Below are 130,797 nucleotides of genomic sequence, written 5' to 3'. Positions count from 1 at the left end.
TAATAAAACATATTGTATTTAGAACTGTTCATCTTTTCTTTGCTTCCTCATAGGTTTTCCTTTGCTCGCTGCTGTGCATTTTTTTACTTTATTCTTTTTTCCCCCTTCTTCTCCCTACTTTCTCAAGCAGGCTATCATTAAGCACAGTTATATTTATGTTTGTTCACACACACATGCGCGCACACACACACACACACACACACACTCACACACCTACACAAATACATAATACATTCATATTCTTTATTTCTTGTTTCCTATCCCTGCTAACTCTTCCACTTCACTTCACTTTTACCTGCTAACTTGCTTTGCTATTACTTAATCTCCCCAGCCCAAGAATCCCTTCTGTATTTTCTCTTCTCATCTTTTCCCTCCTTCTTTAAACCATTCCCATTAATCTACACATCTTAGTCCACTCCTGTCAATCTAAATTCTTCTGAACTCCACCTTATCCTATTCCCTCCCCCTCTTATGTCTTTATAAGGTGCTATACCCTTCTTGATATATATGTATTGTTTCTTCTTCAACCCATTTCCAATGTGAATAGGATTTCAGAACTACCAGCTCTCCTCTTCCATCTAATTTTTCCCTCTTGATTCTTAATCTTATACCTCATTTGTATAGCACAATTACTGTTTTTACCTTTTCTTTTTTCTTTCTCTTTCTCTCTCTCTTTCTCTCTTTCTTCTCTCTTTCTCTCTTTCCTTCTTTCTTTCTTTCTTTCCTTCTTTCTCTTTCTTTCTTTCTTTCTTTCTTTCTTTCTTTCTTTCTTTCTTTCTTTCTTTCTTTCTTTCTTTCTTTCTTTCTTTCTTTCTTTCTTTCTTCTCTCTCTCTCTCTCTCTCTCTCTCTCTCTCTCTCTCTTTCTTTCTTTTTTTTTGCTGAGGCAATTGGGGTTGAGTGACTTTGCCCAGGATCACACAACTAGGAAGTGTCTGAAGTGAGATTTGAACTCAGGGCTGATGCTTTATCCACTTTGCCATCTAGCTGCTCCTGTTTTTACCTTTTCTTGCATGGTTTTGTCTTTTAGAATCACATCATAGCTTTTTAATATTTTTTTAAGTCAAGAATGAGTATTTTATTTTGTCAAAAGATTTTCTCCATCTATTGATACAGACATGATTTTTGCTTTTTTTTGTTCTTACTATGGCCAGTTATGTTTTCTAGTTTTCCTATTATTGTAGCAGCTCTGCATTGGTATATATTCAGTCAATTCAGAGTATATGATCTTGTGTAATATGTTGCTGTAGTCATTTCAATTTCTCAGGAGAATCCCTGAATGATACAGCCTTCTTCAATTTGGAAGAGTGAAAAGAAAGCCTGTGATACACTTACATGTTAATCCCATTAGAAAGTGTGATCTCTGTGAATGGAGATTTTCTTGTCACCTTTCTTTGAGTTTAGCACAGGGCCTGTCGAATAATAAGAACTTAACAAATGTTTGTTGACTAACACAACAATGTCAGTATAGAGTTTAAATGTAAATAGATAATTAGACAGCTAGCTAGAATGAGGGATATAACCATAGACTTTGAGTCAGAAAGAGCAGAGGTAGAATGCTATTTCAATGCTGTTTCAGTACTTACTGTTTTGGGCAAGTCACTTAATTACTGCTCTCCGCCTGTTTCCTCATCTGCACAATGGAGATGTGCAATGGAGATAGCATGTACCTCATAGGGTTACTCTGAGGATCAAATGAGACAGTCATGTAAAGAGCTTTGCAAACCTTACAAAATCATTAAAAGAAGTGCTCATTATTATTATTGCTATTAGCCATAATACTAATTAGCAGCAGTCTTGCAAACTGATCTATTGAGGCCTATGTACTATACTAGTAATATACTGACTATACTAGTAGGAATAAATGTTATTGAATAATTATCTGTAATGTGCACTGTTATTGCTGTGATCTTCCTGTCTATCATTGTTTCTGAGTGGAAATAAAAGGACTGGAGGGATTCCGGAGGACCCAGAAGGAGGTACTCTAAACTAGAACCAAAGGTAAATCTGTTCCTTAAGAATCTGAGATGGGAGTAGAATGAAGCTTAATATCCTTGAGCTTATCCTCTAGCTTTTCCTTCATTTTGTATTGCCAGTGCTTAGCATAGTGCCTGGTATGTAGTAGGTGCTTAATAAGTTGCTCATTGACTGACCATTGAGAAGTCAGGCAATCCTAAAGCAATAAATCCAGGTAAATCACACTGATAGGTATAGAACAGTAAAGGCAAGTTACCCTCAAATATGTTCTCAAATGAAACTTTATTCCCTGTGCCATTCAGTTGCCATGGAGACCACACACAAGCATAAAAAAGGATGCTTCAGTGTAGTGCATGTATATCCAGAAATGAATCAAATAAAAATAAAAAATGTCAATAAAGGTATAAATTGAACAAATAAACAAAATTTGTCAAAAATAGGATTCATGATGCCCCTATTTGTCCATTAGGTGGTGCAAGAAATCCTTAGGAGTTTGCAACTGACTTAAAAGCACAAAGGATGAATGAAGCAAATTGTATATAGGATATAAAACCAGTGAGAAAGCAATTTCATTTATATAAGCAGAATTAAAATATTATCTGAGAGTTGTCTAGAAAATATTTAGGAGAGGCTATAAGGTGTTTCAGTGTTTCACAACCTTTAGTCAGAAAATTTTCCTTAACATTTTATAAATCTTTCCTGTAGAAATGTAAGCAATTTTCTTTTGTTCAAAATTCCATGGAACTGAGGAACAGTGAGACCTCACCTTTTACTTATGATCATTTTTTTGTATTTTTAATTATTATTCAAAATACCCTAGTATGATTCCTTCCATAATATTATTTCTCTAGAAAAAATAAATAATCATTATAATTTAACAAACATTAAGCATAGATGTGTCCCTCTCTTGATCCATACTATTGGGAAAAAAAACAAATGAAACTTTGTTCCCTATGCCATCCAGTTGCCACGGAGACCACACACAAGCATATAAAGGGATGCTTCAGTGGAGTGCATGTATATCCAGAAATGAATCAAATAAAAATAAAAAATGTCAATAAAAGTATAAATTGAACAAATAAACAAAATTTGTCAAAAATAGGATTCAAGATGCCCCTATTTGTCCATTAGGTGGTGCAAGAAATTCTTAGGAGTTTGTAATTGACTTAAAAGCACAAAGGATGAATGAAGCAAATTGTATATAGGATATAAAACCAGTGAGGAAGCAATTTCATTTATATAAGCAGAATTAAAATATTATCTGAGAGCTATCTAGAAAATATTTAGGAGAGGCTATAAGATGTATAGGTATAAGGAGGTATAAGGAAACCAGGCCAAGAGTGTACAATGCAAAAAAAAATGTACACCTCAAATGGTTCTCACTATGGAAAAAATGAATGCTATAAATGAATGAATGAATAAATGAATAAACAAATAAATAAGTGACTAAGTATATACATGGATGGCAAATTTTGTAACATCAGAAATATCCTCCAAAAATAATGACAAGAAAATGTCAATAATATAGTGAGAGTAAGGGATAGATTGACCATAGGGAAGTCTATCAGCATCTTGGGTGAAACTCAATGGGAGTATTTAGACAAGATCCACTCACACAAGGTAAGTGGGCATAGATAGGATGATATAATCAGTACTTATAGAAGGAATACTTATATTCATGGTTCTTTTTTCTCTTTTTCTTTTTTTCCTGGAGCTATAATTCCATCAGTATTGAAAGCTCCCAATAAAGAATTTTGTATACTAACACAGATCTTCATCTCTACAACTTACAGTCTTAGAGAGAGATGCCTGTCTACATCAGCATTAGGACTAGGGCTAAAATCTTCCTGATGAGTAGCTTTACTAAGCATTTCTCCATGTTACTTCTTATCCTGGGCATAGGGATGCTGTTAATATTTTCAACTACATAATGATTCTAAAATAAGAGGATTTTAAAAATGTAACAAAATGTACACATCCAAGTCAATATTGTTTTTCAAAGTAATTACATTGGGAAAATATACATCTATACTAATGACAACATTGGTCAGTAATTCTAAAACTTCCTCTCAGAACTGCTCTTAGAACCAGTTTGGTTCTAAGGAAAAAAAGAAAAAAGAGAAAATTCCATTAAATTTTCCATTAATTTCCATTAAAATTTTAAAAATAACAGTCCCTCCAATTTTGGACTAAAACTAGGAGACCCTGCTTCATTATATATATACTGTATTAGCTTTGGCTCCTCATAATTTTAGATTCTAAAAAACATAATTGCAATCAGGTTTCCAGAAAAAAGAAACTGCCAAAATTGATGCTATTTGGTAATTCTACTAAAATGAGAGATCCCCAAAATGCGTTGTACAATAACAGCATCATGGCAGTGAGTATAGTAAACCTTCTAGGGTAGCTGCACTGATTTCAATATATTTTTCATGTTTGTTTTAAAAAATGAGGGTTTCTGGGGCAGCTGGATGGCACAGTGAATAGAACATCTGAAGTCAGGACCTGACTTTGGGTGGGGAGGAGGGAGAAGGGAAGAATACAGATCTGAAAATAAGATTCAATTTAAAAAATAATTGTTATGGTTGAGAATATTTTTGAAGCACCTGACAATCCTCCTCCACCTCTTCCACATTTATAGTGTTTTATAGTTTGTTTGTGAAAAGCCTGAGAGATAGATGCAATTATCATCTCTATTTTATAGAAAAGTAAAGACCAGATGACAGGATCTGGCCTCAGATACTTAAAACTTACTAGCTGTGTGACCCTAGGCAACTCACTTAACCCTAATTGCTTGCCAAAAAAAAAAAAAAAAAGAAAAGAAAAGAAAAAAGGTTTTATTACTTATATTCTCACCTGGATCTTAGAAAACTAGTCTTTCCCCAAGAAATCCTACTTTAGTAGACGAGATTAATTCCTTCATTCAACAGGCAGAAAGATGTAATAAGTGTTCCTAAATTAATAGTAGATTTGATTTTCAGTCTGGCTTTGCTGATTACTGTTGATATGATGGTGAGTCTCTTGAACTCCCTAGACATTAATTTGGTTTTTTGTTCTATGAAGGTAGCAATCTGACTGACCTCCTACATACACGGTGCAGATTCATTTGCCAAAACTTGTTAAATCATGCAAGTCGGGGGATGAACCTAACGAATTTGATGCTTTAGGAAGTGCAGCTTGGGTGGCAGACTGAAAGAGATTCTGGGAGAAAAACCCTCTTGGAGTCTGGTTTCAATTTTGCTGTTTAAAGTCAAAAGCACAAAGGAGCAAGCAGTGGATTAGAGTGTAGACTTCGGCCATAGGGAGGAAGAGGTAGAAGGGGCAGATGTTGAGGGCTGGGAATTGAGATGTTGAGGATTAATAATCAGCAGATGGCAGCAGAGGGATGTGAAACCGAGGGAACAACCCAGCTTGGTCAGACTCCTCTTTGAAGTCTGGACAGAAAGAATTGTCCTGGACAAAGAAGTTGGGGAGACATTAACTTAGAAATAATTTCTGATCCAGGATCCATTTACCAAGCATTTCAAGAGAAGGTCAAGGTTGTCCCTGAAGTCTGAAATGATATCAGAGCACCAGCTTAATCAGTCCTGTTTTTGTCCCTATAAAAATTCAGATTGATGCATTCTTTATCAGGGGTCCTCAAACCAGGACCCGCGGGCCAGATGCGGCAGCTAAGGACGATTATCCCCCTCACCCAGGGCTATGAAGTTTCTTTATTTAAAGGCCCACAAAACAAAGTGTTTGTTTTTACTATAGTCCGGCCCTCCAACAGTCTGAGGGACAGTGAACTGGCCCCCTATTTAAAAAGTTTGAAGACCCCTGCAAGGAAGTGCAAGATGAGTCAGACTTGAATGCTTTCTTTCATTAAGTCAAACGGGCTACACTCTCTTGTTCTATTTATTGGATTTCTAATAAGCTCTGTCCTCAATGTCTCATCATTGTGTGTGTGGAGAGCCTCAACACTGATTCTAATGAACCACAGTCTAATAATGTTAATTTTGTCATCTGGAACCTGGCTACTAGGTGATCATCATCTATCATCTATCTGTCTATCTATCTATCTATCTATCTATCTATCTATCTATCTATCTAACTATCTATCTATCCACTCATTCATTCATTTATTTACTTATTCATTTATTTGTTTATTATTATTATTATTTTTGCTGAGGCATTTGGGTTTAAATGACTTGCCCAGGGTTACACAGCTAGGACGTGTTAAGTACCTGTCTCCAGGTTCTCCTGACTTCAGGGCTGATGCTCTATCCACTGCACCACCTAACTGCTCTGTGATTAATTTTCTTTTATGCCATGGCAATTCATGAAACCATCTACTAAAGTAAGGAAAGGCTGTGATTACACCGGTGGAGGGAACACCAACACTATTGAAATCATGCATCACTTGAAATACTGTAAAAGTATTCTAATATTGAGAAGCAAGTATGCTATAGAAAAGCAATGTCAAATTCAAAAAGAAAAGGAATGCACTAAATAGTACAAAAGGATCCCTGTGGAAAGCATATTTATTTAGAAAACTGAGAGTGTTTATATATATATTGAAACACTGATACATTAAAATCAGATAAGAACTTCATTTTAATCTGGTTTGGGCCATATTTAAGAATATGGTACAGCCCATGGGATGCATACATATAATAGAATACTGAGCTTGGGAATGCAGAGCTCTCGGGTTCAAACACAACTTGTGGGACATCAGTCATTTCAGGTTATTTAACCTCTAAGCCTTATTTTTCTCTTCTATAAAATAAAGATGATAATTGCATCTATCTCTCAGGCTTTTCACAAACAAACTATAAAACACTATAAATGTGGAAGAGGATTCACAGGTGCTTCAAAAATATTCTCAACCATAACAATTATTTTTTAAATTGAATCTTATTTTCAGATCTGTATTCTTCTCTTCTCCCTCCTCCCCACCTAAAGAAAAAGCAGAAAACATAAAACTCTTGTTACAAATATACTTAGTCAAACAAAACAAATTCTGCTGCAAAAAATCTCAATCTATGTTCTAAATCTATTACTTCTGTATCACTTGAGACTCATGATCTTTTATTTTGGGTCTTCTGGAATCAATCATAACATTTCAAAAACAGAAGTGATCTCAGAATTCAATCTCATCTTACAAATAAAGAACCAAAACTAATACTATATTAATGCTTTAATAATTGTGCAATCACATAAACTTCCAACAGCTAATTTTGAGCTTACAGTTAACTAAAAAAAACTGATCTTTCTCATAAAAATTGCTGCCAAAACTATCTTCTGAAACAAAACCGAAGCTCATCAATTGAAGGATGACTAAACAAGTTGTGGTATATGAACATAATGAAATTACTACATTGTAAAGAACTGATCAATTTGATGAGCACTCATCCAGAGCTAGAAGATTTTGGGCTACTGAGTTCCTCAGGCTCAGGGGAACTCATATTATATCATTCCTTCCCCCCCCCCCCATCAAGCAGTTATCCCCAAATTCATTTGGGATAAAGGGACGGAGGTCTCATCTTCTGCAGCTGCTTCAAACTGACAAGGGCCAAAGAGCTGTAGGGACAGGGGCCCAGTGGGTCCAGGCTGAAGAGGGGAGACAGCAGAATTCAGAGGGGTCCTGGGTGTCAGAATCGGTTAGCCCAGGGGATTCAGGGGGAACAAAGAGTTGGAAGTTCATAACTTGGAGTCTAGAGGAAACAATTCTCACAAGTAGGTTGAAAATGCAGGGGCCAAATATGAGCAAAAAGAATAATTAAAAGTGGAGTTAGTAGGGACAATAGCCAGGAACACCACCCAGAGGACGGCTGGGAGTGAGGTTATCATGGATGCCTCTTGTCCAGACAGCTTTTCCTAAGATAAATATCACAAAATATTTTCCCCCAAAATCCCCGCTTTTGTCTCCTTGAAGGGGTGGGGCCAGTGTCTGAAGCAGTGGTGTTATACACAGTGAAAGGAGCACTCAGATAAGGTGGGTGCAAGAACCATAATGTTTAAAAAGGTGTGAAGCATTGGGTAGAGAGGGTGACATGCAGAGGGGAGATAATAATGGGTTTGATCTCCTTTAGCAAAAACTTTTAGTCTTACAAGGAAGGCTTTTAGCCAATTAGTAAACGTGACAACAAAACCCAAAAAGCAATTTGAAGCCCCTGAGAGGGGGCATATGTGTAGAATCCATCTGCTAGTCCTTCCCTAAGTATGTACCCCTCCTGCAGACAGGCTTCGGGATGGTACCCTTAGTTTTAATGTGTGAAATGTAGCTTATGTAAAAACAAAATATATTGATAAAAATGATTTTTTAAAAGTCTGGTTTTTTTATCCTATGACTTACGCATTTGAGTTTTAGAACTTAAATACAGTGATACTTGTACTTATTAAATGTCATTTCCTTGATTCTAGCTATTTTTTCAGTCTTGGGGCTATTATTGATTATGCCATGTAGTGTATTGACTATTTCTCCCAGCTTTGCTATCCATTAAAATTCTGTATCAATAGTTTATCATGATATAGAGGTGATCTTGAGTTTCCAGGCTTTGCCAGCAGAACATAAGTTCCTAGTAAGTTGGATCAAATTCATAAAGCTTTAAATAAAGGCCTAGTAATGGACTATTGTATGATATCCAAGAACTACTCTAAGTCTGGAATAGAGCATCACTAGTTTGCTTGCATGCTAATTTTTTTTTTGTTATAATAACTCTCAAATATGATTCACTAAATTACAGCATGGATGCATTTGACCCTAGTAGAACATCTTCACCAATGAAATTACATTGAAGTGATTTCCAAATGGTGAATTTGATAACAGTGCCGTCTGTGCTTTTACTAAGAGCATTGACAGCTCCCTATTATAAGAAAATTTTCTTACGGCTCACAACCAATCAGAAAACCAAATTCATTTATTTCAATTTTGCCTCAGGCTGGTTTTATCCTTAGTGAGAGAACCCACTTTTAAATTAAATAAAATATTCCTCAACAATGTAGGAACGAACAGGTGGAATGGATCACAACTGCTTTGTCTTTAAAACATGAAGCTTGGACAGAGTAATTGTAAAGCTCCCTTCCAGTTTTAAGTCTTATGATTTCCTAATCATAGACTGGGAATTCTCTAAGAGGGCTGAATATTTTTGCCATTGAACATGAATTTTTGATGGGGTGAATGGACTCCAATTTAAGACCATATCCCTCGCAGTAACATGTCCAGTGAGGAACAAACTGACCCTGTAGAATTATCTTTTACTGACATTATCTTGTACAGACAGGGCTCTCTTGTACTGACACACACACTGACTGTTACTTTACACAATCAGGAGGATAAGCTGTAGGTAGATGTTTACTCCTGAGGCTGTCTTGTATAAACAGGATGGCCACCAGTGGATTTAGTGAAGCACACAATTAGCATACTGAGCACACCTTGATCTGGTTCTTTCCCATAAAAGGAAAGAACCTCTTAATTTGAATTCTTTAGGAACATTACAATGAAAACTTCACCCTTCACCTAGAGATTGTTTGAGTCTGTGAATTCATTCCAGATGACTTCCCATTTCCTTAATTTGCTGTACCCTCATCATGGCCAGTAAGAGATTTTAGAAGGGATCTGACCCCAAAAATATATGATTTGAAAAGAAGTTAAAACAAGAAATCGATGAGGTTCGGTGCAGGGCAGAGTTGTGGGAATCCCTTCTGGTTGGTGCAGGTTCTTCATAAATGAATTTATGAACCCAAAAGTTAGACTGGTAAAAAGTTTATTGGCATTTGGCATTGGGAAGGTCCCGGCAGAGAGATAAAGGTCTAGCAGAGAAGTCCTGACAGAGAAGTAAAGAGGGGTATGTATAGTTCTGCTAGGAAAATGTGTGAGAGAGACAAAGAGAGGTTAACGCTGAAAAAAATGTCTTTTCAGTGGGCAGAGAGTCCCTCGCAGGTAGCTATGCCAAGGGAGGCCCCTTGGCCTGGCATGATTCCTGCTTTTGGCCCTCTGCAGGAATTGAGCTGAAGGAAGCTTGTATATGGGTAGCTCTTGGTGGGGAGGAGGGGGGTCGAGTTGGAATCAGAACAGAGAATCTTCCAATTGAATGAGTGTCCCTGGACTAATCTCCAACTCAATAGAGTTCGATATCTAGATCTCCAGCTTGGGCTAAGTAGGAGTGATCCTGGACTTAACTATCCCCACCCAGAGAAGAGAATGAAACCACTTTATTCCCTGGGGCAGGTCTCTCAGGGGAGAGCTTCTCTGAGGGAGTTTCTCAAGTGTTCCCCCAAAGTCAGAGTGTTTTGGGGCTCCCCTCATCAAAATCAAAGATTAATAGCCCATCCAAACACCTTGAGTAAGATCTATAATCCTTAGAGTATTTATGGGAGGGCATGAACAAGAATAGTACAGACAAATGTATGAAATATGTCTTTTACTTAAAAAGCACATATGTTTTTCATTTATCTTTTTAATCAGTAAAAATTTACCTTCTCATTCCCCTCAACAACCCTCTTCCATGGGGAGAAAAGACTTATTACAAACATGTATATTCAAACAAAATAAATTTCTACATCGTCCATGTACCAAATAAAAAAAAAACCCAAAAACCAAAACTTATTCTGTACTCCGAGTCCTTCACCTCCCTTTTTAAGAGGTGGGTAGTATATTTCACTATGTCTTCTGGATTCATGAATGGTCTTTATACTGATCAGTTACCTAATTCTTTCAAAGTTACTTGTCCTTACCCTACTGTTGTCTCAGTATAAGCTATCCAATTGGTTATTTACTCTTCATATATTTATTTATATCTCCCTATTCTTCATTTATTTATTTATATCTCTCCAGGTTTTTCTGAAACTATGTCCTTCGACATTTCTTACAACACAATAGCATTGTCACATTTAAACTCAGTAATTTGTTCTACAATTGGTATCCACTAAGGTTTCTATACTTTGCTTCCATAAAAAAGCTGTATTTTTTACTTCCCAATCCTCAAGGTTTATTTTGCATAGGATCAATTTGGATTAAGCAAAAAATTAATCCCTGTAATATTCCTATCCTTCCAATCCTTTCTATGCTCCTAATTATTCCTTCTCTCTTTTCTTTCCATTTTCCCTATTGAATGAATTTTAAAAAAAATTTTTGTACTCAAATGTATGTGTGTATGTGTTTATCCTTTCCTTTTTTGACCAGGTCAGATGAATCGTGTCAGTCACTTACCTCCTCCCTCCTTCTTTATTTGTACATATCAATATATCTACCCTGATTGAGATTTATTTCCCAAATCTGTTCCTCTTTCCTCTTCTCCCCCTTTCCCAATATATTCCTCTTTCCCTTTCTATTTTTCCTTTATGATTAACAATTCTTAATAAAACCACTACCAGGCCTTCTGTCTAATTACACTATGTCCATGACCCCTGATGATAATAGTGATGGAACTCAAGCCAGCTTGTTCTCCAAGACCAAAATTCCTTAATCCATTCTGAGCCCATTTCCCCCCAAATTTTCCGATTTTGTCTTCTCTCTCCCTACTCCTTGATCCTGTCCTTCAAGGACTGTCCTCCTTGATTTTATCCTACAAGTTTCTTCCCCCTCCTTCTGTTCTTCCCAAAATTATAATTTCATTTTGTCTGAGACCTTTACTCATCAATAAAAGTACCTTTTGGCAGAACGACTCGTGATTCTTCACAATATTTGTACCTCATTCTGCTCTCCCGAACCTTGTCACATGACTACATAGAGTTCCCAGAGGACATAAACATTATTTCCCCATATTACAATGGAAATAGTTTGCCCTTCAGTTACTTTTCATTGTTTACTTTTTTAATGGTTTCTTTAATTCCTGTTTTTGAACTTCAAAGTTTCTGTACAGCTCTGGTCTTTTTATCAGTAATGATTGGAAGTTCTTTATTTCATTAAAAATCTATTTTTTCTCCTATATGTTTATATACTCAATTTTGTGGGATCAGTTTTTCTTGGTTGTAAGCCTACATATGCTCTGCCTTCTATAACATTTTATTACTATTTCTCTGAATTACGTCTGGTTTCCTGCAATACTTTGATCTAAAGTTTGACTATAATCTCCTTGAAAGTTTTCATTTTGAAGTTTCTTTTGGGAGGTGAATGGATTCCTTCTATTTCCCCTTTGCCCTCTAGTTCTAAGAAATCTGTTATTGATGGAATACAACTTCTAAGAGAAAACACAGCAGTGATAAGATCCTGTAACCTTAAGAGTGCTTTTGTTCTAACAATCTGTCAATGATTCTAAAATCTTCTGGCCTTAGCATAGTCCCTACAAACATTGCTGACGGTCATATACATATTCTGCTGGTCAGAAATAACCAAATTCCTGAGACAACAGTGAATAGATCACTCAATTCCCCACCTCTTATTTCTTAATGGCATTCTCTTCCTGGTTAATTGAGTTCCACTAGGGAACTTTCCCTTTGTTAACTGCTAAAATCCCTTTCCTTGCTAACTTCTCTATGAATACTACTCTTAACAGCATAATACAACCTTTGCTCTTGATTTGGAAGCTGTTTAAGCCTACAAAGCCTTTTGAAATGACTTGTGACATTGGCCTGTAACCCCAATATAGTTTTGGTGTTACCACTTTGTTCCCCATCATTTGGCGGCTAACTTCATCATTTTGATGGTCTGGTATGGGGAGAATCTGACTGCACTCCCATACTTCAACAATGGCATTACCTCCCTGATGTCATCGTCTTCGAGAAGGAGAACAAACAACTTTGCTCATAAGCTGTTTTCCTCACTCTGAAATTAAATTTCTTTGTGATCCCCGATTCTCCTATCTCTAGCCTAATCTGTTCAGCCAGAACATTCACAGGTTACAGGCTGGTTCTGATCCAGTTGATATCTGGATAATCTCTCTGCTCCTTAGTTCTCTCCCAGGGTCTCCTCTCTTTTAGTCTGTTTACTGCCTACAAATATTTTATCTTTCTTCATGCCCAGAAAATCATCCTTTGACTCAAATAAATCCTCTATTATCCCATCTCTTTCCTTCCTTTTGTAAATAAATTTCTTAAGATGATGATGTATAATAAGTGCCTCCACTTCCTTTCATTTCACTCTCTAAACTTACTCATTTGGCTTCTAACCCTCTCATTCAGCCAAAAAAAAAAAAAAATACCTTGGAACAAACACCCATAAAAATTTCACAATTTTTTTTTTCGACCAATGACACTCTGAAATCTGAAGAACAAATATTAGTTAAATCTATATATTTATACAAAAGTATGAATGTTTTTAAGGAGATAACAACCATAATGATGAAAATCTAAAATAGTTTTCTAGTTTTCCTGTAGCATTTATAATGTAGAATGTGTGAAATGTAATTCTCAAAATTCTCAAGACACAAGAAAATCTGAAGTAAGGAGGTAAGCCATCAGAGAAAGGAAAATAAACAAAACATAAATTTCAATGCCTTCAGGCCATCATTCTAGACATATCAGGTACAAACCCCAATAAAATTCAGAAACATTTCCAAGTTTTCTGTAGGTTTTTTTTTATTACATAAGTCATAAACTTTCAACATATAAATTTTAAGATAAAACAACTCAGTAAGTTCTATCCATAAACCATGCTCAGAGAAAATGTTATCAATAAATAAATTCCCTTCAAATAATACTTTTCAAGGGAACTATAGATACAACTTTCAAACTGAATGCTGTGATTTAAAAGCAATTGTTAATTGTAAAAAAGTTGCAGCATTCCACTACTGAAAAATAAAATTATTTAACAAGAAAGTTACAGTATTAGTTCCAATTCTCTATTAACTCCTGACAAAGACATGTTGCCAAGCAGAAATCCTCCTATAATGTTCACTCCTAGGTGTTATAATCGCAGGTTAGATTTCAGTAGCGATGTTCACATGCTCCTATTGAAAGAAAACACACAAAAATCTACTAGTCAAAATCAGAGCCAAATAAAAACTTAAGAGTTTAACCCATACCCTTATTTATATCATAAAGCTTCATGATGACTAATTTACAAAGCATCCTGACATCCTTGCAGAGACACAGGGGACACCAAAAAGGAAAACTGATATTTAAAAAACAAAATCAAAATGTAGTATAAGACAGGCTGGCAAGATTGAGAAAATATCAATACTAGAGTATATTGAGTTAATGGAAAAAGGACTCTTCTATGTGGGATTCACAATTAACCATGTCACCAAGAGTCCAATTAAAGTTGCTGAGACTTGGAAATAACCCATCTTACAGGAATTGTCTCTTGACTCCTATCTTTATATTTTAAACAAGAATCCCAAATGGCACCTTTTCATCCCATTATTGGCATCTATTGCAAAAACCTTCTTCTTATCCTCAAAGAGCATACAATCAGAGCAATAATACTGATCCTCTCCCCTTCATGATATTTTTATTGTAATTTCTCACTGGAACAAGATGACTGGGTAAGTTGTTTACCACCTATGCCAGTTTCAGGATGCTCAGTACTTAATATACTAGTACTAATAAAAAGACTGTCTGTAACAGGTTCATGCACGAATCTGTCTGTTATTTCTTACTGATGTTCCTATGATCTGGGATTCCTGTCATGGGTCTGAAATCTTTTAAAAATCATTGGTCAAAATTCTGACAAATTTCTCTTTGACAGTGGGTACAGTAAGGGAGAAGGGAAATAAGGAATGATGCCCCTGATAAAAGTCAGGGGAAGGAGTACAGGACAGTTGGTTCTGACAAGTGGTGATAAAAGTGAATATGGCTACCATGGGTTGAAATAGCCTTAGCAACAGAAGCCCAGCATACCTGAGGGCATGATTAAGGTAGATGAATTGTGGTACAAGAATGCCATGAGTGAAGCCGCCTCATTACTAGTCACTAGGAGAATCACTAGCCCACTAATTAGAAAACAAGTATTCTTTTGGTTGTATTTATCATGGTCTTCTATTCTCCCCCCCCCCCCAATAAAGATTGTTTATAGTAGACTGTTCTTGATGATTGTTTCAATATTCTCTATGACTTTGCACAGTAAAATCATTTTTCTCATTTGAAAGTCATTTGAAATTGAACTCCTAGCCTGGCTGATAGCAACGGAATTCCTAAGGGAACATATTTTAAACATTCATTAACAAATGTGTGTACTTGGGGCTATTATATAAAAGAAGTAAGTTTTCAGTAAGAAAGATGTCAGTTAACATAGCAGAATTACACGAACAAGACCATGATTTAAGTTTAATGAATACAAAAGTCTACATTGTAGTAAGAACACTAAATTGCTAAACACACGTTGGAGACAAGGCCATGCAACTGAACAAGAGGAAAAAGTGGAATGGCACATTTTTTTCAGGGACATTTAAAAAATTAAGAATGTATATCCTTACCTGTATTACTAGCACCTTACATAATTAAAACTGAAAGAAATTTAAAAGTTTATTTATTTATTGCCATTTACTTGTCTGGAAATTTTTTTATTTCAAAAACAGTAATGGTGGTTATCTCATTTTCATAATTTCTATACGAGTTAAAAAATATTTTCAGAATAGAATTACAATTCTGTACACAGTATAGATTTTTACATCTGTGTAGTAGGTGCTATAAACTTTATTCCTCTAAGTATGGTTTTATTGATTATAAAAAAGAAAATTCAAGCTTTTAGCTTCAGAAAATAAGTCATTTTTTTCACTAGAAATCATTTTTTAAAAGTTAACTCTAAAATATTTGTTGAATTACTCCTTTCATTTGGAAAGCTATATATATGTATGCTTTCACCATGCTGCCCTTCACAACATACAACTCACCAAATACTCTCTACTTAATGTATGTTGTAAATATGGAAATATATGAAATATTCTTATATTCTTTCTTAGCAATACCAGAGATGCCTTTCTCCCCTCTCATTTACCAGATTTTTTATCTCATGAATTACTGGTGACAACTCCATTATTATCACCACTTCCTGTAGTGTTTCACATTGTTCCAAGCCTCAATTATGGTGATTATCTTCTAAATCCATCTGTTTTTTTCCTCCTTCAAATTTCCACTGGTACAACCTTTATTCCCATACTTTCTCCCCACTCCAGATAAATACAATAAAAACCTTATTTGTTCCATATCATTCCCCTGCTTAAAATCTAATATTGGGTTCAAGTTTCTCAAATAGTTTTCTAAGTCTTGAATAAATGGGATCCATTGTAGCAATCCTTATTACTGCCTAAGATTGGAAACTTGGTTCCCAAACTCTTTATGTTTCCCAGTCTCCAAAGATCAGCTTAGTTTTTATCTTCTCTGTAAAGCATTCACTGATGATTACAAGCCACTAGAATTTCTCCCTTCTAGGAATTCTCTTTGCATTCATTATCTGTATTGCAAAATTTAGAAATTCATTGTAGTCTTGTTGAATATTTTATGTATTTGTTCCACTGAAACACAGCATATTATAGTGAAAATAAAATTAGACTTAAGATTCAGAAAACTTAGATTTGAAACTATTTTATGCAATTATTTAGATCATAGGCAAATCCCAATTTTAGAATCTCAGCCTTCTCAGCCTGTAAAACTGAGATAATAATATACCTTGCAAAAGCTGTATATTTTAAAGCACAATACGTAGGGTTATTGCCATCATCATTTTTGCACACAAGATCACTAAAATTACCCTTAGGGAAATAGGGGCAATTTTTAAAAGACGAGCTTGCCCGTCAGAATGATAACTGAAGCTATCTTTTAAAGGTCTACTAAATGTAACTTCAGCCCTTAAAAGAATACAGATCCCCCTCCCCCAAAATGTTTTTGTGAAACACCTGAAGGAGGGATATGAAAATTCACTCACCCCATAATTGTCTCTCATAGTTCACAAATATGATTTTATGCTTATTTTTTATTTCTCAAGTCCTTTGTACATCATATTAATTTTACTCAGTTTTAAGAGTTCAATTTCAATTTTCATTACGCCTTTCACATACAGTTACATATTTTACATGAAACACATATATGCCTGGGGAAAATAGTATTCAGTCAGTGGCTATTACCAATTTCTTTAGCTGTTTGGGCATTTACATTGTAAAAATTAAATACTTACCATGAAGCTCCACTGTTACATTGTGATCAAATCCATTATCTACAAAGGTGGCAACTGATAATTATAGAGCTATGTATATTCGATATATAGGAGGTTAGAAAGCATGCGCGCGCGCACGCACACGCGCACACACACACACACACTCTCTCTCTCTCTCTTTCTCTCTCCTAAAAATTAAATTTTTAGGTTAAGTTAAACAAATAAGTAGTATAGATGGCTTTTTTTAAAATTTAAAGATTATTTTCTTAACTTTGTAACTTCTTTCAATTTAAAACAGTCCTCCTCGGGATAAAGGGGAGACCTATTCTCACTCAGTGTCAAAACAAAACCAAAATCTCAAACTAGTTTTTTAAAAAACCCCAACACTTGAAAGGTCTTGGGATATGATTTATTTCATGCCTACTTTTAATTATTTTCTAACCCAGCTTATATTACATATGTGTACTTGGTTTCTGTGTTGCAATACTCACAAAAACTGGATTAAGACCAAGTAATTTTTTACTTCATCATTAACTGATAATGGCTCACACCATCAATGCCTAATGATTTGGAATACATGTGCAAAAGATGTACATCAAAGATCCCTCTTTTCCTCCTGCCTTCTAATTCTTCCCACTACTGCTTTGTCAAGTATTTCTAAAACAAAACTAATGTCTGACTGAAGAACTCTTATTAGTCATATCGTTATACCATTGCAGAATTTTTATAGAAACCAAAGCATGACAATCTGTAATATTATCATTCGTGAAAGTCATTTCTTTTTTCATTTACATAAATTAATTTTATATATTCCTAGATTTTCTACAAGACAATTTCCCTGAACTTAAAGTCAAGAATATAACTAAAACAAAGAAAATAAGACTAAGATGATAATTTCAACATTTTTCAAACACAACATTTACTGAGAGTGGCCCTAGAGTTGTGTTAGGTGCCAGGAATACAAGAAAGAAATGAATGAAAAACATTTATTAAGCCCTTACTATGTATAAAATACTTGTTGGGAATAAAATAAGTAAGAGTATGTTTCTACTCTCACTGGACTTATGTTCTAATGGGGAAAACAAAACAGATTTTAGCTGCAAGGTAGCTGGAGAAAACCAGTGGCTCTTAGGATAGAGCAGCAAAACAGACAATAAATTTACCTTCCACAATGTCATTTCCACTGATAAAAGCAAAAAGACTCTAAGAACTTACAATGTGACACTACTGGGACACTAGGTTAGAGAACTAAAGAAAAGAGGGAAGCAGGTCGTGTGTGTGAGATTAGTGGTAGTTCACTAAATGTGAAACAATCCAGCATTTCTCTTCTCTCTCCAATTTTTTTTTTACTGCCTGATTACAAAACACTGATACATGAGAGTCACTTGGAACATGATCAAATGTCTTCAAATAAATACAGAACAAAACATATAATTTTTTTCCTTTATAATAAACTGGTACCATCTTAAAAAAAAATAAAAATAAAAACACCCACCCACTTATCAGTAAGATGTGAGAGACTTCACAAAAAGACAAGGAACCACAGGAGTTACAAGAGAGGTCCAGCCAAAAAAGCCATAGTGGGGATAGAATGTCAGTGGCAGCAGATGAGCTGAAGAGGTCTCAAGAACAGAAAACCTTAATGGTAGCACCCTAACTAGAACCATAAACTGTAAAACTCTGACCTGAGATGTTGAAGCCTGGGATTTTCTCCTATTAATCATAGGAGAAAAGATAAGTCAGGGCAGAAGCCCAGAAAATTGAGCCTAAAAACAGGATCTGACTACCCAATGCAAAACTGTAGAAGGCACTACCTGTACTTGGCTCAAAGCCTAAAATCAGGAACTGACACTAGGGATATGATCAAAGAGAAGACTATGTCAAATATGGCTAAGAAATATTATGGATCAAAAGAAGCCTCAAAGGAAAGCCCAGCAGAGACTATTTCCACAAGGAGAATTAGAAGTGAAGGGGAAATGAGTTATAAGGACTTGGAATAAAGCAACAGGTAAAATTGAAATAAGGGCTCTGAAGGAAAAGAACTTAAAACAGAAGGCAGAAAATCTTACCAATTAGGAACTGAACTTGGGAAGAAAAAATAGACTTGACAAGACATATAATGGATACTTCTTAAAGACTTTTCCTCACTTAAGATATTCCCGTGGCATGACTATCCTTCCACCTATAGAAGGAAACAGCTTCCGGCAATTGCTTCAGATTGCTGCTGCTTTATCAGAAAGTAGAAAGGCTCCTAGTCTGAAGCACTTGCCTGATTTCAAGACTTCATTTTTCCTCCTAACTCCTTTGCTTGTGTTTCAGCCCCTGCTTTATCTAAACTGACTTAGAATTCTCAAAGACAAGAGCAACTGGACTTATCCAGCCCAGCCAAGAAACACAGCATTAGGACTAATGGGTAGAAGTTACTGGGATAAAGATTGAAGATCATTAGGGAAAACTGAAGAATTTTACCTGTCCAGTTATAAACTGGAAATCACAGTGATAGATAGCCTTTCTTCTGTTATCTCATTTAATCCTTACCAAAGCCCTGGAAGGAAGTGTTATTATAAGCTACATTTTACAGGTGAGAAAACTGAGGCAAAATAAGTTGAGTGACTTGTTTAAGATAGCAAAGTTAACCTAGGATAAAATTTGAATTCAGGTCAGATCAGGTCTTCCTAAGATCCACTATTCTGTCCAATGCATTAACTATCATCTACTTCTTACTGCAAAGTAATGAGTTACTCATTATTGGCCGTTTTCAAGCATAAATGAGGAAGATCATTTACTGGGGAAGTTTTAGAACTTATTGCTCTGAATGTGAGACAAATGATATGATTTTAGAAGGTTCTTTATAGTTTTATGTCCTAATTCCTCAAAATGGTATCTGGTTCTGCTCATTTGACTAGCCTGAGATATTTCTATCTTTTTTGTTTCCCCAAAACGTGTTTAAATTGTTGTTATACATCACCCTTTACCTTTACCTTCTGGATGCTTATTGGCCCAAATCCTCTTCCTGGCTTTTGACTTGCCATTCCTTCTTTATCAGTCTCTATAAATTGCATGAGTAGCTGGGTGGCAAAGAGGACAGAATGCAGGGCCCTCAAGTCACTTAACCCTGTTTGCCTCAGTTTCTTCATCTGTAAAATGAGCTGAAGGAAATGGCAAACAGTTCCAGTATCTTTGCCAAGAAAACATCAAATGGGACCATGAAAAGTAGACCATGACTGAAAAATTGAACCAAACAGGATAAATTTTTTACACCTTTCTTGTTCTTATGCCTAAAAATGGCAAATAAAACCCTAATGCTTTTATTACATCACAATCTCACCTTTTCAAACCATATTCTGCTACTGATACTATGCCTTTAATGCACAGTATACACAATCATTCATCAGAAATAGCAAATGTATAGTCAAGCAAAGTAAATACTCTTATTTGCCAAGTCTCTGCCTGCAATTGAATCCATCACTTCTCTGGAAGAAGGTAAAGAATATATTTCAAGAATCCTCTAGAATGATGGATGGCAATTCTAAAATCTGAAGTTGCTTTTTTTTAATACAGTAATAGCAATTTAAAAACATTAATGTATTGTTTAAAATAGGCTATTTGGAATTATTAAGCAATCAGCTCATACTGAGTACAAAATGCAGTTTTCTATACCTTCTCCTCATATATTCCAGGCAAACCTATTTTTGTGAACAGCAAAAGTACTACTAGTGATTTCAACCAATTTTGTAAAAGCATCTGTTTCATACTATGACTAGGATGAGTGCTCAATATTTGAGAAACAATTACAATGTACCAAACTGTTGTTTTTGTCTTTTGGCCGGGATATGTAATTCATCAGCACAGAAAAGGCCTAACGTGGAAACCCTCTCCTGCAATAGATTAGAAGCACTTCTATAACTTATGAAGTCCTAGAGAGTTCCATGGATAACTAAGAAATGAAATGACATGTCCATGGTTAAAATTTGTTTGTTAGAGGCAATCTCTGCATCTAGAGACTCCAAGACCAGGTTTGCAATCTAATATTCTAAGCTACTGCTTTTCATCATCTTTCATACTCATAGAAATAGCAGAGCAACATCTGAGTATGGTGAATAAAATGCCATCTGAGGTTCTAAAAGAAATATTCACTGAAAACCTTAAGCTCAAAAAACCTTGAAGGAATAAATTGGCAGAGTAGTAGAAAAGGAAGAACAGGAGGAGCCAAAATTGTTTTTATCTCTTCCATAAATATAAATTTGACAAACAGCACACTAGATATGAGATCCTTGTCCAATGCCCAATAAATTTATTTCCAGAAAAGTTGAAGTGTATAAATGTTGAACTCTACAAACAGAACAAAGAGAAAATTGCAGATAAATGGAATGATGATTCACTAGTAACTCACTGGTATTTCTCAGGTGAAAAAAGTAGCTGATAAAGCTTATTTTATTATATGAGAAGATGACAATGAAACGTATCTTAAAAATCAACTTAATTTTATTTTCAGTACCAAATTATCTCCCTCCCTCTACTTTCTTTTTTTTTTTATTTTTTTTTAATTTTTATTTAATAATTACTTTATATTGACAGAATCCATGCCAGGGTAACCCTCTACTTTCTCTACTAAGCATTAAGAAGGCAAAAAATAAATATGTATTAAGTCAAACAAAACATCTTCTTATAGGCCATGTTATGAAAAGTAAAGAGGAAAAAAATGCTTCAATCTGCTCTAAGTCCATCAGTTCTCTATTTAAAGGTATGTAGCATTTTTCATCATTAGTTCTTTAGAACTATGGTGGGTCACTGTACTGATCAGTTATTAGGTTTTTCAGTTGATTATGACTGTTAAAACTATTCATCTGGTTCTAGTCACTTCACTTTGCATCTGACCATTTAAGTCTTGCCAGGTTTTTCTAAAACCATTTCCACTATTCTTTCTTATAACACAATAGTATTTTACTAAGGTTTATCTTTTTATGCTTCTTGAGTGTTGGACCTAATAGTCAAGAAATTTCATTGGGAATGCTTCAAAGTCCTCCATTTCGATAAAGATCCCTTTTCCTCCCAGTAGGATTACACTCAGTTTTGTTAGATAGGTTATTCTTGGTTATAATCCTACCTCTTTTGCTTTCCACAACATCACATTCCACATTCTCTGCTTCTTTACCATGGTATGAATGGTTAATGTATTTTGTCAAGTCTTTTCTGTATCTATTAGGATAATCACATGATTTTTTTGGTTTATATTATTAATATAGTCAATTATGCTTAAAGTTTTCCAAATATTAAGCCAGCTCTACATTCATGGTATAAATCCCATATGTTCATATTGTAGGATTTTTGTGATATATTGCTATAATCTTCTCACTAGTGTTTTATTTAAAATTTTTAATAATGATCTATTGTTGCCTTTCCCTGGTTCTGTTCTTCAAATGTGGTAGCACTCAACCTATCTATCCAAATAGTTTATATAGTATAGGAATTACTTGTTCTTTAAATGTCTGGTAGAAATGGCTTTTGAATTCATCTTCTCCTGAGTTTTTTAAGCTCATTTATTGCTTTTTAAATTAAAAATTATATATAAATGGTGAAAATTTTTCATTTCTTCTTCTCTTAATCAGGACAGCTTATATTTTTGTAATTATCCATTTCATTCAGAGTATCAGTGTTCTTGGCATATAGCTGGACAAAATAGCTACTCATTGCTTTTTTGATGCTGGTAAATTTTTTCTTTTAAATAAGTCCAATTATCTAATAACCTATTTTACTGATTTCTTTTCAATAAAATCAGATTTCAAATGTTTAATAGTTCATTTAAATTTTATTAATCTCTTATTTTTTTATTTTGATGTCCAACTGGGAATACTTTGTTGTTTTCCAAGTTTTTTAGCTACATGCCCAATTCATTAATCTGCTTTCTCCTTTACTAAAGAAAGAATTTAGAGGAGTTCACTTCTAAATACTGCTTTGCCTGCACTCTACCCATTATCTTTAATAAAGGTGATTCTTTTTTTTTTTTCACTTAGTAAATTTTTATTGGTTTTTTTTTTTGGCATGTATTTTCTTTTGCAACATGGCTAATATAGAAATACATTTTGCATGATGTTTATTTGTAAAAGAGATATAATACTTGCCTTCTCAAGGTGTGAGGACAGGATAATAGGGATGAAAAGAATTTAGAACTCAATTTTTAAAAAAATGTACTTTAAAAAGAAACTTTAAAAAAGAAATGAAAACAAAAGTAAAACAATCTTTGTCCTCAAGGGGTTTATATTTTTCTATACAGATTTCTTAGTCATTTTTAATGTCACATCCCTTTTAACAATCAAGTAAAGCCTACAGACCTAAAAGTGATTATTTCTATGAATTATTTTTTGACTTGCTCATTTGTTAAGATGAAACTGTTTTGTTTCCAATTTTTAACTGAAGCTTCAAAGATTCTTTATTAAATGTAATTTTAAATTACATTTTGGTCAGAATATACATTTAATATTTCTGCATGTTTGTTTGTGAGGTTTTTATGCCTTAAGATATGGTTAATTTTTGTGAAAGTGCTATGCAAGGCTGAAAAAAGGCTTACTTCTTTCTATTTCCATTCAATATAATCCAGAAATCTAAAACAGGTAATTTTTTATTGATCTCCTTAACTTTTTTTTTTTAATTTTATGGTTAGATTTATCTAGGTCTGAGAGGAGCAAAGCGGTCCCCCACTATAAAAGTTTCACTATTTCTTCTCATAATTCATTTAATTTTTCCTTTTGGAATTTGGATACTATGTTATTTGGTACACATTTATATTATTCATCAATTAACTATATTAACATTGATATCAATTATCACCAGCATCTTTTAGCACAATACAGGTTTTCCTGATTATCTTATTACTTTTATTTTACCTGAGGTCATGATTGCTACTCCTGGCTCTTTTTGCTTCAGTTCCTTATTTTGATTCAATGTGCATTTGTTTCAAGTGTGTCTATTATAAACAACATATTGTTGGATTCTGGTTTTTATCCATTTTGCTCTGCATTTTTGTTTGGATAAGTTTATCTCATTTACCTTCACAATTACGACTGCTGTGTGTTTTCCTTCTTATTCTCCATCCATCTCCTCCTTTTTGATTATGAACCATGCCTCTCTAATCTCCCCTCTCTCCTCTTATGCTTTTTCTCCAACTTTGCTGTAAAATTAATTTCTGTACCTAAGTGTGTATATGTGTATTCTTCTTACTTAACCCAGTTCAGATGAGTGAGATTCAAGAATTGCCCTCTTTCCACTTTCATATGCCACATTATAACTCCTTCCTTTCAAGCCTCATTTATGAGAAATTTTTCTCCTCCTCCTCCATTCTTCCAGTGCACTGCCGTTTCTTGCTTTCAGTCATCAAACCCATTTTGACTTTTTTGACTCCATTTTGGGAGGTTTTCTTGGCAAAAGTACTTGGGTAGTTTGCCATTCCCTTCTCCAAGTCATTACATAACTCCGTAACTCATTACAGATGAAATACTGAGGAAAACAGGGTTAAGTGACTTGTCCAGGGTCACAGAGTATCTAAGGCCAGATTTGAACTCAAGAAGGAGAGTCTTTCTGAAGGAATATATGTAGACAGAGGGCACAGGTATGAATTGTAATAGGAAGGAATAATTTTTTTTTAAAAAATGAAATTAAGGGTAAGAGAGGACTGTAGTAGGGAAAAGAAATGGAATGGTATAAATTATCTGCCATAAAAAAGAGCAAAGAAAAATCCTTTACAATGAAAGAGGAGGAGGGAGTGAATGTTAACTCTCATTAAAACTGGCTCAAAGAGGAAATAACATACACACTCAATATGGCTAGAGAAATCTATCTTATCCTCCAGAAAAATGGGATATAGGAAGGGAGAAGGGTGATAAAAGACTGGGCAAATTGGGGAAGGGGTCAATAGCAAAACATTTTTAAGGACATTACAGGATGTTAAGGGAGAGAGAGTGGAATAAATATTGCTACAGTTAGCAATAGTAATTGTAAAAAAAATTTTTGAAGCAAGTTTCTCTGATAAGGCTTCAGTAAAACCGAGTCATATTTATAAAAATATAAGAGCCATTTCCCAATTGATAAATAATCAAAAGATATGATCTATGCTTAAAGGGCTATAAATTCACACAGATTCTTTGATCTAACAGTACCAATACTGGGCATGAATATCAAAAAAGATAAATATTTGCAGCAGTTCTTTTCTCAGGACAAAAACCTGGAAATTGAGGCGATGCCCATCAACTGGGAAATAGCTGAGAATAAAAACCTGATTGTGTCTGAATACAGATTGAAGCAGTCTTTCTTTAACTTTATTTTTCTTGAAGGTTTTTCCATATAAGGGTGGGAGATATGTTTTTTTTTTTGTTTGTTTGTTTTTACAACTTGACTTTTATGGAAATGTTTTACATAACTTCACATGTGGTTTCATGATGAAGACATACAACTGATTGGGTTTCTAAGAATTTGTAATGCTTTGGGAATACACTGAAACCATGAAGTACTCCATATCTATATCAATCTATATATTTATATCTAGCCATACATATATATTATGAATTTTTTATAAACAGGTTGCTCATATTACTTTAAATTACATATTTACTCTAAATTTAAAAATGTGCAGGTTAAAAGGTAGCTTTGAAGCACTTGTCATTTTATGTGTTCTTAGGCATGTGATAAAAAATTGTCTTAAAATTTGCAAACAAGCTCAGTTCAATAAAGTCACCATTAGAAGGGAGTGAGATATAATGACAAAGAACCATGAATGTGGAATAAGGAGAACTGAATTTAAATCCTAGATCCTTTAAAATGCAACTTTCTATAAACCTCATCAGCTCTTCAGGCCTAAGACTTCTCTTCTATAAATTAAGGAGGCTGGATTCAATGGTCTCTAAGTTCTCTTGTAGCTCTAAATCTTATGATCTTATTAACTGGACCATGCGAATAACCTTACAGTGTGCATGTAATATACACAACTCTAGTTTTGCGTATTGTTTCTCTCTAGAAGCTCTCATTCAAGATGGTAATGTATAAGGAAAATTTACAAAAACTTAACACCTTCAATTTGATATTATAACTAAACAAAACTACATTTTTAATGCTATTTATGCATATTTTGTATAGTTTAATTGGCAATAATAACAACAGATGCCAGAAAATCTAAACTAGGCTATATTTATTTTTTAAAACATGAATTGGTGCTAAAAATTTTTGTGTTTAAATATTCTTATTATTCTAATTACCTCTCACATCGTATACTCTGCTATAAGAAAAACTGCTATATCCAGAAATTTTAATTAAAATCAAGTAAAATCTCTAAGACAAATTCTAATATAAGTTAAATATTTTAAATATGACTTTAATTAAACTAACCTTTTCTTTCTTTAGAAATTCTCTGAATTTATTAGTGGTAAATCCCCTTGAACCAGTAAAACGTAAGCGCTGGTACTTAGCTTGAACATACAAACCCTTCAGTACTAGGCCTGATTTATAATGGGGCTGGAATCTGCCATCTATCAAATTGTTCTGTAACAAAAAAAAAGAGAAAATTAGTTTTAAACTGTTAAATCTCTAATTATACTTTATTGATACAATAATAAAACAGTCATTTTTAAATGTTGGTAGTTTTAAAAAATTTAACACATTAATTTTATCTTGTTCAATAATTCCTCCATTTCATCTTCAATATTTTCAGATATTACTTTGACAGTCATATTGTTACAACAGTGGCGATTACAGAAAAATCCATTACAGAACAACTCTTGAGTGTTAGGTACTTCAGATATTCAAAGAATGATATAATAAAGGTAATAAGGTAATGTTGAGTTCATTAATGTTAATTAAAAATAACTTGCCTATGAAAATAAGTTATTACTTCACTAGAAAGATGTCCAAATTTCAAATATGAATTTGTAAGTAGTTCATTAGATTACATATCTGGTATCTCAAAAAAATCCTTTATTTCATATCCTTATTAATATATCTATATCTGATTAAGCTCAAAAATAAACTTTTACTTTGTGAGCTTTAAAAAATGAGTTCAAAAAACTGCATTTTTCTATATTAATATTTAATAATACACAGTGAGTTTCCTCCAAAAAAAACTTAATTGTTGATATATAAAAAATTAAAACAAAACACTTATTTGAAAAAACATGTTAGGAAAGAAGAGTATATACAAACTCTCAGAAGCTATAATCATACTGCTAATCCAATATATGTCATGGAATATATTCCTTCCTCACATACATCTCACAGAATAATCCTCCTCAAGATTCAACTCAAGCATTATCTTCTATAAGATGCAGAAGAAGGGCTTCTCAATGGAGGATTTAATAAAATTATAAGCACCATTTGAGGGCAGGGAATGTTTCATTTTTATATTCCCTTCACTTAATACAATGTTTTTCACATAGCAGATGCTTATTCAGTTTCACTTAAGGGAAAATAATAATATGAATTACAGAGAATGAGAGGACATGGAGAAGTTAACTGTGTACTCAGATAAATGAAAGTAAGAATATAAGTAATTCTTCAAATAGTGGTGTCAAACTCAAATAAAAATGAGGGCCACTAAGCAGTACTTCTGCAGACCACATATTGGTTGAGAAAACACACATGGTCACATATTTCTTTTTATTATTAACACATCAACATGTTAAAATCAGATAGACACTATATTCCAGTCTCAAGCCACATTTAGGAATTTTATGGACCATAATCTCAACATTTCTGCCTCACAATATTAATATGAGGTAAACCTAAGTATCATTCCTAGTTTTCCAAAAAGGAAAATGAGACTGAAAGATTAAGACACTTGGTTCAGGATAACATAGCAAATAAATATAAAACAACCAGGATTAGGACTTCATTCTCAAATGCCTTCCAAAATATTTAACATCTAAACACCTAAAGTTTGTACTTCGATGGTACAAATAATTCCAAAGTAATGGAAAAAGTAGTAGTTTTTCCCCCTCTAATACTGCCTATCAAACATCACCCACTACTTCTATTATCTTTCTTCTTGTAACATGAATTACTTGTTATTGCCTTTAGACTTATTAAAGAAATGAAGGACTAATAAATAAAACAAAAAGATAGAATGCCTTTCTAGATACCTTTGTATGTATTTTAAAACAAACAATTGGATTATTTTAAAAGGAAGAAAAATACAAATATACGCTTATTTTGTAAAATCTGTGAATTCCAAAGTCCGCTGAAAGATGAATTTCTGTAAACTGACTTTGTACTTGTTGATTTCCATAATAAAATTAGATTATGTATCCATATGGAGAAACTCCCAAATAGATTGCCAGCCAGGAAAAAAAGCTAAAGCAAAGGCTATGCATAGCATACTCATAGGAGGAGAAGGTGAGGAGCAATAGTTTTGCATAACTTGAAAGGAACAAAGCCAAAGGCCAGCAAAAGCAAACACTGCTATGGTCAGCATGCCTGCCCCAGACTACCAACAGGGATCCTTGATAAGAAATAGTCTTCAACTCACCAACTTAGGGAGAAGAATATTCTACTTAAAAAATATCAGATGGCAGTAACAAAAATGTTCAACATACCTGATGACTTTGCTAGCGTGTCAATCCCATTGAATCTTGAGTCTCACCATATACTCAATTTTCAAGATCCCAAGAAAATTACAGTCATGTTAGGGAGAATTATGAACTCAAGCTAATCAATAATCATTTATTAAACACCTACTATGTAACAGTGTTAGGGAAGACTCCTGCCCAAAAAAGGGAGGTAAAAGACAGTTGCTATGCTTGAGAGCTCACAGTCTAATGGTGGGAGGGAAGACAGTACGAAAAGAACTACATATAAACAAGTTATTAAAAAAAGGCATGAGAATTAAAAGAGCTTGGTACAGGTCTCCTAGGAAGGCAAGATTTTAGTTAAGCTTTTAAAGAAGCCAGGAGATGAAGATAATAAAGAGAACAAGAGGTTCTCTATGCAAAAATTCCCGCTCAGAAGATAAAGTATATTGTCTGAAGAATAGCAAAGAGGGCAACATCACTCAATCAAAAAGCAACATGTAAGAGAATATCAAGTATAAGAAGAATAGGGATTGGGTGGCTGGTTATGAAGAATTTGGAATGATAAACAGAGGATTTTTGAAATGATAGGCAATTAATTTTAGTAATTGGGAGGTAACATGGTTGGACTTGTACTTTAGCAAAATCACTTTGACAGCTGAGCGGAGGATGGACTGGAGTGGGGAGACTTGAACTAAGCCGAATAACTAACATGCTATTGTAATAGTCCAAGTGTGAAGTGATGAGGTTTTGTACCAGCAGCACAAAAGTGGCAGAGGAGAGAAAGGGGCCTATTTTACAAAGATAAATCAACAAACCTTGGCAACCGTTGACAATGAGTTTCAGGGGATAGAGATAATGAGTTCAGTTTTGAACGTGTATAGTTTAAAATGTCTACATAACTTCTAGTTCTACAAGTCCAACAGATAAGAGATTCAAGACTGGAAATCAGCAGATAGGTTAAGATTTAATTAAGTAGACCTGAGAATCATCAGCTGATGAGCTCACCAAATGAAACAATATAGAGGGAGAAGAAAAAAAGGACCAGGCCAGAACTTTGTGAACCACCCAAGGTTAATGAGTGTAACATGGATGAAAATTTAAGCAAAGAAGAATGAGGAACAGTCACACAGGCAAAAGAACCAAGAAAGGATGGTGTTTTGAAAACTGCAAGAACTTTGAGGGAAAAGGCTAGTGGATTTGGATCACACATTAAAATGGCTGACAGTTTTGTAAAATGCCTAAAGATTTATGAAACTACTTGCCACATAAAACCCTTGTGAGGTAAGTGGTTTAAAATTTTCTATTAAAAAAGGAATGGTTTATGGAATTGCATTATTTAGAAATAAAAGGGACATAAGGGCTTTTCCTTCTTCATTTTACAAATGGGAAGAATGAAACTTAGGGAAATTAACTGATTTACCTATATTTATAGCTATATCATAGCTGTGATTTAAGAGTAATTTCTTTTCTTTATTTTTTTAATTAAAGCTTTTTATTTTTCAAAACATATGTATGGATAATTCTGAGACATTAACCCTCACAAAACCTTGTGTTCCAATTTCCCCACTCCCTCCCCTAGATGGCAAGTAGTCCAAAATATGTTAAACATGGCAGAAATATGTTAAATCCAATATATGCATACATATTCATACAATTATTTTGCTGCACAAGAAAAATCAAATCACACCAGAAAAAATAAGAAAATAAAGTGCAAACAAACAACAACAAAAAGAATGAAAAAGCTATTTTGTGACCCCAAATCAGTTTCCACAGTCCTCTCTTTGAATGCAAATGGTTCTCTTCATCACAAGATCAGTGGAACTGGTCTGAATCATTAAAATAATTTCTGATCTCAATTCAGGGTTCTTTAAACTATATAACATATAAAACTGCTTTCACTGAATGAAGAAAAATAGCCTAATATATAAGCATTTAATTAGAGATTTATCTATTTCTATATTAGTGACTTCAAAATGCCAAATTTATAAATTTCTGACCTATTTCCAAATTTCCTGTGAGAACTGACATTTATGCCAATATAAACATCAGATATCCTCATCTTAGAAATATAAATGAGCACCTAATAATCTGAAAGATTTGAGTTTTTAAAAAATACTTAAACCAAATTAAATTCTTTCCTGATTTTGTTAGGGCTGATTAACAGAGTACAGAATGCAGTACTGTGAAATTTTAGACAGGAAAATAGGAATAGTTTAATTTTGGGGGGCAAAATTTTTATTCATTTTAAACTTCAACACAAAATGAGAAAGAAAACAAAAACAATGCCATGTGCAAAGCAGAACATAAAAGAGGATTCCATATAAAACAATAAATTTCCATTTCAAGAAAAACTATATAATAAATACTACATATTGTTTTCTAAGCTGCTCAGATTTTCTTATCTTCCTTGAAGGCTTTCTTTTGTTTTCTGTTGTCCACTTTTTAACTGTCTCTCTCCCTCTTTCCCAATAAAGAAAGGCATAATTAAACACAAAGATGTTCTCCCCTTATAATATAGTTTAAAATTTGATACTGCTCAATCTTTCTCCTTTGTATCTTCTCCTTTTGGTTTCTTTTCTCTGATTTCTTTAAAGTTCCTGACCTTTTTTTTTTCTTCTTCCAAATGATCTAACTTGGTAAGATAATTTTTTAGTCATTTAATTAGAGTGACATTGAATAAGATTGTGTAGATATCTTGTATAATCTTTACTATATCTCCATGACATTTAAATTGTGTTTTTTTTTCTTGGGGCTTGCTTGCAATATTTTGTCCTTAACCTTCGAGCTTTGAAACTCTAAATTTTTTCCTGGGATTTCTTTCAAGCAGTGATTCGTGATCCCCCCCCCCCCCCCCCCCATTTCTGCTTTGCCTTCTTGTTTTAAAACTTCAGGGCAATTTTCCATAATAATCTCTTGTATTTTTTCAAGATTCTTTTTTTTAAAATCATAATTTTCAAGTAGTCTAACTATTCTTACATTATTTCTCCTTCTGATGAAATGTTTCATATTCTCTCCTATTTAATTTTGATTTTGTTTTTATTATTTCTTGATGTCTTAAAAGGTCACTAACTTTTCTTTGCCCAATTCCAGTTTTCATCAAATTATTTTCAAAAGTTTTTGGTTCTCTATTTCAGGTTGGATAATTTTCTTTTCTTGTTTTTGAAAGATGATTAGGGTTCAGGGACTTGCCCAGGATCACACAGCTAGGAAGTATTAAATGTTTGAAGTTATCTTAGAACTCAGGTCCCCCTGACTCCAGGACCAGCGCTCTATCCACTGTGCCACTTAGCTTGCCTGGTAGAAAAACTTTCTATTTATAATTTTCTTGGATTGCTTTTATTTATTCTTGATCTGTCTTATTTGATAAAGTCTTTTATAACTCATTCCAAGAATTCTTTTTGTTCTTGGGATCATCTGATATTTCTTAGTGAAAAAAGTATAGCCTTTTTTTTTTTAAGCTCCATTATCTTTTGCTAAATAAAAACTCTGATCTTCCCTGTCTCCACAATAGCTATCTATAGTTGGGTTCTTTCTCCTTTGTTGCTCATTTTATTTTTTGTTTTATTTTGTTTTCAGCAGTTATGGTATGATCAAGTTCTAGTCTCAAGATAGGGGAATGATGCCAAGTCACAGGTCCTTCTTACTCTTATTTTCTGAGGTCTATTTTGAGACCCAATCATAGGTTCTCCTTCTCCACTCCTAAGCCATGAGCAGTCGCCTCTTCTCCCCCCAACTCTTGGTCACTCATTACCATCCCTCCAGTTGCTGCAAACTACAGCTATCCTCTCTGCTCTGGAACTGAATGAAACCAGGGCCAGTTCTTCTTCAAGAGCCTACAGCCAGTGCAGTACCTAGACCTGCACTCATCAGGCATGTGCTAGTTTCTTCGCCCTGCACGCACGGCCTGGTCAGTGTAAATGTGCTTGTTGTCCCTGGACAGTGAAAGGTCCTTCTTCAGTCTTCTACTCAGTCTTCTGACTGGTAACACTGAATTTGAGATGAAAATTCCAGACAGTGGGACTGCTCTCCCAACTCAGCTGGTCCCAAGTGAGTTGCCGGTAAAATCCACAACATGGTCTGGAGGTATCTGCATGTCACTTGGGCCAACCTCAGTCCCAGGAGGTCAGGACTTTTGAGGGACCTCTTTAAACTGTGTTAGGAGGACAACTGCTTTACCCTAACTTTTGTTCATTTCTGCTGCTCTACATTCCCTCAGAGGCAATGTTCATTCGTTCTTTCTTTTTTTGTGTGTGTGTGGAAGAAATCTGGACAGCCTAAAATTTTCTGACCCACTGCACCATCTTTCCAGAATCATTCTACTCTGTTAATTTTGAAAAAAATCTTTCAAAATCTCTGTCTAGAGAAGATGAGAAATCACTTAAGATCCTTGTATAGGCCTAAAAACATTCCAATGATTAACTAAGAAATATAGTATATATTCTTGTGAACAACTACAAACAGCAAAAATCACTGTGAATTACAATGTTCTTGGCAGCTAAGAGAAATAATCATTTCATGCAAGAGATCAAAATTACTCATATCACCCAGATGGCCAGATCTAATCTTTCATACAGTCTCTTTCCATTTTTGTCTAGTCCATTCCAGTGTTCCAATAATCCATTCATTTCAACTATGAAAAAGTCTGGATTGCAAAAGATATGTACAATACCAAAAATGATAAAAGCAAGGAAACAAAAAGAAAATTGGGAAACAGAATGTTCTGGTCAATCAAAAATGTAAAATTCCCAGGAACTGTGAATTTACCAATATATAGTAGATATACCTTCCAATAAGACAGATTACAATATCTCTTATTATTATTTGGAAATGGTGAGCATAAATTTCTAGAGTTGAAAAAATTCATTAGCTAGTACTCAATCTTCAGGTGCTGACTTTTCTCGATTCTTAAGTCAGTTTAATTCTTGGAATATAAATAGGTTGGTAAAATCATCTAGTGCTAGTGCTCTGCTATAGGTTTGCCTATAAGAACTCAGAGTAATCTCTGAAACATGTAAGTAGAATTTTAATGGCAATAAAAATTTGGTTAAAGGTAAGCTATTACCAAGTACACAAAATGATCATTTTCAAATAATTCTAATAAAATATCTTTAACATTATACAGAAAATTATATTGCATTTGGTAATTTTTATCAGTATTTCAATGTCACCTTAAGAAAATTTACTAAATAATACATGTTCAAAGATTCTGAAAGATAAATTTCCAGTTAACAGGACATACCACACAAACCATCTGTTATGTATTAACATTAGAAATGAAACAAATCCACAAAACTATGCCTACAGAGTCATTTTATAGCCAAAACTAAAGCTAATACAAACATATAAGCAATACCTTAAAAGGTCTTCTAAAGGTTCCTGGACTTTGGAGATTGTCTCTAATGCCAAATGGTCGATCGTTAATGATGTCTTTTGTTTTTGAGGTATGATATGCATTCTGAATAGGAAAAAAAAAAAAACATAGGTACTTTGCTGGGTTTTTTAAAGTTCATTTTGACCACAAAACATCTAATGTCACATATTTATGATCTTAGAAACAAAAGTAAAATGGGGTATGCCTCCATTTACATATGTGCACACACACATATACCCACATCCCATGTCCCATCATGGCTATCAATGCATTAGACTACCTAATGGGGAGGAGAGTCAGAAATAAACCATAAAAATAATACATTATTTTTAAAAAGAAAATTCAAATAATGAGACAACATACCAAAACTTTTGGGAGGTAGCCATCAATATGGTTTTTAGGAGAAAATTTATATCCCTAATTTCTGTCATCATCAAGGAAAGAACAAATCAGTGAATTAAGTGTGTAATAAAACAAACAACAAATAAAACCAACTAAATACAAAAAGGGGAATCAAAAATAAAAACTAAATTATTGAATTGTTGAAATGAAGTACATTAAAAAACCCTAATCAAGTAATCTATTAAAATTAACCTCATAAAGAAAAATAACCTACATAAAAAAATTAAATGTAGAATTACAATAAAGAAAATTGTTACACAAAGCTTTGACATAAAATTGATGGTAATTTAAATAAAATAAACACAGAACATGCAAAACATAGAATACCCAAATCATTAAATTAACAGAGTTTAAATAAACCAATAAAAGAAGTTGACCAAAAGTATAAATAAACTCACAAAGGAAGAGAAATAACTTCTGACCAAAAGTATAAGTGAACTTCATTAACATATTCAAATAATAATTAATTCTATGATTACATAAGTGTTTGCAGAAACTGGAAAATTTGGGATTCTGCCAACTTCTTTTCATGCAACAGACAAAGTACAGACACAAAAGAATATCAATGCAAAAATATTGAATCCAATATTAGGAAAAATGCTATGGTAATATATTAAAAAGATTATATGCAGCTATCAAATGGGATTTATAACAAATGTACTCTTGATTCAACAAGGAAAACTATAAATGTAAAATTTCATATTATTTTTATTAACAATGAAAAAGTCACGTATTTCTGAAAAATCTCACCTAAGAAAATATATTCTCTCCCTCTCTCTCACACGCGCGAGCACGTACACACACACACACACACACACACATTAAAAGCATAAAAAAAATTAGTCTTTCTTAATATGAAAAAAAGGATTATGTTAAATGGAAAAATATTTTAGGTTTTTTCAGTTACCATCCAGGATAAAATAAGACTGTCCATTATCACCACTCCTATTTTAACTTTTTCTAGAAAAATGAATATTATAGAAAAAGATGTTGAGGAAATAAGACCCCAAAGAAAAAACAAAATCATCTCTTTTTTTTTTTTTTTGGGGGGGGGAGGTAGATGGTAGTCTATTTTAGAGATTCACATAAAATTAATTGAAATGATAAATATTAGCAAAATAAGTTTATCAAATAAACATACAAATCATAACACAAATCATTACATTAATAATAAAACTCAGCCAGATTCCATTCAAAATAACTACAGTACATTCAAATTAACTATATAGTGGATATAAAATACATTGGAGCATCTGGGAGCAGCCTTCGTTTCAGTTCAGTAATCACCATGAGAGCAGTCAGAAGTTAAAGTCCAAATCCTTTATTTTCTCTTTCAAAGTCCTATCTCCTTCACTTGGGGCTCGGCTAGTTTTCTTAGAGGCCTATCTCTCTCCTTGGTTCTGAGAGCTTGAACTCCTGCCTTCTTCTCTGCCCTCTGAATATCCCCGAATCCAAAGGTTTGTGCTTCAGCCTCCAGCCATCACAAAGGTGGACAATGAATGAATCTGTCTCAGCCTCCTAGAGCTTCTAGTGTGCTTGTCCTTTCCTGGCCCTGAGAGCTTCTCCCTTATATGCTCCACACTGAGTATACACCAATCATTTTATAGCTAGGAAACCATTATTTGTTGTAGGATTAAATCAATGCTAAACTAGATTTAAACATTGTCTCCTCAATTCCACTTAGTACCTTGTTTCAAGTTCTGGCCCATAACATCTCCTTGTATGATCAGATCAATCATACTGAACCATGCTAAATTACATAACTATTGTCTCTATCAATTCCACTGACTTAGTACCTTATAAGAATCCTTTGTTTCAAGTTCAGAGTTCTGGCCTATAACAGTCTATGTACAAAAAATACACAGGAATTTCATAACAACTTACAGAAATAAATATAAGTCTAAAAAACTGCAGAGATATTAAATGTTAATGATTGCAATGACCCATTATAAAAGAAATGGCAATGACCTAAATTTCTTCACTTATTTATAATTCAAATTACCAAAGTTTCATTATAGAACTAGGAAAAAAAATAACATTAGTTATTTAAAGGAGCAAATCTCAAGAATACCAAGGGAAAAAGGATGAAAGAAACTAGGAAATTATCAATTCTCAAATTATATTTAATGAGCAATTATTATCATTAAAAATACTTAGTACTGGTTTAAAAAATAGAAAAACTAATCAGTAAGACAAATTACCAATACAAGACCCAGAAGCAAGGAAACATAAGTTCCAAATACATTCATGACCTACTCAATATTAAAAGTCACAGCATAAACAAATTAGGAGCAAAAGTTCCTTTCACAACTATGTATAAAATAATTTTTGCCTAATTAAGGGATTAAGAGGATCCTAAAGAAATAAAAAGTTACACGATGACATAAAATTGGAAAGCTTTTGAACAAACAAAATCTACAGAGTAAAAAGGTAACAGGTAGGGAAAAAAAAATCTTTGCATCAAGTAGAAGTCTGATTTCCACATTACAAAGGGAATTTTACAAAAATTGTTGGGTAAACTGGAAAGGAACACACACACACACACACACACACACACACACACACACAGGAACATAAGTGAACATCAACAATAACTTTGGAAATATTAGGAATTATGATCAACACAAGGGCCAATCATAATTCCAAAGGATCCATGGTGAAATTTGCCTCTAGAAAGAAAAGTGATACATTTTAAAAAGTACACATCAAAACTAATGTTTTTCTTTCTTCCTTCTTTTTTTGGGGGGAAGGGGGAAGGAGCATATAGGGACATAGTTAATATGTCGATTTGTTTTGTATGACTGTACATATTTGTAATGTTTTGCTTTTCTTGCATTCCCAAAAGGAAGGAGAGGTAAAGGGGAAGAAGAGAATTAAAAACTGAAAATAAATGGAATTTTAAAAAATAATAATTAAAAAGAAAAAAGTACCATTGTTGGTAGGGTTGTATATTAGCCAAACCATCTTTTTTTTTTTTTTAATTAAAGCTGTTTATTTTCAAGATATATGCACAGACAATGTTCAACATTCACCTATGCAAAATCCTGTGTTCCAAATTTTCTCCTCCCTTCCCCCCAACTCCTCTCCCCTAGACAGCAAGCAATCCAATACATATATTAAATATATGCAATTCTTCTATATATATTTCCACAATTATTATGCTGCACAAGAAAAATTAGATTAAAAAGGAAAAAATAAGAAAGAAAACAAAAGGAAAGCAAACAACAATAAAAAAGTTGAAAATGCTATGTTGTGACCCACACTCAATTCCCACAGTCCTCTCCCAGGGTGTAGATGGCTCTCTTCCTCACAAGACCACTGGAACTGGCCCAAATCATCTCACTATTGCAAAGAGTCACTTCCATTAGAATTGATCATCATATAGTCTTGCTATTGCTGTGTACAGTGTTCTGGTTCTACTCATTTCACTTAACATCAGCTTATGTAAGTCTCTCCAGATCTCTCTGAAATCATCCTGCTGGTCATTTCTTATACACAATAATATTCCATAACATTCATATACCATAAGTTATTCAGTCATTCTCCAACTAATTGATAACCACTTAGTTTCCTGTTTCTTGTCCCTACAAAAAGTAGCCAAACCATTCTATAAAGTAATTTGCAATCATAAAGTGACTAAAATGTTCATACTCTTTGACCCAGAGATTCCATTACTAGCCATATACTCTAAGCAGTTCATTAATTAAAAAATAAGATCCTATGTAAATTAAAATATTTGTGACAGTACTTCTTTATATAGCAAAGATTATGCAAACAAGGCAGATGCCCACAGATTGAAGAATGGCTGGAAAAGTAGTACTTAAATGTAATGGAATGAAAGTTATTTCTATTATAAGAAATGTTGATTATAAGAATTGTGATGAATACCAAAGCATGGGACAACTTAAATAGAGGTGAAACAAAATGTACCAGAAACACAAGATATACAAATATAAATGGAAACAACAACAAAATTAACTGAATGATGCAAAATTATAGAACCAAGTTGGGCACTAAATTAGTAGTGAAAAGGCCCTAACCCTACTCTTCACTGAAAGGATAAACAAAGAAAAGGCAAACAGCTATGAGCGTGAAATAGTGTTATGTTGGTTAGTTTTGCTGAATTGTTTCACTTTTTATAAAAAGGGACAAAGTTTTTAAAATCTATTTTTTTTTAAATCACCAACCACTATGATCCAATTTTGAAAAATTTTAACATTTATTTGGCTGTCTAAGAAGAAAAAACAGCCACAATTCTCAATGTCTGCCAGTCCAACTAAGACTTACTGTGTGAGGTAGGAAAAGAAAAATATTATCAATAAAAATGTTCCTTTTTTGTTTTCTTACCTTGTATGATTTTCTAACAAATTTCCTGAAGTATGGTTTAAAAAATCTTATAGGTTTCTGGAATCCACTTGTACGGACATTCTGCAATTTTGAAAAATTGAAGTTCTGATCATTCCTGGGCAAATGAGAGAAAAAATGTTTAACTTATTTCAAAACAATTTTACTGTTATGTCAAGGTAATTTCATTCCAAATCAAAAGTAGGCTATGTTAAAGATACCCACAACTTAATAAAGTTAACACTTTGCTTCTCTAACATAGCAGGTACTTAATAAACATGTGATCAATAAAACCATACTAAATAAAGTGAACATTTCAGAAATTAAAATTTACTATTTCAAATGCCAAGTTCTCAATGTTAGTTATTTTTGATGAAAATCTCCCTAAAAATTTCCTAACTTCTTAATATGCTGAGCAAAAATTTGATATCAACTAATGTGCTTTGCTAAAATAATGACAAAGTTCTCTCAGAGGCTGCTGAGGGTTATTGACAACTAAATTAAATGACTTAAGATGGCTGTGATTTTTAGTTTTCTCTTAAAAAACTATCAGGCTGTCAAAGATTGCTTCATAAAGTCAATAAATTTCCAACCACAAGCAGGCCCCCATTTACCCACTCCAGTTTCTTAGTATTTTTGGTCAAATCAGAGTGAATGAGCTCAGCATGACAGCATGGAGGATTCTGAGGAAAACACGAGCTTTGGTATGTAGATTTTCCTATCTTTTTATAGGTGCTGAAAGCCCTTTTACTTACCTTTTGTTTCTTCCTGGTTCTATACAGCTGAAGTTGCAAGAAAAATGACCTTTGGATAAATGCATTACTATAATTGGTAATAAAGTGTCAAATTGGGTTTGGACACAAACTTTCAATTTGATTGTTCTTTCACTGATCAAGTAGGAAATGGCTAGTGGCCATATTTACAGGAAATATAAACCATATAGTAAAAATTATTAAAATGATGAGTCCAACCCCTACAGGGTTAATATATTACCTTAAACAAACCTCTACTAAGTCATGATTTAAACTATCCTATTTACATTTCTATACCAAAATAAATCACAAAATAAGCAACTTTCAGTCTTAAACTGACAATTTTTAAAACCATAAACTATAAACAACTAGTAAAACTCCCCCATATTTCATAATTTACTATTAAGATTGCAAATCTCAGTCAGATTAAGTTCCATATCCCAAATTTTCATTTTATACAAATCCATGTAATCCAATTGTAAGATTAGCAACAGAAACATATAATCTCTATTTTAAAAATACTACAACTTCGTATCATCTGCATAACACTTAAAATTCAAGTTATAACTTTTATTAATTTCAATTTAACAATAAAATTCACTTTACAAAATTTACAAAGTTTATTAGGGTTCCAAATACCAAATGAGTTTTGTTTTTTATTATCTCATTTGATCCTGATAATAATCTTTGTGAAGTAAGAGCTAGAATGATTCCCATTTTACAGCTGAGGAAACTGTGACAAAGGCTAAATAACTTGCTCAGAATCACACAACTAGCAAATGACAAGGTTCAAATTTGAACTCATATTTCCCTGACTCTGGGTCTAGTAGTCTAACTACTGTAATACCTAGGTGGATCTAATTATCCAGACTGTTAAGCGTACCGTAAGGTGTCTTTACAACAAGGTATCTTACAACTTAAGGTGAATTTTACAATTCCTAAAATAACTTTGTAAAAACAATAAAATTCATTTACAACTTCTTAGTACTTATTTTTTTTCTTATGGTGTAGCAGTATTCCACTGCACCCTTGTACCATAATTTGTCTAGTAATTCCCCCATCAATGGGCATCTATACTTTGTTTTCAGGTGCTACTTGTGCTATCTAGTCTTAATACTACTCTAAATATGGGTGTGCATGTAATTTTCTAACTTCCTTGGAAAATATGACTAAGAAAAGGATCTGTTAAGTCAAAAGGTACAGAAAAATTCATTAATTTCCTAGTAATTCTAAATTGTGAAGCAGCCTTACCATTCTGGAAAGCAGAGATAATTGCTTTTAACTTATGAAGGATTAAAAATGTGAATTTTACATAAAACACAAATAAGATTCTCTATGATCAACTAAAGGGAAAATTCTATATTAAATTCATTGTTATTCATTCCTGCTAATAGTAAAGAAGTTGAATGATAAGATCAAACACTTTGCCCTGCTTGAACAATGAACCTGTATTTTCAAAATATAGGGTTTTTTTTTTTAGTCACTTATGACTAGTCATCTTTACTGAGTGAGCCTTCATTTGTAATAAAGGAAAAACAATTTAGCAAAAGTAATCAACACATCAACTTCTTATCTGACAAAATAGACAATATTATCTCACTTTATTTCCAACAAGTTCAGAAGGGAGACATGTTTCTTGTCTTCTCCAAAGTCAAATTGAGTCATTAGATAATTACATATAATTAACTTTCCTTTTATTGTTATAATCATTGTACATAGTGTTTTGTTAGTTCTGCCTATCTTACTTTGAATTCACACCAGTCTTTCCATGCTGTTTCTGAATTTCTCATATTTGTGAGCTTTTAAGAGGTGATGATATTCCACTTCACAAATTGATTCCATTCCATCAATTTGCTGAGCCCTCCTTTATTTCCACTCTTTAGCTACCATGCAAAGTAATGCTATACATATTTGGTAGATATAGAATCTTTCAGTTCTTGATTTTCATGGAGTACATGCCTAATAAAAGATTTCAGGATCACAAGGTTTGGATATAACCTCTAAAGCAAGCATGCAACAAGCTGTTATAGCAGTTAGGATATGATACAAGCAATAATAAGACTTGCCTTCGAGAACTGACATTCTAATGGAGGGAAAGAATCACAGAAAAAGGAACTTAAAAAAAAAAAAAGCCATAGGACGGGGGGAATGAGGACACAGGAAAGTTTAGAGAGTCAGCAGCAAAGCCAGGAAAAGAATGAAACATAATTGACATGAGCCCTTACACAGAATGAGAGAAACTTACCAATGGAAGAAAGGGAGTCGAGAGTCAGGAGATGTTCCAGGGTGAGAAGGCCCCAAAACAACAGGTCCCTCCTTCCCAAAATATTAGAATATTAAGGTTCCTGTCCAAACTTTATGACAGTAGTCACATTTTTTGCAAAATTTTAGATTGTTTTCTAAAAAAGCCAGACCAATCCAGAGCTGACCAATAGAATCCTACTGCTCTATCTTGCCACAAACTCTCCAACACTGTTTGTCCTTTGACATGGTTGGCCATTTGTTGGACAAGAAGCAAAATGCTAGAACTGTTTGAATTTTCATTTCTTAATAGCGAATTGGAACTAGGTTTTAAATCCAACCATTTTCTCAAAACCATTACTCCATTCAATCAAGTAAGAGAGGTAGGAAGAGTTATGGACATAAAAGATAATACAGTATAATGAAAAGAACTCCCAAACTGGAATTAGGAAAGAGAAGGAGATGAATATTGTTTCTGACACTTATTAGCTCTATGATCACAGGCAAGTTATTTTAACTTTTCTGAGATCATTTTCTTCAGGTCCAAAATAGGCAGAACACTATCTGTACTACCCACATAACATGATTATTATGATGGTCATAACAGGAAAAGTATGTAGAGCTTTTTGAAATCTTTAAAATACAAGAAAAACATTCACTATTAAAATAAAAATTTTGTTGATTACAGGAAGTCACATTGCTAAACAATGAGAAAATATAAAGATGAATAAAAGACAGTCTTCCTTTAAAATGTTTAAAATCTAGTAGATAAATAGAAAAGCACACCTGTATACCAAATAATATGAATGATCTAAGTAGAGATAATTTTCAGCTGGGGAGAACAGTAGAAGGTTCCTAGAGAAGGTTAAGACTGGAACTCAAGATTTGAAAAATTATAGAATTTTACAAACATATTACAAAACAACTTAACTGTAAAACATTAAAAATTCACATTTCCCAAACACTGAAAATCAACACCACAAAAAATCCTCATTCTGAACAAATTTCAACTGGACTAGAAAGTACAATCTATTTTTTTCATCTAAAAAGAGAACTAATTACCTTCTTATAGCCCTGCCTATGTGAAAAATCCGTTCATCTTCATTCTGTAATCGTTCTTTTCTCCTTCTCTCAATGTCATGTCGGAGATCATTGGGATCTTCTATTACTCTAAACATGGCCTGAGAAATGAAGATTATGAATTATGAATACACTCCAGTCTATTACTATTTCTTTTGGAAAGGAAGCCACATTTAACATCAAAAGTCCTTTGAAAAAGTTTATTTTAAAACAATTTACCCAATAAAACTAAATGATCATCTAAAAGATTGAACACTAATCTTAATAATTTCATGAATTCAAATTTTTCTGTTTAGAGATTCTCTTCAGAAATATGGCAGTAACTAAGCTATCTACTTCATTATTCTCAGAAGTCTACAAACCTCCCCCCCACATCCCTTAGTTTACAAGAAAAATATATAACAAGAATCTTCTCTCCAGGTTTAATTTAAGTACTGTATGTTTGTTTTTTTAAATTACAAACTGTACAGATCACTTTCATTTCATGAGAGATCTTGTGACAAGATCAAATCTTTAAGTAAAATTAATACCACACTGACTTCACCTTTTATATTTGTAGCATCCACATACATACTTCTCAGGGGGAAAATTCTTTATAACAAATATGAAGTTAAACCAAATTCTCTCAATAGTGTAAAAAATACATATTCATATATATCTGTTTCATCCTGCCCCCTAATATATTAACTCTGTGTAATGAATAGTATGTTTCATCATCAATAGCAATCATATTGATCACATTGATCAATCATAAATGATCTTTGTGCAGGTGGAGCCAAGATGGTGGAGTAAAGGCAGGAACTTGCCCGACCTCTCCCCCAAATAGCTCCAAATTCCTTTAAATAATGACTCGAAACAATTTTTAGAGCATCAGAATACTCAAAAAATATGGAGTAAAACATTTTCCAGTTGAAGGCAACTTAAAAGCTCAGCAGAAAAGGTCTGTGACATCAGGGTAGGAGTCTTGGGACAGGACACACCAGCACAATCCTAGAAATGGATCCAGTTCCAGCCCCAACCTGGCCTGACCTCTGAATCAGCGGCAGTACTTCCATGACTTCCAGACCTCTCAGCCCAGAGATAGCAAAGAGGACCTGAAAGGTTTACAGAAAAGGTCTGTGGAACAAGAGTGAGAACCCAAAATGCAAATCATCCCAGTTTCAGCTCTGGTCCAGACTCCAGGGTCAGCAAAGTGGGATTTCTGGATTAGCAGCTTCTGGGCCTCTCAGCCCAGGAGCACCAGGGATGACTCAGGTCAGTAGAGAGAATCTGTGGCAATGGAATGGGAGTCTGATGTGCAGTCCCAGTGCAGCCCCAACCCTGGTCAGCAAACTAGATCTTATAGCTGTGATGGAGCAGGGATACACTTAACAGCTCCTAAGAATGCTTATAGTCAGATTCCCTAAAACCCCTGAAGCTTGGGACAGTACACTCTCTACCCTGGAAACAGAGCCCTACTTTAACAAAGAATTAAAAGCTGAGTAATAAGCTAGAAAAAATGAGCATAAACCAAAAAAAGTTTCTGACTGTTGAAAGTTATTATGGTGTCAAGGAGGATCAAAACACACTCAAAACATGATATGAAAGTCTAAGGTTCTACATTTAAAGGTCTAAGAAAAATAAGAATTGAGCTCAGACCACAAAGAGCTCAAAAAGGACTTTGAAAATCAAATAAGACATGAACTGATGCTAAGTGAAATGAGCAAAATCAGGAGAACATTGTACACAGCAACAAGACTATACGAAGTTCAATTCTGATGGAAGTGACTCTTTTCAACAATGAGATGATTCATACCAGTTCCAATGATGATCTGATGAAGAGAGCCATCTACACCCAGGGAGAGGACTGTGGGAACTGAATGTGGATCACAACATAACATTCTCACATTTTTTGTCGTTTGTTTGAATTTTATTATCTTTCTCATTTTTTTCCTTTTTTGATTTGATTTTTCTTGTACAGCAAGATAATTGTACAAATATGTATGCATATAATGGATTTAACATATATTTTTACTATGTTTAATATATATTAGATTTAACATATATTTTTTACCATGTTTAATATATATTGGATTACTTGCTACGTAGGGGAGGTGGGTGGGAAAGGAGGGGAAATTGGAATACGTTTTGCAAGGGTTAATGCTGAAAAATTATCCATGTATATCTTTTGAAAATTAAAAAGCTTTAATTTAAAAAAAAGAAAATCAATTAAGAGAAATAGAGGGGAAAATAGGGAAAGAATGGAGAGAAGAGAAAAAGGAAATAGAAAAAGCTAATGAGAAGGATGCCTTAAAAAGCAAAATAGATCAATTGGGAAAGGAGATACAAAAGCTCACTGAGGAAAATAATTCCTTAAAAAATAAAATTGAATGGGGCAGCTAGGTGGCACAGTGGATACAGCACCAGCCCTGAATTCAGAAAGACCCGAGTTCAAATGTGATCTCAGACACTTAACACTTCCTAGCTGTGTGACTCCAGGCAAGGCACTTAACCCCAAGTGCCTCACCAAAAAATAAATAAAATAAAATAAAATTGAACAAATGGAAGCTAATGACTTTATGAGAAATCAAGTTACAATAAAGCAAAGCAAAACAAAACAAAACAAAACAAAAATAGAAAGAATTGTGAACTATCTCATTGGACAAACAATTGACCTGGAAAATAAATCCAGGAGCTAATTTAAAAATTATTGTTCTTATGTATACATATATTGTATTTTAACATATTTAACATGTATTGGTCTACCTGCCATCTGGGGGAGGGGATGGGGGGAAGGAGGGGAAAAATTGGAACAAAAGGTTTTGCAATTGTCAGTGCTGAAAAATTACCCATGCATATATCTTGTAAATAAAAAGCTATAAATATGTGTGTGTGTGTGTGTGTGTGTGTGTGTATAATATAAATAAATATATAAATAAATTATTGATCTTAAAACTATATTATAAAGCAGTGGTCATCAAAACCATTTAGTACTGGCTAACAAATATAGTTGATCAATGGAATAGGTTATGTTCACAAAACAAAATAGTCAATAACTACAGCAATCTAATCTTTGACAAAATCAAAGACCCCAACTTTTGGCATAAGAATTCACTATTTGACAAAAACTGCTGGGAAAATTAGGAATTAATACAGCAAAAACTAGGCACTGACCTACACCTAATACCATATACCAAGATAAAGTTGAAATGGGTTCATTATTTAGACATAAAGAATAAAATTATAAGCAAATTAGAAGAACATAGGATAGTTTACCTCTCATATCTGTGGAGAAGAAAGAACTTTGTGGCCAAAGAAGAACTGGAAGTCATTATTGAAAACTAAATAATTTTGATTATATTGAGCTAAAAAGTTTTTGTACAAAACAAAACCAATGCAGACAAGATTACAAGGGAAGCAATAAACTGGGAAAACAGTTTTACATTCAAAGGTTCTGATAAAAGCCTCATTCCTAAAATATATAGAGAATTGACTCAAATGTATAAGAATTCAAGCCATTCTGCAACTGAAAAATGGTCAAAGGATACGAACAATTTTCAGATAAAGAAACTATTTCTAGTCATATGAAAAGGTATTTTAAATCACTATTGATCAGAGAGATGCAAATTAAGACAACTCTTGAGATACCACTATACACCTGTCAGACTGGCTAAGATGACAGGAAAAGATAATGCTGAATGTTGGAGGGGATATGGGAAAACTGGGATACTGATGCCTTGTTGGTGGAGTTGTGAATGGATCCAATCATTTTGGAGAGCGATTTGGAACTATACTCAAAAAGTTACAAACTGTGCATATCTTTTGATCCAGCATTGTTAATACTGGGCCTATATCCCAAAGAGATCTTAAAGGAGGAAAAGGGATCCACATGTGCAAGAATGTTTGTGGCAGACCTTTTTGTAGTGGCAAGAAACTGGAAACTGAGTGGATGCCCATCAATTGGAGAATGGCTGAATAAGTTATGGTATATGAATATTATGGAATATTATTGATTGGTAAGAAATGACCAACAGAATGATTTCAGAAAGGCCTGGGAAGATTTACATGAACTGATGCTAAGTGAAATGAGTAGAACCAGGAGATCATTATACATGGCAACAAGAAGATTATACAATGATCAATTCTGATGGACGTGGGTCTCTTCAATAAAGAGATGATTCAGGCCAGTTCTAATTGTTCAGTGGTGAAGAGAGCCATCTAAACCCAGAGAGAGAACTATGAGAACTGAGTGTGGTTCACAACACAGCATTTTCACTCTTTTTGTTGTTTGCTTTCATTTTATTTTGCTTCTCTCACTCTCTCTTTACTGGTTTGATGTGATTTTTGTTATGTGGCATAATATAAAAATAATGTGTGCATATATTGGATTTAACATATTTCTACCATGTTTACCAATATAGTGGACTACTTACGATCTAAGGGAGGGTGTGGGGGAAGGGGGAGAAAATTAGAACACATGGTTTTGCAAGGGTCACTGATGAAAAATTATTCTTGCATATGTTTTGAAAATAAAAAGTTTCAATAAAAAATAATAATAAATAAAAATTATTGCTCAATCTGAAAGTCATGATAAAAAAAAGAGCATGGCCATCATCTTTCAAGAAATTACCAAGGAAAACTGTCCTGATATTTTAGCATCAGAGAGTAAAATAGAAATAGAAAATAGAAAGAATCCATTGATCATATCCTGAAAAAGATCCCCAAATAAAAACTCTCAGGAATATTGTAGTCAAATTCTGGAACTCCCAGGTCAAAGAGAAAATATTGCAAGCATTCAGAATGGCTGAGTTAAGTTACAGTATAAGAACGTAATGGAATATTACTGTTCCATAAGAAATAATGAGCCAGCTTATTTCAGAAAAGCCTGGAAAGATTCAATAAATGAATGTTGAATGAAGTGAGCAGAACCAAGAGAATATTGTACATAATGTGATGAGCAACTGTGATAGACTTGGCTCTCTTCAACAATGCAGTGATTCAAAGTAATTCCAATAGACCTGGGGTAGACAATATCAACTGCATCCAGATAGAGAACTATGGAGATTGAATATGGATTGAAGTATAGTATTTTCACCTTTTTGTTTGTTTTTTCCATTCCCTTTGGTCTGACTTTTCTCACACAATATGACAAATATAAAAATATGTTTAAAAGGATTGCACACATTTAACCTATATTAGATTACGTGGTGTCTTGGGGAAAAGGGAGGTAAAGGAAGGAGGGAGAAATATTTAAAACACAAAATTTTACAAAAATGGATGTTGAAAACTATATTTACATTTGGAAAAAGAAGATAGTACTGAAAAGAATAAATAAATAAATAGATGGTATGTGGCAACCCTAAAACAAACAAACAAAAAAACCCTAATGGTTCAAATTTTACACATCATCTGCAATATTCCATGTTCCTAGAGAATACTCACATGATATTCTTTTTTGTCTACTATCTTAGTACAATCCATATGCCTTGACTACTTTGAAGTATACTTTAAACTTAACATAAAAGAATTTTCATAATCAGCTTAACTCTACATCCAAGTTAAAATGGCATGCATAATTGCTATTGCTAGTACTTGTAGTAATGAGCTAATGATGAATATATGAATTTATATAAATTTTAAAATAGGCCAAGAAAAAAGTGAATATTTAAATAAAAACAGGTGCTTCAGTTTCAAATTCTTTTGTACTGTTCTGTTTTCTTTTAAGTGATCAAAACATTGGCTTTTTAAGGCACGGAAAATCATGTAAGCTTATTTCTAATGTGAATTTTGACAAGACTGCATTTGATTGAAAACAATATTACTTAAGATAGCTTCAAACAGAGAAATATAAATGGTTCAGAAAGGGTTAATTTTGATTTTCATGTCTAAAACAACAAGAATTTAGAACAAAAAAAAATAACAGCTATAGGATGCAAACTGAGTAAGAGACTACCTTTCTTCCCATCCCCTCCAAGGATAAAAGGGATGAGTGTTTAGACATTGATAGAAATAGCTAGAATGAATGAAGTATAAATTCAATCCCTAACAACAAAGGAATGCTATACATTTCATATTATCTTCATCTGGACTATTTAAAACTGGTTGAATACATACAGAGAGAAAAGGGGGTGAAGGAGGGAAGAGGCTAATCTCATTCTTAGATTAGGCATTTTGAAGTGGTTAATTAGAACTTCTTTGTCTTCCCGACCAGCCTAACCAACCTGCAGTTCTGGGCACATCTGCTTCTGAGACTACTGCCCATGCTGCTTTATGTCATGGATATACAACATGAGACTTGGGTGTATTTGAGGGAGAATGAATACATGTATACTTACTCCATTTTGAGTTTTTAACCACAAATTAATTACATACATAATCCCTATAGTTAAAATAATTAGATCACCCTAAGAGATACTAAAGAAGGGAAAGGGACCTGTATATGCCAAAATGTTTGTGGCAGCCCTGTTTGTAGTGGCTAGAAGCTGGAAAATGAATGGATGCCCATCAATTGGAGAATGGCTGGGTAAATTGTGGTATATGAATGTTATGGAATATTATTGTTCTGTAAGAAATGACCAGCAGGATGAATACAGAGAGGACTGGTGAGACTTACATGAACTGATGCTGAGTGAAATGAGCAGAGCCAGGAGATCATTATATACTTCAACAATGATACTGTATGAGGATGTATTCTGATGGAAGTGGATTTCTTTGACAAAGAGAAGATCTAACTCAATTTCAATGGATCAAGGATGGGCAGAAGCAGCTACACCCAAACAAAGAACACTGGGAAATGAATGTAAACTGTTTGCATTTTTGTTTTTCTTCCCGGGTTATTTCTACCTTCAGTATCTAGGATATACTGTGACATATTTAATATATATAGGACTGTTTGCCATCTGGGGAAGGGGATGGAGGGAGGGAGGGGAAAAATCGGAACAGAAGTGAGTGCAAGGGATAATGCTCTAAAAAAATTACCTTGGCATGGGTTCTGTTAATAAAAAGTTATTTAAAAAAACATTAGATCAAGTGAGTAAAAGACTCTTCAAAATCTCATGACAGAATTATATTTATAATAAAGTACTATTATTTTTTCCTAAATAAGAATTATGTCCACCTACCTGTCCTGGTTCACACTTCACAGTTCGTTCATTCTTCAGCTCTGCTAAAGACATGTCAATTCTTCTGAAACAAAGATATGACAATAATTAATAACTGTAAATCATACAATGAAACATCTTTATAAGTGTATCACCAAATTCAGAATAAAATTGGTCTCTTTCAAATCCCATCAAAGGAAATTAGGTAACTGAAATAATCTGAGACTGTTTTCATGGTACAGCATCCTCTGGCAGGAATTGTAGGAAATTAGGACAGTGAGGCAATAATGCTCTCAATTACTAATCATTAGTGACTAAGTTGTACTCATGGCTAATCACAGTTTAAATCTGAACCTTTGTGGTGATTCTAGTAGTGTATCAACCTTAAAGTAACTTGGCCACATTGAATACTTGCTCTGCCAAGTGAAAATAGACACACATTCTTGCCTGCCCTCAATGAAGTTGCTATTTCTGACTATTTAAAGCAGTATGACCAACTAAATTCTCAATTTTTTACTAATGATGTCAGCAGGCAAATAAAGAGAAATAAATTATGAAGGCAAGTCTTCTGAAGTGACTACAAAATTCTTTGATGCTATGCTAATGCTTTCAAAAACAAAACACCATTCCACCTGAATAGATTATAATCTACTTTGGAACAAGGCTCTGAGATAATTGATGTATATAGTATGTATCCTTTCAAATTAGCTAATAATTAAGAATATAGTCTGTCTATTTCTTTAGCCTTTGGGACCCCCTCTTCTAATAAAAGGATGAGAAGAGACAAGACCAGAGGCAAAATAAAGCATCAAATACCAAGGGGCTTGCCACAGGAACAATGGGATTAGGATATAAATTTTGAGGCATCCAGTGGCCGTAACGCTACACTAGCTCTCCCCACCAAACTTCAAGAGGGCTACTTTGATCTGGCCAATGAGAAAATGTCCCAATGAATTCTCTTTATAAAAGACAAGAAGTACATAAAGTTGTTTAGTTCTATTCCTCTCCTCTCAAGGAAATATAAACAAAGTATGAGACCCAGAGTGAACAACAAAACAAGGGGAAGATGCTCAGCAGCTGGATTTTTTTTTTTTTTGCATTTATTCCCATGAGTTAAATGGGAATTATAATATTAAGTTATTTACCTGTGAATTTCTGGATCTGAATTCATTTTAATTTCATTTATATCAGGAACTTGTGTATCTTGCATTTTTGAGAAACGTTCATGTAGAGTAAGATCAGAAGATGGAAAATAATTTGCTGGAAAAAGATAAGTAGTTTTATCTTACTATACAACTGACTGCACTTATAAGATTAAATATAAACATACAAAAATAGGGCTCTGAAAATAACAAAAAGGAATATGTTTCTTTTCAAGATTATGTAATCTTTGCATCTCTAAAACCTATGTCTAGAATCACAAGAACTGCTTAACTGCTTGATAAGTACTTCACAAATGAATTGACAATGTTGATTTGCTACCTAAGTTCTAATACAAATAAAATAAACTGTCTCCTTCTTGTCTCATGGATTTGTAATATAAGTACACTACTGTTACACATGACTAAAGACTACCAAATAATAGAGGGAGTAGTAATTACAAGATAATCAAATTGCTTTCCTTTGGCATAAAGACTAGCCAAATCTAAGAGATAAAGACAAACTCAATTTTTTCTTTTTTGTTTTTAGACAGCTTTTGTCATGAGATTTTTAATTTATTTCCAACATTAGAACCTAATGGAAACAACTAAGTCTTTAACTTAGTTAAAGTTAACTTGTCTAAAATGAGACACAAAAATAATGACAATTGAAAGAAAATATTACAGCATATAAATTTTAAACAAAAGCTAATGAAAAACAGAGAATTCTAGATAAATAAAAATAACCTGTATAGGCAGCCCAAAACAAAAAATAATTAGCTGGTGGACAAAGCACTGAGCTGAAAATTGAGAAGACTCATTCATCTTTCTGGGTTTAAATTTGGCCATCAACACTATTTAGCTGGGTGACCGTGGGCAAGTCACTCAACTCCATTTGCCTCAGCTTCCTCATCTGTTAAATGAGTTGGAAAAAGAAATAATAAAACCTCTAGTGTTTTTGCCAAGAAAACTCCAATTGAGGAACATGAAGAATCAGACACGAATGAAAAATGACTGAACAAAGTCTAAATCACGGTAAACTATTGTTACAAATTTAAGACATAATTTAAGCTTCCATACTAATGCAATTCTATTTTCTAAGAACTTTTCTTGCAACTAGAGCCTTTTGACAATTATACTCTTTTTAAATGGAGGCAATGAGAAAAACACACCTGCCTAAATGCGAGTAACAAAATGCTGTTTGATCAAATTTTCTTATAATTTATCTTTTCAACTTTGGGACCACCCCACCTCGACATCCCTGCTAATACTAGCCCCCTCTTATCTTAGGGGATGACAAAATAAAGAAGCCTAGAGTTTGGCACCATTGACTGTTAAAATAAAACTAATAAAATGGTTGCTTTAATTGATGTGCCTGATCCTTCTGATCTGTAGGATTAGTTTGTTTGGATAAAGGAGGGAAGTCTGGTTAAAATGCATAGATCATCTTCTTGCCCTTTTTTTTTTTTTTAAATGTTTTTTCTTTCCCAGAAATGTGATTTCACTACTAGAGAATTCTGGATGAAGCAATTCCTTCAACCAATATTGTCAGTAACTTTTCTTCAACTTAATAATTAAAGAAAGTTGCCTAGGAGCCCTGAGATGTTAAGTAAGACTTCCCCCATGAATCAGTGAGAGTTAAAAGACCTGATCAATCATTTATTCATCCAGGTCTTCCCGAATCTGTCTCTTTCATACATAAATAAAATGGTAGTGTTATTTCCCCTCCCCCCTTTATGTTAAAGGGTTAATATAATTTAACTTATATCTGATAATTCAGAATCATCACTGAAAAGATGATATAGGAGAAAAAAGATAAAACTTGGAATTAGGAGAGAAAGGTCATAGGAGGCATAATGATATAATAAAGAAAATGGCTCTTAGGTAAGAAGACTTGGGTTCAAATCCTATTGCTGATACAGATTTTGGCCTCAGTTTTTTCCTCTAGAAATTGAAGAAAGGTTGGACTAGAAAACTTCCAAGATTATCTTTGTATTTATTATCCTATAATCTTTGATTATGCCTGGGCCTCATTCTATGTGACCAAGAGCAAATCTTTCATTAACTATAGCCATCTCTATATCTATTTATATTCACTGCCCAGATTATACTCACCTCCAACTCTATCAATCTCTTACCTAATCTGGCTTTTGAATTCAGCACTTAAAATAAAACTGTTCTCTCCAAGATTATCAAAGTTCTAAATGATAAAACTGATAAGCTTTTCTTGTCATCTTTTTTAACTGATTCTTTTTAACTTTTGATAACTGTTGATCACGCTTTCTCCTTGATATCTGTGATACTATTGTCCTGGTTTTCCTATTCCGACTTGTACTTGTTTAGTCTTTATTGTATCATACCATCTATCTCTCATTCATTAATAATTATGTCTCTCAAATCTCTGTCCTGAATGTTATATGTGGTCAACTGCCTGCTACATGTTCCTATCTGGATGTACTAAAAAGACCTCAAACTCAACACATCCAAAAGAGTCCTCATTAGCTACTGTGACAAATCCATCCCTTTCCCATAACTTCCTTTATTTTGATGAGCCCACCATTAGCACTGCAGCAATTCAACAATTTTAGAATTATCTAAGGCTCTTCTTTCTCCCAAATCCTTACCTGCTGCTACCCCTTTTCAGTTGTCTCTGCAACATCTCAGATCTACATCTTCTCCATTACTCTTAGAAAACCTTATCACTTCAACTATCACAATAGCTTACTGATTTAATTGTTATTTCCATTTCCAGACTCTCACCTCTCTAATTCAGAGGCTATAAAGCCCCCAGTTTTCCTAAAAGATTCAATAGCTCCTAATTACCCTGAGATAACTCTCAGTACTCAAAATCCTTTCATCTGGCTCCCATCAACCTTTTCAAATTTATCTCATACTATGTCCTTCCACAATAACATATTTTATTGCTCTAGCCCAGGGCTTCTTAAAATTTTTTCCCTGAGAAATTTTTAAATGTTGCCAGACATATAAGGATATAAAATAGGCATATAAATCAAACATTTGCTGATAATAAATAAAAATTTGGGACCCCCAAATTTAATTATGAGACTTCACATGAGGATGTAAATCACAGTTTAAGAAGCTGGGCTCTAGCCAAATTGCTGTTTGTCCAAATATGGGATTTATCTTTACCACCACACAGGTTCTCCTCTCCTTCTGAGATATACTCCTCCCTCACCTCAAGTCTTAGCATTTTTAGCTTCCTTCAAGATTTATCTCAGGTATCTTCTATGGGAACCCTTCTGATTCCCTAATTGTTAGTGAGCTTTCCTTTCTGAAATTATATTTTATCTACATACCTATATAAATGTATGCTTCCAGAAAAAAGGTGAACTCCTTGAGGACAGGGACTGTTTTTTGCTTCTATCTTTGTATCCCTAGCACCATCCTAAATGTTCAGTCAATGAATACCTTCAATGTCATTAATTATAAAATTAAAATTACCAATCTCACACAGTTGTGATAGTGAAATAACATATATACAAAAGCTATTAATTGTCAGCTATTAGAAACTTCATCATCATTGATGAAAATGCATTTATAAAGTACACATAATATATCAGGTACTCTGCTGACTGAAGGTACAAATACAAATAAGCAAGAGAGTCTCTGCCCAAAATTACAGGCTAATAAAGGAGGACAACACACAACTGAGGAGCAGAGAGAGTATTTGTGTGTGGTGGCTTGGTTTGTAATAGTTTAGGATTTCAAGTCAATCAATCAATTCAAATCTGGGTTCCTAGCAGAGTAAGATACAGTAAAATATCAAAACCAAGTAGTTTGGGACAAAGTCCAACTTCCAATAGGAACAGGATTATAAACAATGATTTTTGGTACTGCAATATACTTGGATCCAGGCTTCTATATTTTTACATTTTCTTCTCAGTTTTTCCTTAACCTTTCTTCACCATCAGAATTTCTCTGAGCTAATAATTCTTGATTATTTTGTATGCCTATCTCTATCAACCCTGCCTTCCCAAAATCAAAAACAGCTTCTCATCTGTTGCAAACTGAGAGATTAGATTAATCAGGCTTGGCAAAATCATATATAAAAACGTGAACAATTCATTTCTGTAAAAGGACCTAACAGGCTACCCTCTGAATAAAATACATTTTAGCACATTGATTAGCACTATGTTGGTTGAAGAAGGCTTTTTGTTCCTTTCTTTTCTGGCTTTCAGTTGTGTTTTAGGTTCCTGGCTAAGTGAAGTCACTTTCCACAAATTTCTACCCCCTTTCCATTAATACATTTATATTTTTAAAAGTATTACTTTCAAGGAATGTGCATTTTGGGAACTCTGTGATATGTAGTAAATTACATACTATATCTATTTCATACTTGGTCTTTGCAGTTAGAATCATGGAGAATAAAAACAATGATAAGCAATATATAGACTCAATTTGAAGGAATATGCCAGGCTCGATAACTTCATGAAAAGTCAACAAATACTCCCTATCTTAGTCATAATATATAAAACACACTAACCTTTAACTTGATGGATTATTGTGATGATTTCCTGAGTAAATTCTCCTGATGGTTTGTTTTCAACATTCTGTGCTGTAGAGTCAAGATGTTCAAACACTGGATGGAAGTTTTCCTTTTTCCTGCCAACAGCAAGCAAATGATGTGAAAACCGTTTCTCTGTGGAAAGGCTAGCAGCAGTCCTAGAATAAGCTGCCTATCTATTTGACAAAATTCTAAATTATTTTCTGACTAAAGAACTTGTTTAAAAAACTAAGCAAAAAGTTTCTGTTATGATAACATCTTCCATTGATTAGTCACTATATGTAAAAAAAAAAGATGAAAAATAGGGAAAATTGAGCAATTGGGTTCTTTCTTTTAAGGAGAAACACTAATTCTTTCTATTTATAAGTACCTATATGACATCTCATTAAGTTTTGTTTCCAAATGAAAAATCACAATAAATTAAGATATTTAATTACAAATTTTAGTTTTGAGTTTTCTACTCGCAAATTCTGGTTCAATTTCAGCCACTTTGTATTTTATTTTTTAAATAAATAGTCTTTTATAAGGTGCCTACTATGTCTTAGATATTGGAGATACAAAGACAAAAAATAAACAGCCCCTACTCCAAGTATCAAGCAGGGCACTCTTGTACCCTGTACTTGTAAAATACTCTTATAAGTAAATACTAAGTACTACCAAGTAAGAAGTGGAGAAAGACAAAGTATTAATTACTTGGGAAGGGGATCAGGCAAGGTGTCGTGTGGGACCCAGCAATAGAACTAAGCTTTGGTCTCCAAAAATCAGAAGGAAAGCACTCAAGGATGGGGGAAATGGCATTCCAGACAAATATGGCTGGTTATTAAAAGGATATCAGATGAATTTTATGAGAAATCATTCAGAAAAACAAAGATTACTATATCAGAAAGCTAGTTTATGAAGGACTATGAATACCAAAGAGAACAATTTACATTTTGTTCCAGAAGCAGTAGGAACCCCCTGTAGTTTTCTCCCTAAGAAGACCTGGACTTTAAGAATTTCAAATTGGCAGCTCTGTGGTGGATGGACGAGAATGGGCAAAGATTAGAAGCAGACTAATTAAAAGGCTATTGCAATAATCCAGGCAAACGTATGTAAAGCCTCCGTAGGACAAAGTATGAATGAAGAGAAAGGAACAAAGGTACAAAATATTTTGAGATAGAATAAATAACACTTATCAAGAGACAGATTGTGGCAAATGATGGTAAAGTGAAGACTTCTGGGTGACTAGAAAAATGACTGCTCTCAAAAAAAAAAACTGAAGAGGGGTGGAATGAGAAGAGAAAAAGAAAAGAATTCTGTTTTTTAGACCTATTGAGTTTGAGAAATATATTTCTTCAGGATATATGCAACTATCTATATTTTATTTTTGAAGTAACATTTCCAATGTTATTTCTTTGACATAAACTTTATTTGAAAAGTTTACACAATCCTTTTTAGCAGCTGGAGGGAATTTTTATAGCCATTTCAGTTCAAGTCCATGAGAACTTGATTACTTCTAAAATTCTGTAGGAACACTCATTATTTTTGGAAACTCCGAGATTATCATAAACTATCTACTGATCATAACTCCCTGATTAATATAACCCAACAAATTAAGTTTTTCTCTATCTAAAAGCTAATTTAAAAAATAGCTACAAGTAAACAATCTCAGGTATAAATAAGGTGAAAAATTTACTCTTTATAGCTAATGTCAAATGAAAAAATTCTACCTGGTAATGGAGGTAATAGTTATAATTACTTCATAGACTTGGGTTTCAAAGTATAGTAATTCATTTACTGGTCCCAAAAAACTCAGGCTGGGGAAACTAACCCAATAAATTTACTGGATTAATATTTTAGAAGGAAACTGTGACCACTAATATTCATGAAGTTGCTTGCACTTTCCTATGTATATGACTTACAATTAAGGCACAAAGGCATCAAATAATAGCAGCAAGTAGACACTTGGTTATATATGACAACTATATTTTCTGAATTAAAAGAATATGTGGTCTAACAAAAGTTATTTCTTTGTAAAACCTCACTGGAAAGCACAATACATTTTCTTAAAACTGGAATTGTCCTAAGAAATGTAGCAATTAAATTAACTTTACAGTGATGATATCCCCCTGCCAAAAGGATTCCAAAGAAAAGCAGTTTTACAACTTATGCATTTTATATTAAATCTATTAAATAAATATTAAAGACATGTGAAAAACTAAATGCAAACACCTAGTTAGATACCCTTCCTAATTCTTTATTATCTATTCTCATTGTTTCTCAGTGAGAATACCACTCTAGTTTCCTTACTGTCAGTCAAAGGTTTATAATTTGCCTCAAAAGAACATATTCACAATAGTATTCTGAAATTAATCCCAAAAGAGAGATTCAAAAGATGTTTTAATGATAGCTACATTGTTAGAATAAATATATAGTGTTGCAGATGTATTTTGAAGAGGACAACAATCATTTGAATGTGTAAATTCAGCCAAGGTTTTAAGTCATTACTAAATAATATCAGGTTAACAAGGTTCAGTATGCCGTAGATCAAAATGTCTGGGTGCAATATGAAAAATTTTGAAAATCTAGGCTCAGGAATTTCTAGGAAAACAAGCTTATGTTCTGTTTGGTCATGAATCATCAGTTACGTTTATACATCTCTTGCTTATTGTCTGATAAATGCAGAGATCGCACAACCTAGATTCTGGACTTATACCTACTAATTCTAAAGAAAAACAAACCAAAAAAAACCTTATTTGATGGATTTTGAATAAAAATTGGTATTGAAAAAATAATATTAATATCAAGGTCAGGCATGAGGCTCTGATGCAGCTCAGCATCAGAAACTCCTACAATATTTCTTCAACTTACCTTCAACAATTTACCTTCTTTTGTAAAACAACTTTATCTAGCTTTCTGTTCATTCATAAAGGAAGAAAGAAACAAGCAAGAGCTGAGAAATAAGGAACTTAAAAGGAAAAGAGAGCCTTTCCTCAAAAGTTTAGTTTTGAGTTATAACTGTAAAATTTATCTCCACTGGCAAAATAGTTTTAGATACCACCTACAGTTTTGTAACTTACAAACTTAACTTCAAGAGAAAAGCTTGCTTTCCCTTTAAAAGTTTTCTATTTGTACATGATCCAGCAGTGTCACTGCTTGGTCTGTATCCCCAAAGAAATCATAAAAGAAAGAAAAGGACTCAGAAATGCAAAAATATTTGTAGCAGGTCTTTTTATAGAGGCAAGATATTGGAAAGTTGAATGAACGCTCATCAACTGGAAAATGACTGAACAAGTTATTGTATATGAATGTAATGAAATGTTATAAAGATTTCAGAAAAACCTGGAAAGACACGTGAACTGATGTTGAGTGAAGTGAGCAGAACTATTAGAACATTGTACATAGTAACACTAAGATTATGTGATGATCAAATATTGTAGACTTTAGCTCTTTTCAGCATTGCAGTGATCCAAGACAATTCTACACTTGGGATGAAAAATGTCATCCACAATCAGAGAGAAAACTATGGAGAATGAATGGGGATGAAAGCATAGTATTTTCACCCTTTTTTTTTTCTTTTTCTTCCTCATGGTTTTTTCCCTTGTGGAATGATTTTTCTTACACATGACAAATGTGGAAGTGTATTTAAATGTACAGTATATCTATAACCTATAGGAGATGGCTTGCTGTCTTGGGGAAGAACGGGTGAAGGAAACAAGGAGGAAGGTAAGGAGGGAGAAAAATTTGAAATACAATATCTTACAAAAATGAATGCTGAAAACTATCTTTACAGAATTTGGAAAAAATAAAATACTATTGAGAAAAAAAGAAAATCTATTGTATAAATAAGGACAATATCTTAGAAGTAAAGTAAATTATATGATGTTGCATGACTAATTACTGACAGAATCAACTTTCAAATCTAGGTTCTTAATAAGGTTATGAGGAAAAAAAACAATACAAAACTAGATTTAAAGTTAGAAGGCTGGCTTAGAATCCCAATTCTTTAACTTACTTGAGTCATCTTGAACAAAATACATTACCTCTTTGAGTCCAGATGGGTTTCCTTATCCAGTATTATAAATGGATCTCAGAAACCATCAAAAACTTGGCAAGCCTCCCCTCTACTACCCTGCTTCTCCAACCCAACAAATGGTTATCTTGCCTCCTCTTAAAGATCTCTACCAAATACAGCAACTGTGGACAGCCCTAACACAATTAGTCAATTCAACAATTCTTAATCTTAAATATCTTGATTTTAAGTTGATATGTTAAGGTCTCTCCAACTATAAATCTACTATGTGCCATTAAACATCCAACATCCCTTATCAGCAATCATCCCTTAACCCAGTGGTTTTTTTTGTTTTGTTTTGTTTTTGCTGAGGCGATTGGGATTTAGTAACTTGCCCAAGGTCACACAGCTAGTAATTATTAAGAGTCTGAGACTGGACTTGAATTCGGGTCCTCCTGATTTCAGGGCCAGTTCTCTATCCACTGAGCCATCTAGCTGCCCCAACCCAATGATTTTAAAACTTGGCTATGTATCAAAGTCAAAACTTTTTTTAAAAATCACAGCCAATCTTAACTTCTAGAAACAATTCAACAGAAAATAGAGTTTTAAACAGTAATTGAGTGGTTTCTTAGAAAGACTAAGCTCTTTATCAAGAAGCTAAAAAAAATTGCCTTAATCTCCATCCATATAAAACCTGAAAATAATTATTCTGTGAAAAACTGAAAGTTTAATTTAGTAATCTGTTACAAATAACCAAACCTTTTGCTGAAAAAAAGTAGAATATGATGATCCAAAATTGCAATTTATTTAAAATTCATATGACAAAGAGGATTCTGGGAAGATGGCAGAGTAGGTCAGAAAATTCCAAACTTTGCAGATTCCCCCTCTACCCACTACAAACAAGATTAAATTTTTGCCTCAGGATGAACATGGAGCAGCTAAAAACAAACAGGAGTTGGGCAGAACAATAGTCCTCCTAGGAATTGGATAAGTTAGAAAAAAGGTACCAGGACAGAGTTTTGGCCTATGTGAATTATAAATACATCCAGGATAAATTCTACTGAGCCCTGGGACTAGCTGAATTGGGAAGTACCCTCAATCCCAGCCACAGGAATTTTAATCTTTTAGATAATGTGGGCAGTAAGACACTTGAGTCTGGGAAGACTCAACAAAGAGATCCTTTGCTCTGGAACAACAGAACAGGTCCAGCTATGCTGCTGAGATGCTGCCTTGGGCAAAAAAAAAGAAGTACAGAAGCAGTAGGGCAGGGACTCTGCTGGCTGTGAGCACTTACAGGAGGTTGGAGTTCTCAGTTTGGGCTTCCAGTCCAGAAGGGAGAAGATCTGAGACCAGAGGCATGACAAGCGCTATACTAACAAGCTCTTATTTGAAAAAAAAAAAAAAAAAAAAAAAAAAAAAGGCAGCCAAATGAGAAAGAACCCAATCAAAGAAAGTTACTATTGGAATAAAAAAGATCAAGATGCGCCTTCAAGGAGGATACTAAAATTAAAAAAGCCTCTCCTACCTCAAAGTATAACATTAAATATTTATCTGCCCAAAAGAAATTCAAAGAACTCAAAAAACAAACAAACAAACAAAAAACCCTTAAAAATCAAATGAGACTATTCTGATGGATGTGGCTGTCTTCAACAATGAGATTATTCAAACCAATTCCACTTGTGCAGTGATGAAGAGAGTCATCTTCACCCAGAGAGAGAACCATGGGAACAGAGTGTGGAACACAACATAACATTCTCACTCTGTTGTTATTTGCTTGCATTTTGTTTTCTTTCTCAGTTTTTCTTTTTCTTCCTTCTTGATGTGATTTTTCTTGTGCAACAAGATAACTGTATAAATATGTATACATATACGGGATCTAACATGTATTTCAACTTATTTACCATGTACTGGATTACCTGCCAGCTAGGGGAGGGAGTAGGGGAAGAAGGGGAAAATATGGAACAAAAGGTTATTCATGGGTCAATGTTGGGAAAGTTACTCATGCATATGCTTTGTAAATAAAAAACTTTAATAAATAAAATAAAACAAAAAGATTATTAAAAAAAAAAAACAACCAAAAAACAAACGAGACTAAGAAAAAACAGAAAACAAAGAAAAAATAACAATTCAAGAAAAACAGAAAATTACAAAAAGAAAACCAGCCCAGTAAAAAAAGGAGATCCAGAGTTTTAAGGGAAAAAATGACGGTGAAAATCAGAACAGGATTGTACACAGTAACAAAAAGATTATGTGATAATCATCTGTGATGGATGTGGCTCTTTTTTAACAATGAGGTGATTCAAGGAAATGCCAATAGACCTGTGATAGAAAGTGCCATCTACATCCAAAGAAGACTATAGAGAAAGGCTAGTAGGTTCTGAACTCCTACTCACATTGGGAATGGGTTAAAGAGGAAACAGAAAATTATAAAACCCTCCAAAAATCATAAATCCTCATGTTATGCTGTACATTTTTTCTATTTTCTATTTAAATACATTAAAAGTTCAGATGAAACTCAAATAAACTTATTCTAGAAATTCTGTGATTATTAGATGTTGGATGAGAAAAACAAATATCCTCTTACTAGACTATGATCTATTTTTTTTAAGAAGATAAGTTAAAAATACACATTAAGGCTGCTATGGTAAAAGCAAATTGGAACTTTTCCAAGAAATACACCTGTTTTTCTTCAGTGTAACTTTTACACTTTTAAAAATCTATTGTTTATAAAAACTAATAAAGGAAATAAGTAAAAAAGCCAACATAACAATTATTAAACCTGATCAGTATCTAATTTTCTCTGCTTCTATTATCCATAACAAATAAAACTCTATTTAGAGAATGGAAGGCAGAGCAATCTAGGCCTAAGCCCAGAGGCACACCCTTTGTTAATTAGGAACATTCTGTGGTCTTTCTCCCACTCAATATTGCCAGGAAGAACAAGCAGGGTGACCCAAACCCTATCCCTTTCTTGGTCAAGTAACTATAACCCCTAGGGGATTGTAAACATTCTTGTTTATCTCCCATTCTCTATTATTTCCATGGCTTCCACCTTCTGTTCTTATGTCACTTATTGCTGATCACCCAGAAGCAATGTAATAATTTCTACATTTCACACTCTCATCCCTATATATTTACTCTATCCAATGTCTCAAAGGGATCCAATCCACCCCAGAGTGAAGAAACATTCCCATATCCTGCACATCTCTCTTCTACTTCTTTTATCCTCCTGGTTTTCTCTATGTTCATGCAATGCTATTTATACACTTCAATAAGTGGATAAATCTATCTTCATTCCCATATGTAAAGTCTTTCCTGATCACCTGAACTAATGTTTTCCTCCTCTTTGCCTTGTGCTTATTTTTAGTACATTTTACTCTTACATTTTGAGTGGGTATACACACACTTGTCATTTTCCTAAAATAAACATTTATATAAAATAACACAGAACTGCTAAATTTTAGGATTTTTTAAGTATTCTAACAAGGAAAAAAGTGTCTAAGACTTATAGTATAAAGTACTGGTTCTAATATAAGCTTACCAATGACTATCTCTATTCTACATTGAGATAATCATTGGTAAGCTTATATTAGAACTCCCATTGAGTTCTCCCCACCACCATTGAGCCGAAGTTTTATGTTTTCATTCATATACCATCTGGGAAATTAAATATAGCTTGAATAATGACTAAGCAAAATATAATAATTATACTTAATTTCACCTGATACTTACTTAGTATCAAAAAGCATTAGGCTAAGTACCACTAATGCAGATATATTCTATACCTATTAGGAATTTACATTCTAATAAAATCATTTCCTTTCATTATTTTCTTTTGTATAGGAAAAAAATTTTAAAAGGGAAAAGAGGGAAAGGAACTAATGTCAAAGATATTAAAAATCAATTCAGATGCTTTTAACAGTTAACCATTTTTCTATCTCTTTTAATTCTAAGAGAATGCCTGATGATATTTAATGTCAACATTTAATTATATAAAGGAAAAATGACAATTTATGCAAATTAGGGGAAATCCATAGGTAAATGGAAAAATGAAAAGTTGATATAAAATCCAAAAATATGAAGAATGAATGGCATCTCCATTAAAGATTCACATGGAAAAGGATTCTTTAAAGTAAATTCAACCATACTGTATTTCTTAAAATATAAATTAATAATTGGATTACTTGCTGTCTAGGGAAGGAGATGGGAGGAAGGAAAGGAAAAAAAATTAGAACAAAGGATCTTGTAAGGGTGAATGTTATCCATGTATATGGATAACTGAAAATTATCCATGTATATATTTTGAAAATAAAAAGCTTTAATTACAAAGATAAATTAATAAAGCTGCCAACATACAGCCATTCATTTATTTTTAAAAAGTTGTTTTTTTCCACTCCCTTTTCACACTCCTCCTTCCCCTCTTCTCCCCCCACCCTCTTGTATTTGTTTGTTCCTATTCATTTAAAGATGAACAGGACTATCATTTATCTTGTAGATGTTTTCAAACTTAGTCTTAAAGCATTTCCCCCCACTTTTTAGGTTTTTTTTTTTTTTTATTTTTTTTATTATAGCTTTTTACTTACAAGATATATGCATGAGTAATTTTTCAGCATTGACAATTGCAAAACCTTTTGTTCCAACTTTTCCCCTCCATCCCCCCACCCCTTCCCCCAGTCTTAAAGCATTTTAAAGGCGTTTTCTGTATTTTAGTCCCCAAGACTCTTTCCTTATACAAGGAAGGCTCTTCCCTTCTCTAATGCAAATAGGTAATAAATATTCTGAGTTGATTTCCCTTTTTGCAAAAATTTATATGATTTGATGGGTGATTTAGTATATATTAATAACCCAATTAACATTATATTTTACAACTTTTACATCTAATTAATCAAAAAGAATCAAATGAATCAAAGACCAAATCCACTTCTAGAATTTGTCAGCATTCTTTGGGTGGCGAAGCCTTAATATTTTTTTTGAATTAAAATCTCCTTTGACTTAAGGCTGGGTCTGAAAGTAAATCTAACTTTTAGTTCTTTCTGGCTAGTAGGATTAAGTAGGAACAATTTATGGTCTTTTTTTTTCTTCCTCCATTGTCACTTGCTTCCCCTGGGAGAGGATCTCTCTGGTGTAAATGTTTTTTTGTTTTTTTGTTTTTTGGTGGTGATGGGGAGATATTAATATAAAAGCCTATCTAGCTCCACTTAAGCCCCTAAAAGACCTATTCCTGGCATCCTCTGGGTAAAAACAACAGGGTCTACCATGCCAATTTATTTCAAGATTCAAAGTTTCAGGCCCACTCCAGAACTAATTCCTTTTCTTCTTCACAATTTCAACTCAACTCTTCCCCTTTCCCCACCCCACTAACTCAGATAAAAATTATTTTTATGGATACTTGACATAATTGTAAGATGTAACTAATAATGTTAGTTCATTCAGGAAGGGACCTTCCAGCTCCTTTAACATCTTTTACCAGTAATTAAAAAGGTTCTAACAAAGGACATAGGGAGTTAAGCTATCAGCAAAATTTACACTGTTTTTATGAACTGATATTACCTGTTATTGACAAGCACCACTGCCATTACAAGACTTTTTGAAAAAACTAAGATCTGCTCTCCTATTCTGATACATTTCTAAATTTTCATAAGCCAAAAGTAAAGATCAAGCAAAAATTTTTAGTAGACTTCAAAGAAAAGCAGGGAAAAGATAAATACCTGTATTTATCTAATGTTTTCTTCATATCCACTTTAACTGTAAGGAGTTTCCTCTTCAGATTGACATTTGAAGATTTCCTATCTGGAAGTCTATGACTTGTATCATGCTGGCTAATCGAAGAATCTTGATCTTTTTTCAAATCAATTTCTTTCTTTACTCTTTCCTTCAGTTTATTACTAAAGAGTCTCATATCAATATCATTTTTATAAAGATTAGTACAGGCACCACAAGCCTTCTTAGGATATTTTAAAGAATCAAAATTCCCTTCCTCAGTGTCTCTCATTCTTCCATTACTACTAAAACAATCTAACTCTCTATTTAGAGAATCTTTTGGAGAACTGTATTTTCTATCTTCTTCCTTGGAATATTTCTGTGTTCTTCCATTAGAAAAGGACTGTTCCTCATCTGAGTGCTTATAATGTTTGTGTCGATAGCCATAGGAGATCTTTGCCAATGAATTATCTTCTAGATACTCCCTTTCTGCAGATCGATAGTTTTGGGGTTCAACGCTCCTTTGCCCTTTCTTCTCTTGGTAAGATGGGAAAGAGTGTTCTGGCTTCCATTTAGGATTCCTGGATGGCTCTCTGTTTTCATATCTTTCCATGTCTTTAGTTCTTTTTGATGAATGTCCATATTCTCTGAAATCACCATCCTCAGGATACCTGTGTTGATATAAAGCAGTTTATACTTGCACTAGAGAGAAGAAAGTGAGAATTTATATGTAGAATGCTGCACAGAATGGCCTTAAAAGCAGAATGCAGAAGTTAACCTATAATCCACAAGTCTGTGCAGAGAGGCAAAGTAGTTAAAAAAAAAAAAATAACATCCTTTAAAAAAAATATTCTAGCCATCAACAAGATTTACCTTAAAGATAAATACTTCAGAATTCCCAAAACCCCATAACAAAATTACAATTAAAAAAAAATGTTTTAGACAAGATTTTCAAAGTAGTTCTCTTCAACTATAATGTAAAAAGCTATTTTTTGCTAGAAGCTTTACACTACATTACCCAGATTTAATGTTTTCCTGTACCTCTTCTGAAAAGAGTTCCTTGGCACAAGTTCTTCAGGACCCCTACGAGGTGACTGAGCATATTTATCTTCCTGTGTCCTCTGGTACCTCAGCTCATCTTCATGCCACTTTCCTTCAAATTTAAAAGAGTCTGCTGATCTATGCAAAGGTTTCACTTCTTTTCCAATTCCAGTAAATCTGGCATCATCAAGCACGTACCTTCCTGAAACTTTTTGTGAAGAATAATGCCATTCATGTTCTTTGTAGGGTAGTGTATCTAAATATTTGGGAATATAATGAAATTTTCGACTACTATCGCCCCTTTCTGGTGAATATCCCCGGTGAGGCTTATAACTGTAAGTATCTTCTAAACAGTCCCTCCTTACACTTGGGGAAGGGGACCTGTGTTCATAAATTCTGTGATGTACACTTCCATGAGAGGAAATCCTTGGATCATTTTGTTCATATTTCTCATTGTCCATTCTCCAAGGCACAGTCCGTTTGGGATCCTTCCTGAACCCTTTATATTCATAGTCATAACTGCCATGGGGATATCTCTGTCTATAGTGTTCAGTATTCCTAAATTCTGGTGATAAAGACCTGTATTTAAAAATAAACAAACAAACAAAACACAGAAAAAGTGATTCTATTTTAAGAGAATTAAAACATAATCTAAGTTTTTAACTCTTCCATAAGCATTTGAAATGAATCCTGTGAATTTAAACTAAAAAAAAAGACAAGGCTAAGGATTTTTAAAGTTAGAATTTATAATTTACTTGATTATGCTCCCAACTTTCCCAAATTCCATAAAAATATATACCAATCCAACAGGCACTTTTTTTTTTTTGCTAGTGTCGATTATGGCAGAATTTTAAATAAGCAAACACTGAATGCCCATATTCACATATACCCACAAAAATATATTTTTGTATTTATTCAGATTATAACCTATATAAGGCTACTCCTCTAAGTAGACTAATACATTCAAAAAGACAGATAAGGATTTTTTGTAGCTGACTTTTAGGAAGCTTCTACATTAAGGCAAACCCTTCCCATAAATTTTATCTTTAACTGATTTCCTTTTCCTGAAGTTTTGTTGACACTATGCCTCAAAACTCTTTTTTGATAAATTTATTTTCTATTTTTAAATAAGATTTCAAGTGAACAGAAGTGAACAGAAATTCTCTCTCTTTAATTGTGAGTTTTATTAAGTATGCTATTAGTGAATGTTAGATCAGGTGAAAAGGGAAATTGATTTTAAAATACTCAAGATAGTAAGAGTAGAGCCAACAAGGTGAACATATTCACAGAATTTACTTCAAAAAAGTATCCATACATTTCTATGGTCACAGTAAGAAAAGAGTTCAATAAGAAATGGCATAACTATACCAATTACTATAAAAATGGAATTCTTGAACTGAGTGAAAGATGAGACACGATCATTTCTCAGAATACTTCCTATTTTGAAAGCTGTACATTTCCCCAAAGATGGATACCTTCATATGTATTTTTGGACATAGCCAATGCATAAACTTATTCTTTACTTTGCATGTTACAAAGGTTTTTTCATTTCTCCATCTACTCCCTCCCACTTAGATGATGAGAGAATTTCTCTGTCAAATTAAAATAATTAAGTTAAAAAAAATTACTGACATTTAGTGAGCACTAAAAATTTTCCCAGAAAAGGCAAAAGGCCAAATGAAAAGAATACTGTGTTCATGTTCCAGCTTTTAGACCCACTAGTTGTGACTACTGGAAAGTCACTTAATCACCCTTAGTCTGTTTCCTAAACGATACAATGAAGGTGTTGAACAAGATGATGCTTAAAATTTTTTCAGCTCTAACACTATTGTGTTTCTTTTTAGTGGTGCTCCTTTCCACAGGAAGAAACTCATTCTAAACTTCAAAACAATAACTTTTAATTGATATCAGCAGTTCATACTCCATGTTATACAGAGAAAAGTGGCTATTAATTTAATCAAAATTCTTAGGCTTCTCTCCTTTATCTTTCCACAACACTTAAAATGTAAAAAGGACTCCTCTTAAAATGAAGTATTCTGTAAAGTGAATTTCTATTTTCCCACAGATAGCTCACTTGACCTAGTTAGAGAGACCTAATCTCTCTATATATTGCAAAACTACAAAAATCCATTCATTTCAATGTTTTTGGTGATTTTTCCTAAAGCACAGGTCATTCCTTGCCCCTTCAATAAATTCCATTCCTATTACATACAAAATCAAATATTGAATCATGTTTTGTTTTTTAGAGTCTTCAGAAGCAATTCCCTTTCTATCTTTCCAGGCTTCTTATCATTCTCTTCTTCATACACTCCAATCCAGCAACACTGGTCTTTCTAATGGTTATTCTCACAAAATACTCCTACAGCTCTAGGCCTTTTCAAAAACTAAATCCAAGTATAGAATGCTCTATTTTCCTTATCTATCTCTAGCCTCTCTCAAGTATCAGCTCTAATCCTATCTTCTACAAGGGGCCATTTCCAGGACCTCTCCCTCAATACTACAGCCTTTCCTTTTGAGATTACCTCCAATTAAGACTGTTATCTATCTTGTATCTATATAGTTGTTTTCCTGTTATTTCCCTCATTAAAGGAGCCAGAAGTCCCAGAGGAGGAAATAAGAGCTGAAAAGAGTGATGTTCACAGCTAGTGAAGATAGTAAAGCCAGAATTTTAACTCAGGCCTCTAGTTCTTTGCCAATTCAAACTTCCCAATCAGTCTATTTTTGTTGTGTGTGTGTGTTTTTTTTTTTTAAATAAACAGAAAGCAAAGAAATACTACAGAATTTTAAACAATTCAACAATACACTTTACACATTTTCTTCCTTTCCCCCACAGTGTTCATAGTACTTTTCACTTCCTAATTCAATACTAAAAGGCTATCATATCTAAATTGCATCTCCCACAGGCCAGAAATGTTTTCCATAGCAAGACCAAGTTGTAATTGCATTACAATTGTCTGTACAGTCATTCAAATAGAAATTTTACTAGTACCAGACTAAGTTATAATGCATCACAACTATAATTAAACAATGAATTTCACAAAGAAGGAAGCATTTACCTCTGTTTCCATCTAGGTGATCTTGACCGTGATCTTGCCATCTTTTGACACGTGTACCATGATCCACTTTTTAAACTGTAAAAAAAATTATCAGTAAGATCCAAAGAAAACAATGGATTATATCTGGTAAAAACAAGATGGCTATCAACTATTATTTAAAGTACAGCAGAAAAGTATCTCAGATTATCTAATGCAATCAATGCCTTCTTTGTACACATTAGGAAAATAAAGTCCCCAGATAAGTGAATTCCCCAGACATAGAGGTGTTAAGTCTCCAGAATCACAAAATTTCAAAATTAGAAGAGACTTTCACCTGGGATTTGTATGATTTGAAACTTTATTTCTGAATAAATGGTTTCCTTTGAAATCCTGTATCTTGCATTATTTTCTATTGTGAATCTAAAAACATTATTGAAAAGGAGTCTGTATACAACATACAACTACAAAAGCAGTCCATGATAGAAATAAGGTCAAGAATCCCTTATCTAGTCCCACATGGCATGAAGAGAAATAGTAATCCTTTCTCCTCATCCTTACTTTCCTGGGGTACAGAGAGATTCCTGTGGAAAATAAGTAACATTAATCAGTACTACAGAATTACAATTTTATTATGCTCTATCTACAGTACTTTAGTCATCAAAAAATTTTTCATTTAAAAAAACAAAAAGATAGGGACAGCTCTAGGTGGCTTAGTAGATAAAGCACCAGCCCTTAGTCAGGAGGACCCAAGTTCAAGTCTGGTCCCAGACACAACACTTTTCCTAGCTGTGTGACCCTGGGCAAGTCACTTAACCCCAATTGCTTCAGCAAAAAAACAAAAAGAAAAAAATACACAAAATGATAAGCTCCAAAACTGGAAAATTAGAATCCCAACTTTTATACACAAAGCCTTCCTTTCCTCTTCTTAGGCTAACCATTTTAAAATACAAAACCAAAACAAAACACAAAAAATTCATTTAACTCACATCCTGATTTTTCACCAAAGATCTTCAAATAAGGAGTACAGCAATATTTTTATCCTTCCCGCTTTATATCCAAGATAAAGTTGCTATTTTTTCTTACCAAAAAATTACATTTTCAATTTAATAAACTAGAGCATTCTCAGAATTCATTGTTCTACAGCCTATGAAAAATTCAAAAGCTAGATTAAAGAAAAACAACCCCTAGGAAACAGTAAAAAAATAACTGTAGTACTTATAGAAAATGAGATTTGAGAAAGGTCACTCCCCTATCTCTTCCCCCAAGAATCCCTGCTACAATATCAGATCTCAAAATACAAAGCAAAATTGTGGAAATTTAATACAGTTGAACACTTGACTACTCCAAAAACTACTAAACCACGTTCCAATCAGGAACTTCAGGGGGAAAAAAAATTACAGTGAGTTATATTCTAGTCCAAATTGGCAGAGATAGACATTGAAGTCTCAGGACACTGAAGATTGGGTCGTTAGTAGTGCACTATGCAGCCATTTAATAACTGGGACTGAAGAAGGTTTTACCCATAACTACACATCAAGTAAGATTCAGATCTGGCAGAGTGAGCTGGTCTGTCTAGGGAGTAAGACCAAGTGCCAACTGACAGCTGTCAATCATTCCCAGCTGCTGGATGAGGAAGAAACCCTTAACAAGGGGATGTGATGCAAGGCAAGAGGAGTTACATGCCAGATGTAGGATGAATAATGATTAAGAAAGTACAGTCAGTTCTGCTACATGTAAATTTGTCCCAACATGACTGATATATTAGAGAACAATTTAAGTATAACATGAACTCTGCATTTCCATATATGATTTTATCAGGGAGAAAACTCAGCCAGAGTACAAACTCCTCAGTTCACCAAGTATTATCTTGTAAAACTGGGTTACACTACATCACAAAAACTCATATAAGGTGCAACCATTACCAATTAATGGTTTTCAAGGTAAAGTTATATAGTTATTGTTTATTCTCTAATGCAGCAGAGGAAGGCTAGCCCATCTCCAAGGAGTCCACCCTATTCCACTTTTTGCATAAGCTCTTCCCTTCTCAGAGTTGCTGCCCATCACAACTTGGCCCACTCACTCCAAGTGACTGGACTTGCCAACTCAAAACTGAGATGCAGGCAGAATAGCAGAAGCCCTGGGTTGCAAACACTATTAACTACTTATTGTAGAATTCTCTTGTCCACTTAACAGTTATAAAATTGTGCTACTGTTTTTATAAGTTTCCCAACTCTTTTAATGTGTCACTGACAGAAGTATTTTTAGTGTTGCACCCTTGACCCCATTTTTCTCATAAGCCATGGCATTTTTATAGGGTAATTCTGCACAGTGCAGTGATTTTTAGAATAGCATATGCCACATTATAGTAGAATTGTACTAAAGTGAGCAGCAGCTATGTGACTCGAACATTGTGAAAAGAGTTGGATTCCAGAATCAGCCCCCAACTTAGAAACCTATGGCAAAAAAAAAAAAAAAAAAAAAGAACAGAGTAGAAAGCATAAACCAAAGAATCACTCTCAGTTTACAGAGTTTTCCATTTGATTCATAGTGGCTAAGTCAAACAGTAATCTAACAGAGCCAACAGAAACAAGCCCATAATTGTGTTGCTAAAACACAAATATGTAAGACAAGAACTTACCTGACTTCTAGAACAGTGTTTTTGAATTTCAGAAATCTTTAAGATTCCTTAACCTGACCTGGAGCAAGAAGCAGCAGAACCCAACAAGCTATACCATAGGATCAGACAGGATTCAGATATTGTTTTCTTAAGTGTATGATTAGCCTTACTACAAAATCCAAAGTCATGAAGGCTGGAAGAAAAAAATAAACAAAAAAATAATGCCACCTTAAAGACCCAATATAATGATATAGAAGTTCAAGAAACAAACTTACAAGAAGAAAATGTTTCCAAAATATCTACAAGCAAAGCCTCAGAAAACAAAACAAACCAAACAAAAAACCCTACTACAAAGCAAAGAATGCCTAGGAGGAAGAGCATAAAAACAAGCTAAAAATTTTATAAATTATAGAGCTAGACAAAATCACTCAAAAAGAAATGAAAGCTATATAAGAACTATCAAGAAAATTAGAGATTGGCAGTAAGAGGTACAAAGTCTTACTCAAGCAACACTTTCTGAAAATTAGATTTGACCAAATAGAATGATTCTATGAAACAAAAAATAATAAGACAAAATCCAAAGACTGTAAATAATAGAAGTGTGAGACATCTTACGTTAAAAACACCTGACCTGGAAATCAAGAGAAGTAATTTAAGAATCATTGGACTACCTTGTAGAGGGCTGAAACTTCAGAAAGGTATGCTTGAATCAGACAACTGAGCACTTAAAGCTAATTATCTATTTGATGTGAGATAATAGCTCTATGTACATATTTAGATGAAATGGTGATGTGATGGCTCTCAGGACCATTGATGCTTGCTGAATGTTTAGTGTTGAGATTGGAGGGCTGGAGGAGAGAAGTCAGAGTCACTTGGTACTCCAGGATCCAGGATATATCTTTGGCAAGCTACATGGCAGCTTGCCTGCCTCCTTTACTTCTCCCCCTAAAGACCAAGGACTTGAATTTATCCTGACTCAGGATGATCCTGAGGCCCTCAAAGGAGCTAGCCCCATACTTTATACTACCTAAAACCCAAGACCAAAATAAAGAGTGTAGACACATTTTAAGAAATCATAAAATTATCCAGATTTCTTAGAAATTAGGCAGTTAAATAGAAAGAACCTCCTAAAACAACAACAACGGAAACCAAAATAAAAAATCCCAGGAGCTAAATTGTTAAACTCCAGACACAGCAAATTTAAGATTTAGCAGCCCACTACTACAAACAATCTGAGAAAAATATTTTGGAGAGCAAAAGATATAAGGCATATTATCAAAAAAAATTATTCTACAAAACTAAGGACATAAACCTACAGAAGAAAAAAAAGAACCTTCAGCAAAAAGATCAGAGCTGCACAGAAACTCTGAAATACAAACACAAATATCAAAAGCAACATTAAAAAAGATAACTATAAGCAAGTTATCAGGAGGAACTAAACAAGGATGAATTACTTAAAATTTATTATGGAGAAATGATACATGTTTATCAGAACTCTATTACAATCAAGAGTCATGAAGAGAAACAAAGGGTCTAGGAAGTTTTAGGGGTTTGTTTTTTAATGTTTTCATGATTGAAATAATAATAATAACGATAGTTGACATTTATAGATTGCTTACTATATGCCAGGCACTGTGCTAAAGCACTTTATAATTACTATCTTCACTGATCCTTACAACTACCCTAGGAAGTAGGTGCTATTATTATCCCCATTGTATGGATGTGGAAATTTGCCCAGAATCTTAGATCTCAAAAAGTGTTTGAAGTGATTTTGATTTCAGGTGTTCTTGACTCCAGATTTAAGAGTCTGTCAACTATATCAGGGGGGGAAAAAAAAAAAAAAAAAAAGGAAGGGGAAGAAAGGGAAAGGAAAGGTAGGGGAAAATTCTCACAAAACTGGGATGAACAAGCAGACTATAACACTGAAACTTCCTTTCATCTGAACTAGTAAAAAGAAGAATACAAATACATATACACAGATAGAGATATATGTGCAAAAATATTTTTCGCTCAACAGAAATAAAGAGGGGAAGAGGAGAAGCAGTAGCAGAGAAAATGAGAAAGAAGAGATTAAGGAAGGAATGAGATTTTAACAAAATAATATTACCAAAAGGGAAAGAAAAAAGGAGCAGAGAATAGAGAGGATCCAATTTCAAGCATGAGTATTGAGTAAAACCCTTTTTCATAAGCAAAGCTGGAAATTAGGCCTAGATGAAAGGTAAAATTCTGATCAATGACTTAACTATTCCAGAGGACTGGTAAGAGAACATGCTACTAACCACTTCCTGATGATGGATTCAAAGTGCAAATTGAGTCAATTTTTTGAATATGATAAATGTAGAAATTTGCTTTCCTTGACTATGAATATTTACTGGGAGGGTTTTTTGTATTTTCTTTTTCAATAAAGTAGAGGAGGGAGGATGAAGAGGTAGATTTGAAAATCTGAAAAAAATAAAATAAAATGTCACAATAGCCAGATGGCACAATGGATAATACACTGGCCCTGGAATAAGGAGGACTTGAGTTCAAATACTGCCTCAGGCACTTAATATTTCTCCTGGGCAAATCAGTTAACTCCAATTGCCTCATCAAAAAAAAAAGGGGGGTGGGGGGTGTGTGTGTGTGTGTGAATCAGTAGATTGGATCAAATATATAACACATAGAAGCAATTGAACAAAAAGTAGTCTAATATTTAATAAACCCCAATAACCCAATAATAATAGTTAAATATGCAGTATTTGACTAAAAACATTAGGTGATTTAACAGCAGAAATTAGGTTCAGACCAACACTTTTACACCACATTACATAATACATTCTAAACGGATACATGACCTAAATATTAAAGATCATAGTTTTAAAAAATTAGAAATGAAGTAAATCCTGTATTTCTCACATCTGTGAGATGTTATTCTTAACTAAACAAGGGATAAATCAATTACAAAAAAGAAAATTGCTAATTGATTACATGAAACCAAAAAGCTTCTGCATAGACAAAAATCAATGCGCCTAGGATATAGAAAGCATTCATTTGGGGAAAAAATCTTGGTATCAAACCTCTGATAAAAAATAAGATTTGATATACTCCCACCTTCTGCAGACACAAAATTGGTCATTCTCCAAAGGATAAAGGTAATAGGTCAAAGAATGTGGGAAAAAATAGGTCTCAAAAATTTTTGTATTATAATACAACATGAAAGAATACTCCAAATCTATACTATAAGAAAAATACAAATCAAAACATCCCTGAGGTTTCAATCAAACTCTATAAACTACTAAAAATAACAGATGGGAACAGTCAATGCTGGAGGAACTGAGGGAAGATAGGCACATAAAACCACTGCATCCATTCTGGAAAGCAACTTGGAATCAAACAAATAAAGTAATTAAGATATCCATGGCAGCTAGGTGGCACAGTGGATAGAGCATGGCCTTGTAATCTGAAAGACTCATTTTCTGGAATTCAAATCTAATCTTACTAATTTTGTGACCCCAGACAAATCATTTAATCCTGACCACACAGCAAAAGGTTTTCACAATCTATGAACCAGAGAATGCATAAGTGGGCTTATGCCCCAAGGAAGCAAAGAAGAAAGTTCCCACAATACACCAAAATATTTGTAACAGTACTTTTTGTGTGATAGTAAAGAACTAGAAACAAGGAAAATACTTATTGAAAGGGAATGGCTAAACAAACTATAGCACATGAATGCAATGGAATATTACTGCATGGCAACATATGGTTATTAATTGATTGCATTTCTTCCTCTGTGCTGGAGATAATTAAAGCACTTAATAATATATACACAGAGAGAGAGGCAGAGACAGAGATAGACATCATAGAGACTGCTTTCCCTATCATTTCATTGACATTCTGCAGTGGGAAATGTGGAGGTAACTTTTTTCCAGAAATAACTAAGATGGAAAGATAAAAGCATCAAAGAAATGTGCAATTTCAAAAGTCATTAAAGCTATATTTTTCTTTTATTTGTTGTGCCAAAAGCCTATTAAAAACATGTTAAATAAAATTTTTTTATAGCAGTCTAACAATGGAATGATCTACTTAATAAAGTATTGAATTCTAAAGTCACTGGAAGTGTTCAGAGAATAGATGACCATGTTTTAGAAGTACAGAAAAGATTAATGAATGCCTATGAAAAGTTCTTTCCAAATCTGTAACTATAATTCTACTGACTGAAGCAAATATAATCTCATCAGTGTTTCATATAAGTGTTATTTGTTTTCCTAGCACATAAGAAAAAAATTTCTGGAAGCAATTTAGTTAATTCATTTCTAAAGCACAATAAGAATTGCTTTAGAAGTTAAAAAAAATCAATAAGGTAATTAAATTTTTAAAGATTCAGGATACACATCACTGATTTTTTGCATATACTTTAAGCAATCTAATATATTTCAGATGAGTAATAAAATGTATATTGTTTATTATTCACAAAATACAAAATTATGCTGCAGTAGACTAACACAATTTTAACCAATTATTTCTGTGATACCAACCACCTTTTCTCCGTAAGTAAATATAAATTTCTCTACAAAGAAAGAATTTTCTCCAAAAATATTGTCATTAATCATATCATGAAATCCCAACTAATTTCAAATGGGTGCTAACAAGAAAAATTATCATTCTTTAAAAATAAATTCCATCATATCAATGTAATAATGGCTAATATTATAAGTTTGGTTAGTCAGGCCCTTTTATTAATTTCTTGTACCACCTTTTCAAAGGGAATTTCCAACATGAAGCATTCTAGGTAGAGGAGGAGGTAGTAGTCTGGCACTTAAATAACCTACTGAAACTTCCTGAGGTGGATAAAAGAATACGGAGCATTTCAGAAATAGAAGAGGCAGAAAGAGGGCCACCCTAAACTGTGCTGTATAAATAATTTGTCCAATGTTAACTAGAGGAACAACTAGGTGGCACAGTGACCACAGCATTGGCCCTGTAGTCAGGAGAATCTGAATTGAGATCCAACCTCAAATACTTAACATTTACTATCTGTGTAACCTGGGCAAGTCACTTCACCCCAACTGCCTGAAAAAACAAACAAAAAACAAAATAAAACAACAACAAAAAAAGGTTTCCTGGAAGAAATATCTTTTGACATATATATCCTTTATAATTTATAATAACTTTGCCCAAATCGTCTGATAGCTAACCCTAAATAAGTATTTAGGGCTACTTCATCTTCACAGATTTGTCTTTTTCCCTTCCTAGTCTATTTTGTTGACCTTGTCATCAACTGACAATTTTTCAAACTACAGCCTGATACCAGATTACTCTCCATAGTTTTCTGAAGACACATCTTCTGACTAAGCCAATGTGAGAGTTTGTTTTGCTTGACTTCATGTATATTAGGACAGTTTTCAAAGCTATCTATTTAATTTATACACTTAAAATGAAATTAGCTAAGTACTTGTGAGGTAAAGCAAATTATTCACAAAAGAGATTTGAAATTTCATATAATTTTATTTCTTAAATACAAAAAAGTGCACATTTTATTTGGTGTTTAAGTCCAAAGTAAAAATCAAAATGAAATTTTCCTGCTCCTTCTAGCCATACTCCTAGAAACTCAATAGTGTTATTAATATTATCCTCTGGTTCAAAGGATCCAGAAATAATTGAATGAGCATACACAAAGAATTTTCTCAAATTTGTTTTATAGATTTTTTTCTTTGATTCATAATAAAATTGATCAATTATTGCTTCAAAGCAATTCTTCTCCTAAGAACTTGAAATAACAAATAAAAAAGAGCTATGAACAAAAGTATACCAACAGATTGTTATTGCTTTTTTGGGCCAAAAAAAGCAAAAAAAAAAAAAAAAAAAGAAAGAAAAGAAAAAGACATATATCTTGAAACACAGTAAAAACAAAAATTGAAGACCAATAGTTCTTAGAAGAAAGCTAAAGTGTGGGAGACTCAACTGAGGCCACATGTAGAACCAAGTCTTAAAAGGGTACAGGCAGACTAACCTAGAAGGCAGTGTAGAAAATATAGCACTTTAGGATCACATGGGCATATGATGAATATACAATGAAATAGGGTATTGGAATTTCAGAAGTGAGAGATGTTCTTCTGAAAAATAAAAATGGTTAAAATGATAATTTCATGAACAATCCTCATATGTAAAATTTTTGCTCATATACATCAAAACAGATAAAAGATGTATCTTGCTTAAAGACAATTTATCTTTTATCTAATTTACATGGACCAACATTAAAATTAGTTTGCATTCATTTAACATTGGCAACAAAAAATGAAGATAGTGATATAAAGGGCATGATAAGAATTAAAGAAAAACTGGCTAACAAAAAAAGGAATCACTATACCATATCATAACCAGTACGGAACATGTAAGCCAGAGAGGAAACAAAGGTGGAAGAATAAAACTAATTTAGAAATTTATGGCTTCACATTTTATTATAATGGGTTAGGCAAATTGCAATAAAATTCAGTGTTCTTCCAGTCACTATGAATGACATCTACTGCCCAAAGGGCCCCCAATATAGAGTATCTGACTATACTACTCTTCCATAACTGGAGGTTGGCAGTCTAAGGATAGGAAAAAAAAAAAAAAAAAAAAAAAAAAAAAGGACAAAGCAGCAACAGAATCCAGAATCCTGGTAAAGATTGTGTTCAGTAAATAGAATGGAGAGAGAAATCAATTTAAAAGGATAATCTAGATTACTGAATTGAGTTGACAAGCCAGGTATGTTTATGTAAAGCAAATAACTATTATCAACATGAATTTTATCCACTTTAATTTAAGAAGAATGAAATTATTTTGTAAATGAAAAGATATTATAATTTAACAATGAAAAAACAATGATGTTTATAGGACTATCCTTCCAATTGAAAGTAATTGTAAAGAAAAAGATATAGCATTCATAAAAAATTAATCCCCCAACTATTACCATTACTTTGTATTAAATTTTTGCTTCAAAAATTTTCAATTTTTGTTTTAAAGAAATAATCAACTATTAAACAATTAAAAAGTACATTATTATGAGTCTCTATCCTATCTTATGAGGATAATGACAGAATAAAACATTATGATACCTTCTCACATGTCTTTCATGTGTTTTGATGTCCACTTGATTTACTATAGTAAATCGGAATGTAGAGTATTTTCCCTGTAGATTTGTGGTGCAGTTACCATGACAACTCACCAAATTCTATGCTCCCCACTCTTCGTGATCACTACTACATAAGAAATGAAGACAAATTACCATATTGTTTTGTCGTTAAATAGTACTTAAAAGACAAACAGGTAGCTCATATGTATGGGTTACTCAGGTAGAACAGATTACATAACAGAACTGGATTGTGAAAAGTACTCTAAGAAAATATACAGAGGTTACTAAAGAAAACTTTGTGAGAAAGTACTAAAATCTTAATGAAGCGTCATTTAACTTTAAAAGAGATTTTCAACTAGATGTTTGTTTTGTAGTTCTGAAAGAACAATAAAGAATCCCCATAAAAATATAGAAGATAATTATCTCTTATCTGCCATATTTCCTAGAAAAGCTATATTAGTAAACACTAGAAATGTCTTACGACATAATGCAAATAATAAAGATAGGAAATGCTATATTCAATAAGATTTCTTAATCTCCACTATGGCAGAAAGGGAACCCTGACTATTAGAACAGTTATAAAACAAAAGCATATAGAAAACCAAGATAGAGGAAATAAAGACAGGGACTTGCCTGAGTTCTCCCAAATTTTCCTCCAACTTTAAAATATTGCCTCAATACAAATTCTGGAGCAGCAGAAGTGAAAAAAGGGTAGGGTTAAAATACTTTTCCAGCTCCAGACAGATTAGCAAAATAGGTGTGCCTCACTGAGTGAGAATGGAGTACAGTCCAGTACAGGTCCCTCGTCCCACCCAGACAAGTCAGCAACAGGCCTTGTGGGCTAACGAATGGGCAATAGCCAAGAGATGGGAAGGGGCTTGGACAGCTAGTCAGAAAGATTATTGTCAACCCTTCACCTTCTAAGTACAAGATTCTGTTGTATTGTCTGCCCTCAGTACTAGGAGATATCTTTGCATTAGCAGGGATACTTTTCCAAAATGGAAAAGAGTTTCTGTGGTTGGTCAAAGGCCAGAAGAGCAGTGACCACACCTGCCTTTAGATAATACCACCTTGGAAGAAATAGAAACTTACAGACCCCCAGAACTAGCTTTGAAAACAGCAGTGTGAAAAATCCTGAAGCTTAGTACAGTGTCTCTTCCACTCCGGAATAACAGAGCCTCATAAATAACATAAAATTAAAAATCAAGAAATAGGTTGGGAAAATGACCAAACAGAGAAAGAACCTAAACGAAGAAAGTTACTTACTACTGCAACAGGGAGTATTAAAACACAAACTTAGAATAGATGCACTTGCATGAGACAACAGAGCACTTAAGGCTAATTACCTACAGGACAATAACTCTATTAGCATATGTTTGGAATTTCTCTTCTCACAGTTAATGCTGGCTCAATGCTTGGAGTTAAGAGAATTGTAGGGGAGGATTAGGAGGTGGAGTCAGAAAATTTCACTTGGCATGAGGAGGAGGAGGAGAAAAATGTGGAGATTTGTGGACATTCTGAACTCTAGAATCAAGGAAGGATCCTTGGCAAAAGTCCTGGCAGTTTTGTCTGTCTCCTTCACTTCTCCCCCTAAAGACCAAGAACTTTTGCTTATCCTGACTCTGGCTGATTCTGAGGCCTCCAGGGAACTAATCCAGACTTCACATTTTGGTGCCCAACGTCTGAACCAAGGACCCTAATTTCACTAAGAAGTCCCCGGTAACCTGGAAATAGGGTGAGTATTTTAATAGACAAACAGGGTACTTACTTTGTTAAGGGCTAAACTAGTAACTCATTTTCTGGCTGAAATGGGACAACTTCACCTTCTGGGGTAAAGGGAAGAGGAGTGGGAGGGGCAGTGATATTACCAGCACCCCCCTTCTCCCCCCCCCCCCCCCCCCAGCAATCATCTCCTCCTATGACTAGATTGCAGAAGGCACTACTTAAAGCCACAGAAGAAGAGAATACAGCTGGTATGAGAATAGAAATGTATCCTGTGATTCAACAGTTTAACTCTTCAGGTCAAGAAAGTAGAAGATACACTGCTTTTGATATAGAAATCCTCAAAGACCTGAAAAAGGCTGGCACTCTTTATGGGGCTACATCAGCTTATGTTAAGATGTTATTACAGAATTTGGCTTATGAAATCTTGACCCCTAATGACTGGAAATCTATAGCAAGGACATGCTTAGCACCTGGGCAAAACTTGTTATGGCTTTCTGAGCTCTATAGGATAGAAGCCCAACAAAATAGTTAAAGTGGAGTTAATACATCAATCACCTGTGACCAACTAACAGGTGTAGGTTCTTATGCAGAAATTTCTGTACAGATTAATTACCCCATAGCAGCATATGAGCAAATTGCTGCTGCTATCAAAGGATGGGGTTTTATCCCTGGTGAAAACGACAAGGGAGGGCCCTTCACAAAAATAACACAAGGGCCAAATGAACCCTTTGCTGATTTTGTGGGATGTTTGCAGACAGCTGTCATATAAAGTATTGATGAAAATGCAGCAAGAGAAATTATGATAAGCAACTTGCTAAAGAAAATGCTAATAGGGTTCGTAGAAGAATTATACTAGGACTGCACAAGGATGCTCCTTTAGAGGAGATCATGAGACGCTATGCCATAGTGGGCACAGGTGCCTTTTATAGCCAGGCTATGATGCAGACTGCCCAAAATCCCAACATGGGGAGAGAGGGTCCCTTTTGGCAAGGGACTTCCAGAGAGACTCGTCAATGCTTTCAGTGTGGTGAAGTAGGGCATCTGAAAGCTCAATGTTGGCATAGAGACAGAATGAGAAAACAGGTGGGAGAACAAGACCCAAAACCTATGTCCAAAATGCAACAGAGGCTTCCATTGGGCCTCAGAATGTAGACTGATTCAGGGAAATGGGATGAGGGGCCCAGCTCCAGGGCCCAAGACAAAAAACACTTGGGGCATGATGGCAGCCAATGGTGCACCCAGAGAATGCCTAGAAGTCCAGTACCCAGACATGACCAATTAACCAGGAAGCCATATGATGGGAGAAAGGGATTACACAATCAATCAACCAGGAAGTAACCTGATGGGAGAAAGGGATTACAGTTGGGGAGAATAGAGCTGTATGCAGCTGGGACTACTGAGATACCCCCTGAAGAGGTGAAATCTGTTCCTCTCCAGCCTATGGATCCCCTACCTCCAGGCACAGTAGGCTTGACCATTTCACCTCCTGAGAGTACGTACAAGGGAAACTGAGGAATGTGTAGATAATATCCCAGTTACTAATACAGGTAGACAATGTGTTAGAAGCAAAAGAACATAGAACACTAAGATATTACAAATTGTACATAGCTGAAGAAAAAATTCAAAGACATGCTCCTTTTCAATATTTAGGATATGAAGTATACCCTAAGGTGCTTACAGTACAAAAACTTTCCTTAAGAACAGAGAAGCTAAACACTTTAAATGACTTTCAGAAATTGATAGAGATATCCAATGGATGCGTCCAGTGTTAGGCTTGACTACCTATCAGTTACAACCATTATATGACATTTTAAGGGGAGACAGTGCTTTAAACTCACCATGCCAGCTTACAAAAGAAGCTCAAGAGGCTTTGAGAGAAGTGGAACTGTCTTTATCCAATGTGGTTGAAAGAGTCACTCAAAAACCCTTGGAAATAAGTTTTTGCTACAAAAGAGGCACCCACAGCAATCCTTCATCAAAGAGACAGTGTAATTTGAGTGGGTGAACCTCCCAGCACAACCAGAACAAAGCCTTATTCTTTACTCAGCGCTTGTGGCTAGAATTTTATTAAAGGCCATTAAGGGAGCAGTACAATTATCTGGGACAAGACCTGACAAAATATACACCTTTTACACCAATGCACAAATTAATGTGTGCTGTGAGACCATCCCAGAGTGGCAAATTTTATTAGCCACAACTCCAAATTTTACACTAGGGTCTCCATTAAAGATAACCTGGCTATTACATAATTGGCAATGGATTCTTGCAGTAAAGGTTTCTAAAGTTCCTCTTAAAGGACCAACTATCTTTACAGATACATCCAAACATAACATGTGTGCTGTATGCTCTCGTGACTTATATAAAGAGAGTAGTCAGAACTCCTTTTCAGTCCATTCAGCAGAATGAGTTGTATGCAATCATTCTGGCTCTTACTTATTATCCAGGAGATATAAATATAATATCTGATTCGGCCTATTCAGTAGGTGTGGTACAAAAAATTGCCACAGCCCAAATAAAATTTGTAGCTTCTAATATATATCAGCTCTTTAAGGAATTTCAAGAGCAAGTGAGAAAGCATCCAAGTAAGATTTATATCTTGCATGTCTACTCTCATATTGGACTTCCAGGTCCTATTTTTGATGGTAATTCAAAGGCAAATAGCCTTCTAATGATGTTGGCCAATACTCCTTTATTTCAGGAAGCCCAAGAATCTCATTCTAAATATCATCAGGCTGCTCGAGCTTTGCGTTTACAATTTGGAATAACAAGAGAGGAAGCTAGGACATAGTAAAAGCCTGTACAGCTTGCCTTCCTTTCCATGCTCCTACATTGCCTCCAGAGAAGAACCCTCATGGTTTGAGACCCAGTGAAATTTGGGAAATGGATGTGACCCATTATAAATCTTTTGGTTGTCTGTCTTTTAAACATGTTGTGGTAGACAGCTTTTCAAGATTCACTTTTCCAATACCAGCAGCAAAAGAGACAACCCGAGTGATCACTGAATTCCTTATCCAAGCATTTGCAATTTTGTTTGTGCCAGGTGATGTGGAGAGATCCAGAAAGTGGTGAATAGAAGGGACCAGACAGATTAACTGCTTGGGGGAGAGGGTTTGCTTGCATCTCTACAGATGGAGGATTCAGATGGATGCCAATGAGCTGTATTCACCTTGTCCATCACAGAGAGACGGAGCAGACCCTTGAAACGAAGGAGCAGACCCAAGAAACAGCGGTTGGTTCCATTGCTGACTGTGCCCACCACTGAAAGAGCCTGGCAGCTATGATGTTTGACTCATGGACATCAAAACCCTCAGGAATCATTGGATTCTCTAAGACATAAAGCAATGGACAATAGATTGGTTTGGGACTATCTCTTGGCTGCTGAAGAAGGTGTATGTGTGACTGCTGTTTACATACCCTCCCTCTCTAGGACTTCTGGAAATCTTTTACTCCACCATGTTGATTCATATTGTTTGTTATATCACTATTTACATGTACAATTCAAGTTTGTTACACCACATTAAGCCTGCACTGACTGTGGGGAGAGTCATCACTAATAGCCTGTGCGTTATTGCTATGTGCTTGTCTAATACCTCCCATGCTGATGGGTTTGTGCATACCTGTTTCTAATAAGACTCTTCAGCCCAGAAACCCTCTAGCAACCCCCACTTCCCTTTGGTGCTTTTCATCTCTCTTCCTGAGATGTCAGGGATGGCATGACCACCTGTGTTCTAAAACAAAAGAAAGCAGGAGATGTAAAGGTGTGAAACTCTGAATAAGTGCACTTGAATCAGACAACCAAGCATTTAAGATTAATTACCCATTGGATAATAACTCTATTAGCATATGTTTAGAAATTCTCTTCTCACAGTTAATGCAAGCTCAATGCTTGGGGTTAAGAGAATTGTAGGGGAGGATTAAGGAGTGGATGAAACAATAGTTATCAAACTGTATATACCCTCTGATCCAGCAGTGTTACTACTGGGCTTATGTTGGAATCCTTACTAACTGCTAACTAATTAGAGTTGATCTAATCTTACAAGAAGATGTTTTGGCCAGAACCTGAAACAAGGTACTAAGTAGAACTAATTAATACAAGGCTTGTGTTCACACCTTTACTCACTGGAGTCCACAAGTATGCCAGCTTCACAAAGTACACTTTCTAACTTCAAGGGAGTCCACACCTCCCTTAAAGCTCGTTGGGCCAGAGAGCACTATGGGAGAAAACCCATAATCCCATTCTCTCAGAAGAGTCAGATAAAAGGCCAGCGATGAGGGATCTATGGCAGAATACATTTTTTTCCTCTTGGCTGGCTGGTGGCAGACGAAGAGTTTACAGAGGAAGAAGCTACGAGTGGAGAGTTCAGTGGACAACCAGATTCATCTTCATCTCACACCACTGTAGTTGGTGCCTGGGCTCCCCAGAAGGATACAAGAGAGACATTCCATCTCTGTGTTGGTTGGAGGCTGAAGAAAGCAGAGGCAGAGGCTGAAGGACAGAACCTTTGGATTTGGAGATATTCGGAGGGCCTAAGCCTCTACGCCCTGTGTTTTGAGAAGAACAAGAACTCCAACATTTAACTCTAACAGGCTTATATCCCAAAGAGATCATAAAGAAGGGAAAGGAACCTGTATGTGCAAGAATGTTTGTGGCCGCCCTCCTTGCAGTGCCAGAAACTGGAAAGTGGATGCCCATCAAATGGAGAATGGTTGAATAAATTGTGGTATATGAATATTATGGAATATTATTGTTCAGTAAGAAATGACCAACAGGATGATTTCAGAAAGACCTGGAGAGATTTACACTAACTGATGATGAGTGAAATGAGCAGGACCAGGAGATCATTATATACTTCAACAATACTATATGATGATCAATTCTGATGGACCTGGCCATCTTCAGCAATGAGAAGAACCAATCAGTTCAAATGGAGCAGTAATGAACTGAACCAGCTACACCCAGCGAAAGAACTCTGCAAGATGACTAAGAACCATTACATTGAATTCCCAATCCCTGTATTTTTGCCTGCCTGCATTTTTGATTTCCTTCACAGGCTAATTGTACAATATTTCAGAGTCCAATTCTTTTTGTACAGCAAAATAACAGTTTGGTCATGTATACTTATTGTGTATCTAATTTATACTCTAATATATTTAACATCTACTGGTCATCCTGCCATCTAGGGGAGGGGGTGTGGGAAAGGAGGGAAAAATTGGAACAAAAGGTTTGGCAATTATCAATGTTGTAAAATTACCCATACATATAACTTGCAAATAAAAAGCTATGAAATAAAAAAAAAAATTTTAAAAAAGCTTTTTCAAAAAAAAAGTAATAATAATAAAGATCTACTGCTTTATTTTTTTTTTTTAAAAAGAGGGGGTTAGGGGTGGGGTGGAGTGAGAGAGGTGAGAGAACTTCACTTGGCCTCAGGAGGAGGAGGAGAAAAGTATGGAGATTCTGAACTCTAGAATCAATGAGGGATCCTTGGCAAAACTCCTGGCAGTTCTGTCCATCTCCTTCATTTCTCCCCCTAAAGACCAAGGATTTTTGCTTATCCTGACTGTGAACGAATCTGGGGCCTCCACGGAGCTACCCTGGACTTCACAGAAGAAAATAATAACAAGATAGAAAGAACCAAATACTCAAAAGAAAATGTGAACAGGTCTCAAACCCTAGAAGAAATCAAAAAAGATTTTTAAAATCCAATAAGAAAAGCACAGGAAAAACCAGAGAAAGGAGTGTAATGTATGAAAAAAAGAGTCAATAGCTTGTTAAAGTATACACACACACACACACACAAATACCAAGCCAAATGGTAAAAGAAACATAAAAATGCACTAAAGAGAAGAACTTCAAAAACAAATTTGGTCAAAAAAAATTCACTAAAGGAACTCCTTAAAAAGTAGAATTGACCAAATAGAAAAGAAGGTACAAAAGCCCACTGAAGAAAATAATTTCTTAAAAACTAGAAATGGACTGATCAGAGAAATGCAAATTAAGACAACTCTGAGTGCCATTACACAACTCTCAGATTGACTAAGATGACAGGAAAAGATGATAAATGTTAGAAGGGATGTAGAAAAAGTGAGATACTAATGCACTGTTGGTGGAGTTGTAAACTGATCCAATCATTCTGGAGAGCAATTTGGAACTATGCCCAAAGGGCTTTCAAACTGTGCATACTTTGATCCAGCCGAATCTCTACTGTGCCTGTAACCCAAAGAGATCATAAAAAAGGGGAAAAAAAATGTTTGTAGCAGCCCTTTTTGTAGGTGGCAAGGAAGTAGAAATTGAGTGGATATCCATCAGTTGAGGAATGGTTGAATAAATTATGGTATATGAATGCTATGGAATATTATTGTTCTATAAGAAACAATCAGTAGGATGATTTCAGGGAGGCCTGAAGAGAATTACATGAACTGATGGCTAAGTGAAGTGAGCAGAACCAGGAGATCATTGTACAAGGAAACAAGATTATGTGATACTGACTCTGATGTACTTGGCTCTTTTCAAAAATAAGGTTAATTCAGGCCAATTCCAATAGATTTGTAATGGAGAGTCATCTGCATCCAGAAAGAGGATTGAATGTGGATCACAACAGAATATTTTTACCTGTTTTGTTGTTGTTCCCATGCTTTTTTGGTCTCTCATTTTTTTCCCTTTTTGATCTGATTTTTCTTGTACAGCATAAACGTAGAAATATGTATAAAAGAATTCTACATGTTTAACATATATTGGATTATTTGCATTGGGGAAAAGGAGGGAGAAAAATTTGAAACACAAGGTTTTGCAAGGGTGACTATTGTAAACTATTTTTGCATATAATCTGAAGAAAAAAAAAAAGATTTAAAAACAAACAAATAAAAAAAACCCCTAGAAATGAACAAATGGAATGTAGCAACTTCATGAGACATCAAGAAATAACAAAAATCAAAGGAATGAAAAAATATAAGAAAATGTGAAATATCCCATTGGAAAAACAACTGATCTAGAAAATAGATCCAGGAGGGATAAGTTTACCTGAAATCACTTTAAAAAAAGAGCAAAACTAAATATAATCCTTCAGGGAGAAAAAAATGGATACTTAATGAAATAGAGTACTTTCAAGCATTATTTTTTTTAATTTAATTTAATTTTATTTTATAATAACTTTATATTGACAGAATCCATGCCAGGGTAATTTTTTTACAACATTATCCCTTGCACTTGCTTCTGTTCCAATTTTTCCCCTCCCTCCCTCCACTCCCTCCCCTAGATGGCAAACAGCCCTATATATGTTAGATATGTTGCAGTATATCTGAGATACAATATATGTTTGCAGAACCGAACAGTTCTCTTGTTGCACAGGGAGAATTTGATTCAGAAGATAAAAATAACCCGGGAAGAAAAACAAAAATGCAAATAGTTCACATTCGTTTCCCAGTGTTCTTTCTTTGGGTGTAGCTGCTTCTGTCCATCATTTATCAATTGAAACTCAGTTAGGTCTCTTTGTCAAAGAAATCCATTTCTATCAGAATACATTCTCATACAATATCGTTGTCGAAATGTATAATGACCTCCTGGTTCTGCTCATTTCACTTAGCATCCGTTCATATAAGTCTCTCCAAGCCTCTCTGTATTCATCCTGCTGGTCATTTCTTACAGAACAATAATATTCCATAACATTCATATACCACAATTTACCCAGCCATTCTCCAATTGATGGGCATCCATTCAATTTCCAGTTTCTAGCCACTCCAAACAGGGCTGCCACAAACATTTTGGCACATACAGGTCCTTTCCCTTCTTTACTATTTCTTTGGGATATAAGCCCAATAGAAACACTGCTGGATCAAAGGGTATGCACAGTTTGATAACTTTTTGGGCATAATTCCAGATTGCTCTCCAGAATGGTTGGATTCGTTCACAACTCCACCAACAATGCATCAGTGTCCCAGTTTTCCCACATCCCCTCCAACATTCATCATTAATTTTCCTGTCATCTTAGCCAATCTGACAGGTGTGTAGTGATATCTCAGAGTTGTCTTAATTTGCATTTCTCTGATCAATAATGATTTGGAACACTCTTTCATATGAGTGGTAATAGTTTCAATTTCATCATTTGAAAATTGTCTGTTCATATCCTTTGACCATTTATCAATTGGAGAATAGCTTGATTTCTTAGAGTCAGTTCTCTATATATTTTGGAAATGAGGCCTTTATCAGAACCTTTAACTGTAAAGATGTTTTCCCAGTTTGGTGCTTTCCTTCTAATCTTGTTTGCATTAGTTTTGTTTGTACAAAGGCTTTTTAATTTGATATAATCAAAATTTTCTATTTTGTGATCAGTAATGGTCTTTAGTTCATCTTTGGTCACAAATTTCTTTCTCCTCCACAAGTCTGAGAGATAAACTATCCTATGTTCCTCTAATTTATTTATAATCTCGTTCTTTATGCCTAGGTCATGGACCCATTTTGATCTTATCTTGGTATATGGTGTTAAATGTGGGTCCATGCCTAATTTCTGCCATACTAATTTCCAGTTATCCCAGCAGTTTTTATCAAATAATGAATTCTTATCCCAAAAGTTAGGATCTTTGGGTTTGTCAAACACTAGATTGCTATAGTTGACTATTCTGTCTTGTGAACCTAATCTTTTCCACTGATCAACTAATCTATTTCTTAGCCAATACCAAATGGTTTCGGTGACTGCTGCTTTATAATATAATTTTAGATCAGGTACAGCTAGGCCACCTTCATTTGATTTTTTTTTTCATTAATTCCCTTGAGATTCTCGACTTTTTATTGTTCCATATGAATTTTGTTGTTATTTTTTCTAGCTCATTAAAATATTTTCTTGGAAGTCTGATTGATATAGCACTAAATAAATAGATTAGTTTAGGGAGTATTGTCATCTTTATTATATTCGCTCGGCCTATCCAAGAGCACTTAATATTTTTCCAATTATTTAAGTCTGACTTTATTTGTGTGGAAACTTTTTTGTAATTCTGCTCATATAATTCCTGACTTTCCTTTGGTAGATAGATTCCCAAATATTTTATGCTATCAACAGTTATTCTGAATGGAATTTCTCTTTGTATCTCTTGCTGTTGGATTTTGTTGGTGATGTATAAAAATGCTGAGGATTTATGGGGATTTATTTTGTATCCTGCTACTTTGCTAAAATTATGAATTATTTCTAATAGCTTTTTAGTAGAATCTCTGGGGTTCTCTAGGTATACCATCATATCATCTGCAAAGAGTGATAGTTTGGTTTCCTCATTGCCTACTCTAATTCCTTTAATCTCTTTCTCAACTCTTATTGCAGAGGCTAGTGTTTCTAATACAATATTGAATAATAATGGTGATAGTGGGCAACCTTGCTTCACTCCAGATCTTACTGGGAAAGGTTCCAGTTTTTCCCCATTGCATATGATGCTTACTGAAGGTTTTAAATATATGCTCCTGACTATTTTAAGGAAAAGTCCAATTATTCCTATGCTCTCAAGTGTTTTTATTAGGAATGGATGTTGGATTTTATCAAATGCTTTTTCTGCATCTATTGAGATGACCATATGGTTTTTGTTTGGTTATTGATATAGTCAATTATGCTAATAGTTTTCCTAATATTGAACCAGCCCTGCATTCCTAGTATAAATCCTACTTGGTCATAGTGTATTATCCTGGGGATGATTTTCTGTAACTTTCAAGCATTATTGATAAGAGATTGGATAAACAAATTAGGCATTCAAGAAGGTTAAACTGTTTGCAATCCTACATGAAAAGATGATACTTTAACTCTAAGAAACTTAATCATTATTAGGACAGTTAGAAGGAATATACACAAACAGAGGAAACGTGTGAAATGACTATGATGGGATAACATCCACTGGGAGAAGGGGGAAGAAGCAGAGTGGCATGAATTATCTCATATAAAAAAGATATGAAAGATTTTAGCTTGGAGGGTAAGAGGAGGGAGAGGCATTGATAACTCTTTCTCACTCTTTTTTTTTTATTATAGCTTTTTATTTAGAAGTTATATGCATGGGTAATTTTACAGCATTGACAATTGCCAAACCTTTTGTTCCAATTTTTCCCCTCCTTCTCCCTACTCCCTCCCCTAGATGGCAGGTTGACCAATACATGCTAAATATGTTAAAGTATAAATTAAACACAAAATAAGTATACATGTCCAAACAGTTATTTTGCTGTACAAAAAGAATTGGACTCTGAAATAGGCACTGATAACTCTTGAACCTTACTCTCATCAAAATTGTCTGAAAGACTAAATAGATACACACTCAGCTGATTATAGAAATCTATCTTACCCTACAAAAAAGTAGGAGGGGATCAAGATTGGGAGAATATGGGAGGGGAGATTGGAGAAGATAGTTAGAAGCAAATAACTTCTGAGGAGGGATAAAAGAGAAGAGAGAAAGATAAGGGGAAAAAATAGGATGGAGGGAAATACACAATAATCACAACTATGAATGTGAATGTGATGAACTCACCCAAAAACAAATGCAGATAACAGAGGGAATTAAAAATCAGAATTCTATAATATGTTGTTTATAAGAAACACACTTGAAGTATAAATTCACAGAATAAAGGTAGGGGGCAGGAGCAGAATCTATTATGCTTCAGTTGAAGTGAAAAAAGCAAAGGTAACAATTTATCAGACAAAGGAAAAACAAAAACAGATATAATTAAAAGAGGAATAGGAAAACTACATTTTGCTAAAAGGTATCAAGGACAGTGAAGTAATATCAATGCTAAACATTAAGCACTAAACAGGATAGTGTCCAAAGTATAAAAGGAAAAGTTAAATGAATTACAAGAGGTAATATAGTAAGAACTATATTAGTGAGGGACCTCAACTTCTCCCTAAAACTACGTAAATCTAGCCAAAAAATAAACAAGGAACTAAGGAGATGAATTTAATTTTTGAAAAGTTAGGTATGATAGACCTCTGGAGAAAACTGAAGGAGAAGAGAAACTAATAAAGATTTTTTCACAATGGCATATGCCATCTACACAAAAACTGTGATCACATATTAGGTCATAAAAACCTTACAACAGAATGCAGAAAAATTAAGTACACCTTTTTTTCAGGTCATAATGCAATAAAAATTACATTCAATAAAAGACCATGGAAACATAAGATTAAAAATTAGGTGGAAATTAAATAATTGAATCCTAAAGAGTTAGTAGGTCAAAGAACAAATCATATAATTTCATTAAAGAAGATAACAACAATGAAACAACATGCCAAAATTTATGGGATGCAGCCAAAGTACTTGGGAAAAATTACTCTCCCTAAATGCTTACATCAATAAAATACTGAAAGAACAGAACAATGAACTGAACATGCAACTGAAAAATAAACTAAAAATCCCTAATTAAATACCCAATTGGAAATTCAAAAAAAAAAAAAATCAAAGAAGAAATTAATAAATTTGAAGGTAAAAAATCCATTGAGCAAATAAAAATAGGAATTGGTTTTATTGGGGAAAAAAAAACACAGTAAAATAGAGGTTTAAAAAGAGAAAACCAAATTATCAGTATTGAAAATGAAAAGAGTAGTCTTATCTGCAATGAAGATGAAATTAAAACAATTATCAGTTGTTTTGCCCAATTATATGCTAGTAAAATTGATAGTCTAAGCAAAATGAATGAATATACATATTTTTAGTATTTATTACTTAGTATCTATTTTATAGTATTTTACTTTTCCAAATACAACATTATCCTTTGCAAATTTGTGTTCCAAAATTTTTTCCCTTTCTCTCCTTCTTCTCTCCCCAAGACAGCAAGCAATCCAATATAGGTTAAACATGCACAGTTCTTCTGAACACATTTCCATATTCATCATGCTTCATAAGAAAAATCAGATCAAAAAGAAAAAAAAAAAAAAACAAGCAAACACCAACACAAAGATAAAAAATTATGTTTTGATCCACCTTCGGTCTCTGGATGTGATTGGCACTTTCCATCATATGTGTTGGAATTGCCTTGAAACACCTCACTGTTGAAAAGAATCAAATCCATCACAATTGATCATCACATAATCTTGGTACTGTGTACAATATTCTGTTAGTTCTGTTCCCTCATTTTATCATTAGTTCTTGTAACTCTTTTCCATGATTTTCTGAAATCAGCCTGCCCATCATTTCTTATAGAATAATAACATTCCATTATATTAATATACCATAATTTATTTAACATTCCCCAATCGATGGGTATTCCCTCAATTTGCAATTTCTCAGCACCACAAAGAGCTGTTACAAATTTTTTTTTACATATCTGGATTCTTTCCCCTCTTTTATGATCTCTTCTGGGATATAGGAAGTTTTGCCTTTGGGCAAAGTTCCAAATGGCTCTCCAGAATGGTTAGATTAGTTCACAATTCCACCAACAATGCATTAATGTCCCAGTTTTTCCACATTCCCTTAAACATTTATCATTATCTTTTCCTGTCATTTTAGCCAATCTGAGAGATATGAAGTGGTACCTCAGAGCTGTCTTAATTTGCATTTTTCTAATCAAGTAATTTAGTACATTTTTATGAGACTAGAAATATCTTTGATTTCTTCTTCTGAAAACTGTTCATATCCTTTGACCAAAATGGATGAATATTTATAAAACTATAAATGGCTCAGATTAACAAAAGAGGAGATAAAATACTTAAATTACATTATCTTAAAAAAAAGAAACTGAACAAGCCATCAGTGAGCTACCTAAGAAAAAAGCACCAAGAGAAGAGAGATTCACAGGTGAATTCAAATATTTAAAGAACAATTAATTCTAATACCATATAAACTATTTGGAAAAATAGGCAAAGGAGTCCTACTGATGGGGTGAACAAGCCCCCAACAAAAGAGCAGATCAAAGCTAGTTAGATAGGTCATTGGAAGGGGCATTGACAGGAGTAGACCTTTATTGAATTTAAATGGGCCTTTGTTGTTGTATACAATCAGAAGGTCAAGCTATTGATCAACTGTTAATCTTCAAGGTTATTCCTTTAATATATAAAGTCTTATCCTCCCCCCTGTTAATTTCAGGGAATTAACTATCCTGCTAGTTCATTAGGAATTTATCCTGCAACAGGCTATTCTTGTCTTTCCCTTTGGACACCATAAGGTTGACTCCTTTTTAGAACTTAGCCCACTACTCAATAGTATTTTAATAAAATCTTTTACTTCTTGAGATGTTTAAGTGCTGAGATCTAGATTTGGGGCACCTAAATGAAATTAGGGTTTAATTGAGGTCTAGTGGCAGTTCGGGGTACAGGGAGTCAAATAGAGTTCCCCTGCAATCCCTTTGGATTTGGTGCAAGGATACGGAGTTAAATAAGGTCTAATAGCAGCGCAAAAGTCCCTTGTAAAGGAATTTACAGACCCGAAAACCTGGATTGAGAAAAGAGTTTTATTATGGGGTTTGGAAGTAAGGTTAAAGTCTAGTTAAGGAAACAGGTGAGGATAAAGAGAGAACACCGGAAACAGGGTTCCAGTGGACAGAGGGTCCTTGGGGTGCCAGACATGGTGCTAGCACGTTTGGAATCTCTGTAAAGAGAGGGCTTCAGCTTGGCTCTCTTATAATGAGAGATTTAGTCTAAAGGGGCCTGTGGATGGAATCCCAAGTTGGCTCCTCACTGGGTTTCAGTGAGGGCTTGAATTTGCTTGGTGGGGGTTGGGAAACCTGAGCAGATCATTAGAATGGGGGCTGGGAAAGCCCAAATTGGCTCAGATCTGATGGGGGCTAGGAGAGGCCCTGATTTCCTATTGGAATTCAAAGGGATGCTTTTGACCAGGATTTGTGAATCAAAAGTCATAGTTTCCTGAATTGATAATGTATCAGCCAGGAGGGGTTGGGAATCAGAAAGGAATAAATCAATCTGAAAGGACTAGTTTCTTAAAGGAACCACAACCTGCATCATAACCCTACAACTTCTTTTGAGACACCTTACATCATTGGCCCAAAACCCAATATATTTCAGCCCCATACTCCAACACTATTTTCCTTTTATGACCCAAGTATGAAGCTGATACCTAAACCAGGGAGAGCAAAAACAAAGAATGAAAACTATAGGCCATTTTTTTCTAAGACTACTAAGCAAAAATTTTAAATAAAATACCAGCAAGGTGATTTCAGCAATATACCACAAAGGTCATATACTACATACAGAAGGAATTCAAGAATGCAAGGCTGCTTCAAATCATATAAATCAGGGGTCCTCAAACTATGGCCCACAGGCCAGATGCAGCAGCTGAGGACAATGATGCCCCCACCCACCCAGAGCTATGAAGTTTCTTTATTTAAAGGCCCATAAAACAAAGTTTTTGTTTTTACTACAGTCCAGCCCTCTAACAGTCTGAGGGACAGTGAACTGGCCCCCCCCTATTTAAAAAGTTTGAGGACCCCTGATATAAATAATAAAAGTCATATGATTATCTCAACAGAGGTAGAAAAAAACTTGGCAAAATAAAATACCTTTTTATTAAAAAACACTAGTGTAAGAAAAAAAGCATTACAGAGGACAGTAGGAACTGAATGTGGACCCCAACATAGCATTTTCATTATTTTTGTTTGCTTGCATTTTGTTTTCTTTCTCGTTCCCCACACCCTTTTTGATCTGATTTTTCTTGTGTAGCATGATATTTGTGGAAACATGTATAGAGGAAATGCACATGTTTAACATATATCCAATATATGGATCACTTGCCAATTGGGGCAACAGAAGGGAAGAAAATTAGAACATGGGGCTTAATAGGGGTGAATGTTAAAAATTATGTATATATTTTGAAAATAAAAAACTATAATCAAAAAAGAGAATAACAGCATTAGCAAACATTATCCATAAATGGGATTAACTTAGAATTCTTCTTAATAAGATTGAGTTGAAACAAGAATATCCATTATTACCACTATTACTCAATATTGTACTAGAAATGTTAGCTTCAATAATATGAGAAGAAAAAGAAATGGAAGAGATTTGAATAAACAATGAGCAAACAAAATTATTATCCCTCTTACCAGATGATATGATGACATACTTAGAGAATGCTTGAGAATCAACTAAAAAACTAGATGAATTCATTAACTTTAGCCAAGTTGTAGGATATAAAATAAATCCAAATAAATCATCAATATTTCTATATATTATCAAAAAAGTCCAGCAGTTAAGAGCTAGGAATAGAAATTCCATTTAAATAACTATAGATGACATAATACTTGGGAGTGTAACTGCCAAGATAAACCCAGAACTATACAAACTCAATCACAAAATACTTTTCACACAAATAAAGTAGATTCTAAACAACTGACAAAATTTATCATGGATAGGATGAGCCAAAATAATAAAAAAAGGATAATTTCACCTCAATTAGTTTATTTATTCAATGTCATACCAATCAAAATACCAAGAAAAATGACAGAGCTAGAAAAAAATTAAGAAAATTCAGGGATTTTGATTTTAACAGTCAAACTATCTTGGAAAGGTGTGGACCAAGTCACTTAATCTCTCAATGTTTTCTGTAAAGCAGTAATAATCTTGGTTGTTGTGATAATCAAATAAAATAGAATTACAATGTGGTCTATGGCAGGAATACCAAATTTGGAGTCAAAGAACTCTCTTTGAACAACCAAACTACACAGAAAAGACTTTCAGTTTAGCCCCAGTGATGGATTGTATCTGCTTTGCAAAAATCAACCCAGTAAGCATGAAGAAGTTTTATAAATAGTAGACTAGCAACCCAAGGGTGAAAGGGTTGATCATGTCAATCCAAGAAACAAAGAAAAATACAAAATCAACTTTAGTATTGTATTTCTGCAGTGCCTGTGAAGAGGCTAATGAGTTTTAAGAATCACTTCTGAAACCATCTATAACCATGTCATTGGTCCTTTAAAGCAAAAATGTCAAATTCGAAATCTGCATGCAGCCCACAATACTCTTGAATGTGGCTTAAAACAGATTAATATATAATTTAAAAATATTTGACAAAATAAATTAAAAAATATAAATAATATTACATTTAAACTAACATGTAGTTTTCAAGAAACCTTATGTATGGTTTAGTGCTCTCCATTTCTATTTGAGTTTGATATCACTAACTGCGACCCACAGATGCCAGAGAAGAGGTGCCACTAAGAAAAATCTCATTCCATGCAATTATCTCTCAGATGCCCCATAAAGGAGGGTTTGGGTAGGACCTGTATTTGAAAGTAGTGTCTGGTAGTAATAGCCTCACTTTTTTGTTTTGGGTAGGATGTAATGAGTCACACAGAATGAGTATGGATAGTTTGGTACCTAGATAGCAGATATCATTACATTAACTTTCCTCACAAGCCCACCCACCTTCCAAACTTCTTAATTATTTATGATCCTTCACCATTCTTCCTGCCTTTTAGGTTTTCACAATGTTAGTGTTGTTTTCAGTCTTCATTCTGTCCCTTATCCCTAACCTCTTCCCTATCCCAGGGTCCACTCCTTTCACATCTGGTCATTCTTTCACTGTTACAAGATAAGGCCTAGTGATTTTGAGATCACCATGACAGTATACTTGCAAGAAAAGGTGTAATTCACAGAATCTATGCCTACAGAAACCATGCCTATAGAATTAGGCTATGGAAAAAGTGGGATAATAATTTTTTCAAGATTAGGATAGCTGTGTGCCCCAAACATTTTGCCAACTACCAGTCTGTCTCTTCTTTATGCACCTATTTGAAAAATATTCTGTGCCCTGAAACTTGACTTAAAAATTAGCTAACTCTATATGACCATCAAAATCAGGATTTAAGTATCCCACTCTCAAAAGAGTACTTTGGAGCAGAACTCCCCATACTCCTATGGGAGTACATTTCCCCTTGGTGGGAATAAAATTTCCCCTCCTTAGAAACATGGTGCTCCTGGGACAGCAAGCCCTCCAAACTGCATGGACTGTGTCCCTATTCTCCCCAATACAGTGCTACACTTATGTGAATTTTATATTATTTATATATACATTTGACTCATGCATCAGGTTTTCCTTCTCTCCTTTTCTCTTTCCCCTCTCTCTTCTCTACTTTTCCCTATTTGTCAATAAAACTAGAGTATGAATGAACTGGCTCCCAATGTTATGAAGGCATTTGAACTCATTAAAGGGCTGGCTTTCTTTAACACCTCTGACTGATCCACAGACCTTTCTTTAGACATAAATTGGGTCCCTAGCCAGGGACTTTTCCTTTACATAGGCACACCTCTAATAAGGGCTTAGGTACTGTGAGCCCAATCTTAAAAAGCAAGGATCAAAAGGGGAACCTCTGTCATCCCAGGAGAAACTTTCTCATGCCATGAATCTATCAAAAAAAAAAAAAAGTCTCATAGCTACTATCACAGTTTAAGTGTTTAACGGCTTTCCCTTAGACTATAACAAGAGATACCTACAATAGTTGCAAACTGGTATTCCAACCTGTAGTCTCTCCCCATTGCAACTCATCCTCCACACATATAATAATGTACTTTTCTGAGAACAGTTTTGAACATATTTCTCCTCCCAATAAATTTCAGGGGCTTACTACTAAAACTCTAGAATCAAATATTTTCATCTCTATCATCTACTTCTAAAAAATCTTTCTTTATATCTTTTATATGTAATTTTTACATTTTATTTGTAGAATAGTTACATATCTTGCCAGAAACACACGAATGCAACATAACCAAGAAAAAAATATTCATAACGATTACAACAATGTAAATTAAAAGAAAATAAAACTTCAAAAACTAATATTGCTAAATTACAAAGAACAAGCTGATGAGAAGACACTTCCCTTAGGCAGAGGAAGGGGCTGTCCAAAAATGCGGGACACTATATATATCAGATTTTTATCTATATATTCATGTTTTCATTTTTCTTCTCTTTATCATCATCTTCAAAAAATTATTCATCATTAAGGAAGGTCTCTGGGAGGAAGGAGGAAAACAAGGGAGGATAATAAGCATTTCTTATATGTGCCAGGCAGTGTTATTATTATACAATTATATCTCCTTTGATCCTCAACAACTCTAGGATATAAGTACTATTATTAGCCCCATTTTGCATCTGCAGAGGTTAAGTAACTTGCCTAATATCATATAGGTATTAAGTGTCTGAAGCCAAATATGAACTCAAATCTTAACCCCAAGACCCACATTATTCATTGCTCCACATACCTGGATAGCATCACAGATGCTGTATATGGAGTCATGAAATCCTAGTTCAAATCATGCTTCAGTCACTTACTAACGATCTGAATATAGATAAATCAGTTCTTCTCTAAGTCTGTTTCCTCATCTGTAAAATGGGAATAATGGCGTCTACTTCACAGAATTGTTGCAAGGTTCAAATGAGTCAGTATGCAAGCACTTTGCAAATTTTAAAGTATAAATATCAACACTATCAATTTTACCGGTCAAAATACTAAATTTCAGAGAGATTAAATGACTAGCCCATAGTCACAAATGTCAGAAGCAAGATGTAAACAATCCCAGAACATTTGCTACTAATTATACCACGATGAACTTTTCCTTCAGCAATCTTTTCATGTTCTACATTTATTATAAGAAATAATATGCTTTTAAAATTAAATGTAATGAGTTCAAATCAGGTCTTAGACTTACTTCCTAGCTGTGTGACCCTGGGCAAGTCACTTAACCCCAATTGCCTCAGCCAAAAAAAAAAAAAAAATTAAATGTAATTAACAAGATAGCAGTGGTCAAGCTGAGTGGGGCTATAGGAAAAGACATAATGATATACAATTGGTAGAGCTGTCAAGTGATCTAACTGTTCTAAATTTCAAAGTGGAAGTATAAGAAAAGGTAGTAAACTATCTATGATCTTTGATCTAGCAATCCCACTGCTGGGCAGACAGAAACACAAGTCCAATATATACCAAAATAGTGATACAACACTAAATATCAGAGCAGAAACAATGTATCTGTCAGGAAATAGCTGGACAAATTATAATGTATAATGTATTACTATAAAGTCGGAAATTTGAGTTTAGAAAACTTCAGATTTGAAACGCCAGTATCAGATAGGAAAATACTAAGGTGGGGATTAAAGGTACTAGTGAAAGGAGTAGAAAAGGGGAAAGAGGAAGAAAAGAAGCCACAATAGTGTAGAAATCAATAGTCCCATTTATAGACCTCCAGTGGAAAACAAACTCCCACTTTTTTTTTTTAAAACTACTTTCTTATTTGTAAGCGGGGGAAGAAGGTTGGAGAAAAGAAAGGAAAAAAGAAGAAAATAGACAATTAACATAACTGAACATAAATAGGATGAACTAGAAACATAAAATGGAAAAGCATGGCAGAATAAGTTAGAAAACAGAATCTAACAATACATCTACAAAGAAACAGACTGGATACAAAGACTCAAAATAGTGGCTGGAATGAACCTCACAATACTTCAATTGAAATTTAAAAAGCAGAGATAGTCAGAGTTTCAAAGAAGTAAATATAGGTTTAATAAAAAGAGACGAATAGGAAAATTACATTATGTTAAAGCCATTCTTGTTAATGAATCAATATCTATATCTATATATACCCATATATCTGTATCTAGATATGGACTAAAAAACATAGCATCTAAATACTAAAGAAAAAGTTCATTCAATTGAAGGGACAAGGTAGAACTGTAATAATGGGAGACCTCAATGTACCCATTTCAGACTCAGACTAGACAATCATTTAGTTATTCCAATGCAATAAAAGTTATATTCAATAAAAGATCCTGAAGAAAGGATTAAAAAAAAGTAAAGTGAGCCTAAATAACATGATTATAAAAAACTGGAGGTAGTGCAAAGAACAAAAGAATATCATCAAAGAAAATGACAAGGAGAGAAGATAACAAAATTTATGGGATGCAGCCAAAGCAGTTGCAGGGGGAAAATGTTTCTTTCTAAATGCTTTCATCATCTAAAGAACAATTCAATAAATCAAGCATGCAACTAAAAAAGACTAGATGATTTTATAAAATCTTCAAACAAAATAGACATTTTGAAAAATTAGATAAAGGAATAAATAAAAATTCAAAGAATAAATTACTTTTTTGCAAATGATTACTTTGAAGACCCAAAAAGAATCAACTAAAAAAACTGAATTTAAAAAATCAGAATTTACATTACTAACAAAACTCAGAAAGGAGCACTATGAGAAATTCCATTTAAAATATCCATAAAAAGCATAAAATATTTGGAAGCATACTTGCAGAAATAAAGGCAGACCTAAATAATTGTAAAAATATTCCATGTCCATGTTCAGCTAAAACAAAGAAAAATAACATATACCTAAAATAATTTACTTCTTCAATGCCATAACAATCAAACCAGCAAAAGATTACTGTTTAGAACTACAAAAAAAGTAATGAAATTCATAGAGGAAATACTTTTAGTGAATAATCTCAAGGGTAACTGCAAAAAGGTGAAAGGAATAGAGCTTATTTGTATCAGATCTCAAGATCAGTGCCACAAAGCAATAAATCATTAAAACAATTTAGTATTAATTAAAAAACAGGAGAGATTAGTGGAAGCAATTAGGTGCAGATTATACAGGAGCAAATGAATATAGTAGCTTAGAATTCAATAATCCCATAGACCATATACTTTCTATCCAACAAAAATCACTGGCAATATTGAAAAGTAGGTTGTCAGCTAACAGACCATTTCTCAAAAATTTTAACCAAGATAAACTCCAAATAGGACACATGACTTACACTTAAAAATTAATATATGCAAATCAAAGGAACAAGGAAATTACCTTTTAGATCTATGGATGGGGAAGAGTTAATAAACATAAAAGAAATAAGATCACAAGATAAAACAATTTCAAGTATGTGAAATAAAGTTTTGTACAAACAAATCTAATGCTGCTAAAATTAGAAGGGAAACAGATTGGGAGAAAGGGAAAATATCCAAGATAAATAGGGAAATAATAACTAAGAATAAGAGCCATTCACCAGTAGATAAATCTTCAAAGGACATAAACCCAAAATTTTCAAAAAAAAAAAATCTAAGTTATTAAAAATTTTATGAAAAAAATTTCAATCATTAATAAAGAAACTCTAATTAACCTGAAGTTACATCTTATATTCCTCAAATTGGCAAAACAAAACTTCCTGCCCTTAAGCATCTTACATTTTTTGTGGATAGACACATATAAAAAAATATGTACATAAAATAAATAGGAATTTTTTTTTCAAGGCAGGCTCTAGCACTTGGGAGTGAAAGGGAGGTGCAAAATAAGGAATCTGTAAACAAAAACAAAGGTGATGAATATCTGTCACTGATAGATATAATCTAAATATCTATCACTGAAGAGCTCATGAGGTCCACAAACAAAGGTTAAGTATTTCTTCCTTCCTATTACTGTAGTTTACTCCCAAGGAAGTGGCAATATACACTAGGAATAACATTTCAACTTAAAATATCCAAGTTCAAATATTGGCTCTGCCATTTATTAACTTTGTGTAACCTTGTATAACATATTCACTTCTAAATGAAGGAATTACAAATGAGGTCCACAGACACCTAAAGAAAGAGGATAAAGGTGCAACAGGTCAGCTATTTATTTCCTCCTTCCTATTACTGTAGTTTACATCTCCAGAAGGCAGCAAGATACATTGGGAACAACATTTCAATTCAAAATATCCAAGTTCAAATATTGGCTCTGCCATTTTTAAACTTTGTGTAACCTTGGATATCATTTTCTTCATTTTTAAATGAAGGAGTTGTTACAAACTGTGATATACAAATATCCTGGAATATTATTTTGCTATTAAAGATAATGAATATGAATAATACAGAAGAGAATGAAGGGCTATGATCTGATGCTTGATAAAATAAGCAGTCACAAAACTATACATGACCACCCACATAAAGACAAAGGACATCAACAATAAAAAAAACAAACTCATTATAATGATCCAACTTCATTCTGAAAGAGGAAAAAAAAAGGTACTTCCTCTATTCTTTGCAGGTGATGGAGACAAGGTTGTGGAATCGATCAAGATAAAATGGACAATTTCGAGTCCCTGAAATACAATTTTTGTACAAACAAACCTAATGCAGTTAAAATTAAAAGGGCTAATGTGTTACTTTTGCAAAGTTGCCTTTTTTCTCATACTTTTTTTTTATTGTTAAAAAGGATGATTCTCTGGGGAAGAATCTGGGAAGGATATATTTGGAAATGAAGATGCTATAAAAACAAAAGCTATTAATACAAATTTTTAAAAAAGTAAATTGGGTTAGATGACAAATCTCTGAAGTTCCTTTTAGCTCTTAATTTACAAACATCTTTAAGTCGACCTTTTCCTACATCTAAACACTGAAAACAAAACTCTCTTGTAGTAGGCATTTATCTTTCTTGTAAAGCACAATGAAGTTTAGAAAATTAAAATATATATTTAATATTAATGTACCTTTATGAGTACAACCTAGTTTAATGACTCCCTAAAAGAGTTCCACAATAACCAAATCAAGTAGAGATCTATCCACCTGTACAAAAAGTTGTGGTTTTACAAATACAGAGCTCAGCTCAGATACCCCTCTACTGTAGTAGGCTTTCCTGAGTCACCTTAGAATTCAAGGTAACAAATATTTACTAAGTACCTATTGCATGCAACAGACAAAGTTGAGATTAAAAACAATCTCAGTTCCTAGTGGAATTTATAGCCCAGAAGTCCCTTCTCAGAATTCTCATATCCTTGGATTTATCTTTTTCATTGAGTTACACTCTTTATTAAGCCTATTATCTATGCTACTTCTCACCTGCAAGACTGTAAGCTCCTTGAAAACAGGGACTAATTGCATTCACCTTTCTAATAGCAAGTCTACATATATTAGTTGTGCATGTACACAAAGATCTAGATATGAAAACTGCCTAACATGGAAATACGTACGATAAAGCTGAAACACAAGTCTTCTGACCTGGAAATCTAATACATATCTGTAAACCATAAAATGTTATGTAAATATATATTCATCCACATAGTAGATGAAAATGTGCCTATCATTTCATTCAAGTACTAGAAAAATTATAAACATCATCAACATGTCATTATATTTGGGAACAAGAGTTAGGGCAGAACAGCCAACTTAGGGCATAACTCAGTTTATACCAAGCACAAAAAATCCTTTGCAGGAAAAAGTTCAGAGACGACAATTTCTGTGAGGAAGAAGGCAAACATGCTAAAGTAGCACAAAAATCTTTTGAAATCTGCTTTCCTAAAATCTCAAATATAAATTAATCATATCTGATTTTCTTTTCTTTTTCTTCAAGACATTTTCTGCCAAAGAGAGGATGGCTTCCCAACCATAAACCAATTTATATTTTGAAATTATCTCAATAGACCAATGCGGGCCATCCAAAGGAGACAAACTAATTATTAAGATTTAGAGCTAGAAATAATCTTATGTGGTCACTTAATTTCACAGATGAGAAAACTAAAGCCCAAAGAAATTAAGTGATTTGCCTAAGGTAATTTCAAATAATAAATAGGAAAAATGGAAACAAGCATTTATTAAGCACCTATTATGTACTTAGTCTTATGCTAAGTGCTTTACAAGAATCCCATATGAACCTTAAAAAAAAACCCTGCAAGGTAGATTGTCTCCATTTTACAACTGAGAAAAATGAGGCAGAGGTTAAGTGATTTGGCAAAAGTCAGCCGATAAATAACTGTCTGATTTCAGATATGAATTTAGGTCTGCCAAGTCTATTTACATTGTCTCTGGCGAAAAGTATTCAAGCCTGGCCCTTCTAATGCACTCTTTCTACTACACCTTGATTACTCTAGAAAGGGGTCATAGACTTTGAATAACAATCAAGAATATTGTTCTGGAGTTTAGAAGAACCCTTTTAGGAAAATCAACCATCAGTTCAACTCATATTCTGACATATCTCCAAGTTTCTTCCATTTCTCTCTCAGGATGTTATGGTTCTGACTCATTTCAATAGACTTTCTTTTCAAAGACATAGAAATTTTTTTACCCTGCCAGTTCTCTCTACCCCTGGATGCAGCCTTCATTCCTGCAGCCTTTGCATCTGATTAGCTGGTTCTTCCTGGAAAATACATTTTATATAGTACAGGTCAACTATGTTTTCATTCCTCTCCAGACCACACTTATAACTTTCTCTACAATGGCCCCCTGGCCAAGCTGAGTAGTGCCTTGATTCTCACTACTTTTTCAGCTCTCTTTTCCGTGTTATTTTCCTTGATTTCAATGTTTTTCTTTATGCTTGTTTTGTATACTAAACACTTGGCACAGTGCCTTAAGCACAAAACAAGTGCTTAAGAAATGGTTGCTGATTTGAGATTATCAATAATAAGGGATGTAGTATTTGTGAAATCATTTAGGGCAATTAAATATTTTCTGCTAATCCACATCTTTAGAGCTATAATCCCCTGTTATTTGCATTCTGTTTTACTCTCTCCAGTCTGGAGAAGCATTCTCATTGTTGGAAAAGAGAAGAGTAAAAAAGAGTTGAGTAGTTTTAACACCTATTATTATATCATTAGGTCAAATAGTTGGTTTTGTGTCAAAAAAGTATCCTTTTTTTCTTCCTTAGTACAATGCTTCAAATCTTCGCCAAATCACCAGATCTCTATAAACTTCAGTTTTCTCATATGTAAAAATGAAAATAGTACCTATACTCCCTACCTCTTAAAATGGAAAAGATCAAAATATATGCAGAACTTCACAAACATTTTAATGTTATGTTATTTATTATAATTATTATTGTAAGTGTCAGCTCATTAAAGGTTTAAGGCCTTCAGGTATCAGGCAGGAAACACAAATACAAAAGGATATGATCCCTGCTCTAAAGGAGCTTTTAAACAGAGAAACATCTTATTTAAGAGAATAGTAACCCAGGCCTAGTAGCAAAAAGTTGTACTCATTAGGGTTCCAGGATTAGAAAGGGCCTAGGGTATGTCATTGCTAGACAGGGACAGGAATAATAAAGCAAGGAAACATAGCTGATGCTGACTAAATGGACTAAATGGTGAGACATTCATTATCATCAATAAGGACAATGAGAAACCCAAAGTGAGAATACCAACTTTAGAGAGCTATCAAACCCAAGATGGTAAAATTTTTTTAAAACAACTTTTAAAACTAAAGACCAAATCATAGGAAGTGTTTATTACCTTTCCTTTAGCATCTCCCATTTCACAGTGTCCAGCCTTTATTTTCACTAAAGTTTTTGAATCTACTTTCCTAAAATATCAGATGTAAACCCAGTTATAGTTGATAATTATTTCTTTTCTTGGGTGGTACAAATTACAATTTGCCAATAACTTTCTCCCAGATATTAACATTAACGTTCCACAAAATTGTTCTTTCTAGTTGTCCAGGATTAAATCCAAAATTCCCTTAGCAAAAAAAAATAATAAAAATTAAAATTCAACAGATGTTTTGCTTTTAGAGGAATGAAATTTCCAGCAGATGGAATTTAACTACATTGCCAGAGTGGACAATTATACAAATTTTGTGATCTGTATTCAGAAAACATCCATATCCATAAACTGCCGTGAACTTAAAAACAAATTAAATTGACATATAAAATCAATATAGCAGAGGCAACACGAGTATTAGTCATAATGACTTGAGAGCAGGAATATTTTGGTTCAATTTTATCTTTGAATTTATTATATATTCATAAGCCAGTCACTAAAGCAATCAGTGTGAGCCTGAGTGTGCGTGTGTGTATTTGTAAAAAGAAGTTTCTACTTCAAAAGGTAACTTGGAAGGGCAGCTAGGTGGCACAGGTAGGAGTACCAGCCCTGAAGTCAGGAAGATCTGAGTTCAAATTCAAATTTGGCCTCAAACACTTAACACTTTCTAGCAGTGAGACCCTGAGCACAAGATACTTAACCCGGATTGCCTCAGCAAAAAAAAAAAAAAGTAACCTGGAATAGTAGATAAAGAGCTGCTTCAAAGCCAAGAATTTAAGTTGTCACTTATATAGCAACAGTAGTAAGACCTTAATCAAATCACAAACTTCTCAATGCCTAAGGTATTGAGAAAAAATAGCTGTTTTTAATGTAGTCTTTGAACTTTAAAGATATATAATTTTTGACAACTGAATTTCAATGATAAATTTCCTTTCTAATACACTTTAAATAATTATTCTAAGAAGGAATTTATAGATCTTATTCAGAACACTGCCAAGGGTACATGAAACAAAAAAAAGTTTAATAACATCTTACCTAAACCTGTATGGTGCCAACCTGGACTGGGAGAAGTTTTGTCAATCAATGACATCAAAAATCATTTCCATCCTCATTCCTACCTATTTTCAATGAATTGTTGTGAAACTCAAAAGATATAACATATTGGCAACCTTAAAGCCTTCTATCAACTTTAGTTATTAAAATAATGAAATTAACAAAAAAACTACTGAACTGGAAAAATTCACTCAATACACAGCTGCAAAGTACATTGTATATCTAAAATTTTGACTTTTTCTGGTGGTGTAGTAATAGATTTTTAGAGGAAAAGGATTTTTAATAGCTATACATATTAGAATATTAAACACATTAACATACTCTTTGGCTCAAGGTTAAAGGTAAAAACTGAAAAGTCAAACTTCAAAAACCAAATTCTTTCCTCTCAGTCTACTCCTATGGACTTTGGAGCACCTTTCACTCAAGAAAATGCTACAAATCGAAAGAGGGAAATGCAAAATAAACTATTTCATGACCATTCTATTTTTTGTTTGTTTCCTATAAAAAAAGAGATGTAATTCATTTAATTTTATTTTTTTTAACATAGGGAAAAAGGGACAACATTTCAGAAATATCCTTTTCCTCTTTTGATTCTCTTAAGAGTTCCTATGGAAGTCCCTTAAATTCTTTCTCATCCCCTTTTATTTCATGTATCAATTGTGGGACAAATCCATTCCTCAGAATTATCCTATACATGTGCAAAATGAAATTTTAATCATTTGAAAATCTTAGATGCTATCTTATATAACAGTACAATAATAGCTCTCATTACTTGGGACTAGGGGAAAAAATAAAGTCTAATGCCACATTGTCTTTCTTGAGTAGAACAGCTTCTGCTGCCCTCCTTTCAGTTTTTTTTGAACTTTTCGAAGCATCCAAGATTTCTACTTCTGTTGCTTAGTTGGAGAATTTCGATTTGTTCTAATCTTTTCAATTTCATGACCATTTAATTGATTCCTCCGTTCTTTGGCTGAGGAAAGCTATTTTACAGATCATTCTCCCTCTCCCCCCAAAAGCACTACTTTTAGCCTTGCCTCCTAAGTTTTGGTATCTTATCTCTTCACTGTCCCCCTGCTTGACCTTCCCCAAACCATCGCTACTTACTCTGCAGGTTCGACAGTGGTTAACTCCCCTAGGAACAAGGACATACTCCCGAACACTGCCAAGCTGCCAACGCCGCCTTGCAAAATGTTATCAGTCTTCGGGTACTCCGGTCTGCGGAAGAATTTGGAAAGGTGGGAACTCACTGACCTCTGGTCGTACTCGGACAGGAAAAGATACTGCACGGCCTCTTACAAAAGCCGGTGCAGTGACCACCCCACTCCCATAACCCTGCAAGCAAGCAATTAGTAGCAGTAATAATAATTGATGTTATAAATATTTTAAGGTTTATAAGGTGTTTTTCATGTTAACTCATTGGATCCTTAATTCCCAAGAGGTTGATATTCATATCAACATTACAAATGTAGCTGAGGAAAGGCAAAGTGACTAGCCCAGGAAGGCAAGCAGAGGAACAGTCTCAAGCAAGATCTGAACCTGGCTTCGAGTCAAGGTCCCCATCAACTCACTGCGCCAGCACTACCACCTGCAGGGGCCGAAATCGGACTCAAAGAAACTTGCCTGAAACTTCCCCACCCCCACTCCCAATAAAGGAAAGATGAGGTTGCGGAGGGGATAGGGATGTGGGGGTAGGGAGGAGGAATACTTAACAAGGAGGCAAAACAAAACAAAACCTCCGAAACAAAATATACACGCAACAACGACGTCAGTGTAACATACGCATTCACTCACTCGTTAAACCCCCAGATGCAGCCACTGTCTGTGCCTTCCTCTTTCTCTCTATCCCTCTGAAGCTACCACGCATCTCACCCACCCATCCCGCGGGGGCGTGGATCCCGGCCCTTCACGGGCCCAGCCACCCTCCCTGAACCCTGGCCGTCTCGGTTCGGGCGGCTCACCGCGGAGACCCCGAGAACGGGGCGGGGAAGTCCCGGGAGGCCGCAACCCCCTCCAGCTTCAGGTCCGCAGCTTCTCTTCCTCGGCCGCCAACGCCAACTCCTCCCGATCGCAAGTCCGGACCGCTTCTAAGGCAGCCGACGCTGCAGCTGCAAGCCGTAGCTGCGGGGACCCGGAACCACTTCCGTCCGAACCGCCTCTTCCTCCCCCTCGCTGCCACAGGCACCAGGGCTGCTTCTACTTTCCCATCCCTTCCGCGGCTGGCCGCAGGCTCGCTCCCGCCTCCCTCCTGCCTATTTCCCTGGGGCACGCGCACTCACCTGGCACCTAGCGGGGGCGGGTGGGAGCGGGCGGAGGGCTATGTGCGCATGCGTCTCCTAGCACTTAGCCCAGAGCGGGTCAATGGAGGAGGGAAGCTGGGAGGGGTCGCACGCGCATCCCCGCCCCTAGAGCGGGGAAGCGGGCCGGGAGAGTTGGGGTGGGGGGAAATAAAAGAGAGCAACCCGGAAGTGAAGGATCCGTGGCCTAAGGGTCACGACTGGGGTATAGCTTTCCCCGCTTTGCATCAGGTCCTGAAGTGGGTGCAAGCCAACTAGACGCCTTCCCTCACCCCTTCAAAGCCTCTCTCTCCACCTCCACCTAGAGCCCAGGATTCTGTACCAATGAGATAATGTATGTCAAACGCTTTGCCAATCTCCATGCTAACCATCGTTATTATTTGTTAAAATGGCTGATCTTTGCAAGCCCAGCTAATCCCGTCTTCAGGCCTTGTGACCTTTCCTAGAAAGAATATGGGCAGCCAGAGTCACAAATTCACACACACACACACACACACACACACACACACACACACACCCCACTTCCCTCCTAACTCCAGATCTAGGGAAGGATGGGAATCCCCAGTTTCGACTTTGACTTGGCTCCCAAACCTGTTCAGGTAATTTGGGCTTGAGTTCTCCAATAACCCAAGTAAGCAGAAGAAAGAAATATACAAGGACTGGCTGTATTGACTAAAACACACTAACTCAATGGTCTGACATACCAACAATCCTTTTCAGTGACTCTGCTGGAAGTACATACCTGTTTTGAAGCATCTCTGGAGCCATCTGGTGGTTTAAGCACCTTCAACAAAACATACCTACTTCAAAGACTAGAGTGAGACCAATAGCTTAAATCCAGTTCTTAAGACATCAGTCTGTGGTGTCATTGGTCCTCTTTGACAATGAAGGATGAACAACAATTGTGTAATGATACATATATGAGCCATGGCTGAATGTTGCTTGAGAAAGTTTGTTTCTTTCCCACTAAGATTCTTGTCAAGGATTCCCTATAGGAATATTTACCAATTACTTTTAATTCTAGTGCCTTCTCTCTGTTGATTATTTCCATTTTATCCTGTATATTTTATCCTGTATACAATTTGTTTCTACATAGCCATTTATATCTCCCCTTTAGCTTTGTTGGGTCAATGAGAGTAAGGACTTTTTTTGCCCTTCTTTATATCCCCAGTGCTTAGCATTGTCACTGGCACATAGCAGATGCTTAATAAATATGTATTAACTAAGATGCATATTCTACAGGGGATTTTTTTGTAAATGGAAAAATATAAATATATATCAATAATTGTTCTCTTAATTGCTTTTTTCTGTGTAAGGTCTGTTTTTTTTTTTCCCCCTGGTCTTTAGTATCTTCCCCTCCTTCAGATATTTTGTCTGTATTGGTTCCTTAATGCCTTCCTAAGTATGTTAATCTGATTCGGTTTGAATGGTCTCATTTCCTGGTGCTCAAGAGATTAATGGCAATAAGAGAGTTATTAAATATCTCCTTTAAATCGGCTGCAGGTTTAGGAGTGAAAGAATTCACTCATTCCCGAATTATTAGTTCCAAAATGAAAGTTTATTGTTGGATAGAAATCAGTTTGCTAAAGGACTGACTTCTATAGTGACAGAGATCTATTAAGGAAATGGAGTTTTGGCACTGAGAAGACTTTTCCAGTGGGCAGAAGGGTCCTGGCATCTGAGCAAGCTACCTAGGGCCATCTGCAAAGACCTTAGTTGAGGGAGGCTATTATATTGGGTATTGTGGTGGGGGCTGGGACAGCCTGAGCCGATCAGATCAGGATTCTTGGTCTGGGCTTCAGGAGCTGAGGTTCCCAGGTTTAGATTATCAGTTTTCACTTTGGATCTCCTATTGGAATTAACAACATTTCATAAGGGTGTTTTTTGACCAGGATTTCTAATTTAATCAAAGGCTGGCATCCTGGAAAGATAACTTATCTGGCCGGGGGTATGCCTTCCCAGGAGGGGCTGAGACTTTAAAAGGGATCACAGATCAAAAGGAAATATAGTTTCTTAAAGGGACTACAACTTTAGTAAAGGAAACAGTTCCCTTCGGCTTCATAATCAAACATATGTCTCCTCTGATTATATTTGATCCAATCTGGCTGCTTTTCCCATCTTTGTTCTCTTTAGTGACATTTTTAACCTCCTCTATAAGTATATCTGGTGTGTTAATTTTACTATCCTTGAGAGAAAATTGTTACAATTATATTTGCAAAATATTTTCCATTTTTCTTTTATATGTAGTCCTTCCATTTTTATCTTTAAATGCCTTTGGGATGAGTTAACTGGATAGAATATTTTTATTATCAACTTTTTAATCTATTGCAACTCTAGACATTCTCCTACTCTTTTCTATTTTTTCCCTTCTTGCTTTGAAGCAACAGCATACTCAATTCATCCATCAGTATTTATTAAACTTCAATTACATGCCAAACATTGTATTAGGTGCTAGAAATAGAAAAATAAAAGAGCTTACATTCTATCAGGAGAAACAAAAAACTTTCTTTGAAAGTTTTAACCTCGTCTACTTCTGCTCATAAATGTTCATCATCTATCTTTAAATGATTTCTTTAATGATTTCAGTTTCTAACTCAGTATTATCATTTGGCAAGGAATCAGATGTTAGTTGACTAAAGTGCTATCTGGGCTTTTTTGGTCCCTTGTAGGAATTAATTTATAATGGTTAAATTTATGGATAAAATTATTATAGTTAAAATCACTGTCATTTCTGTTGTGTGCTTCTAAATTTTTTATTTTCATTTACTTGTTTATGTAATCCAGAGTTAGGTTGTTTTCACTGTATACCATTCATTTTTTTTTCATTTTTTTTCCTTTATATTTTTTAAATTGGTAACATCCTATAGATTCTAGGACAAAATACAGAATTTTTAAATTTAAATGCATTTGGCATCCTCCAAAATTTAGTTCCAATCTACTTTTCCAGTCTTATTTCACACTATTTTTGAGTTAATTTTACATTCTAATCAAAATAGACTATAATTTTTTCCCCAAGCTTTACAGAACATACCCTACCTTTTGGGCAGGCTACTTCTATCTTATGAGTATGCTTTTTTTTTCTGCTTTCAGAGCCCTTCTCTTCCATCATAACTTAGAGCAAGTACCGCTTCCTCCAAGCAAACTTTCCTGATTGTTTCAGATTGTTTTCTCCCATCTCACAGTTTCTTGCAGTACCTTGTCTATATCTCTCTTCTGTCTTATAATACCATACTTTAATATTATATAGTATATATTTCATATTCCCTGAAGTGAAAAAGTCTTCTAAAAGAAAGAAATGTGTTGTCTTTGCATCCCCCAAAACTAATACAGGATAGACACTTTAAAAATCATTGAGTTTAATCTCCTCTCAGAGTTCTCTCCAAAATACTATCACCCTTAAATTTCTCTATCCCTCCTTCTTAGTTCAAGCCTTTTCCGCTTTTGATTTTACTTCCCACCCATCATAATTTTAAGTCCTAAAAATCATTTTATTTCCATGACACAGTCTCCATCACACAGGGTGTAAAGCAAAGTGTCTTTAAGAATCTGTCCTTTTAATATGAACAGACAATTTTCAGATGATGAAACTGAAACTATTACCACTCATATGAAAGAGTGTTCCAAATCACTATTGATCAGAGAAATGCAAATTAAGACAACTCTAAGATAGCACTACACACCTGTCAGATTGGCTAAGATGACAGGAAAAAATAATGATGAATGTTGGAGGGGATGCGGGAAAACTGGGACACTGATGCATTGTTGGTGGAGTTGTGAACGAATCCAACCATTCTGGAGAGCAATCTGGAATTATGCTCAAAAAGTTATCAAACTGTGCATACCCTTTGATCCAGCAGTGCTACTACTGGGCTTATACCCCAAAGAGATACTAAAGAAGGGAAAGGGACCTGTATGTGCCAAAATGTTTGTGGCAGCCCTGTTTGTAGTGGCTAGAAACTGGAAATTGAATGGATGCCCATCAATTGGAGAATGGCTGGGTAAATTGTGGTATATGAATGTTATGGGATATTATTGTTCTGTAAGAAATGACCAGCAGGATGAATACAGAGAGGCTTGGAAAGACTTATATGAACTGATGCTAAGTGAAATGAGCAGAACCAGGAGATCATTATATACTTCGACAACGATATTGTATGAGGATGTATTCTGATGGAAGTGGATTTCTTTGACAAAGAGACTTAACTGAGTTTCAATTGATAAATGATGGACAGAAGCAGCTACACCCAAAGAAAGAACACTGGGAAACGAATGTGAACTATCTGCATTTTTGTTTTTCTTCCCGGGTTATTTATACCTTCTGAATCCAATTCTCCCTGTGCAACAAGAGAACTGTTCAGTTCTGCAAACATATTGTATCTAGGATATACTGCAAAATATCTAACATATATAGGACTGCTTGCTATCTAGGGAGGAGGTGGAGGGAGGGAGGGGAAAAATCAGAACAGAAGCGAGTGCAAGGGATAATGTTGTAAAAAAAATTACCCTGGCATGGATTCTGTCAATATAAAGTTATTATTTAAAAAAAAAAATCTGTCCTTTTAAAAGGGACCAACATGTGCAAATTTGTTTATGGCAGCCCTTTTTGTAGTGGCAAGAAACTGGAAATTGAGTAGATGCCCATCAGTTGGGGAATGGCTGAATAAGTTATGGTATATGAATGTGATGGAATATTATTGTTCTATAAAATATGATCAGCAGAATAATTTTAGAGGGGCTTGGGAAGACTTACATGAACTGATGCGAAGTGAAATGAACAGAACTAGGAGATCATTATATATAGCAACAGCAAGATTATATGATGATAAATTCTGATGGACATGGCTCTTTCCAACAATGATTGAGCTCAGTTCCAATGATCTTATGATGAAAAGAGCCATTTACACCTAGAGAGAGGACTATAGCAACTGAGTGGGGAATCACAACATAGTATTTTCACTCTTTTTGTTGTTGTTTGCTTGCATTTGTTTTCTTTCTCATTTTTTTCCATTTTGATCTGATTTAACTTAAGATAATTGTATAAGTATGTACACATATATTGGATTTAACATATATTTTTAACATGTTTAACATATATTGGATTACCTGCCATCTAGAGTAAAAGGTGAGGGAAATGAAGGGAAAATTTGGAACACAAGGTTTTGCAAGGGTCGATGTTGAAAAATTATGCATGCATATTTTTAAAAAAATTTTTTTATTATAGCTTTTTATTTACAAATTATATGCATGGGTAATTTTACAGCATTGACAATTGCCAAACTTTTTGTTCCAATTTTTCCCCTCCTTTTCCCCACCCTCTCCCCCAGATGGCAGGTTGATCAATACATGTTAAATATCTTAAAGTTTAAATTAAATACAATATAAGTACTGTGGTGGAAAAAACCATTCATCCAGAGAGAGAATTATGAAGACTGGATATTGATAAAAAGCATAGTATTTTCACCTTTTTTTCTTGTTGTTTTTGTTTGTTTGCTAGTTTTTTTTTTTTTTTTTTTCCTTTTGATCTGATTTTTCTCATGTACCCATGACAAATGTAGAAATATGTTTAGAGGAATTGCACATATTTAACCTAAATTGAATTCCTTCTGTCTAGGGAAGAATAGTGAGAGGGAGAGAAAAAAATTTGAAACATGAGCTTTTACAAGAATGAATGTTAAAAACTATCTTTGCATGTATTTTGAAAAATAAAAAGCTATTATTAAAATAAATAAATGAAGTTTCAAAAAAAATAATTTGTCCTTTTCAGACTTGAAGTGATATTATTTGCACATAAAAAGACCGGCAATCCACTAAATCATTAGTTGAAATAATTATTTCATTAGGCTTTAGAGAGCTTTTAAACCTTTCCACTTGGGGAAACCTGGCAGAGAGGTTTTCCTTTGGAGGGTTTTCCCCCCAAACAATTAAATAGCACCAATATTCAGAAACACACATACATATAAATATTTAAAAGGAAAAACATTTTAAAAAATTGTAAGAGGAAAGGTATAGTCAAGAGAGGGATAGACACAATTCAAAAAGTCCTTCAGCTTTAGAGAGTAAATCAGAAATTATGTAGTTTGGGAGAACAGTTCATAATTTGTAGCATGCATGTGACAAAATCACAGTGGTCTTCTCTTTGCCAAAACATATTCACTTTTATTCACTTGAAAAGATCACGGACAAAATCCAAAAATGATTTTACAGTGTGCTTTTGAAGGAAATGACTTAATAGTTCAGGAAGAGGAGGAGGAAAGTAAAGGTGGGACTTAGGGAGTAACAAATGTGTAACAAAACAGGTAAGACTACAGTCTAGGAAAATTGACCTCCTTTTATATGCAATTATAATTGATAATAGGAACAGCATGGGTTAATTTTGGCATATCCTGACAAGGGGATAGAATTAACTGGTTTAGAATTCACGTCAGTAAAGGGAGTATTAAAATTTTGTTCATCCTTCATTTTCAAAGAGGACCAATGACATTAAGAGGATGAAGTCTTGACTTGCAAATGAAATGGATTTAAGTGAAGTGTGAATGTGCAAAGTCATCAACCTCTCTTTTACAGCCATTGCACTTTATGTAATGCCAGAGAAACTGAGGCAAGATAGAGATTAGAGAGTTTTTAATATTTTATTTGAGAGAGATTGTGCTGGGGGCAAAACAGGATCCATGTGGCCCCCAGGATTGAATAAGTTTCAAAGTATCCAGCAGGAAATGTGAGTTCTCAATGACATATATACAAAGAGGGGTGGAGTCCAAACTCTGGTGATCAGGAATCTCTAAGAAGGGAATCATCACTCTGGTTCTGACAGGTTGGGGGTAGGACCATAAATTCTTACAAAATGGGAGGACTAGTTTGTAAATTCAACTAGATCCAGGAAGTCTGAAACTTAGAGATACCAATTAGGTATCTGAGATAGGACATCTAGAGTTTTATCTTTTCTACAGCCTTAATTATCTCAGTTCAAATGAGCAAAAAAGGGGGATTGCAACTAGGGGGACTGAGGCAGAACAATTCAGGGAAACTGAGACAGGACAGTTTACAGAAACTGAATCAGGACAATAAAAGGGAACTATGGCACAACATTCCACACTCTTTCTTCTGAATATTCAAATCATTGAATTACCTTCCTCTAGATACCTGGAAGATCTCAGCACAATAATTTTGACCAACCCTATGTGAGGCAAATAAACCAAAATAAAAGTAGAAAAATGCAAGGATTTATGGCAAGGACAAGTCTCTCCCTGACAACCCCAGAGTTAACAGCAATACACAGGCTCCCTGTTGCTAGCATGTCTCTTCCTCCTCTTTTTTCCTCTAAGCAAAAGGAATCATCCAAAGAAAAACAAATAAATTATCAAATAACAATCCCACATATAAATTCTGAAAGTGAAGTAAAACAGACTAGTACAGAAGGGTTTCCTAAAAATCCCACAAATATAACAGCGATAATTACACAATTGTAATAATTTCCAACCCAAATCTTAAACACATAGTAGATGACTCAGTCAGGGTTTAACAGTCATTCACCAACCATTCCCAAGTTCTCCATATCAGTCCAAAGTACATTAGGAGCAAGGGATTTGTGCCTTATCCAAGCAGCTTCAGGCTGAGAATGGTCAGAGAACTGGCTCTCAGTCCAAACAGGGGGATGGGTATAGATCAGTGATCAAAGCTGATCCAGGTCCCAGAAGCAGTTCAATATAGCTGTAATTTGACCAAAATCTAGAACAAAAAACAAATCTAACAAATAAAGGTTAGAACAGTCTGGAAGTGCTTCAACATGTGGAAAGCCAACAGCTTCCTATGTGAAGAGATGAACTTTTCTCACAGGACAGGCAAACGTAGTAGTCCTCAATAAATAAAACAGCAGTTAGGTTTCATAGACAACTGTGCTAATTGTTCTCTCATTAGTTAGAAACCTTAAAAAAAAACAAAAAAACTGAATATCCACAGACCCAAATATCTAATAACAGACAGATGATCAGGCTAAATACTCATTTGCCTAAGTATTTAGGATATAATAATTACAATCAGATGAGAAACAACAAGGTACGACATAATTGAATTGCATTAATAATTTCTACTGAACTTTGACTCTGATCAGTCATAGGAGGAAAAAAATGTAGGGACATGACTATAACATAATATAAGCTGTCAAAACAGATCCATCAGCACATAAAATATATAGATAAAATAACCTTAACTCAGTTTTACTCCAGTTAATTGTCCCACTAACTGTCAGAGTGTGGAGTTTTAAAACTCCCAAATAGTATTAACTACAAGTTCAAGAAATTTTACCTCCAATAACAAATCCCATTAACCAAAGTTTCAGATTAATCCAAAACAGGTATTTACCATGACTTTATATTGATAACAGTAAGAAATGTGTCTTATTAAGTTCACAACTTATCTTTCATATCTAAGTAGATAGTTTCATAAGTTGAACATTATGCAAATCATTTTGCTTTAAAATACCTAGTATCTAGAAAAAAAATCCCAATTGCTTATTGTCCAGAACAGAAACATTTTCAAAAGGACAAAGGAAAAAAAAAAAAAACTATTATTTTCAGAAGCCCTTTAAATGATGGACATAACCTCAGGATACAATCAATTAAAACTTATACAGAATATCATAATTCCACATAAAAAAACCTAAGAAGTTCTTAAAAATATTAATTAAACTTTTAGAAATAACCCTACCAAATTATAGATCACATTTATGACCATATTCTTTAAACAAGAAAACCATTATGTATCTAAAGAAACAAATATTCAGTCAATTAACTTAAAAGTAGGCCTGTCTCTTAAAATCAGTTTGCTCTTTTCAGCCAGAACTAGGCAGCTATAACTTGATGTAAAAAAAAAAAAAAAAAAAAAAAAAAAAAACAGCTGGAATACACATAGTAGGGGGAGGGAAGGCGAGCTAAACTGCACTCCTAGCTCCCGTTTCCCACTCAATTTTCCCCACATAGAAATCCTTCTATTAAAAACTTTCTTCTTTCTTTTCCTACTTAACTCTTCTCTTTCCCTCCCAAATACCTTCCCTATACTTTTTCTTCCTATAATCACACAAACCTTTAATTGCTCTTACAAATCAATCCTTCATAAATCACCTTCATTCTCCTTTCCTTTCCCCTCAAAACTTTTATGATTCACAATACAATCAATAGCTAAATAACTCCATAAAGCATAACTTATAATGCTTGTAAATTACCCAATATGTTTCAGAAGGTTATATAAACTGAATCAAACCAAATGCAGTTTTTAAAAAAAGTTTTTCTTCCTTCTGCCTGAATGTTCTTCTCACAGCAGTTAGTATCTCTCTTATCTCTAGAGCTTTTACTGCCCAGCTTAGACTAAACTTGAATTTTATTGCTTTTTCCCTCCTCTCTAATTAGCAGGCTGCTTCTTTGCCAATCTTAAAATAGCCAAGTTTTTTTTTTTTTTTCCCTCTTTGCGTCCCTTTTACTTACAAATTAGTACAACAGGTTGAAAAGTTTAAAATCACGAGCAAATTGTTTTCTAAACACAGTTGCAACATTGAAATAATCAATTCTTAATCATTGTTCTTAAAACTTTAACGGAGCTCTTTAACCAACAAAATGGACAGACAAGTCACACAGAACACAGAACACAGAACATAGACTGCACACAGTTACAACATTAAACAAAACATTTAACACAGATACTAGGGCTTTGCCCAGGTATAGCTCTGAGGGAAATTTGTTTCAGCTCGAGATTCTTCCCATCCAGAATCCAAACAGAGATTTTCTAAGCTTCCAAGCCCCAGTTTGGTGCATTTCTCTCCCTTCACAGAGAATGCCCAGAGATAACCAGAACCAACCTTTTGCCCAGAGGCAACTAGAATCAGAACCAGACTCAGCTGGTGTCAGACAGCCAGATTTATACTCTAGAACACCTAGACTAATGCCAACGGGCACACAGAACCAGATATGTGTCTTAAGAGACATTCAAAACCAGAATTATGTCACTGGCACATGGAACCAGATAGTGTTTAGAAACACTCAGATGTTATTGTCAAAAGACATTCAAACCAGATGTGTCTTAGAAGACACACAAGACAGAGGGTTTCATCCAGCGTCCTGGAATGATACCCTTCTCAGACTTTAATGACATTGGCATTTTATTATTCTGAGAATCCAGATGCTAGCACAGATAGACAGAACAGGTAAACAGATTGTGCCCTAAGGCACCCAGACTTATTTTCCTATGGCCGAAATGGAGTCATCCACTGTTGTGCTTGACTGCAGCTGAAAATTGCTCTCTTCCCAGAGACTCTGGAGGAATCCAGAGGGCTAGCCTCTCCAAGCACAGAACCCAGACCACCCTGAAGCCCAAAATGGAGAACTAAAGGTCTCTAGTCTCTAATCTTGCTCTCATATCTCTCTGGGGCCTTCAAATGTAATGCTGGAGAAACTGAGGCAAGATAGAGATTAGAGAATTTTTAATATTTTATTTGAGAGGGAGAGATTGTGCTGGGGATATGTTGCCCCCAGAGCTAATGTCTCAAAGCTTCCAGCACCGAATGTGATTCTCCATGACATATATATGGTTCTAAACTTGGGTAGACAAAGGGGGATGGAGTCCAAACTCTGGTGAGTGGGAATCTCCAAGAAGGAGCCCATCAATCTGGGTCTGACAGGTTGTAAATTCTTACAAACTGGGAGGACTAGTTTGTAAGTCTAGTTTGTTCAACTAGAGCCAGGAAGTCTGAAATTTAGAGATATCAATTAGGTATCTGAGATAGGACATCTGGAGTTTTATCTTCTGGAATGACAGATCTCCACAGCCCTAATTATCTGAGTTCTAATGAGTAGAAAATGGGGGTTTCAACCAGGGGAATTGAGACAGAGCAATTGGGGAAACTGAGGCAGAACAATTTAGGGAAACTGAGGCAGGATAATTTAGGGAAACTGAGGCAGAATAACTTAGGGAAACTGAGACTGAACAATTTAGAGAAACTAACACAGGGCAATTTAGTTGGAAACTGAATCAGGACAATTAGGGAAACTGAGTCAGGATAATAAAAGGGAACTGTGATGCTACATCTAGTAGCAAGGTATAGGTCAAAGGACAATTGGAGATGGCTCCAGATACAATGGAAAACCTTGGCCTTTTTAAGTTAAAGTTTATTCCAGGTATATTTTTAGAGATAATAATTTAGTTAACAATTTGAGACTAGATAAGAAAAAAAAGAAAGTGAAAGTACCACTGTTTAAAGTCTAGGCAAAGAGAAGAAAGTGTAGAGTAGACATGTCACTTGTCAAATCACTTAAACTTACCACATATCTTTTCTTATATCAACCTTTTCTAAGCAAAAAGGGACAATAAAGGGAAAAAGGGAAAAGTACAAGAGGAAGAGTTTGAAAATACACAACAGCTAACTGGAGACTACTTTATTTGATCTCTTAGCTTGGATTATTAAAGGAATTTACCTGGATTTGTGAACTTACTTGAAATTGATATTCCCTTGAGATTTATTATGTGGAATAGTAAAGAGGCAAAAACAAAACAAAATCAAAAACTCTCTTAGCAACAACAACCAACCTTGCTCCGCCCACCCCCCCCCCCCAAAACAAAAAAAAACAAAACAAAACAAATCATACACAGGATATATGGCAATATAGACAAACAGCTTCAATTCTACTGATACAAAAACAAAACAAAACAAAACAAAAATACCTCACCTAATGCTAAAGACAGGGGAGAAATATTCAAGTGGGATTACATGCTCAGAGTAGGATCCTTACCTAGGAAGTTTCATATCCTAAAAAAGGACTTGGTTGAGAACAAATAATCAATGATAGATGTGGGAAAGGACATTCCTAATCAAACCCAGATGTGATGGGAGAATTCACAGGTCACTTATCTATGCCACGTTCAGATGGAGAATTTTTCCTTATAAGAATAAGAAATTGGGTATTATAAAATAAGAAAATAAGAAATTTTGGTTGAAAGAGCAAGAAAGGAATAGCTCCAAAATGTTGTAATTTGCCAAAAGTTTTGTCCAGCCAGAGGATGAGATAATTTTATGCTTGACACAGGGTCAGAATAAAACATTAGAGAAGAACAAACTATCTGTAGCTATGATTGTTAATATTTTTATGAATATTAGAATCACTCAGCATAAGAGACTTTGTATTGGAGAGTCTATAACTACATCAGAAAATATATATATTTTTTTAAAATCACAAGTAGGAACAAAAGGTTTTGACTGTCAATGCTGAAAAATTACCCATGCATATATCTTGTAAATAAAAAGCTATAATAAAAAAAATTTTAAATCACAATTATCATATAAATATAACTATAAGTTATATAAATGCACTTACTCATAAAAATAGTAAAATATATTAGGAAATGGAATATAAAAATATGCATTTTGTAAGAAACACACCTGAAACATTAAGTTATATAGAGGTAAAATGAAAGGCCAGAACAGAATCTACTGTGCTTCAGGTAAGATTTTAAGAAGCAGAAATAATAATCATGATTAAACAAGGTAGGCAGGTGCAATAGGGGTTTGATGTACACAGAGACCCCCTCCCCCATCATTTCTTTTGGCTAATACAACCTTTCCATGGGGAGAACACTAAGGAGATGGTATGTAAGGAGAAGTACTTAAAGAGACTGCATAAATATCCCATAACTGGTACCAGTCAACTAATCATATGGTCAATTTTAATTACTTTCCTTTGCTCCATTAGGATCTATGTGAATTCATTGGCTCTTTCTTTTCCAATATCCAGTGAGGGACCAAGTAAAAGAGACTTAAAGCCTTTTTAATTTTGATTAGATTAGTGTATAAGATGAGTCATGTATAATAAGGAGGAAAAGTTTATGAATAAGGAACTAAAAAGAGTTTATATTTGATCCAAAAGATAATGGTGAACCTTTCTTTCACTTTAGGAAAGTCAGTCTGGCAAATATATAGAGGAGAAATTGGAATGGGAAAAGATTTGCGGCAGAGAAACAAACAAGGAGGTAATTGCAATTGTCCACGTAAAGGGTGATGATGTCTTTAACTAGTGTGATAGCTGTTTCAGTGGTGAGAAGAGGACACATGTGCAGTATGTTGTCAAGAAGTGTTAAGCCATGACAACCAATTGGATTTGTGGGGTAATAGAAAGTAAAGAACTGAGAATCACTTTAATGTCTCCACATAGAGTGACTAATGCCATGACTTAAATTGCCTTTTGAATAGCTAGAGGCAAGTTTTAAAGAAGGGTGTAGCTGGGGAAGAAAGATTATGAATTTTGTTTTAGACATCTTGAATTTGAGGTGCCGTGAGACATACAGTTGAATGTGTCCACTAGGCAATTGGTGATATGGATTTGGTTTTTGGGAGAGAAATTAGGATTAATATGTAGACCTGGGATTTGTTTCCATAGAGAAATGTCAAAGTATTAGGAGACACCCTGTGTTCTAGAGCTAAAACCCAGAAGGAAGACTATGTCCTGAACTTGGCATACCAACAATCCTTTGCACTCACTCTCTGAATGATTTCAGCAACAGACTCCAGCATCAGATGGTCTCTGAGATTGGACCTGTAGTACCCATCGTCCAATTATTAAGCCCTACTGTGGATAAAACCTGTCTCATTGTTGCTATTATCCCTCATCATCAGGGATATGACTCATTCTGTTGCCACAGGTTTAAGTATTGAGATCTCTCCACATTGCCTGAAGTCCTTCCCATTAGTGGAAGAGCTCCAGTACATGTGTCCTTACTTTAGAGTCATTTCCCTTTTCTGTCCAGACTCTAGTCTGCTTTGTTCAACTTCAGCAAACCATAGGTTTGAGACCAGTTCCAGTCCAGTTGACATTGATCTTAGAAGTGGGATAGGACATAGCACCAGGTCACTGAGATACCTTAGTACCTGTAGGAGCGGACTAATTGCCACTGGAGAGCCAGATTTTTTGATGATCCTTCTGCCCTGCTCCGATCTCCTAGGTTCTTGCTTTGATTAAGCCCATTGTTCTTTGTGAAGAAAACTTCAAGGTCTCTTTCATAACTCAATTTGTTCTGAGACCTTATAGTAGGGAACTCCTCTCTGAACTGTACACCTCTTACAATTGGCTTTTCCATGCTTCTGTAAAATTGCAACTGTGTATCGAGCCAGTTTTGTTTGTATCTGTCTTGTTATTTTGTCTGTATCTGCATCTCTCTGTAAAATTTCTGTGTCATGCTTGTGTCATGAGCAAGATTCTGTTACCTTGAAAAATTTAAAATGAAGCCAGACAGGAAAAAAAAAAAAAAACTCTAAGGGCAATAGCTAGAGAATTTAGAACACTGGGAAAGAATAATGAACTTTTATACTTGAAACAATTGTCCCATTGGATTAACCCTCTACTTTAGTTTTCTGTATGAGGTTAAGTTATAAGAAAGAAGGAAAAAAACTATATGACACTTTTTTCCCCGCGTCATTTAATCTTAGTCATTTGGCTATGATGTAATTATAGAAATAAAGTAAGATAATTAAAGTTTGTGTAAGCACTAAGAATATCGTAGCATAAGAAGTTTGAAGATTAATTGTTTTAAGATGGCGGGAGAAAACTCCTAAGACTTTGGGGTAAATCTGGGAACTCACTCCCTTGTGAAATATCTTTGCTTCTTGACTTGGAGATGGGTTCAAGTCTGCAAAATCTTTCGAGACATCAGTCCTTTTGCGAGCTTCTTTTTGAACCTCAACAATATTGTTTGTCTTATTATTTTTTGTCTAGATTCTCATATATCGGGCCAGCTAAGTGGCACAGTGGATAGAGCACCACCCCCTGAAGTCAGGGAGATCTGAGCTCAAATCTGGTCTTAGATACTTAATACTTCCAAGTTGGGTGATCCTGGACAAATAACTTAACCCCCAATTGCCTTAGCAAAACAAACAAACAAACAAATAAATAAATAAATTCTCATATATTGTGAAAATTTGAGAGACCATTCTAACAGAAATGCTGTTAGACAAAACAACTTTTTAATCTGGATGCTGTTAGATTGTGAATTAGCTTTTTAAAACTATGTGATAAAAAATAGATATTTGAAAACTGTTCAATATTTAATGAGATATATCTTGTTATAAAACAAATAATAAAAATAATAATTACTATAATAGTAAATTTTCATTTGAAAATTCTTGGCTATTATGAAAAATATATAAGGTGTTATAAAGATGTAGATCCAGCATATTAATGATGTCAGCTATCAGGTATTTGCTGTGCCTGTGAAACCCCAGAATTTGTGTAGTTTTAATTTATAAGTGAAAGATTAGTGGAATGTTAACTGTTAAGGAAACATCAAAAAAAGATATTTAGCCCTAAATTGTGGTTAATGAAATTTGGCTATTTAAGACAAAAATTCCTGGGACAGTTATTTATCATTGTTTTGCGTTTTGGTTTCAGAACTAGTTGCCTGAGTTGTCATGGGGCCAACACATAGAAAATGGTATGTGCTACAATCTGGGAACTGCTTAAGGTAAGATGTCTATGCCTGGGAAAGGTTTTGGGCTTGACCAGAGACATAGTTTACTTAGAATTTTCATGACTCTATTTCCCCATTATACTTTTTCCTCTCTGAAAAAAAAAATTCCCATCATTAGATTAAGCCTAAATCTTACTTTTGATACACTGTGACTTTATTATTGGCAGATATGACTTATGCCTGGAATCAAACAGAGCTAAGGGGATTTTTCTCTTCTGCTATGATACATGATATTATTATAATTATCTCTCTCCTTTTCCTTTTATAGTAAATTTTTATGATCAAGAAATTTTGTAAGTACATACTAATTATATTAAATAATAGAATGCAGTAAATTCTAATAGAATTTCTGAATTATAGGATTCAAGTATAACCACCTTATAATTTTAACCAATATTTCTGGTCAAATTTAATATAGGGATAATATCCTCCTTAGGGGGGAAATGATTGGACAAAGTTATAAGAAAGATGTATTGTAAATGTTTTAAAATTAAATAGAATAATAAGTTTTGTGAAAAAGCAATGGAATTAATTGTTTTCTCTAAGAAACATACACAGATATATATGATTGCCTTCCAAAAATGTATCTATCATGGAAATTCAGGGTGTGAATTTCAGTATTGTTTTGGTAATAAGTTCTCAAAATTGGATTAAGGATTTATTAATTAAGGAATAAGATTTTTATACATACAGTGTATTGATAATGGTAAAGAGAATAAAATTATTTTCCCATGCTTAGAGTATCTGCCTAACAATTTTTTATTAAGTTTTTTATTTTCAAAACATATGCATAGATAATTTTTCAACACTGACTCTTGCATAGCCTTGTGTTTCACATTTTCCCCTCCTTTCTCTCACCTTCTCTTCTAGTTGACAAGCAATAGAACATATGTTACACATGTTAGAACATATGTTAAATCCAAAATGTATAAACATTTATACAATTCTCTTGTTGCACAAGAAAAATTACATCAAAAAGGAAAGGAAATGAGTAAGAAAACAAAATGCAAGTGAACAACATCAAAAAACTTGAGAATGTTATGTTGTGATGCACACTCAGTTCCCACAGTCCTCTGTCTGAGTGTAGAGGGTTCTCTTCATCCAAGATCATTGGAACTGGCCTCAGTCATCTCATTGTTGGAAATAGTCATAGTCATCCTAATTGACTGTCATTTAATATTGATGATGTTGTGTACACTGTTCTCCTGTTTCTGCTCACTTCATATAAGTCTCTCCAAGCTTCTCTAAAATCATCCTGCTGATCGTTTCTTATAGAACAATAATATTCCATCACATCTATATACCATAACTTATTCAGCCATTCTCTGGCTGATGCTCATCCACTCAGTTTCCAGTTTCTTTCCACTACATAGAGGACTGCCACAAACATTTTTGCACATGTGGGTCCCTTTCTCTTCTTTAAGATCTTTTTGGGATATAAGTCCACTAGAAGCACTGTTGGATCAAAGGTTATGCACAGTTTGATAACTTTTTGAGCATAGTTCCAAATTGCTCTCCAGATTGATTAGATTTGTTCATAACTCCACCAACAATGTATCAGTGTCCCAGTTTTCCCGCATCCCCTCCAACATTCATCATTATCTTTTCCTATCATCTTAGCTAAACTGACAGGTTTGTAGTAGTATCTCAGAATTGTCTTACTTTGTATTTCTCTGATCAATAGTGATTTGGAGCATTTTTTCATATGACTAGAAATAATTTTAATTTCTTCATCTGAAAATTGTTCATATCCTTTGACCATTTATCAATTGGAGAATGGCTTGAATTCTTATAAATCTGAGTCAGTTCTCTATATTTTTAGAAATGAGGCCTTTATCAGAACCCTTAAATGTAAAAATGTTTTCTCAATTTATTGCTTCCCTTCTAATCTTGTCCGCATTAGTTTTGTTCATATGATCATACCACCCTGAATGTGCCCAATCTTGTCTGCCTAATAAATTTTTTTAATTTAATTTTTTAATTGAAGCTTTTTATTTACAAAGCCTATGCATGGGTAATTTTTCCAACATTGGCCCTTGCATAATCTTTTGTTGCAAATTTTCCCCTTCTTCCCCTCACCCATCCTCCCTCCCCCAGCTGTCAGGTAGTTCAATACACGTTAAATATGTTGAAAAATATGTTAGATCCAATATATGTATACATATTTATGCAATTATCTTGTTATACAAGAAAAATCAGGAAGAAAAAGAAAAACTGAGAACAAAAACACAATGGAAGCAAATAACAACAGAGAGAATGAGAATGCAATGTTATATTCCACACTCTGTTCCCATGGTTTTCTCTTTGAGTGTAGATGGCTCTCTTCATTACTGCACAAGTGGAACTGGTTTGAATCATCTCAATACTGAAGAGAACCACTACCATAAGAATTGATCATTGTATCATCTTGTTGCCATATATAATGATCTCCTGGTTCTGCTCATTTCACTTAGCATCAGTTCATGTAAGTCTCTCCAACTCTCTCTAAAATCATCCTGCTAGTCATTTCCTACATAACAATAATATTCTATAGCATTCATATGCCATAATTAATCCAGCCATTCTCCAATTGATGGGCAACCACTCAGTTTCCAGTTTCTTGCCACTACAAAGAGGGCTGCCACAAACATTTTTGCCCATACAGGTCCCTTTCCCTCCTTTAGGATCTCTTTGGGATATAAGCCCAGCAGAAACACTACTGGATCAAAGGGTATGCACAGTTTGATAACTTTTTAAGCATAGTTCCAAATTGCTTTCCAGAATGAAAAGAAATGAGGCCTTTATCAGATCCTTTGTATGTAAAAATGTTTTCCCAGTTTATTGCTTCCCTTCTAATCTTGTCTGCATTAGTTTTGTTTGTACAAAAACTTTTTAACTTAATATAATCAAAATTATCTATTTTATGATTGATCAGTAATGATCTCTAGTTCTTCTTTGGTCACAAATTCCTTCCTTCTCCACAAATCTGAGAGGTAAACTATCCTATGTTCTTCTAATTTGTTTATAGTATTACTCTTTATGTCTAGATCATGAACCCATTTTGGCCTTATCTTGGTATTCAGTATTAGGTGTGGGTCTATGACTACTTTCTGTCATAGTAGTTTCCAATTTTCCCAGCAGTTTTTGTCAAATAGTGAATTCTTATCCCAAAAGGTGGGTCCTTTGGGTTTGTCAAATACTAGATTGTTATAGTCATTGGCTATTTTGTTCTGTGAACCTAACCTATTCCACTGCTCAACTTCTCTATTTCTTAACCAGTACTAAATGGTTTTGATGACCACTGCTTTATAATATAGTTTTAGATCTGATATAATTAGACCACCTTCATTTGCTTTTCTCTTCATTAATTCCTTTGAAATTCTTGACCTTTTGTTCTTTCAGAAGAATTTTGTTGTTTTTTTTTTTTTAGTTCAGTAGGATAAGTTTCTTAGGAGTTTGACTGGTATAGCACTAAATAACTAGATCAATTTAGGGACTATTGTCATCTTTATTATATTTGCTCAACCTATCCATGAGCACTTGATATTTTTCCAATTGATTAGATCTGACTTTATTTGTGTGGAAAATATTTTGTAGTTTTGCTCATATAGTTCCTGACTTTCCCTTGGCAGATAAATTCCCAAATATTTTATACTATCAACAGTTATTTTATTTTTTTATTATAGCTTTTTATTTATAAAATATATGCATGGAAAATTTTTCAGCATTGACAATTGCAAAATCTTTTGTTGCAATTTTTCCCCTCCTTTCCCCGACTCCCTCCCCCATCTGGCAGTAGACCAATACATGTTAAATATGTTAAAGTATATGTTAAATACAACATATGTATACATATTCATACAGTTATTTTGCTGCACAAGAAGAATTGGACTTCGAAATAATGTACAATTAACCTGTGAAGGAAATCAAAAATGCAGGTGGACAAAAACAGAGGAATTGTAAATGCTATGTAATGGTTCATTTCCCAGAGTTCTTTCACTGGGTGTGGTTGGTTCTATTCATTATTGAACAAATGGAACTGATTTGGGTCATCTTATTGTTGAAGAGAGCCATGTCCATCAAATCAGCCATGATCATCATATAGTATTGTTGCTGAAGTATATAATGATCTTCTGGTCCTGCTTATTTCACTCAGCATCAGTTCATGTAAGTCTCTCCAGACCTTTTTGAAATCATCCTGTTGGTCATTTCTTACAAAACAATAAGATTCCATAATATTCATATACCACAATTTATTCAGCCATTCTCCAATTGATGGACATCCACTCAGTTTCCAGTTTCTGGCTACTACAAAGAGGGCTGCGACAAACATTTTTGCACATACAGGTCCCTTTCCCTTCTTTAAGATCTCTTTGGGATATAAACCCAGTAGTAACACTGCTGGATCAAAGGGTATGCACAGTTTGATAACTTTTTGAACATAGTTCCAAGTCACAATCTAGAATGGCTGAATGTATTCACAATTCCACCAACAATGTATCAATGTCCCAGTTTTCCCACATCTCCTCCAACATTCACCATTATCTTTTCCTGTCATCCTAGCCAATCTGAGAGATGTGTAGTGGTATCCCAGAGTTCAACAGTTATTTTAAACAGAATTTCTCTTTGTATCTCTTGCTGTTGGATTTTGTTAGTGATGTATAAGAATACTGATGATTTATGTAGATTTATTTTGTATCCTGCAACTTTGCTGAAGTTGTGGATTATTTCTAATAGCTTTTTAGTTGATTCTCTGGGGTTCTCTAAGTATATCATCATTTCATCTGCAAAGAGTGATAATTTGGTTTCCTCATTACCTAATCTAATTCTTTTAATCTCTTTTTCTTCTCTTATTGTCAAGGCTAGCATTTCTAATACAATATTGAATAGCAATGGTGATAGTGGGCAATCTTGTTTCACCCCTGGTCTTGTTGGGTATGGTTCTAGTTTATCCCTATTACATATGATGCTTGCTGATGGTTTTAAATAGATGCTACTGCCTATTTTAAGGAAAAGTCCATTTATTCCTATACTCTCTAGTATTTTTAATAGGAATGGGTCTTGGATTTTATCAAATGCCTTTTCTACATCTGTTGAGATAATCATATGGTTTTTGTTAATTTGGTTATTGATAAAGTCAATTATGCTAATAGTTTTCTTAATATTGAACCAGTCCTGCATTCTTGGTATAAATCCTACTTGGTCATGGTATATTATCCTGGGAATGATTATCTGTAATCTCTTTGCTATTATTTTATTTAAGATTTTTGCATCAATATTCATTAGGGAAGTTGGTCTATAATTTTCTTTCTGTTTTCATCCTATGTGGTTTAGGTATCAATACCATGTCTGTGCCATAAAAGGAATTTGGTAGGAGTCCTTCATTCCCTATTTTTTCAAATAGTTTGCATAGTATTAGAGTTAATTATTCTTACAGAGAGGACTGGTGAGACTTACATGAACTGATGCTAAGTGAAATAAGCAGAACCAGGAGATCATTATATACCTCAACAATGATACTGTTTGAGGATGTATTCTGATGGAAGTGGATCTCTTTGATAAAGAAAGCTAATTCAGTTTCATTTGATCAAAGATGGGCAGAAGCAGCTACACCCAAAGAAAGAACACTGGGTCAGGGCTCCAGCTCACTCCATTAGCATAGGTAGAGATAGTGAGATCTCCCCACGCTGTTTTAGTTCCCTGCCATTAGGGGAAAAGCTCCTGCATGTGTCCTTACTTACAAAAGCATTTTCTTCACTTTGAAATTAAGCTTCTTGTTGTGTCTTTTGTTTCTAGACAGCTGACAGCTCTGGCCACTCACAGGTTAGAAGCCAGTTCTGGTCTGGTTGACATAAGATAAACTCTTGGCAGTTATATAGTGATGATATAATGATATAGTGTTATATCCACAACACTGAGCCTGGAGTCAGGAAAACCTGAATTCAAATTCAGAGTCAACACTTAGTAGTTATGTGATGTTGGCAAGTCATTTAACCTCTCGGCCTCACTTTTCTCAATTATAAAATAGGGATAATAATAGTACTTATCGTCCAGCATTGTTGTCAGGGACAAATGAGATAATATTTGTAATAACATATTGTAGGCACTTAATAAATGCTTTTTTCCTTCTTTCC

At 34.3% G+C, this 130,797-nt stretch overlaps 1 protein-coding gene across 7 annotated transcripts; it reads right to left on the bottom strand.

Annotated features, from left to right (window-relative positions):
- Positions 1-13,456: 13,456 nt before the first annotated feature.
- On the bottom strand, positions 13,457-109,665 carry BCLAF3 (BCLAF1 and THRAP3 family member 3). Of its 7 annotated transcripts, XM_051985142.1 has the most exons (14): positions 108,851-109,150; positions 107,997-108,107; positions 69,259-69,333; positions 66,203-66,781; positions 65,170-65,832; positions 55,450-55,568; positions 50,952-51,066; positions 49,828-49,891; positions 42,710-42,828; positions 38,658-38,772; positions 33,891-33,992; positions 26,364-26,516; positions 15,313-15,342; positions 13,457-13,845 (listed from the first exon to the last, which is right to left on the bottom strand). In XM_051985142.1, the coding sequence occupies exons 2-13, from the start codon at positions 108,038-108,040 to the stop codon at positions 15,337-15,339; spliced, it is 2,154 nt and encodes a 717-aa protein (XP_051841102.1). In that variant the 5' UTR covers positions 108,041-108,107; positions 108,851-109,150; the 3' UTR covers positions 13,457-13,845; positions 15,313-15,336. The 7 variants fall into 7 exon arrangements, with proteins under 7 accessions (XP_051841102.1, XP_051841100.1, XP_051841101.1 ...); XM_051985140.1 differs by lacking the exons at positions 15,313-15,342; positions 108,851-109,150 and adding an exon at positions 109,169-109,665; XM_051985141.1 differs by lacking the exon at positions 15,313-15,342 and having other exon boundaries at positions 49,828-49,888.
- Positions 109,666-130,797: the final 21,132 nt, after the last annotated feature.

This window comes from Antechinus flavipes, chromosome 3 (assembly GCF_016432865.1).
Source record: "Antechinus flavipes isolate AdamAnt ecotype Samford, QLD, Australia chromosome 3, AdamAnt_v2, whole genome shotgun sequence".
Taxonomy (NCBI): domain Eukaryota; kingdom Metazoa; phylum Chordata; class Mammalia; order Dasyuromorphia; family Dasyuridae; genus Antechinus; species Antechinus flavipes.
Note: the sequence above shows the minus strand (reverse complement) of the source record. Positions and strands in the feature narration are given on the sequence as shown.

Bases quoted from the DNA above. Each gene is read 5' to 3' on its own strand.
- BCLAF3 (XM_051985140.1), bottom strand. From the start codon at position 108,040: ATGTCCTTGTTCCTAGGGGAGTTAACCACTGTCGAACCTGCAGA. The intron at 49,892-50,951 runs GTAAATAACTTA...TCTTTGTTTCAG, and splicing joins TCAGATCCAGAAATTCACAG to AAGAATTGACATGTCTTTAG. The intron at 26,517-33,890 runs GTATTGCTTATA...TTTTTGTTACAG, and splicing joins CCTTTAGAAGACCTTTTAAG to AACAATTTGATAGATGGCAG.